Source organism: Hevea brasiliensis, chromosome 16, assembly GCF_030052815.1.
Source record: "Hevea brasiliensis isolate MT/VB/25A 57/8 chromosome 16, ASM3005281v1, whole genome shotgun sequence".
NCBI classification, from domain to species: Eukaryota; Viridiplantae; Streptophyta; class Magnoliopsida; order Malpighiales; family Euphorbiaceae; genus Hevea; species Hevea brasiliensis.
In genome coordinates, this window is record NC_079508.1 from 22,887,501 (window position 1) to 23,031,679 (window position 144,179).

The 144,179-nt window shown below is 33.7% G+C and overlaps 1 protein-coding gene and 1 non-coding gene across 2 annotated transcripts; one reads left to right on the top strand and one right to left on the bottom strand.

Annotated features, from left to right (window-relative positions):
- Window positions 1-24,609: 24,609 nt before the first annotated feature.
- LOC110654828 (probable ADP-ribosylation factor GTPase-activating protein AGD15) lies at window positions 24,610-68,953 on the top strand. Its single transcript, XM_058138346.1, has 8 exons — window positions 24,610-24,660; window positions 31,191-31,249; window positions 35,748-35,838; window positions 53,203-53,257; window positions 53,932-54,022; window positions 54,113-54,311; window positions 54,861-55,032; window positions 68,847-68,953. Exons 1-8 carry the CDS (start codon window positions 24,610-24,612, stop codon window positions 68,951-68,953), a joined length of 825 nt encoding a protein of 274 aa, XP_057994329.1.
- A 9,354-nt stretch (window positions 68,954-78,307) lies between these two features.
- LOC131175197 (small nucleolar RNA R71) lies at window positions 78,308-78,414 on the bottom strand. Its single transcript, XR_009145360.1, has one exon. It is a non-coding gene; the product is annotated as a small nucleolar RNA R71 (small nucleolar RNA).
- Window positions 78,415-144,179: the final 65,765 nt, after the last annotated feature.

A 144,179-nucleotide genomic window follows, 5' to 3' on the forward strand; every position in this document is an offset into this window, starting at 1 on the left:
AAATTGATTGCCCAAGTTGGGTTATAAAAACTGGCCGAATTGACTTTGACTTAAAAATGACCTACTAGTGCAATATAAGTACAACTTAACCAGTCATAGTAAAATGACCATATCTTAGTCTACACAACTCCAAATGACCTGAAATTTATACAATTGGAAAGCTTAGACATAGAGCTATAACTTTAGCGGAGATCACAGAACCTAGAAATGTCATTTACTAAGTCAAATTGCTTGCCCAAGTTAAAGTACCAAATCTGCCAGAATTGAACTTGACCTAAAAATGACCTAAAGTTGCATTGAAAAAGCAATATGTCCAGCTTTAGTAAGTTGACCATATCTTGGCCTATACAACTCAGAATAACATGAAATCAGTGGCAAAAATTCAATAAGACATAGACTTACAATATTGAAATTTTGACCAAAACCCAGAAATCAAGGGAACTAGACCAATTAAGTTGATTAAGTTGACATACTAAATCTGGAATTTGTACAATTAACCATTACGTCCAGAAAATTTCAAATAGGCATATCTCCCACAAGAAGTCTCCAAATGAAATGAGCCATACCAATTTAGAAAGCCAAAAAAGAGACCTAAAGCTTTGTTTAAGGCATCTTCCTCAAATTATAAATGTATAAGGCCAGAATTTAAGGTTAAAGCCATTGACCTAATTGAGGACTATGCCAATATAGGACCTTTGAGTCCAAGTCAATAATTTGACTATAAATAATTCCATAAAACTTAAAGAATTACAAGCAAAATTTTTTATTGACCTAAGACATAGGGCAATAATACTTATGAAGAATACTAGACCTCAATGTTATTACAAACAGTCCAAATAAATTAGTAAAATCAGAACCGAAAATACCTAACAAAGAAGTCAAAATTTAGATTTGACCTAGTTATGGTTAAATGACCATAACTTGAGTTATACAACTCAAATTGGAGTAATTCAAAAAGGGAATTAAAGAAGACACAATAAGAAACAATTTGATGAAGAGAATTTTGCTAATTTCACCCTATAGCCTGATTCAATGGAGCAGTAACCATTGGCCATGAAATCTGAAAATTTGGAATCATACATAATTAGCCTTAAATTAAGTTTGGAAATCAATACCAATAAGTATAAACTCAAAATGAGGAATCCTAGTGCAAGTAGAACCAACATATCTATTCAGTGTGGAAAAGTCAACATTTATGTTTGACTAATAATGTGAATAAGAAATACAATGACTTAATAAATCACATGAATGTATGAATGGGACATTAGTCCTTATTATTAGAGACAAGAAAAATGCTTTGAGCATAATGGTACTTCAAAATAATTGATATGAAATGTGATCTATCTGATGATCTATTGAATAATTGTGACATGTTGATACTAGAATCAACCTATCCATGATGCATAAAAAGGGTCAATAATTTTGTTGACCAGTGAAAGGCATAATGACCTATAAACCCTAAAAAATAAAGAATTAAATATTTAAGTTTGTAAATGCCCTAGTATTTCCTAGTTGACTAGTTTGGATAGGTTGACATGCCAATAGGGTTCTGACAGCTGTATTGTAAATGGCTTCACGCCACATTATGTTTTATGGCTCATTATGCCACACTATGATTTTAATAGCCTATGGCTATACGGATTATGTTATGATACTCGGCTTATTGCCTGATTGTTTATATGGCTTTTTTAGCCCCACTGTTTGTACACCAGGAGATACTTTGTCACCGATGGTGTGACGGCCGGAGGTACTAGGTACCCAGTGCTAGTTTATCCACTGTTTGCACACTGGGAGATACTTTGTGACTGATGATGACCCAGAGCTAGTATATCCATTTATCCAGTCTGGTCAGTGTATAGGCTATATGGGCAGTCAATTAAAACATTATTCAATTTGAGCAGTTAAGTTAAGTTAAGGAAATTCCAGTATAATTAAATTAAGTATTGAATGAAATGAGTAAAAGAGATTAGCAATAGAAACATAACAAAAATACAATTTGCAGAACTGTCGAGATTTAAAATACAATACAGTTAGAATAATTTGTATATTGGGTATTATTATGGAAAGGTTATAAACTTAGCACTTCCAAAGAGGAAAAAACTAGTATATAAGATAGTTGATGCTAGAAATACCATACCAAATTAAATTGATTCTTGGATATCCAAATTATGATTTATTTCTTTCTTTATTTGTATATATTATTTCTTGTTATATTATTGCACCACTAAGCAGAAATGCTTAGCGCGATGGAATTGTTTCCTGGTGCAGGTACTTCGACTGAGATTTTTGTAGTCCAGATCTACAGAAGTGTTAGAAAAGTTCAAGGTTGTCACCTCCTCAGCAATGCATGTAGATGGGGCTCATTTTAAGCATGTTTTCTAATCTGTACATTATAATTACTACTTATATTGTAATGTGAATTAGTAACTGTAATTTAATTTGTATATCCTGTACTTGATAAATTTATGTACTTAATAGGCAAATTATATAAGTTAAAGAAATATAAGATTTTTGATAACTGAGTTGATTATCTAATCATAATGATTCTAAATGAGATTGAGATTGAGAAATTTTGAGACTGAATCTGAGTTTGAGAAACTGTTGAGAATGCTTTGAGATAATCTGAGTTATGAATTTGAGTATATATTGAAATTGTTTTTAGCAGGTTCAGAAGAACTGTTAGTCCAAATTACAGCTGGTACTTTGCTAGATTGTCATTAAAATTTTTGAAATTTCCAAATTAGTCAGATTTTGATAAACAGTATAAATAACCTAAACCTCAGATAAAGTTTTTGAACAAGTAAATCAAGAACTATAATGAAATCAGATAAGATCAGGTGCTCCGGCACTCCGTGTGACACGCCTTGCTCGGCTACACTGTAGACGGGTGAGGGGCGTTACAAAAACTGAAACCAAAGAAAGGTCCATGAGATAAATTATCTTATGGTAGGAATTTAACCCTAACAAGCCATTAACCACTAAACCACATGAAAGGGGTGTGTGGGACCTATTTTTCCACTATAAAGTGATATAAACATTACAAATAAATGTGTAAGAATGTTTAATTGCCTATAGTATATCTAGACTTATTTATTTATTTTGGATCAATTGGTATACCAATTAGGGACTATAGATAGCAGTACTGCCCATAAAAATAATCATTAACAGATAAAATCTGTCTAACATGATTGATCTACAGGTTTTATGCCTGCCCGTTAGCCAATGTGCCTAATTTATATCTAGCTTAAATGCCTGCCCGCAGGCTTCTTGCTTGACATGACCGACGTATACTGGATAGACATATGGCTGTCTAACTAGTATACTCCCGTGTACCCAGCTTTTATAATTCGTTATAGGTTTCTTAGGAATTAATAATGATTAAGTAAGATTGAATATACAATAAGTAAACCGAAAAGATCCCAATAAATTAAATTGTTTCCAAAGTGAATAAAAATGTAAAACACCTAGGAATTATGAATTACCATATAGAATTATTATTTCAATTGTTTAATTATTGTTATTATAAATTATACACCACTAAGCGTTATGCTTAGCGCATTGGTTTTCCATCGCGTAGGTGTTGGAGACCAGTCCGAGCAGCCGCAGTAGTAGTAGCAGTAGTGCTCATACAGAGGCCGATCAGATTTGCCAGTATCTACTAGTTACCTCTACAGTTGTAATTTTGTTGGTAGGGCCCATGTATGTCTAGATTTTATTCTTTTGTTCATTGTACATAAACACATGATGTATTTCATTTTGGATTGTAATTAAACTATGAGATTGTAATGTAAACTTGTAAGTTATTATCTATAAATTTATATATGAATGCAATAGATGATACCTTTTGAGATCTCATAAATTATTGTAAATGATATGATATAATAGAATATGATATAGAAATGTGTGAAATGAATATGAACATGTTAACTGGTGATTAGTGGAACCCGCCAGATGCTAACAAAATAAATGAGGCTCTGTCCTGGTCTCCACATAAACAAGTTATAAAAAAAAAAATTTCCACATATGGAATTCCTGTTTTAAATGATATTAAAATTTTACAATTGACATAATAAGACAAGATAGGGTGCTCCGGCACCGAATGTGGCACTTCTTGCTTGGCTATACAGTAGATGGGTAAGGGGCATCACAGATTCAATCAAAGTAGTCTTCATAAGATTTGTTCCTACAAGTTTTGAGTTTTCAACAGTTTAAGAATCACCTAATTTGGAGACCTACTTCATGAGTTATAGCTAAATTACTAACTACTATTCCTAGATACATTTTCTTGAAAGTTGCAAGTTTCAAGATTTCTAATTCAAATTTGCACTCAACATTTAAGTTCTTTAGACTCATAATTTGTACAGGGTCTCTTAAGCAAGATTTTAGGCCTATATCTTAAGTTTCCAATGCATCTTGTAGCACCTTAATTAGAGATGTATGGAGGGAGATATGCCTTGTTTACTACACAAAGATCATAGGACTGGATTGATGGAATTCCTGAAATTCCAAGTTTGCAATACCCATTTACTCTAAAATTTCATCCACTTTACCCTTAAAATTAAGTCCAGGTCAAAACATAAAAATTGTAGATCTATGTCTTAAAAAAATTTTGGTTCAAACTGCATCTCAATTGGAACTCTATAACTAAACTTATAGCCAAATTAGTATAGAATGCTCACTGGATATACTAATTCTGACAGTTTACAACTTATGATTCGTAAAGTAACAATTTTTCCTACAAGACTAGACAAACACTTACCTCAACTTAGTTGCAGCAATTTACTTCCAATTGCAACCACTTTTCATAAAATATCCCAAGCCCAATTCAGTGTATAGGTCTTGATTATTCACACCAATAATTCTACCTCACCCAAATTCAGCTCACTCTAACTTCACATTCCTTTATCATTTCCACCAAGATCTCCATCAATCCTCAACTCAAGTTTAATGTGTACAAGATTTAAGAAGAGAATAGTATTCTCACCTTAAATTGGAGTTCAACCCTAGTTGTTTTCCCTCTTAAAATTTCAGATTCTTCCCACTTGAATTCAGTTCACTAATTCTTTAATTTTTCCTTCACTTTCACTTTGGTTTCATGGCTTGTTCATCAATTCTTTCAATTCCATCACAAAACATCATCTTAGATTCATGAAATAAGGTTTGTATGTGAGCTTAGATGAAAGAAAATGGAGAAAAAGAGAGGGAAAGGGTTCGGCTGGATGAAGGAAGAAGAAGACATAATTTTATATCAATTTAAGTGCTCTAAGATATTTATCCCCTCTTGCTATGTGTCACTTTGCCATTTGTCCTCACTTTCACTTATTTAATTAGTGATTAATTAACTTAATTAATCACACTTAATGATCTTAATTAAACTCAATTATATGCTAAGTTGAAAATTTTCATTTTTCCTCAAACTTCATTAACTTTGCAACAAAGTCCATAGGTGTCTTTTACAAACTTTTAATTTAACCCATCACTTAATTTAATTTACATATCATATTCAATATCTGATATTGTTACTGATTTAACACCCCTATGTTTGGTAGTGCGTTCTACTGTTCCGGTGACCAGTATCGGTCCGGACAGTTAGGATGCCTAGAACTACATTTAAATGTTAGTGAGGAGACATAAAATAATGAAATACAAGAAAGGAAAATATAAGAAAAACAAAGGAAAAATAATAGCAATGAAATGTAACCAAGTTAAACGAGCCGAAAACCATAGCGATGGATGACCGCACTGGGAAGTTGCGGCGTGGACCGTTGACTAGCCCTGGACCGCGGGAAACCCTGAAAAATATTTTTAAGAGTTAAATGAACATCTATTGAAGTATAAATTTCATTAGAAATATCAAAGAAAAATTAATTAATTAGTACAAAGAAAAATAAGAAATCGAGAAAACGACAAAACTCGGTATTACCGAAAAATCGAGAATGCAACCCGTATAAGGGCATTGTGGTCATTTGACATCCCTAGTTGCCTTTTGACCTCAATGTCCATTAAAAATAAATGATATTGCACTTAGTAAATGTCATGAAAAATTAAAATGGGATACAATATGTAAATAGTGGAAGTTGATGGTAAATTTGCAAATTATGGAATTTGAAAATTAATAAATCATAAACTAAGCTTAGTGGAGCACTAACTACACATTATGGGACATAAATAAATCTACTTGAAGACAAAAATATGCCATTCAGCATCTTCTTCCTCATTTCATCTTAAAGTTGCCGAAACCATTTCATTCCAAAGAAAAGAAAAAATCTCCATTGACGTCCATGTGTGGAGCTTCATCCACTCAAGATCAAGCCATGTAACCATCATGTCTTCTTCATTAAAGTTGGAGTACACACCTTGGGTAACATTTTGGGAGTAAGAAAGGGAAGTTTTGGTGGAGTTTTGAGGAAAGTCCATAAGAGGTAAGTGAGTATTTTTCAATCTTGCTTCATTAAACTTTGAGTGGATGTTATAGGGAGTTGTTTTGTGGAAGAAATTTTGAAGTTGATGGATTAATGGTGAGCCTTAGTTTTGGTAGCCATGGAACTTCATATTGTATATTTTTCTTGTGCATGTAGATCGTAGTTTGAGATGTTGAATTAAATGTTTAATTGTATTGAAGTTGAATTCCATGTGTGAAGTTGAATGGTAAGCTTGAAAAGTTAAAATGGAAGTTGATGTGTATGTATAATTTTTGGGTAGCCTTAAAATGGAAATTTGTAATGCTCAAATTCATGAAATGTTGTTGAAATATTGTACAAAAATTTGGCAGCATATATGCGTGTGGAATACTAGTGATAGGTATGTAATTTGATGATGGAAGTTTGTGTGATGATTAGAAGTATTTATGTGTATACATTATTGGGATTGAACTTTGTGAATGGTGACTGCATTTGGTGTATTTGAAGTGGTTATATTCTGTCCAAGTTGACCTATAATGTAGAGAATGGAATGGTTTTGGTTAGTGCCAAATGCAGAATGTGGTGGGGAAATGAAAATGTTGTAACACCCTCCCCGTAGCAACTCCGTACATTCTACTGTTCCGGTGACCGGTGTCGGTCCTGACAGCTAGAACGTTCGGAAAAATATTTAAACTTAAGTGAGAAACCATAAATAACTCAAATATTGACAAGAAAAATTTAGTAAAAATTTTAGAAATAAAATACAAACAAGTTCAACGAGCCGGTGCCCAAGCGATGGGTAACCGGAGGGAAGTTGCGGTTCTCGCAACGAGGAGCCCTAGACCCGGGGGAAAAATTATAAAATAATTTTTAGGACTCCAGAGAAGGGTCATTGAGGTTCCTATGGCATTAGAATGCCAAGAAAATATTTAGAAAAATTTTTCAATCGGTACAGACAATTTTGACCCGTTAAGCCAAACGGAGGGCATTTTGGTCATTTCGCCTTCAGAGGTGATTTTTGGCCGACTTGTCCAGTTAAGTAAATAATTATTATGACTCAAAATATGAATAAATATTGCTAAAAATTAAATTGAAATGTGGTAGAAAAGAAAAGAAAAGAAAAATAGTGGAAATTAAGGATAATGACATCACATGATGTCATTATCTTACTCCCAACCAATCACCATCTAACAAGCAATCTTAAAACACTTAAAAGAGTCAAAAATAGACCAAAAATTTCTGGTTTCCTTCTTCATTTTCAACCAGCCAAAACGTGAGTTTCTTCCTCCATAGCTTTTATTTTTTTATACCTTCCAATCTTTGATTCCTTACCCTAAAACCCTTAGGTCTCTTCATTAAAACTTGTCCACACACCTTGTAGGAGTGTTTGGAAGCCAAGAAAAGCCAAGAAAGTGAAGGAATTGCTTGGGAAAATTCTGCCCTCCTAAGGTTAGTGCACCTATTCATTTGAAACTCTTATATTCCATGATAGTGACTTGAAATAAGTTAGGAATTGTAACTAAAATGAATAAAAATTATGTGTATGAATGCCATGAATTTTGGCAGCCCTATTGAAGGAATAGAAATGAGTGTTTTGTTGGACTTAGAGTGGTTGGAAATCATGGTTAAGGTATTAATATGCATGGAGATTGAACTAAGCATGTTAATCAAGGTTTATGAGTAAATGGTTTGGACATTAGGGTTTGGAAAGGTGAAATTGTGACTTAGCTTAGGAAATGGTTAGAGAAATTTTTAATGGTCAATTAGTGACCATTTTAGGTAGGTTGACCCTAATTAGAACTGAAAAATTGGATGGTAAAGTGAAGGTGAATCTGCCTATGGACAGCAGCATAGGGACTGAAAATTCAGTCCCTTTGCACTGCCATAACTTGGGCTGTGTTAGTCCAATTGATGTTTGGCCAATTGGACATGAAACTAGGCTTATAATGGCACATTTTTGCTGAAGAAACCATGCCCAAAAGACCAAAGCAAGAGGACCAAAACTTGGCCCAATCCGGAACCCTGAAACTGCCTCTGCAGAATTGACCAAATGAACAGTATTCATTTGGCCATAACTCATTGTAGATTTGGTCAATTGACCTGAAATTTTACAGCAACAAGTTAAGACATATAAAAACAACTTTCATGAAGGAACCTACCTCAAATTATGGCCACAACCCATCCAAACAAGTGGTTCCAGTCACTGTTCATGCACTGTAGATATGGTAATTTTCTGCAGAATGCATATCTGGACAACTTGGGTTTTTGGGCCATATCTGGAGCTACAAAACTCCAAATGGAGTGATTCAAAGAAGGAAATTCAACTAGACAAAATAAGGAACAACTTTTATGTTTTACATTTCTTCAAATTCCAACAGTAACAGTGTCCAATGAAACAGTGAAGTTGACTCACCAAAACTGAAAATTCTGCTTTTGTTGAGTTACACTTTGAAATGGTATTAACACTTAATGCCAACAAGTTTTAAACACTAAATGTGGTATATTGGGAGTGCCAAAGTCAATGTACATATTTGCTATCAAAAAGTCAACATTTTAGTTGACCATAGAGGTGAATAGTGACACCAAAACCAAAAATTGGCAATTTTGCCAAAATGACCTAAGCTTTGAGAAAGTGACCAACACTAACAAGTTTTAAACACAAAATGTGGTATGTTGGAAGTGCCAAAGTCAATGTGCATATTTTTATTCTAAAAGTCAACATTTTTGTTGACCAATAAGATGAATAGTGACACTAAAAATTTGAAATTTACAAATTGAAGAATTTAAAAGTTTCAAATGCCCTAGTAGGCCTAATGTGATTGGTTTGGATAGGTTGGCATGCCAATAGGGTTCTGATAGCAGTACTGCGTATGATGTATGGCTTCATTGCCATTCTGTGATGTGATAGCCTATGGCTATACTGATTATGATGTTTTACTTGGCTTTATGCCTTATTGTTTATATGGCTTATTAGCCATTCTGTTTGCACACCGGGAGACACATTGTGACCGATGGTGTGACGGCCCAAGGTACCTGGTACCCAGTGCTAGTTTACCCGTTTATCCAGTCCGGTCAATTTGTATAGGTTACTTGGGCATGGAAAAGTATAACTGTAATTGAACTGATTGTTAAAGAAAATACGAAAATTAAATATCAGAAATGATTACGATAGAATACAAAGAAACTCAAGATCATGAAGAAAATAAATAAACAAAATGCATGAAGAAGTTAATATCATAAAATGTAATTAGCCCTCGACTAAACATTAAGTTGGTAATTATTCAATTCTTATGAACACAATGGCTAAGAAATTATGATTTTTATATTGCATATTATTTCTTTCTATTTTATTATTTGCACCACTAAGCTTTATGCTTAGCGCGTCGCTTTTGCAACGTGTAGGTACTGAAGATTGGACAGAGGACCAGTAGACCACAGATTCGGTAAGGCAGTTCACAGTTCTGCATAGTGTCTGTGTCACCTCACTGTCAGTAGTGCATTGGTAGGACGCTAGATGTCATTTTGGTATTTTGTAATTGATTTTATTTTCTCATATGTATTTGAACTTATGTAATATATTTTGATATTCATGTAAATAATGTAAAGTGTGGTTGTAAATGGAAAAGTGAATGTTTATCTATGATATATGCATGGTATCATATGAGATGGATGAATGATTGAGAAATGAATGGTTGACAAATGTTGAGAACTGAAATTGAGAAATATTGATGAGATTTTGATATTGGAGTTTGGAAATGATTGAATGTGAATATTGGAAGTGTTTTTCACAGTTCAAGAACTGCTTTCTCCATTTTTAGCAGATCTGCGGATTTTCCAAAAATTTGAACATCAAATAAATTACAATTTTAATAAATGAATTATATTTCACAAGTTATATTCAAAACTATCTTAAAAATGAATTAAGATAAAATAGAGTGCTCCAGCACACTGAGTGGCATAACTTGCTCAGCTACACTGTAGTCGGGTAAGGGGTGTCACATTTAGTGGTATCAGAGCACGGTTTAGGCATTTTTGGGCCTAGATTGAGTCCATACCATGCATTGCATTTGTAAGAGTCGAGGTGACACTAACGCAGATCTGTTTATCTTTCTTATTTTGAATAGGATATGGACCCTTCATTTCAGAGAGCCGTTGAGGAGGAAGTGGAGAGTCATGCTCCACCTGCAGCAGCTGAGACTGGGGGCATGGGAGAACCTGCTCCACCAGCTCAGGCAGAGCCTGCTCAGCCTCCACAGGCCATGTTTCAGCAAATGGCCGATTTCTTTAGACAAATGGCCGGGGTAATGCCAGTACCACCACCACCACCAGCTCCACAGCAGAAATCACATCTGGAAAAACTAAGGAAGTTTGGAGCAGTGGACTTCTATGGTAAGAGAGAAGATGATTCATTGCGGTAGAATTGGTTGAACAGAACAGGCAGAGTTCTAAAACAACTCCACTGCACTCCAGAGCAAAACCTGAAAGCTGCCATATCTTTGTTGCAAGATGATGCATATGAATGGTGGGACACGGTGTCTAGTGAAGTGCAGATAGAAACTGTAACTTGGGACTTCTTTCTTTCAGAATTCAAGAAGAAATATGTGGGTACTGTATACCTGGAAGAGAGAAGAAGAGAGTTTATTAACCTAAGGCAGAGACAGTTGTCAGTGGCCGAATATGAGAAGGAATTCGTAAGATTGAACCGCTATGGAAGGGAGATAGTCCCTAATAAAGCTGAAAGATGTAAGAGATTTGAAGAGGGACTAAATGACAACATCAAGATCCAGCTCACTGCCTTGGGAATCACTGACTTCACTAAGTTAGTGGAAGCTGCATTAAAAGTGGAGAAAGTGAGAGTAAATGAACAAAATAGAAAAGATAGGCAGCGTAAGAGGGAATTTGGACCAGGACAGTCAAGTATACCGACTGATAGTAAGAAGTTTAAGGGTTCTGGTTCACAAGATCAGACACAGGGCCACAGAGGCCAGATTGGGATATCTATAGCTGGTTCTCCGGGCACAATAACAAGGGGATGAACCCCAAAGCCTGAATGTATGCATTGTGGTAGAAGACACAGAGGGGAGTGTCGACTGTTAACTGGAGAGTGTTTCAAATGTGGGGCTACGGATCATTTCATAAGAGATTGCCCTCAGAGGAGTGGTTCAATAGCTCCAGTACAAGTTGATAGACCTTCCCCTATAGTTCAAAGGGGTAAAAGATCGGGTAGAGCAGAAACAGCTGACATTTCACAGAAGATTGTTTCTGAGACAGTTGAAAAGCCCGAAGTCAGGGTGGTACCACAAGTATATCCTATGGAAGCTCAGGAAGAGCCAAACCTAGACACTGATGAGGCGATGCAAGGAAGTGAAGAAACAAGGAGGTAGCAACTCCCCGATTACATAAGTCAGGTAAATTTCGAGGATGAAATTTAAATAAGAGGGGAAGAGTTGTAACACCCTCCTCAGAGCAACTCGTACATTCTCTTATCGTCGTGACCTGTCGGTCCCACACCTCGAACGTTCGGAAAAATATTTAAACTTAAGTGAGAAACCATAAATAACTCAAATATTGACAAGAAAAATTTAGTAAAAATTTTAGAAATAAAATACAAACAAGTTCAACGAGCCGGTGCCCAAGCGATGGGTAACCGGAGGGAAGTTGCGGTTCTCGCAACGAGGAGCCCTAGACCCGGGGGAAAAATTATAAAATAATTTTTGGGACTCCAGAGAAGGGTCATTGAGGTTCCTATGGCATTAGAATGCCAAGAAAATATTTAGAAAAATTTTTCAATCCAGATGACAATTTTGACCCGTTAAGCCAAACGGAGGGCATTTTGGTCATTTCGCCTTCAGAGGTGATTTTTGGCCGACTTGTCCAGTTAAGTAAATAATTATTATGACTCAAAATATGAATAAATATTGCTAAAAATTAAATTGAAATGTGGTAGAAAAGAAAAGAAAAGAAAAATAGTGGAAATTAAGGATAATGACATCACATGATGTCATTATCTTACTCCCAACCAATCACCATCTAACAAGCAATCTTAAAACACTTAAAAGAGTCAAAAATAGACCAAAAATTTCTGGTTTCCTTCTTCATTTTCAACCAGCCAAAACGTGAGTTTCTTCCTCCATAGCTTTTATTTTTTTATACCTTCCAATCTTTGATTCCTTACCCTAAAACCCTTAGGTCTCTTCATTAAAACTTGTCCACACACCTTGTAGGAGTGTTTGGCAGCCAAGAAAAGCCAAGAAAGTGAAGGAATTGCTTGGGAAAATTCTGCCCTCCTAAGGTTAGTGCACCTATTCATTTGAAACTCTTATATTCCATGATAGTGACTTGAAATAAGTTAGGAATTGTAACTAAAATGAATAAAAATTATGTGTATGAATGCCATGAATTTTGGCAGCCCTATTGAAGGAATAGAAATGAGTGTTTTGTTGGACTTAGAGTGGTTGGAAATCATGGTTAAGGTATTAATATGCATGGAGATTGAACTAAGCATGTTAATCAAGGTTTATGAGTAAATGGTTTGGACATTAGGGTTTGGAAAGGTGAAATTGTGACTTAGCTTAGGAAATGGTTAGAGAACTTTTTAATGGTCAATTAGTGACCATTTTAGGTAGGTTGACCCTAATTAGAACTGAAAAATTGGATGGTAAAGTGAAGGTGAAATCTGCCTATGGACAGCAGCATAGGGACTGAAAATTCAGTCCCTTTGCACTGCCATAACTTGGGCTGTGTTAGTCCAATTGATGTTTGGCCAATTGGACATGAAACTAGGCTTATAATGGCACATTTTTTCTGAAGAAACTATGCCCAAAAGACCAAAGCAAGAGGACCAAAACTTGGCCCCAATCCGGAACCCTGAAACTGCCTCTGCAGAATTGACTAAATGAACAGTAACTGTTCATTTGGCCATAACTCATTGTAGATTTGGTCAATTGACCTGAAATTTTTACAGAAATAAGTTAAGACATAGACAAACAACTTTCATGAAGGAACCTACCCCAAATTATGGCCAGAACCCATCCAAACAAGTGGTTCCAGTCACTGTTCATGCACTGTAGATATGGTAATTTTCTGCAGAATGCATATCCGGACAGCTTGGGTTTTTGGGCCATATCTGGAGCTACAAAACTCCAAATGGAGTGATTCAAAAAAGGAAATTCAACTAGACAAACTAAGGAACAACTTTTATGTTTTACATTTCTTCAAATTCCAACAGTAACAGTGTCCAATGGAACAGTGAAGTTGACTCACCAAAACTGAAAATTCTGCTTGTGTTGAGTTACACTTTGAAATGGTATTAACACTTAATGCCAACAAGTTTTAAACACTAAATGTGGTATATTGGGAGTGCCAAAGTCAATGTACATATTTGCTATCAAAAAGTCAACATTTTAGTTGACCATAGAGGTGAATAGTGACACCAAAACCAAAAATTGGCAATTTTGCCAAAATGACCTAAGCTTTGAGAAAGTGACCAACACTAACAAGTTTTAAACACAAAATGTGGTATGTTGGAAGTGCCAAAGTCAATGTGCATATTTTTATTCTAAAAGTCAACATTTTTGTTGACCAATAAGATGAATAGTGACACTAAAAATTTGAAATTTACAAATTGAAGAATTTAAAAGTTTCAAATGCCCTAGTAGGCCTAATGTGATTGGTTTGGATAGGTTGGCATGCCAATAGGGTTCTGATAGCAGTACTGCGTATGATGTATGGCTTCATTGCCATTCTGTGATGTGATAGCCTATGGCTATACTGATTATGATGTTTTACTTGGCTTTATGCCTTATTGTTTATATGGCTTATTAGCCATTCTGTTTGCACACCGGGAGACACATTGTGACCGATGGTGTGACGGCCCGAGGTACTTGGTACCCAAAGGCTAGTTTACCCGCTTATCCAAATTACCAATTTGTATAGGTTACTTGGGCATGGAAAAGTATAACTGTAATTGAACTGATTGTTAAAGAAAATACGAAAATTAAATATCAGAAATGATTACGATAGAATACAAAGAAACTCAAGATCATGAAGAAAATAAATAAACAAAATGCATGAAGAAGTTAATATCATAAAACGTAATTAGCCCTCGACTAAACATTAAGTTGGTAATTATTCAGTTCTTATGAACACAATGGCTAAGAAATTATGATTTTTATATTGCATATTATTTCTTTCTATTTTATTATTTGCACCACTAAGCTTTATGCTTAGCGCGTCGCTTTTGCAACGTGTAGGTACTGAAGATTGGACAGAGGACCAGTAGACCACAGATTCGGTAAGCCAGTTCACAGTTCTGCATAGTGTCTGTGTCACCTCACTGTCAGCAGTGCATTGGTAGGACGCTAGATGTCATTTTGGTATTTTGTAATTGATTTTATTTTCTCATATGTATTTGAACTTATGTAATATATTTTGATATTCATGTAAATAATGTAAAGTGTGGTTGTAAATGGAAAAGTGAATGTTTATCTATGATATATGCATGGTATCATATGAGATGGATGAATGATTGAGAAATGAATGGTTGACAAATGTTGAGAACTGAAATTGAGAAATATTGATGAGATTTTGATATTGGAGTTTGGAAATGATTGAATGTGAATATTGGAAGTGTTTTTCACAGGTTCCGAAGAACTGTTTTCTCCATTTTTAGCTTCAGATCACGGATTTTCCAAAAAAATTTCGGAACCTCAAATAAATTACAATTTTAATAAATGAATTATATTTCACAAGTTATATTCAAAACTATCTTAAAAATGAATTAAGATAAAATAGAGTGCTCCAGCACACTGAGTGGCATAACTTGCTCAGCTACACTGTAGTCGGGTAAGGGGTGTCACAAATGTAATTAGTAAACTTGTGTTTGGTTTGGTGTTTGAAAAGGGTATAGCAAGGCAGTGTATGTTTTAGCTTATAACCTTAAGTGTGTGACTTTAATTTTTCTGAGACCAATTGGAGGTGAAACTAGGCATAAAATGTGCTAACTTTCATGAAGGAAGCTTACCTAAATTCTGCCTAGCAGGTGACTTGAAAAATGACTTGAAAGCCTGAAAATTGACTATTTGCGCAGCAGTTAGTGTTTTGGCCATAACTCACTCAAAACGGGTCCAATTGACCTAAAATTTTTACCATGAATAGTTTAGACATAGATCTACAACTCTTATGAAGACACCAAAGCCCAGAAATGGCCAGAATCAAGCCAAATAGCTTGCACAAATTCAGGTACCAAAACTGGCCGAAGTGAAAATGACCTAAAAATGACCTAAGCCTACCATTTTAGTGCATTCTGTCCAGCATTGGTAAATTGACCATATCTTGGTCTACACAACTCAGAATGACCTGAAATTTTGCCCCGTGTGCAATAAGACATAGACCTACAAGTTTGTAGTTTGAACCGAAACCCGAAAATCAAGGGAACTAGGTTGTCTGGCTAGGTCAAAATAGTATACTGAAATATGATAAATTGCAATAAAATGCAATACACGTGAAAATGAAATTGGTAACATATACCAACACTAAAGGGCTATAAAATGTGACATATTGTTAACATTAGAATTGACTCACTTAGAGTGCATCAAGGGTCAACATTATAGGTTGACTAATGAAATGAATTAAAGGGAATAGTACCAAGAAAATTTAGATATTGGATTTTATGGTTGGAAACAAATTCATTGAGTACTAAAACACTTTAAATTGTGTGTTTCAGTTGATAAGGATATTGAGAAGCATAAAGAACATTGAGTCAAGGCCTAGGAGTAACTCAAATCAGGTTTGTGCATAACTAGTTTTTTTTAACTGATTTTGTTTTGAATATTTCATATGATTAAATGACATATTTTTCTTATGTATTATGTTTAAAAAGCATTGGATTTAATTCAATGATTATTGAAATTGTTATAGTGTGTATGAATTTAGCTTTGTGAAATGGTATTTCCACAAATATTAAACATTGTTGTGAATTGAATAAATTATGTTTTGGAAAATTATGATAGAACATGTTTTGAATTGTGATGGGCAATTTGCATAGAAAAATGCAAATTTATGATTTGAATTGTGATGAGCATAAAAATTATTGGATATTGGAATTGACTTTGAATTGAATTGTATTGTGATTTATGCTCACTAAAAGGATAGTGATATTGTTTTATATCTCACTATAGATGCTTGACTAGGTTATTACCTGTCTCTCTCATTTGTTGAGAAGACAATGGAGTTAGTTATGTTTTGATTACCATGGTACATGCACAGACTTAGATTCTCCTCGTATTAGAGGTTAGATCTAAGTTTTATATGTTATGGCCCTTTCCGAAGTTTCATTATTGTGGTGTGTACTGTGCACGATAATTCGACCTTCCCGACCATAGGGAGTTAGAATCTGATTCGACCTCCCTGATCATAGGGAGTTAGAATCACCCCGAAGATGGCCCTTTCGGATTAGTCTTGCATAGTTAGTGAGATAAAAAATGGTTTTTGAGATAAAGAATAGCTTTTAAGATAAAGAATGGTTTTTGAGATAAAGAATGACTTTTGAGATAAATAATAGTTTTTGAGATAAAGAATAGCTTTTGAGATAAAGAATAGTTTTTGAACAGTAAAGAATTGTGATTTCAATTATGATTTATGTATAATTGATTTTGTTGGAATTACCTTAAATGTTTGGTTGTGATTTGATAAATTAAATTTTGTAATCAAAGTCATTTTATACAAATGATTTATATTATTGGCAATGAATATTTTGAGTTTTGGAATTTGATAAGTATCCAAATTTCCAAATTATTTGCTATAATTCTGCTAAGGTGTATTGAACTATGTTTTAAGTTATAGTTGTGCACCACTGAGTTCACCACTCATCAATAGCTTTATATGCTGTTGCAGGTGAAAAGAGCATAGAGCAATTGAGTAAGCTTCTTTAAAGAGACATTCAGATCAGCTCCAGGTATACCCATGTACACAGGTTTTGATGTATGCATGTAATAATATGTATGTAAATTATTTGAGCAGTTGTATAAAAACTCTTATAAAATATTTTGGTATGTAATTAAATGTAAATTATTGTGATATAAATGTTGAGTCTTGTAATCAATGAAATGTTCTTTATGATGAGATTGGTTTGAAAATGAATTGATTTGATTATTAAGATTTGAATTGTGAGTTGAAATGAAGTTATTGGAGTTGTATTTGAGAAAACATATTGGGAGTGTTTTCCATTTCAGGTTTGAAGAACTGTTTTCTCAAAACACAGCCGGCACTTTTTCAAAATTTTGAAAAAAATTTTATAACACCAGATTTTAATCGATATTTTAAATTTCACGAAAATTATTTTAAAATCCCTTGTAGTATATCTAATGGGTTATCGGTAGGCGAAGTACGGTAATTCATTAGGTATACTATGGGATCATCTTACATCTTACGGGGGAGTAGGGTGTGACAATTGAAATATACTGAATATGGTCTGCAAATTTGGGGCATTACATTATTAACTTTTTTTCAATCTCTTTTTTGAGTGGCCACCAGTAAGTGTTTTTACTGTGCCAACTCCCTATCCTTTCTTTTTTTGTTAATTTTTTTTTAATAACTCTCAAATTTGTGTCCGTTTAGAACAAATTTTAGGTATATTTTCTCATATATATCATTGTTAATAGATTTTGAGTGAATAGATCATCAGATCTATCCTTATTGGTAAATCATGAATTTTTATGATGTTTTTTTTTTTTAATGAAGTTATGTATTTCTGATATTGAGATATTTTATTTTTTAAAAAAATAGTATAGTTTTCTTTTGGCCTCCCTTCATCTCTTTCCTTTTATGTTTTCTTTATTTTTTTTTTCTCAATCATTCTTTGGTATGTGTGGTTATGGAAAGGATTTTGGGTATATATAGTCAGATTTATTCTTGTTGATAGATGTTGAGTTATTTGCTTCCTTTTAAGTAAGAACTTAATTTTTTTTTTCTCTTCATTTTTATGAAGTTGTTTCTTTTAGTTGAGGATTTGTTCTGTCTCCATTTTATGATATATATATATATATATATATATATATATATATATATATATATATATATATATATATATATATGTATGTATGTATGTTAGTAGTATGCCCTAAAGCATATAATTTAGTATGTATCTTGTACATGTTTTTATTAATAAAAGGCATTTCCACTTTTTCGTTTACATAAGATATTTATGTGTAATAGAAAAGGTCCATTGATATTTTGTTAGAAATTCTATTATTAAGTTGTTAAGAATATGAGTGGCAGTATTTCTAGTACAAAGTATCATAAATAGGTTCACAATCGAGGATACTTCATAATAAGGACATGACTTATCCAGAAAGATTGTATTCATATTTGTTTCCAAGTTATTTATATGAGATATAAATAAGATGGAATATTGAGTCTCATGCCATATGACAAACATGATAGGCACTTATAAATGATAAGTAGGCCGAACCAGTGACACTTATGACAAGCACATGGAGTTTACTCTTGTCAATGTTTTGTCATAAATCATATCAGTGCATATAATCTTTAAACCTAAGATAGCACAGTTATCTTGTATATAGGTAGTTTGAGTTTGATACTGCTTTCATACTTATACTGTGTATGGGTATATGGGCCTGTGTTGGCTCCTACTAGTTATATATGGAGGTAGGTGTTGATCAAGATAGAATTTATTCCTCCAAGCAAATAGAGATAAAATCCTATGTTCATTTAATTGTTCTTGATGTTTCAAGTTCCTGGCCAGGACAGATAGATTTAATCAGAAAAGAGTTTCTGATGAGAAAATCTTTTTAATCAAGAACTGGAATTAAAAGAAAACATAATATTCATAACAAATGGAGTTTGACATAGACCATGACTCCAGCTTGAGTTGGGATTTTGTAACAGAGAGATTCCAGTGCATGGTAACATATGATTATAGGTTCATTTAAGATAAAACTTATTACTAATTGGGTGGCCATGGCATGCTATGCTAGGTGTTAACCATGGTCTATGAGGTGCATAAAATGATTTAGAGAAATCATTTATGGTAAGAAAGAGTTCTGATGATATTAAGAGTTGATATCATATCTCATTACCAATTAGTGATGAGCCTAGTAAGTCACACACATACACAAGTTATCACCTAATTAAATATGATATAATTAATTAGTTAAAGAGTTTAATTGATTAATTAAATAGGTTTGGTTTGCAATTAGATTGCAAAGTCCCTAGCATGACTTGAAACCAAATCTAGATTATTGGATGTATAGTATAAGTTAAATTTATATTTAAAGTGTTTAAATATGAATTTAATTAATGAGAAATTAATTAATAGAGATTAATTAATTATTTTATATTTGATATAAATTGATTAGAAGAAGAGGAATAATTATTTTGGGTTAAGAACTCAAAATTAAGACACAGAGGCATTTTGGTTATTTCACAGGGTAACATGTGGCACCATGAGATGGTGACACATGGAATTACACATAAGCTTGCCAAATGTCTTTTAATCATGTAAGATGATTAAAATTAAGATTAAATATGGGTTTGACACTTGGCACAATGTGATTGGGTCAATTAAACCTAGCTATATAAGTGTTGACACTTGGCACAATGTTATTTCAAGTGGTGACCTACTATATAAGTGTTGTTATGAAAAAATAAAAATACAAGCTGCTGCCTCCCATTGTGTGCCTCCACCCTTAAGACTCATATTCTCTCTTCCTCTTCATCTCTCATCTATTCCAAGAGATTAGCAAACAATCTCTTGAATTAAAAATACTAGAAATTGTTTCTAGTGTCCTGTTTACATCTTTAATCTCTTAAAAGGCAGAACTTAACTTTCTAAATAATAGAAAAAGCTTTAGAAGCTGTTCAAGGGCTGCCATAGGTGTTCTTTGTAACACCCTCCCGGTAACTACTCCGTACATCCTGCTGTTCCGGTGACCAGTGTCGGTCCGGACAGCTAGAATATTCGGAAAAATATTTAAACTAAAGTGAGGGACCATAATTAACTCAAATATTAATAAGAAAAATTTGGTAAAAATTTTAGAAATAAAATACAACCAAGTTAAACGAGCCGGTGCCCTAGCGATGGGTAACTAGAGGGAAGTTGCGGTTCTCGCAACGAGGAGCCCTAGACCCGGGGAAAAATTTATAAAATAATTTTTGGGACTCCAGAGAAGGGTCATTGAGGTTCCTATGGCATTAGAATGCCAAGAAAATACCTAGAAAAATTTTTCAATCGGTACAGACAATTTTGACCCGTTAAGCCAAACGGAGGGCATTTTGGTCATTTCGCCTTCAAAGGTGATTTTTGGCCGACTTGTCCAGTTGAGTAAATAATTAATATGACATAAAATATGAATAAACATTACTAGAAATTAAATTGGAAATGAGTAGTGGAGGAAAGAAAAGAAAAATACAATATATGCAATTTATGACATCATTGTGATGTCATTTAAAATTTTCCACCAATCACAATTAAGCAACCATTTGACCAACTAATAAAAGAGACTAAATGAAGACCAAAATAACCAAAAATACAGCAGCCATCTCCCTCCCCAAAAGCCAGCCGAAACCCATTTCCATAGCCACCCTCCATTAAAGCTTTTTCAAGCTTTAGATTTCCATCATTTCCACCATATTTCCCTAACCTCTAAGTACAAAAATTAATTATTTCACCTTGAGAAGAAGATTGATAGTAAGAAGAAGAGAAGAAAGTGAAGAATTTGAGCTTTTGAAAAGCTCTTAAGTGAGGTTAGTGCACCTATCTACTTAAAACCTTTATTTTCCATGTTAGTAGCTTGAATTAAGTAAGAATTTGTAACTAAAATGAACAAAAATTATGTGTATACATACTATGGATTTCGGCAGCCCTATGGAAGGAATGGGTTTGATAGTTTTGATGGACTTAAAGTGGACTAGAGATCATGTTTGAAGTACATAATTATGTGGATAATGACTTAGCTAGTTAACTAGGGTAACTAGTGTGAAATGGAAATGGAAATTAGGGTTTTGAGAAGTGAAAATTTGACTTGGCTTAGGAAATTGTTAGAGAACATTTTAATGGTCAATTAGTGACCATTTTAGGTAAGTTGACCACAATTTGGATTGAAATATAGCATGGCAAAGTGAATGTGTAGGCTGCCTAAGGACAGCAGCAGAGTGGCTGAGATTTTAGTCCACTTGGACTGCCATATCTTTGGCTGTGTTTGTCCAATTGGTGTTTGGCCCATTTGACATGAAACTAGGCTTATAATGGCACATTTTTGCTGAAGAAACCATGCCCAAAAGACCAAAGCAAGAGGACCAAAAGTTGGCCCCAATCCGGATACCCTGCAACAGCACCTGCAGAAATGACCAAATGAATAGTAACTGTTCATTTGGCCATAACTTACTGTAGATATGGTCAATTGACCTGAGATTTTTACAGCAACAAGTTAAGACATAGACGAACAACTTTGATGAAGAAACCTACCCCAAATTATGGCCAAAACCTATTCAAATATGCAATCACAATCACTGTTCATGATACTGTAGCTTTGGTAATTCTGCAGTTTTAGAAATCCGGCCAGCTGTGGTTTTTGGTCCATATCTGGAGCTACAAAACTCCAAATGGAGTGATTCAAAAAAGGAAATTCAACTAGACAAAATAAGGAACAACTTTCATGTTTGTCATTTCTTCAAATTCCCACTGCAACAGTGCTTAATGGAATAGTAAACTTATGCTTCAAAAACTGAAATTTTCTGCCCTCTTGGTTTTAAGTTAGAAATGGTAATGGTGACCAATTCTAATAAGTTTTAAATGTAAAATGTGGTATATTGGGAGTGCCAAAGTCAATGTACATATTGTCTATCCAAAAGTCAACATTTTTGTTGACCAATGAGGTGAATAGTAACACAAAAACTTGAAATTCACAAATTGAAGAATTTAAAAGTTTCAAATGCCCTAGTATACCTAACAAGATTGGTTTGGATAGTTTGGCATGCCAATAGGGTTCAGTTAGCAGTACTGCACATGGCAATTTTCCATTCTGTGATTTTATGGCTTTTAGCCATTCTGACCTTGTATTGAGTGGCCTTGTGCCTGATGTTATCACAGCTTGTTAGTCGCTCATGCACATCGGGAGATGCATATGTGACCGATGGTGTGACGGCCCGAGGTACTTGATACCCAGTGCCAGTTTACCCGTTATCCAGTCCAGTCATCTAGTGTAGGTTACTTGGGCAACCAAATGAATGAAAGTGGACAAAGATAATGAAATAATGGATACACCAATACCAAACAAAGAAATCATACACATTCTATACATACTTATTTTTTTGCTATTTTCTTTTATTATACTATTGCACCACTAAGCATTATTGCTTAGCGCGTTGCTTTTGCCATGCGTAGGTACTGGAGATACAGATCGTGAGCCCAGTAGACCGCAGACTGGGTGAGTCTGTCCGGCAGTTTTGCACAGTGTCCGTGTCACCTCAACTTCTGCAGTGCATTGGTAGGACACTAGGTGTCATTTTGATATTTTGTAGCTAATTTTTACTTTCTCATATGTATTTGAACTTATGTAATGTATTCTTATGTTCATGTAAATAATGAAAGTTATGGCTATGAATGCAAAATTTGAGCATTTATTTATTATTTGTATATGAGTATTATGAGAAATGGATGTTTGAGAAATGAAAAGGTTATTGAGAAATGTTGTGGATATCTTGATATTGAGATTTTATTGATGAATTGAAGTTGGGATTGTTTGGAAATTATTTGGAAGTGTTTTTAACAGGTTCCGAAGAACTGTTTTCTCCATTTTTAGCCGGTACTCTGCCGGATTTTCTTTAAAAATTTCCGGAACCTCAAATAAATTATAAATTCAATAAATGAACTATATTTCACAAACTATATTCAAAACCTTGATAAAAAAAAATTAATTAAGATAAAATAGAGTGTGCCGGTACACCGTGTGACATAGCTTACTCGGATACACTGTAGCTGGGTAAGGGGTGTCACATTCTTGGTGTGGACAAGCTAGAGGGACAACATCTGGTGTCCTGAAGATGAATCTCAAAGGCGCAAATACACTGCAGTGCATCAAGAGGTTAGTGTGTTTGTTCTTGATTTAATCTAAGGTTCTAAAATTAATCTGATTAATTCTAAAATCTTAAATGGAAAATACAGATCCAAAAACATGTTAAAAGAGTTTTAATATATTGTTTATCATTGAAATCAAATAGATAAAAATAAATCTTGCATGATGCATGTGACCCTAGGTGAAAAATTTTGAATTCAATGGTATAAATTTGTGTTTTTCACGCTTCCACTCCTTCAAAAAAAAAAAATATATATATATATATATATATATATATATATATATATATATATATATATATATAATAGGAAGCCAAAATTTAAAAGTTATTAGATTAGACATATAGAAAAATCATGGAGTTAAATAGTAGTTGTAGATCACTACCAAATCGAGTGTGATTCCCACCGATTAGCCAAATTATATTCTCTATCAATGCAATTGGAGTTTTCAAATTAAGAAAATTATTATTTTTTATAATTGTTTTTTGGTTGAATTTGCTTGTGCAAAAATATAGTAACATGATGTTTGTACTTTGTATTCCGTTTCTAATTAACATAATATATTTTTCTAAAATAAATTGATGGGAATTATGTAATTTTCTAATAATTAATTTATACGATTAATATCCTAATAATTTACATATTTGACAAAAAAAAATAATTAACTTATGATAGATAAAATTGTGGCATCTTTAGTTCTTTTTTGTTAATACATGAAAATTCTTAAAAATAGCAAGTTTAAAATGGGTGATGAGATAAACACTTTATGACAATACACTCAATCACTAATAACCTATTCTTTTTATTTTTATTTTTATTTTAATATGATAAAAAAATTTTACATTATGACACTTATTTTTTTTTTTTAATTACACTAGAAATAAAACATTAATTGTTTCTATGTTTTAAGGTTTACCAACAATTTCTCCTTCAATTTTGTTTTGCCACATATCTAAATGCCAAATAAGAAAAAAAAGTCTCAAACTTTGAAACCTCATTTCAATTCACAATCTTTTATCCCTTTTGATTATTACCATTAAATTTTCTTTTCGTATTTGAAAACCATCTTAGTTTGATTGTTTAGACATTCAAAAGTAGAAGCAAAAGGAGATAAGCATGAGTGGGAAGACATCCATCTCTAAGGAACTGGGGGCCAAGCACACTAAGGTATGCTTTTCTTACCTTCACCTTCATTACTATTTATTTTCTCCTTTAATTTGTTGATTTCTTGTTATTTTTTGCTTATATTATTGTTCTTTGGAGTAAATTTCATGGATTTTTTTTTCTTTTTTCTTTTTACTAATTGTATAGACATTTCCTAAATCATATATTTTTAAATAATAGAATTTGAACATTGGTTGCAATAAGAAGCCATCATTTATGTGTTTTTTTTTTATGTTATTTTGAGATAAAAAATTTGTCTATTCATCATATCTCGAATAATAATCATGGTGAATCCTCTCATACTTCATCATCTCTGCCTTTAATGCCATATTCTTTGCCCTAGAAAAGGTTCTTAAAACTTAACACCAATTTGGTCTTCGATTGCGAGCCTCAATCCTTTCAAATACATTGCCACCTATTTCCCTTCATATTCATAAAGATTGTTTCTCTTGATTAATTTCGCAAATTAAATAGTGCTCTCATGAATCGTCTGTTTCCTTGTTGATATCTTCAATATTGTTGGTAAGGGATTTGCTCATAATCTAGTGGTAAGAATTCTTGTTGCAATAGATACTTCATCCGTACGACATACGAATCATTCCTTTCCTTTTCTCTTCCTTCTAGCTTGCAACTTCTCTACCCAAGCAAAGGCTCTCCTTTCAACCAACATGCCACTACCTTGACCATCCTCTCCGGAGTCGTCTACATGTAGTCGAAGAAACTCTCAACATCAACTATCCAATGTAAGAAATCATTAATGTTGAGACTTCCATTGAAGTTGGGAATATCAAATTTGAGTCACAAAATCCTTACTCTCCTGCTCATCATACCCACAAACTTTTGGAAAAAAAAAAAAACCTACATGTATTGTAATATTAATTTAGAGTTAGGGGCATGTAATATTAGTTTTACCACTAATTATGAAAATAGATTAAATATAAGAGCTAAAAAAATCTATTTCTTTGTGGCATAAAATTCTGTCTCTATTTATTTTATTGGACAAATGACTAAAAAAAAATCTAAACCTTTCTAAGTTTTGTTAATTAGAATTCAATTATTTTAATTAAATTTATTGTTAAAATTGAAAACAATATGAAATGTTTAGGATCAAATTGATAAAATTAAAATGTTTAACTAAAAACTAAAAAAAAATAGTAAAGATTTGGTGTTTTAGTCAATTAATGTATTTTATCGCAATATAATCAAAATTTTTAGTTACTACTTATTATAATAATAATAATTATAAATTATTATTTAAAAACATTAATTAATTTAAAAATATATATGCACACACAATTAAACTTGGGGATTTAATGTGTCTTTGCTTTGGGTTAGGCAACATGCTAGCAAATAATAATACTTATAAATTATTATTTAAAAACATTAATTAATTTAAAAATATCTATGCACACCTAATTAACCTTGTGGATTAACTGTGTCTTTGCTTTGGGTTAGGCGACAAGTTAGCAACGCTGCTCATGCCTTAGTAAGGGCAGCTTTGTTAAATGCTAGTCCCACATTTTAGGTGGAGCCTTAAATCTTCTTATGCTTTATTTTGTATTCTAATGCTTTTATACTTGGTTTTTTTTTCTTCCTTAAAATTTTAGGTCCTAGATTGGGTAACTGTGGTAGATTTGCTGACTTAAATATAATATGGATCTTCTTTGTTAGGGTTTTTCTAGTTATTTAAAATTAATAAAATTTATGATTAAAGTTGATTATTGCATAATAAAAGTGCAATTTTATAAGTTTTCATTTATTATAATAATTACATGACTACTTAAATGTTGGCCCCTCCATATTTAATCCTTTGTTTGCCCCTGCATGAACAATGTTTCTTCCATATCTCCTTTTTAGGGTTCATAGATATCCTTTTCTTTACAATCATTACTGTAAATAGGTTTTTTACGTGTAGGAATTCTTCGATCAATAAGGACTTCGCTAGCTACACCATCCCCTAGTCTTCTATTGTTAACCCAATCCTTGTTTCTTTCAATTCCCAAATCACCAAGATGATTTACAATTTTTTTAAAGCATCTCTTGATATGCATGAATTTGAGATCCATATGTTGCTCCAAATGTCACTTCCTTAATCGCAACATTTTGTTCTAATGATCACGGTTTTAGCTTCCCGATCACCATCAGAAGAACCACTATTAGTTGCCACCTCCATCAAGGTAAGTCATCTCAGTTGGGGTGATTTTCCTACTCTAATACTACTTGACACAAGGTGAAGCTCACAAAGAGCATTACTCACGCAACTCATAATGTGTGACGCCCCTTACTTGTCTACTGTATAGTCGAGCAAGAAGTGCCACATTCGGTGCTGGAGCACCCTATCTTGTCTTATCATGTCCATTGTAAATTTTAATATCATTTAAAACAGAAAATCTATATGTAGAATTTTTTTTTTTTATAGAAACCCAGACAGAGCCTCCTCTGTTTTGTTAGCATCTAGCGAGTTCCACTAGTTACCTGTTTTTATGTTTATATTCATTTCACACTTTTCCATATCATATTCTACTGTATCACATCATTCACAATTATTTATGCGATCTCCAAAAGGTATCATCTATTGCATTCATAATAGAAATTCATAAATAATAAATTACAAGTTTACTTATAATCTCAAAGTTTAATTACAATCCAAAATGAAATATATCATGTGTTTATATACAATGAACAAAAGACAAAATCTAGACATACATGGGCCCTACCAACAAAATTATAATTGTCGAGGTGACTAGTAGACACTAGCAAATCTGATCGGCCTCTGTATGAGCACTATTGCTGCTGTTGCTGCGGTTGCTCGGGCTGGTCTCCAATACCTATGCGATTGAAAACCAATGCGCTAAGCATAACGTTTAGTGGTGCATAATTTATAATAACAATAACTAAGCAATTGAAATAATAATTCTATACATGGCAATTCATAATTTCTAGGTATTTTACATTTTTATTCACTTTGGAAGCAATTGAACTTATCAGGATCTTTTTGGTTTACTTATTGTATATTAAATCTTAATTAATCATTAATAATGTCTAAGAAACCTATAACAAATTATAAAAGCTGGATACACGGGAGTATACTAGTTAGATAGCCATATGTCTATCTAGTATACATCGGTCATGTCAAGCATGAAGCTTGCAGGCAGGCATTTGAGCCAGATATAATATTAGGCACATTGGCCAACGGGCAGGCATAAAGCCTGTAGAACAATCATATCAGATAGATTTTATCTGTTAATGATTATTGCTATGGGCAGTACTGCTATCTGTAGTCCCTAATTGGTATACCAATTGATCCAAACTAAATAAATAATCTAGGTATACTATGGGTAATTAAATATTATTACTTATTTATATGAAATATTCATGTCACTTTATAGTGGGAAAATAGGTCCCACAAACCCCTTTCATGTGATTTAATGTTTAATGGCTTGTTAGGGTTAAATTCCTACCATAAGATAATTTATCTCATAAACCTTTGTTTAGGTTCAGTTTTTGTGTCTCACTTTTACCTATCCATTTGATCAGCTTGTAGCCACTGTTTAGCCACACTTCCTTCATGGAAGTTATTCCTCTATGTCTTATCTTTATTTTCCCTTTTGAATCATGTCAATTTGATTTTTTGAACTCAAGTTATCGTCAGGTGACCATAACTGACTCATTTCCAGATTTTGGTTCCTTAACTAGGTAGCTTTTGGACTTAAAGTTTACCTAATTAATGGAATATGTTGTAGTCACTTTTAGGCATGGTGATCTTTATAGAAATTGTTTTCCTATGTCTTATGATAATTGAGAAATTTGTATAACAATTTTTCAAGTTTTGTGAAATTATTTATGGCCAATTAACTGACCTAGACTCATATGCCCTGTGCCAATAGGTGTTTAATTCAGGTCAGTGATTGTAGGTCAATTTATAAGGTTCATATAGGCATAATTTGAGGAAGGTTTCCAAACCAAAGTTGGAGCCCTATTTCTTAGTTTTCTGGAAAGGTATGTCTCATCCCAATTGGATTTATGACTAAAAGACTATTTTAAGGTCAAGTGAATTTTGGTCAGATTCCAGGTTTTGATGCAGTGACTTGTTCCAACTATTTGACCTAGTTCTCTTGATTTCTAGGTTTTGGTCAAAATACCAATTTTGTAGGTCCGTGTCTTCGGAAATTTTGCCACTGGTTTCATTACATTAGAGTTCTTGTAGACCAAGTTATGGCCATTTTGCCAAAATTGGTCGGGTAAGTCTATCTCCAACAGTTTCTGGACAACCTAATTATGGAAAGTTCTGTGACCCAAATTGGGCCAATAATTTGGTTTGGTTTTTGGCATTTCTAGGTTCAGTGGTCTTCAAGAAAATTGTAGCCCTATATCTAAGCTTTCCAATGGTGTCAAATTCAGGTCATTTGGACTAGTATAGAGGGAGTTATGACCAAATGAATATGTACTGTTCATTTGGTCATTTTCTGGGTTTTGTGCAGAGTCATCCAGATTTGGGCAGTGTTTAGGTCAAGTTTTGGACACAATTTGGGCATGGTTTCTTCATGGAAAATGTGCTATTTTGGGTCTAGTTTCACCTCCAATTGGCCTCATACCAATTGGAGTCACATAATTTCAGTTATGGTTCAACAAACACACTAGACTCATTGAGTCCCAACCTATAAAAAATGGCACTCCCAAATATTCAATCTCCTCCAACTTCCTTACTTCAATTTGCATACATAGCACTTCAATTAGGCAACAAATAGTCTCAACCAAGTCAATCTCAACAATTACACAAAATCCTCAAATCATGTACACAAACCCTAGTTTCAAAGTTTCAAACTCAATCAATTCACTCCCTTTCACTTCTCATAAATATACTTATATCAATCATCACCTTTAAACTCATTTACATCATTTAAACATATCAAAGCCCAACATATTTCATGGCTGTCAAAAATAGTGACATCATGGGTTCATGGATTTCTTTTAAATTTCTTAAAATTTCTACTTATGTCAAGCCATTTTCAAGGATTAAAAGAAAAGTGATGGAAGAAAAGCACTAACCTTTTTGGTGACTTATTTATACCTCTTCTTATTACTATCAATAGCTTCCTTATGAAGTAGGGAGGATTTTTTGTGAAGAGGGCTATGGGTTTTAGTGAGGAAATGAGGTGGGATTGAAGCTCAAAGCTTGAACAACAATGGTGGAAAAAGAAGACCAACCAGCCGGCCAAGGAGAGAGAGAGAAGTGGAGGAAGAAGATGAAGGCTTGGGGTTGGTGGGATTTGTCTTTTATTTCTTATATATATTCTATTTTTGTGTACTTTAATTTTTTTAAATTGTCATAAGCATTTTCTTTTCTTTTCTTCTTCTTTCTTTTCTAATTCAAACTCATAAATTTAATTTATGTTAATTATTTCATTCTCTCAATTTTATTTTGACATTTAGGTCAAAATTCACCTCTGGGGGTGAAATGACCAAAATGCCCTTCATAGTGCATATTGGGTTATTTTTATTATTTTTTTTGTATCAATTAATAAATTCTCTAAATTTTATTTTATTTTCTCTAAATTTTTCCTATATTTTTTTAATATTTATTCCATCAATTTATGCCTCCTCACTATAGTTTAAGTGTAGTTCCAGATATTCTGGCTATCCAAACAGACATTAGTCATCGAAATAGTAGAATGTACAGACTACCTACAGTGAAGGCATTGCATAATGTTTTTGAGAGAAATCTCTGCTAAAAATGTCATAAAAAAACAAAAATAAAAAATATAAATTCTAAGGGTTTTATGTAGACATTAGATTTCTAAACTAACCAGAAAATATAACTACTATTTAGGAATTTTAGATAAATTAAATACATTATTAGTAATCCTAAATTAATTACGAAAATAACCAAGTCCTAATTATGAAAAAAAAACAACTAAAAACTAAATCCAAATTGAAATAGGAATACAAAACAAACTAATTTGGCAATCAGAAACTCTTCCAACACAAGTTAGATCATGTTAGGATTACTAGGACCCAGTTGGAGATGTAATGAACATGATTTGGGGTTGTTGAGCCTAAATTTCGCTGCTGACCAAAGGAAGACATATCAAAGTGTGTGTGTTTTTCCCTGTCACACACCCTAGGGCGTGTGATACTCTGCTGGCCCCCAAATCTTACCAACTACATGATACACGCCCGTGGGCATGTGCTGCCTGTTGGCACTTGGCAAACGCCCTAAGGTGTGTGCAAGGATTAAAATTCCAAAGTGCTCCACACCATTTTCTACAGTTCTCAATTTGATAATTAATAAAAAAATATATATTAACATAATAAAATAAATTCAGTTTAATATGATTTGATTTTTAATATATATATATATATATATATATATATATATATATATATATATATATAGTATTGTTCGAGGAGAAATGACACGTGCTACTAATAGAAGGAACATGTTTCATTATTAAAGCTTTTTATGCTAATATTGCCTTAATTTAATTATTATTTTTTTATTTTTTCATATTAAGCTTTCTTTTTGTGTGCAGATTTTAGAGGGTCTTCTTAAGCTACCAGAGAATAAAAAATGTGCTGATTGTCAGAGCAAGTACTCTTTTACACTTTTTTTTTAATTATATGTAACCTAATTCATAGTTTTAATTGTTAATTGGGTGGTTATTTAGTTATAATTGGCATTAAATTGTTTTCGGAATAAATTAGTTGCATGATCAATGAGACCATATGGTGTTTGGTTTGGCTGTTTAATTTTAATTATTGACTTAAAATATATTTTTTAATTTATAAGTTAATTTAAAATAAGTAGCTGAGTGTTTCATAAAACTATTTAAAAGTTAATTTTAAATAGTTTAAGTGTTTTATTAACAGGTGTTTAAAAATAATTGTCAAAATAATAAAAAAGAGTATGTGGGATTTTTAACTAGTTAAGAGTTTTTCAAAACAAGGATAGTGTTGGCACTCTTAAAACATTAGTACAATATTTTAATTATGATTTTGACTTATTTTAATTATTTTTTTTTTACTTACTTATAAGTTAAATCAAACATTACTTATGATTTTTTGCTTATAAGTAGACATGACCGATTTATAAGTCAAATCAAATGCCTTATATTTTTTTATCATAATTGAAATATTTTAATTTTATGATTTTTAGGTGAATGGAATCTAATATTAGTGATGATCCTTTATTAGAAGTTTGAAATGTCATCTTTAATAAAATATGGATAATGCAATAAAAGATATTGAGTTATGAAAGAATTGAAAACAAATGGGACTGGCTGTGAGTTGGTGTTTCCTTAAAATTTAGATGATGGCGGGAAATCAAAGTTTCCATACCTTATATGTGAACCATCTCTTGTTAGTCTAGCTATTTTGTGGGGTCATAATTTCAAATGCTCCTTTTAGGTATGGAAGCATGCATTAATTTTATCATTGCTAATTTGCTTTGAACTTCCTTTAAATGTAATGGAGGTTTGAACTATATAATTTCAATGATCAAAACTAGTTTCATTTGTGTGTTTAGGTAACGACATGTAAATATGATTAAATTAGAGATCTTATTGAGATCGATAGGTATTTTATTGGAAAAATTAGGATTCTATATATCTTAGTTCATGTCAATAGCCTATTGCCTAGCCTTTACATTCATTGGACCATAAACATTAGAACAAACTAAATACAATGGAGTGTAGGCTCTTATTCCTTTTTCGAATGGTTGTCTAGCTATTTTTCCCACTAGACAATATTTGTAAGTAGACAAATCAAGCTTTTCAATATTACCTAGTAAGCTCTCTTTGGCTAATCATTGCAAACACTATTGACCAATATGGCTAAGTCTTGCATGCCACACATTCATATCATTCTAAGAATTATTGAAACTTGTAAATAAGGAAAAAAAAAAAAAGGTTAAATACATACTTACACCCTTGTACTATTTGGGATTAACCTACTAAACACCTAAACTAAAATCATAACATATTTAACACATGGACTTATAAAAATCATAAAAATTAAACACAAATTAGCCATGACTTATCATAAAAAATCAGAAATGGTCGCACTTATTATTGACTATATTGCAAATCTTGTTGATTGTGCTCTAAGTTTTCATAAAAATGACAAAGTTACCATTAATAAAATGACTATCATCAATGAAAACTTAGAGCACAATTAGTAAAATTTAGAGTATATTCAGCAATAAGTGGGGTCCATTTTTTAACTTTTTTGACAAGTCATTTGTTGTGAACTGCAGAAGCATGCAAATTATAAATCTACAAATTATAAATAACAAATCAAATAACCACAATAACAAAATCTATATGCTTTATTCTCTCCACATATGGCTATATCCATGGGCATATCATCTTCCACTATTAATAAAATAATCAATTACAAGCTCAAAATTAACTATCCATTATCTCAATTACACCCAAGTGAACCCTCACACCAAACTGCTGCTTATAGTAAATATATAAGTTATTCCCTCTCATTCTCCTCTAAACATAACCCAACATATTTACTACTTTAACTACATTATACACCATAAATAGTGTCTTCAACTACATGGGTAAGAGCTCTGCGCCCCACCCCCCCCCCCCCTCCCACCCCCCTTCCACCCCAACTAAAAAAAAAATAATAATAATTGATAAGAATTAATTTCTCTTGACTTCTATACCTCTCTCCATCTAAGTTTGAAGCCTTTCTCCCTTCATGGGACTACAATGGGCAAGAGCCTCTTTTTGCAATGGGCAAAAGCCAGAAAAAACCTCTTCACAATAATCATATTTATAATGTTAGTGTCTCAATCCTAATCTAATTAGGAATTAAACTCAATTTAGGAATAACATTGAAATATTAGTTCTACTCTATCAAGGAAATAATCCTCCATCCTATCGAGTTATATTTCTGCCACTTAAATTAGGAAAAAATGTCTTCCAAATCCCATTAGGATTTTGAGTCACAAATCTAACATCATTGATGACATGGCTAATATGTGTTTAATGTTATCAATTCTATAAGTTCAAGTGTTCAATAAGTTATGATTTTAATTGAAGTGTTTAATAAGCTAATCCTAAATTATATAGGGGTGTAAAAATGTATTTAGCCTAAGAAAAGAAATATATATTATTAATGTTATTAATAACATCCATCACAATAACACCATCCATAAACTATCCAATGCCATATAAACTTGTTCTTAATGACAAGTTAATACAATGTTCATGGAAATTCAAATTAAAGCCTAACTTAAGTAAAACAAAAGCGAAAAATAACTTTCTGCTAATTGATGGAGCATATAGAATATCTTGTAGAAATAGGGTTCAACCACCATGCATATCCAACATGTAGGTGCCAATTCCTTTCACTTGCACTTTGGAATTATCTCCCACATATATCCATCATGCTCGATATTCATTAAAATTCCACGAAATCTCCTCTTTCCTTCACTACATGTTATGTGGCTTTTAAGTTTATAATACTAAAGGATGAGATTTAATAAGAAAAACAAAACTATAAACATTTATAGCACTCACATGCATAAATATTATTTACCTTATTTGGATTGTTAAAATCATGAGTAAAATGGCCTTTTTATCTACAGTAAAAACACTTAACTTTAGCCATTTTTTTTTTCTTTTTCTTATAAGGAGCTTGTTTTGTGTTTTTTCTTCATTTTTTTGAAATGACCTTTTCCTTTCCCTTGTTGGTTTGATTTTGACTTCTTATTGGCATTCTTTTTCCCTTGCCTTTGTTGGGACCCACCTAGATGTTTCCTCTTGTGTCCCTTTCTGCATCATGAGCTAGAGTCAACCATGTATAAAGAAGTACTTGCTTTGTTTGATTATGAGCATTCCATTTCCTACTCAAGGTGGCGAATCATATCCTTCATTGTTTTGACGTTCACATTATAGGTCAAATGCATTTTCATTTGCTCTTAGCTCTAGGGTAAGGAATATATCATGACTTGGACTTATTGCTCATTGATCAACACATAACCATCATACCTTAGTTCACTGATCATATTTGATATCTGTCTCACATGCTTGCACATGTTGTGCTCAGGAAATTTCTTATAATTGTTAAATTTGATAGTGAGGGAACTTAATTTTGCCACAAATTTTACTCTAAAATTTTCTTTCAATGTGGACCACATGTCATTATCAATGCCATATTTCCTTAATTTTTGTATGATGTCATTATCCATGCTACTCAGTAATATAATATGAACAAGAGAGTTTTTTTTTTTTTTTTCCCAAGCCTCATATGCCTCACAATCCTTCTTGAGTTGGGTCATATTGCCATCTTTAGGCACTTCCATGATCATATTAAGTCATTATCAATTCCATATTTCCTTAATTGTTATATGATGTCATTATCCATGTTACTCAGTAATATAATATGAACAAGTGAGTTTTTTTTTTTTTTCCAAGCCTCATATGCCTCAGTCTTTCTTGAGTTGGGTCATGTTGCCATCTTTAGGCACTTCCGTGATCATATTAAGAGTATCTAGAGCCTCTTGCTCTTCAAGTGCATATTGAGTTTTAATACTCCATCTCTCATAATTATTATTGTTTTGTTTCTTACCCTTATTGAGCTCAACAACAATGTTCTTAATAGCAGATGCCATTCTAAAAACTACGTGTTAACATTTGAGAAATTTTATACGTATTAATTTGTGCCTATAATTATGTACATAATTATCCTAAAACACTAATTGATTATGGCAATATTAATTTTGCATTAAGTTTAAAGTTCACTAAGTTTTCAATTAATTATCACCATCTAAGGTCCTAATGCATAATTAATATTACTGTAATTAATTGTGTAAGGATCATATTTTTAAATTACATAAATTTTCCATTTATGACATTTCATTTTATTAAAGAAAAGGAAAAATAAATGAAAATTCATAATATTTGAATATAAGCACACTTATTTGTATAAAATGAATAAGTAATATTTAATAAAAATATGTTGTTTCTATGAAAAAAATATTCTAACAAATGAATAAAAAAATTTGGGTGAATCCTACTACTTAAGAATTAATTTGTTCACTTTTATTTTTTCTGTCCCTATTTTTATTTTAGGGCACCACGATGGGCAAGTGTGAATCTTGGAATATTTATATGTATGCAATGTTCAGGGATTCATCGGAGTCTTGGGGTGCATATCTCACAGGTTTAAAATTGTCTATTCTCCCTTGTTTGTGTTTAAGATTATATTAGCAAAGTTTTTTTATGTTTTTTTTATTTTTATTTTTTTTTATGCTTCATTAAACTTGATAAATACTTTTTTTTTTTGTATAATTGGCTTTAATTGGGGCTCAAACTTAAGGCCTCATAAAGTTGAAGATGACTCCAATACCATAAGCTAAGCTCGTTAGTAAACTTGATTAACATTTTGATAAATCTATGTAATGTATGAAATAGTTACAATAAAAAATAACGTAAGAAATAAGGAGAGGTAGTCATAAAGCAATAAAAAACTACAGTAATAAGGAATTGCATAAATGTGTATGATATTTTGTTCATATAGGGAGGAAACTTATATATAAGAGACATTCCTATACTTAGAATTATATAAACAAAGCATTGTCTAAGATGAGAAAGGAAGTAAATTAATTTACAGATTATAATTTAGGAGAAAACATAGGAGAAATCACATCAACACTTTTTAATATTCCCCTTTAAGTTGGAGCATGAATGTTAATAATGCCCAACTTGTATAGAATTTTATGAAATGAATCATTACCAAAAGTTTCAGAGAAGATGTTAGCAAGTTGATGGGTCATAGGAATATAAGATAGAAAAATAAGGTTGGCTTATGTTTTTTTAACGAATAAGGTAACAACTAATCTTAATATTCTTAATTCTCTCATGAAAAATAAGGTTTTCAATAATATGAAGTGATGCATGATTATCACATTAAAGTTAAGTTAGATTCACCATTTAAAAATTTAAGCTAGCTAATAGAAAATTTAGCCATTGGATTTCACTGGTTGTGGTTTCATCTAGCAATATTCAACTTCTGCAGAGGAATGAGAAATAGTAGATTATTTCTTTGACTTCTAAAAAGTAGGGCTATCTCCTAAGAAATGTAGTATCCATATAATGAATGATAAAAGATGAGACAATTATCCCAATCAAAATCTCAAAAGGCTCAATGTTGAATTTGTAATCACAATATTATTAACATACACAAGAATGGCAGTGAATAGTCATCTTGTATAATAGTAAATGTGTTAGCCTTTTTGTCTTTGCTAAACATAAAGAAGAAAGAAGGTTGAAGAGGAAAGAGCATACAGACTACTATTTTCACTTCATATATAGTAGATTACAAAAAAATTCTTCCTTTTACAAGTCAATACCAACTCCCCTAGAATTAAGGAAGTTTGTCTTGCTACTTTTCAGCTGGAATTAAGCTCCTGCACTAATTCAAACAAAACAAAAACTTCTAGAATTCTCAAAGAGGTTCTAGATAAAAAAGAATGCTACTTTAACAGCAGCATATGTCACAGCTCTCTTAACATTCCTCCTTAGCATATGGATTGCAAGAAACTCCAAGCTTTCCTCTTAACATTTCAAATCTAAATTTCTATAACCCTTTCACTAAAATATCAACTAATTGGTCTTCAAAAGAACAATGTAAAAGCTAAAGCTCATCATCTCTTTCTGCTTCCCTTATAAAATGATACTTGATCTTGAGGTATTTAATTTTGCCATGAAACACAGAATTTTTCACAATGGAAATAGCTGACTTATTGTCACATAAAATCTCAGTAGCTTTACTCTGGTGTTGCTTCAAATCTTCAATAACTTCCTAAGCTATAAGTCTTGATTCACAGCAGTTGACATAGCAATGTACTCAGCTTTTGCTATTGATTGAGCCACTGTCCTTTGTTTTTTTGAACTCCAGCACACCACACCTAAACCAATTGTAAAATAGTACCCTGAAGTGCTCTTCATATCATCATATGATCCAGCCCAATCATTGTTAGTGAAACCTAGCAATTTCACAGTAGTGTGTCTCCTATAAAATACACCAAATCATGCGGTACTCTGTATTTACCTCAAGATTCTCTTTGTAACTTTGAAATGAATTTCACTAGGAGACTTCATAAACCTTAAAAGGATGCTGGTAGCATACATAATATTAGGTCTGGTTGCTGTAAGATACAAAAGGCAACCTATCAAGCTTTTATAGATTGTGGCATCAACTGGAGCTGAACCATCATCTTTGTTGAGTTTTTAAGCATTAACTGCTAGAGTACTCACTGGTTTGCAATTTGAGAAGCAAAAGTTTTTAACTAATTCTTTTGCATACTTCTTTTATGAAATGAAGATTCCAAAAGAAGATTGATTTATCTCTGTCCTAAGGAAATATGACATCTTCCCTAAGTCATTCATTTCAAAAACTCTTCTCATCAAAATTTTGAATTCTTAAACTGCCTTGTGGTTGCTACTAATAACTAACAAATCATCAACATACACTAATACCATAAGTAGCTCATCACATTTCTTCTTGACATAAAGTGTTACTTCATTATAGCTTTTATCAAAACCCAATTCAAGCAAATATTCATCCATTTTAGCATAACAGGTTCTAGGAGCTTATTTTAAGCCATAAAGGGCTTTGTTCAACAAATACACCTTGTCTGCTACATTTTCAATAACAAAACTAGCTGGTTGCTCTACATAGATTTCTTCTATGAAATAACCATTCAAGAAGGCAGATTTTATATCTAAATGGAATAATTGCCATCCATTTTGAGCCACCAATGCTAAGACCAACCTGATGGTTTCAAACCTTGCCACTGGAGCAAATGTTTTAGTGAAATCAACACCATATTGCTGAGCATATGCCTTCACTACAAGTCTAGCTTTATATTTGTTGATAGATCCATTAGTATTCGTTTTGAGCTTCAAAACCCATTTCACTCCAACTGCATTCTTGTTGCTAGGCCTATCAATAAGCTGCTAAGTGTCTTTTTTATCGATCATCTTCAACTCCTTCTGCATTGCTGCCTTTTAATCAAGAGACTTCAGGGCTTTTTGAACATCAACTGGTTTTAACAATTCTACATTACGTCTATTATAAATGTCTTCAAATGTCTAGGTACCTCTTACTGCATTATTTTTATCATTTGAATTAGATTCCTCATCAATTTGAGTTGGTTCTTATTCTTGAGGTGTAATCCCCACTCTTGAGATCTAATTTAAATCAACAATTTCAGAATTCTCCTAACTCCCTTGAGAATTCTCATCAACTTTAACATGCCTGGAGACATAAATCTTCATTTTCTTGAAATCCAGGATTGCATAACCTTTTGCATTGCTGCTATAGCCCACCAGTATGCCAATTTCAGCTCTTTGATCTAATTTGTTTTTCTTTACTTTTGGAACATAAGCATATCAAATACTTCCAAACACCTTGAGACGAGCAATTGAAGGTTTGAATTCTATCCAAGCTTCATGAGGAGTCTTACCTTTAATTGCTTTTGTAGGAAGCCTATTTTGTAAGTAGGTCATTGTATTAAGTGCTTCTGCCCACAGCTCCCTAAAAAGACCTTTTTCAAATAGAAGACACCTAGCCATGTTCAAAATAGATATATTTTTCCTTTCACTTACACCATTCTGTTGAGGAGTGTAAGTAATAGTAAACTGATGATGAATGCCAGATTTCTGTAAGAATTGTTGAAATTGATGTGAATTGAACTCAGTTCCATTGTTTGAAATAAGAGTTTTGATTAGATTATCACTCTGATTCTTTGCTGCAGCTTTAAACTTTTGAAAAACTTCAAACACTTCAAATTTTTGCTTTAGAAAATAGACCCAATAATACCTTGTATAATCATCAATGAAAAGAAGGAAATATTTGTTGCCATTAAATGAAGGGATGCTCATAGGTCCACAAACATTAGTGTGGATCAGCTGGAGCTTTTTAGTAGCTGTCCATGCCTGATTTGTTGGGAATGGTGTCCTACTTTGCTTTCCAATTTAACAAACTCCATAAACTTCATTGTGCTGACACACCATAGGTATATTCAACACCATTCCTTTAATTTATACTAGCTTAAGTGAGGTATAATTGGTGTGTCCAAACCTCTTATGCCATTAAAAACTTTCATCTTCAATGTCAGTGAAAGCTTTTGTATCTCAATTTGCTTCCATTCTAATGGGAAGCATCTATTTTGCTTGTTAACTAAGAAAAGCTTTGCACCAGTTGGATATATTATATCAACCTTCTTTTTATAGAAATGTAAAGCATAATTTTATCTAAAAGCTGACCAACATGTATAAGATTGTGACTTATTTTAGGAACAAATAGAACATCATGGATGATTTTTATACCTAATAGAGTCATAACAGAAATAACACCTTTTCCTTTGACATCAATAAGCCTCCCATCACCAATTTTTACTTTAGAGCTCTAGCTCCTATCTAGACCTTTGAAAAATACTCAAGTTGGAGGTCATATGGTTAGAACAGCCACTATCTATAAGCCATACATCTGAGCTCCTTGCTACAAGTTATTCTTCAGCAACTGTGGCCATAAAAAGCTCCTCCTCCTAAGATTCTAAAGTTTCAGCTACTTGGGCTTGTGTAGCTTGAGTTTACTGGTTCTAAGAATTAGGACCCACCTTATCAATGTGGCCAAATTGCTTGTAGGTCCTGCATTGGACTCCAAGCCTATAACAGTAATAATTTTCACCATGATTGGTCTTCTTGCAATAAGGACAAGGTGGGAACTTGTGTTTTTTGTATCTCTATCTATTTTGCTGCTTCTTCTTCTCCTTGCCTTTTCTTCCATTTGTTTGTTTTTTAGATCCACCATCAAACTGAGTCTTAGACTTTTGAGATGCCTCAAGAGCACTTTCACTTGAACTCTCCTCCTCTCTGAAAGCTTTTCTTTGCTCAACAACTTGAAGAGCATTGGCTAGTTCAGTCATTGTGAGCTAAGACATAACCCAAGCATTTTTAAGTGTCAACGTCACTGTCAATATAAAATTTTCTAGAAGTGTCAACATCACCTTCTCCACAATCCTCTTTTCTTTAAATTCATTGCCTATAACCTAATCTGGTTAACAATCTTCATAACCCTGCCAATATAATCTTTCACCTTCTCAGTTTCCTTCATTCTAAGTAGCTCAAACTCCTTCCTTAAGTTGAAGATCTGCATTTGCTTTGTTTTATCACTTCCTTGGAACTTTAGTTTCAACATTTCCCAAGTTTTTTTTGTAGACTCACATGCCATTATTCTTATAAAAATGACTTCATCAACTACAGAATGGATGCAAGCCAAAGCTCTATATCTCTTGGCAGCTTCTTCTAAGTGGTATTTAATTTGATTGAGAGTGGGGTTATCAGGAAGTGGAGGGACTTCTCTTCTTGTTTCTACAAAATCCAAAAGATCAAATGATTTGAGATAATTCTTCATTTTAACAGCCCATATATGATAGTTCTGGCCATTGAACATAGGTGGACATGTCCTGTTGGGTTGATAGAGGCCATAGAAGGATGATTGATAAAGTGTTTAAAGGTTTATTTGGTGGGTAACCTCACTGGTTTTCTCTTAAACACGGCCCCCTTAAAGATCAAAAGGCTCTGATACCAGTTGTTAGCCTTTTTGTCTTTATTAAACATAAAGAAGAAAGAAGGTTGAAGAGGAAAGAGCATACATACTACTATTTTCATTTCATATATCACAGATTATAAAAGAATTCTTCCTTTTACAAGTTAATACCAACTCCCCTAGAATTAAGGAAGCTTGTCTTGCTACTTTTTAGCTAGAATTAAGCTCCTCCACTAATTCAAACAAAACAAAAACTTTCAAAATTCTCAAGGAGGTTTTGGATAAAAAAGAATGCTACTTTAACAGCAGCATATGTCACAACTCTTCTTAACAAAATGAGTCACCCTTGTAATGTGAGTAGTGCTCTGTCTAAATCTTTAATGTTTTACTTACCATGATGATTTGATTTATTACACCTTTTGTAATTGGTTGGGAAGTCCTCAAGCTTAAAGCGTGTAGCCTTTATGTGCCCCTATCTATTGCAATGACTACAAAATAAAGAGCGGTGAGGAAGAGATACATTATAGAAATTTTATGCTGCCATAAAGGCTGCACTTTCTATTGAAGTGAGAAGCTAAGCTCGAAGACCTTGTTGAGTTTCACCTTATAAAATAAGTGAATAAGCTTTTGTCACACTTGAAATAGATCCATCAAAAGAATATGACTTCTCACAACACTATAACATGAAGTCCAGTTAAGAATTTTGTAAATTATTGATGGTGATAAAAGTAAAGAATATGTTGTTTTGTAGTGCCAAAGCAAGTAGGTAAATTAAAATATGTTAAGAGCTCATCCCAATGGCTCTTTAAACTATTGAAATACAAGGTCACAAATATGCTTCTTGCTCCACAATGCTAATACTTATTTGCATATGAAAAATCCTTGGACCAATGCTTAGAGATTAACGATCTTAAAGGTCTTTCCAAACAAAAAGTATTATATTAGAATATATAATGATCATTTTTGTATCATGATGAATTTAATTAAGCAACTAAGAAAACAACATTTCATTGGCATGGAAAAAAAAAGTTGTTTTCCCAAGTTTTGGAATCATCCCATCAATAAAGCTCAACTTGTTCTTTTTAGATAAAGCCATAGTCATAGCTCTACTCCATGTGATATAATTGTCTCTAGTTAGTAGAAAGGAGGTGATCATAACTCTAAGATTTTTAGAATGAGGAAGATATAAATGGTTATTAATATTTAAGAGGTTAGCAAGATCATGGTATTTGGAAGAGAAATTAGCATTTGAGTTGTTGGAGGAATGATATGAAGAAGTGGTTTTGTTAGACATAACTTTATAAAGAAGCCAAAGTAGAGGAAAAAAAAGTTCATTGCTCTAATGCTATGATAAGATACTGCAAAAATAAGGAATTGCAAAATTTATAATATTTTATTCATATAGAGAGGAAGCTTATGTACAAATAACAACTATAATTAGAAATACAAAATACTATAGTTAGATATGTTCAACAAGAACTTTTAAAATAGTGTTTAATATTTTAACCAAGTTTAAAACACTATCTCTTATTTATACGGCTTAGTGTTATAGTGTTCATGCTAGTCTTTAGAGGTCTAGGGAGCATTTTGACCATGGTCAACAAAATTATAACATTATTTTTATATTTAATAGCTGATCCAAAAACTATTTTTATGAAATACTTCTACCTTAAATTAGTATATAAGCAACTAACTACTAAAGCTAGGAAAACAATTTCTTTTTTAATAAGCAATAGAGTTTTATTGATAAAATTATCCAGGAAAACTTAGTATGGGACATACAGCTAACCTAGGCTAACAAGCCAACCCGAATACACCAAACCTATGATGAATCATGCTAAGTGAAATAACTTGGAGGATACAAAACAAAACTAAAAGCAAAACAAACCAGAGCAAGAGTTGAGGACTAATCCAATACCAAGACAAACATAAGCTAAGGCAACAGAGCTAAAACAATAAAGATAAAACAAGACAAAACCATCATAATAAGGAAGCACTTTCAAAACACTAGCAAATTCTAGTTAATGCTAGATAGAGATCAGCATTAGAAGTAGGCAACAAAATCCTCTATCCGTAATAACGCTTGTTTTGCTAAACAGTTTGTATAACACCTCCTACCTGATCTATAGTGAAACCGAGCAAAGTAATGCCACATTCTATACATGGAGCACCTAAACTTTTATTTAAACAATTTTCTTACTTTGTTTACTATTATTATTATTGTTTTTTTTTTTCCATAAATTTCAAAGGGAAAAACTGCAAGAGTTTCCCTTAAACTATTAACATCCACCTGTTAATAACACCAGTTAATAATCATGTTTTCAATTGCAACAATATTGTTAATCAACTCTCATCATGCTTGTAATCAAATTCATTTCTTCATCATATGTGAATATTTACATAACATATATTTAGACATGAATTTGTAAATGTAATAAAGTATTTTTATACTTATTTTACAATCATCCAAAATAATTTTACATCAAATGTTTTGGTACATGACAATTGGAATACAAAAATGAGTGACCAAAATGCATCCAGTGTTGGTAGTGCATCTACCACAAAATCCAAGTATGAGGTGACTTCGGACTTTCCTGTAGATCCACTCCCTCCTCTCTTGTGTTTGTCTACCTACTTCTTACCTTCTGTACCTGCGCAAGGAAAAACCTACGCGCTAAGTTTCACAACTTAGTGATGCACTAATAATTTAAAAAGAATAAAAGTAACAATTGTATATATACTATAAGAGATTTTATAAATAATGTTCAAGGGTTAACATCATTCTCATTATATTTGTGTACATTTTCTTAATTAAATCACATTTAAGGTTTGTCATGTGCCCACAGTAACCTATGACAGAACTATATGGACTGGATATGGAACTCCCGGTACTGAACACTCGGTGTCTCTGACCGATTTAACAATGGACACTCAGTGCCTCTATATAACTATCAACATAGCCTCCCACTACTAAACACTCGATGTCTCTGACTGGTTTAACAATGGGCACTTGATGCCTTTATATAGTCATTCATCAATCCAATAACATAATTAATGCAGTATTACTAATGATGTCCCCTATTGGCATGTCAATCTATCTAAACCTATAATTCACTATCTAGGTTTACCCAGGCTTAATAAGGTAATTATCATTTTTATTTTCACATAATGTAATCAACAATATTTGTATGCACATAAACTTTTACCATTATCATATTTTTATATTGAATACATTTAAATTTCATACATGTAAACAAAATTCACACATATGATGTCCATTGTCAAATTCCAACAAAAATCAAACTTTATGCATTGCTTTTCTTAAGCATTTTGGCCTAGTAATTGCAGGATTTTAATTTAACTTTCTCAATGAGATTTTTAGATCTATGTCTTAACTTTAATATAGTTTTTGAATCACTTAATTTGGATTTAAGGATCAAAAGTTATAGTCAATTAATCAATAGCTGTCCTTAAGCAAAAATTCAACTTCACCAATTACAGGGCAGGTTCTGGACAAATGTTGGAGTCTAGATTTGAATAGGTTGCAATCAGATTTTGCCAATTCATTCTCCATGAAAGTTGATCCCTTGGATTTTAACTTTCCAACAAAACATTAATCACCTCATTCGGAGTTTCCTAGGGTAAGTTATACCCATTTTTCTCTGGATAGTCTAGAATGCACTCCTACTAGGTTCCAGATTATGTGCCCTATATTCTAGCCAATTTCAAGGTTACACAAAATTTTTGGGTAGCATTCCTCATGAAAGTTTTAGCCTTATGTATTAAGTTTCATTTGTCATAAATTTCATGTCATTTGGAATTATAGAATGCAAATTATAGGCCTATGAATTGTGGTTGTCCTAAATTTCTAGTCAAGTTCAGGCAAACAGGGCAGCAAACTTAAAATTTCACCAAAAATTCTAGTAAGAAAGGTTTCATGGCATCTTTTTAAGAATTTCATTTTCATGTGTTCACTTCAATCTCCTATTTGATTCATGTCAAAACCAAGTCTACAACTCGAGTTATGAATGAAAAAGTGCAAATTGTTCCAGACTCCAGTCACAATCAAAGTAGTAATAAGAAATACAAGAATTTCACCATGTAGCCAACAAAATTAATTTTCAGTCATAACTACAAAGTTTTAGGGTATTCATTTAGCTTTCAAATGGTTTAAGAATCACTCTATTTTAAGTTTTGGAGCACAAGTTATGAATTTTCAAATTCAAGTGTCCTGCTTCTAGAAATGCTCAGGTCAATTTTGTAGATTTGAGCAATAAAAGGTTTTGCCCTCAAACACCATCATAGCAGGGGAATTAGGTCTAGCTCCAAACTACAAAGTTTTAGAAAATTCCATAAACATAAAGATCACCAAAATCAAATTTTCCTAGCTCAAGTTATGAATTTTCAAAAGTGACTGGTTCTGTAACCCTACTGGCAGAACTAGGGTTTCATCACCCCTACCAACTATCTTTCTCACCATCTTATATTTCCCCCTTGTCCCTAGTGTTATCCTTACTCACACTTGATCAAAAGTAGAGGTTTTAGCACTAACCTTAAGGGAAAATTGGCTGTTATTCTCCCTTCTCTTCAAATTCTCCTCCAAACCTTTTATGGAATTAGGGTTCTTCAAGCTTTATTTGTTAACTCATCGCTGGGACTTGTGCACATTTAACTGATTTCTAATCTATTTCTTTTATTTTCTTTCAACCTTACTTAATCTTTATTAAATTAAATTATGACTCCTTACTTTAATTTAAGGATAATTCCAGACATTCTAGCTGTCCGAACAAACATTAGTCGCTGGAAAAGTAGAATGTACGGAACTACCTAGAGTGAGGGCATTACAGTTTGCAGCAAAGTTTGCTTTTCTTGGAATGTCAGAAAACTCAATTAAAGGTAAGGATTGAGTACTTACTATAACGGAAGTAATAGTGGAGGATAAACGCTAAGGGGCTGAGCTAGGATTCCTCACCCAACAAATAGCATTTTGAGAGTCTAATTCAACGAAGATTCTGTTAATGTGAAAAATTTCAGGTTTGGAGACTAACAAGGCAAGAGCTCTATTAATAGCCTTTAGTTCTGCAGTATTGCCCTCTTTGATTCCCACTAGACAAGGGAAGATGCAGAGGAAGTGCCCATGAGAATCACACAGAATACCTCCAATAGCGCTAACACCAGGTTTTCCTCTTGAAGACCCATCAACATTCCTCTTCAAATAGTTTGGGGGAGGGGTAGACCAAAATGCTGCAGGTCGTGATTTAACTTGATTGGTTCATGATCGAATGGAAGCAGAAAAAAAATAGTAAATCATTGTGAGTAAAAGGGAAGTTAGGATTAATCGCCTACATGCAAATCAAGATTCTAAAGAGAATTAAAGCACATAGTGATTGAATTGAAGTCTCTTTATTGTTAAACAATCTGTCATTCCGAGCAAGCCATAAAGACCATGTGATCACGTAAAATAAAGTGGACCAGAATTTTGACTGAAAACTACCAAATGATAGGATCATCATTGCGTGAAAAAAGAACCATAACAGTTGGGTAGACAAAATTTATGATCCCACCAATCTAGGAACCAATTCCAAATCCTCCAAGAGAAGGAGCAATATAGGAGTAGGTAAGCAACGTTCTTAGGAGCTGAAGAATAGAAGCAATAATTTTGTGAGGGATTGATAACTAGGATTGAGCAAAGCCATTCCCTTGTGCATAAATGACAATGACAAGCAAGGCAAGTAAGCATTTCAGCTTTAGGTGGGGCAAGACCAAGCTAAATAAACCCAACTGAGCATGAAGTGTTGATGGAAGTAGATATAAGGCACTTATATAAGGAGCTAACTGAAAAGTTACCGCTACAGATAGGCTTCCATACTAATTGATCTTCCATGGAAGAACACAATTGTATAGAATTTAGTAAAGAGAGGAGCTGGGCAAATAAGTTTAATTCCCAAGCAAAAGGATTCCACCCCCATGTTACATTCCATTCCTAAACATCATTTTTCCATTCACCAAAATCATGAACAAAACCATCTGGCAAGTAGGAGATATGAAAAAGCCTTGTAAAAGTAAATTTTAAAGCCATATCAGTAAGCCATTTGTTGTGCCAAAACCTGTTGCGCTGCTTGTTTCCAATAGAGAAACAAATATTATCCATAACTGAGAATCCATTATTATTGATAGATGATGTAACACCCCTCACCCGTCTACAGTGTAGCCGAGCAAGGCGTGCTACACGGCGTGCCGGAGCACCTGATCTTATCTGATTTCATTACAGTTCTTGATTTATTTACTCAAAAACTTTATTTAAGGTTTAGGCTATTTTTACTTTTATCAAAATCTAACTAATTTGAAATTTTCAAAAAATTGAACAATAATCTGACAAAGTGTCGGCTATAATTTGGACTAACAGTTCTTCTGAACCTGTCAAAGACAATTCACAACATATTCAAATTCATAGCTCAATTTATCTCAATAATATCTCATCAGGTTCTCAAAATTTCTTAAACTCAATCTCATTCAGAATCATTATGATTAGACAATTAATTCAGACATCAGAATTCTTACATTTCATTAACTTATATAATTTTCCAATTAAGTACATAAATTTGTCAAGTACAGGATATACAAATGAAATTACAATATACTTAGAATAAACAAAATACATAACAGGTATGATTATGAGCCCTATCTACATGCATTGCTGAGGAGGTGACAATCTTGAACTCTTCTGACACTTCTGCAGATCTGGACTCCAAAAATCTCAGTCGACAGTCTACTGGTTTTACCTTCAGTACCTGCGCGAGGAAGCAATTCCATCGCGCTAAGCATTTCTGCTTAGTGGTGCAATAGTATAACAAGAAATAATCTATACAAATAAAGAAAGAAATAACTCCTAATTCGGATATCCAGAAATCAATTTTATTTGGTATGGTATTTCTAGTATCAATGATCTTATGTACTAGTTTGTTCCTCTTTGGAAGTGCTTAGTTTATAACTTTTCAGTAATACTACTCAGTATTCAAATTATTCTAACTGTATTGTATTTCAAGTCTCTATTGTTCTGCAATTTATATTTTTGTTATGTCTCTTTTGCTAATCTCTTTTACTCATTTATTCAATACTTAATTTAATTGTACTGAAATTTCATTATACTTAACTTAACTTAGCTTCCTGAATTGAATAATGTTTTAAATGACTGCCCATATAGCCTATACACTGACCAGACTGGATAAACGGATACACTAGCACTGGGTACCTAGTACCTCGGGCCGTCACACCATCGATCACAAAGTATCTCCCGGTGTGCAAACAGTGTGGCTAAAAAGCCATATAATCAATCAGGCATTAAGCCGAGTATAATAACACAATCTGTATAGCCATAGGCTATTAAAATCATAGTATGGCATAATAAGCCATAAAACACAGTATGACGTAAAGTCATTTACAGAACAGCTGTCAGAATCCTATTGGCATGCCAACCTATCCAAACTAGTCAACTAGGCAAATTAGGGCATATTACAATGTTACATATTTAATTCTTTATTCATAGGGTTTATACATCTTTATGCCTTTCACTGGTCAATAAAATTATTGACCTTTTTATGCATCATGGATAGGTTGATTCTAGCATCAACATGTCACAATTTACAATTCAATATGTTGTCAATATAATGCAATTTACCCTTTTCACAAGTTGGCATTCATTGCCAAATCACTTTAAGCATCATTTTATGTAATTATCAATTTTCAATTTTAGTATGCTAGATTGGTCTAGCTTAAAGTCCTATTTTCCTTGGTTTTTAGCTTCTGTTCAAAGAAGCAAAATTGTAGCTCTATGTCTTATTGCACGCGGGGCAAAATTTCAGGTCATTTCGAGTTGTATAGACCAAGTTATGGTCAATTTACTAAAGCTGGACAGATTGCACATTTACTTTAACATTTGGTCAATTTCTCAATTTTTGTATGCTAGATTTGTCTAGCTTAAAGTCCTATTTCTCTTGGTACTATACCCTTCAATTCATTTCACTAGTCAACCTATAATGTTGACTCTTGATGCACTCTACATGAGTCAATTCTAATGTTACCAATATGTCACATTTTATAGCCCTTTAGTGTTGGTATATGTTACCAATTTCATTTCCAAGTGTATTGCATTTTATTGCAATTTACCGGATTTCAGTGTACTATTTTGACCTAGCCGGACGACCTAGTTCCCTCAGTTTTCGGGTTTCGGTCCAAACTACAAACTTATAGGTCTATGTCTTATTGCACGCGGGGCAAACTTTCAGGTCATTCTGAGTTGTGTAGACAAGGATATGGTCAATTTACCAATTCTAGACAGAAAGCACTAAAATAGTAGGCTTAGGTCATTTTTAGGTCACTTTTAGTTCGGCCAGTTTTGGTACCTGAACTTGTGCAAGCTATTGGACTTGGTTATGACCATTTCTGGGTTTTGGTGTCTTCATAAGAATTGTAGCTCTATATCTTATTGCACTCGGGGCAAAATTTCAGGTCATTCTAAGTTGTATAGACCAAGATATGGTCAATTCACTAAAGCTGGATAGATTGCACCTTTAGTGCAAATTTTGATCAGTTTTAGTTCTGGCAGTTTTGGTACCTAAACTTGTACAAGCTATTTGACTTGGTTCTGGCCATTTCTGGGTTTTGTTGTCTTCATAAGAATTGTAGATATAGGTCTATTCATGGTCAAAATTTCAGGTTAATTGGACCTGTTTTGAGTGAGTTATGGCCTAAACACTAACTGCTGCCCAAATGGTCAGTTTTCAGGCTTTAAATGCACTAATCCGGATTTGGTCACTTTTTAAGGTCAGTTTCTAGGCAGAATTTTGGCAACATTTCTACATGAAAGTTGGCCTATTTGCTGTCTAGTTTCACTCCCCATTAGCCTCATACCAATTGGGTTCACAATATTGCACTTATAACCTAATTTAAGTGCTACTAACATACACAACCTGCATTTGAACATCACACTTCCAATTTTTAACAATCCTCCTCCTCCCAATACTTCAATATTCAATCAATGGCACTTCTATATATATTGTACACAATTCCAGCAAGAATTCTGGGTAGAATACTCAAGTGCACAAGGCACACAATACACCATTAAACTTCAACATTTACATCCACCCAAATTCAATGTGCATCAACACTTATGTTACACACAAACACTTCCATTTTAACTATACATACTGCCCACAATTTAACACCATTACATTTCATTAATAAACTACATATTCACACACACAAATTCATGATTTAATAGGCTGCCAATTTCAAGCTCAATTGTCCAAACCTTCAAAATTTTGTTCAAAACCCACTTTCACATTGTCAACCTCACATGTACTCTTATAATTAAATTTTAACACTTACAATCACATAAATTGAGCATTATTAATCAACAATAATATGCATAAATTAACCATTTTCATGCTTCTCAAGGCTGCCCCAATTCAACAATTATCCAAGGTCTTCAACAATTCTTTCAAACTCCTAATTCAATCACTCAATCTCAACATATACATAAAGTTAATTTGCTAGGACCTCTAATTACCTTAATCAATATCATTTCCCATCAAATACATGTAAAGATAATTCAAACCTCTTTAGGTTCCATGGCTGCCAAATTCAATCACCATTAAATATTCATCCAGTCCTTCTAATTTTTCAATAATTCAACTCATCTCAACCTTAGTACAAATTTTAATTAAGTGAGGTAAGGAAAACTAGCACTAACCTTTTTTGAGTTTCACCAAAACTTCTTCAAATCCTCTTCTTTTTGCTTCCATTATACTGCCCATGATGTATATACTAAGTTTAATGAAGGAACTTATGAAAATCAAGGCTTGAAGATGGGTAGATGAAGGCTTGTATATGGGGCGGCCATGGATGAAGCTTGGAGAAATTTCAATTCGGCAAAGAAGAATAATGAAGAAGAAGATGAATAGTGGAAAAAATCTGTCCTAGTGGTCCTTATATACTCCACTAATGCCCCACTAATCACAATTAAAAATTACATTAATTCAAGATTTCCTTTAATTGCAATTATGCCCTCCAATTCCCTTAAATTACATGTTATCTTGAATTTCATTTTTCATTAAATTTTCAAAATATAATACCACTTATTTTTCATGGACATTTAAGTCAAAAGTCAACTCTAGGTGTCAATTGACCAAAATGCCCCTCTTCGGGTCAAGTTCGGACTTTTTCGATAAGACCGATTTACTCCTTGTACCGTCGATTTCTTTAATTTTTATTTTTCATTTATACTAACTTTCTAATTTTTCTTTGACATTTTCAATGTCAATTACACCTCAGTAAACCTTTAATTATGTCCTGAAAATATTTCTCGGGGTTCCCCGCGTCCAGGGTTAGTCAACGATCCTCGTCGTAACATCCCGGTGCGGTCACCCATCGCTACGGGTTTGGCTCGTTGAACTTAGTCACATTTTCTCTCTTTCATTTTTGTTTGATTTTTCTTGTATTTTCTTTTTATTTATTTCATCATTATATGTCTGTTCACTGTCATCGAAGTGTAGTTCCAGACATCCTGACTTGCCTAGACTGTTATTTGACTACTGGAGCAATAGAACGTACAGAACACGTATAGGGAGGATGTTACAGATGACCGTTGAATGTCCCTCCATACTGTAGAAACTTGATTATCTAAAGTAAGGAAGAGACCATTGTCAAAAATGAAGTACTTTGATTTTAGAACAGCCGCCCGCTGTGATTCAGGTTGACTCTATAGCCTCTAAAGCCATTTGAAGAGCATTGCTTGATTATGAAGAAGAATGTTATGGATACCCAAGCCACCTGACTTCTTGGGTTGCATAAGTGGCTCCCAATTAATAAGATGGATTTTTTTAGAATCGCCTGCAGACTAGAAGAATTGTCTCATGAGCTTTTGGATTTATTGGCAACCCCTTTGGGAATTTTAAATAGAGACAAATAATAGATAGGAGGATTAGAAAGACAACATTTAATAATAGTAAGCCGACCTGCAGAAGAAAGGAGTTTTCCTTTCCAAAAAGCCAATTTGTCTTCAATTTTTCTGATAACAGGAAGACAAGTTGATGCTTTTTTTGGATTTGCTCCTAGAGGAAGCCCAAGATAACGCAATTGTAGATGGCCAACTTTACGACAAGCTAGTGAAGCAGCTGAAGAGAGTACACTATCATCAACATGAATACCATAAATAGTGCTCTTGTGAAAATTGACTTTCAGACCAAACATCGCATAAAAGCATCTGAGGATAATGGAGATGGCAGCAACATATTCAAGCTTTGGAAGACAAAAGAATAAGGTATCATCTGCAAACTGTTGGTGTGAAATTAACAATCCACTCTCACCAACTGACACACCTTGAAACTAGCCCTGATTGCAAGCTTCACTGATTAAGAGGCTTAGAGGCTCAACCGCAATGTTAAATAAAAAGGGAAACAAAGGATCTTCTTCATGCAAACAATTAACAGCTAACAATTAACAGCTAGTAAAATAATTAATATTAGCAGTTAGTAAAATAATTAATATTATCAAACAGGACCTAAAGCATTAACTACAACAAGAAAGGAAGTAAACTAGTTTATAGAATACAATCAAATATACAATAATTATGCATATAAATCTTAAGATCTCTACACAAACATAGGAGAAATCATATGGCAGCAATGTGCTCTTCAATATAAAAAGTGTTGGTGTTGCTGGCCTACCCACATTGATGGTTAATTTTGGCCATATTTTGAAGCTTGCGACATTATTAGATAGAGTGAAATTATTTACCTTTTGTCGCTTATTAAAGAAGCTGACGTATTTGTATTATTTTCCAATTTTGTCTTTCTTCTTTCAATAATTAGTCACTTTTGTGAAACTTTTTCCTATGCCAAGTGTGATTTCTCTCTCTCTCTCTCTCTATTATTATTATGATATAACTTGGCATTTTTGGTATGCATATAGGTACGGTCTACTACATTAGATACTTGGTTACCAGAGCAGATTGCTTTTATGCAATGTAAGAAATTTAATTATTATTATTATTATTATTATTATTATTATTATTATTATTATTATTATTATTATTATGTGAATTGAAGTCATATTGCACCAATTATCAAGACTCTAAAAACTACTTTGATGCTATATACTTGTCTTGCTTTTTTTTTTTTTTTAATTTTGTATTCTTATCTCTATATCATGCTTACGCTGTCATCATCCACCATTTACTACTACACATCTTTGCCAGTTAAATTGCAATATTTGTATTTAATTGTCCAAATATTTTATAGTTATGTATTATTATTATTATTATTGTCAATCTTCCAATGTTGTAGTTTTTTTTTCCTTATGATTGGTTTTGATTAGGATTAAAATTTAAAACTTTACAGTACTAAAGATGATTCTAATATCACTGAGTCAAAACTCAATTATTCCAATTTTGCAGTTCTAATCATAAAAAATTACCGAATATTTCTGTTAACAAAAATTTTTCTTAACTTTTTATTTCATATCACTTGATTGTAGACCCTGGTAACTTCTTATATCCTATTAGTCCTTTTAATCTTAGCACCTAGATTTTAAGGTCGAGTTTTAGTTTCTCATAGTTTCTATTTTTATTTAGTTTGACTATAATAGTTTCATTATCCACTATCAAATTAAAAATTCTTAATTAAATTTTTTGTTGGACAGCTATGGGTAATGAGAAGTCCAACAGGTACTGGGAAGCTGAACTGCCTTCAAATTTTGACAAAAATGATACTGGGAAATTTATCCGTGCCAAGTAAAAGAAATCCTTCAGCTTGTATTCTACAACATATTAATGACTGTTTATTCTTTTCCCTTTTATTAAATTACCTTGTGATTTTTGTAGGTATGAAGAGAAAAGATGGGTTTCAAGAGGAGCAAAACGATCAGCTCAAGTTGTCAGTGAGATGAACAGTAGAAATGAAAATTTTGTAGGTGTTGCCAAGAGAGATATTCCACATCATACAAGGAGGCATTCCCTTGATGTAGGGAGTTTTGCCAAGCACATGGCACAAGATGCTACACCAACAACTCGATCTCGTCGGGTAAGGTTGAAAATATTTAAAATTAATTTAACCTTGTTTTAGAGCCACTTGAGCGTGGAGGATATATATGAGCTCCTCTTGCCAAAATGGGAGGGGAAGAGAGTGTGCATGGCAATTTCACTTTATTCGGCTTGGCAAAAGAGCTTTTCTTATTGCAATCCATTTAGCGAATGGGAATGTTTTGTTTGAAATAGATCTATAGTAGATTCAAGACACAATATAGGAAAGTTATTATTTATACCCGGTCCATTATGAGCCCAAGAAACAAACATGTGAGATCCATAGGTAAATCCCACTATAAATATTATATCTTGGGTCCACGATAGACCTATTCTAAATAAGAAAAATTCTACATATATATAGTGGACTCATATGTCAAATAGATGAAATTCACAAATTTATGTTTTAACTTCATGATAAAATAATTCTAAATAAAAATTTTTCACTTTGTGCAAAATCCCATGAAATGATATCATAACAATTTTTTACCTTTATGAAAACAATTTAGGTTTTATTTGCAAACTATTACCATTTCTTTTTTCCATATAGGTTTCTTTTGATATGAAAAATGGTGTAATTGGCTTTGTCCCACCAAAAGGACATTTGGAGACATCGATGAAGAGTGCCAAGGAAGCTACAGATCTCTTTGGCTTGCTTTATATCCATGAAGCCAAGCAAGAAGCCCCCAATGTAGTTCCTGCCCATTGGGCAACATTTGATTGTAAGTGTATTATATTAAACATGTTCTAAGACCATATTTCACCTCTTTGTTGCAAGTTCTAGACATAATGTTAGAATTCTCATAGGAAATTGAAAATTTATTTATACATAGACTTTCAGATGCCAAAAGCTGTTTTTGGAAAAATAAAAGTTCATATTTAAAAGTCAGAAAAAAAATAAATAAACTCAGTCCATCATCAATTCAAAATACAAACATATAGCTATAGATCCGTATATTTTATATGTGATTCTCATTATACATGTTATATTTAGAATTCATGATATACCAAATCTAAATAAAAATTGTCCCTTAAAATTTTTGCAAATAACTATTGAATTATATTAACAAAATTGACAAATTGTTATTCATTCTCTAACTCAAATTATTTCTGCCCCGCATATTTGATAGCTACGTGCAATATTAATGCCAAACATACCGTAAGTGTGCTAAATTTATAAGCATCCTTTAAGATTTCAAAATTGAAAAAACCTTTAGAAAAGGAGAAATTCTTCATTTGCTAACGCTCCTTGCTAAATTTTATTTTATCTGTTGGACGTCTTGATGTAATTTGGAGCTAAAATATGATTTTGAACACTTTATGTAACCTAAATTTGATTGAGCCTCTTGAAGACATGTTGCCATCCTCCTTGAAGAGCTACTATATTAGGGTAGCATTTGGTTTTGAGCTACTATATATATATGGTGGCGATAATGATAGAAGTAGGATGCTAGAGGAGTACCAGTGGCGAAAGGATGGACCATTTTAAAAGATTGCTTTTATAAAAAGAAATTGTTTATTTCTAACGAAAAAATATATTTTAGTTCTTTTATTTTGAAAAAATATTTTTAATAAAAGAATAAAAAAAAGTACTTTTTAGCATCGGTTTTAAACCTAATGCATGATTTCAAACTAAAAGAAGTGGACCAATCATTCAAAGAAAACTCATGCTTAAGCTCTTATTTTAAAATATGTGGTTTCAGGATTAAAAGGCAAGCCAAGTTGATGGAACCAATGTACAAGTAGCCAGATTCAAGCCCATGGAATTAATGTCTTATATTGGAGATGAAATTGCAAATTCGTTGACTAAATTATGTACAGATCTTTTGTACAAGGGCATAGTTTTGTTTAATTGTTTTTATGTAGGCATTTGAAATTATATATATATATATATATATATATATATATATATATATAAAATATTTATTTGCATTTAAAATTTATTTTAGAAATAAAGAAGTATGTATAAATACCTGGTTGCAAGCTCCTGATGCAAAATTAATTTTTCTTTGATAGTACGAAGACTGTGTATCCACACCGAGATTAACATTTGCTATCGACTTCTTGATCAATGGAACTAGTGAAAACTTATTGAAACTCTAAATTATCTTCAAAAGAAATTTAATTCAAGAATAAATATTTCGGCCAAGTCGAATTTAGCTCGAACAGGAAAAATCTTTTTCAAAGAAAAATTTTCGCACCTATTGTGTAAAAAACAAGTCTTATTTTTATGTTTATTTTTATGTTTTTCTTCTCATAGAAACAGAAGCTCTTTTTTTTTTTGTTAACTTGACCAACACTTGGACTATATATATATATATATATATATATATATATATATATATATATATATATATATATATATATATATATATATATATATATATATATATATATATATGCACACACCAAGAGAGGATTATTGCTAAAAATATTTGATTTACTGTTTTTGCAATGAAGGAATAAATTTAATTGGTTATTAAAAATTAAATTAAATTTTAAAATAAGTAGAATTTTTTATATTATTTTATGACATTAAAAATTTAATTTAAAGTTATTATAATAAAAACCTAAATTTAATTAATTATCAAAAACTAAACTTAATTTTAAAATAAGTAAGATTCTTTTTATATCATTTATTATACTTAAAAAAATTTAACAAAACTATAAATTTTAATTGCATAAGTGCTAATATTGTATAAAACAAAAGAAAAAAAATGCTGCCCACGTGTTGTATAGAGCGAAAGAAAAAAATATTGTCTTAATTTAATTAGATAATTAAATCTAGATCAAATGAAATTTTATTTATCAATAAATTTTATCAATTTAAGATTATATTAATTATTATAATTATAATTTTTAATACAAAAAATATAATTAAATTAAAAATTTTATTAGGGTTTAGGATTTATACGTTGGTATAAAAGAATTTGATTTTATAAATAAACTTTAATTAAGAATAAAATAGTATTGTGATAATTTAGTATTATCATAATAATTCATTGCTAAAAATATCCTTAAATTCTTATATTATTTATAATTATACGTTTTGATATATCTTTTAATTATTGACTTTTATTTTAAATGTTATTACCCTATAAAAATTTTGAACAATTATAATGGAGTTTATATTATCTACAGGATTAAATAAAAAAATATATTGTCTATGTATACTTGACAAATATATAATTATAAGAAGAAAAAAAATCTAAAATTAAGAAAATAATTAGAATTTAAAAATTAATATGATATTATTATTGATGGAAGTTATTATTATAAAATCATTATAAATTAAAAAATATAGGATATATGTTCTTTACAATTAACATTTTATATAAAAATATAGATGAAAAGTCATGATGAAACTATTATAATAATATTATATCATATAAGAAAAATTGACTGAAAATTGTATATACAAAAAAAATTAAATTATGAGTATGTATAACAAGTATAAATAATGAGCAAAACATGTTATAAAAAACACTAATATGAATAAAATTACAAAAGAAAACTTATATATAATAAAACTACAAAATAATAAATCCTAATTTAAATAAAAGTTTAATTATATATAATATTAAAAAAATTATTATATCTTAACACATTTTACAAAAATGATATAACGTAATTATAATTTTTATTTATTAAAAGATATAAAATTATAAATTATTAAATTTTAATTAGCAAAAGAATTTTAATATTATTCTTAGCCATTATCTTAACAATCCTACTTATTAAAAAAAAAAATACATCATTTCTACTTTCGTTAAAAAAATTTTTTGAAAATAAATCATTTGGAAAAAAAAAGTTGCTAAAAGAAATCTTATTATAACTCAACTTTCTATTTTTTTTAAAAAAACCTTTTACCATACTATTAAATAAAAACCCTTAACTATATCATTAAATAAAATTAAATTAAGTTTTCATAACGAAACTTATTATTATTATCTATCTTTTATGATTTATTTATTTTATAATATATAAAAGTGAGAAAGTATGGGAATAATAAGATAAACAAAAAAAAAGTCATAGTTATTTTTAATTATGACAATGTAAATTACTAAATTTAATTGGCTGGTAAAAATAAATATATTTTAAGTAAAAATAAGTATATTATAAATTAAAAATAAAGAAAATTAAAAACTCTACATAAAATATTTAGAATTTAATAAAATTTTCATATATTATATCATATATGAAAGACAATTATATATATGTGTATTACACAATCCTTGTATGTGGAGGATTGGTAGCTAAATAATTATGTCACGACACAACCTATGGGCCGGACGGGCACTAGAACCTGGGCCAGCCTAAAGCCCCCGAGGCCCGTAGTAAGCCTAACTATTCATTAACCCAACTTTAAAGCCCATTTGGGCCCAATTTCAAGAAATCAACCGGACAGAGTCCGGCCATAAAATAGACCTTTCAACGGAGAGTTTTTGACTCACCCGACCTGTAAACACAGTAAATACCCAATTGGGGAACTCAGCTCACCCTCCACATACTCATATCATCATAAAAATATATGGGAGCTCAGCTCCCTCATCCAGTCCATCAAACATGCATGAAATATTAAGTTTACAGGTCCAAAACAACAATTTATATTACAGACCCAAATCAAATAAACATTTCTAACACATGCGGAAATTTTAGAAATTTATAGAATTACATAAACATGAATAAATAACCTGCGAGGGAGAAAGCACGTTAACCTCAAAAATATCCTCCTGTGGCCTGGAAAAATATTGAAAAGGAGTGAGCGTTCGACTCAGAGAGTAAAATATCAATTTTAACTATAATCTCTATAACTATCTAAAACTATTGCATCCTGTAGAGTGAAATGCAATATCAGCAACAAATTCACATCATAACAGCAAAAAGGTAATTTGGAGCACTCACACACCCAGTAATATCAATCATAATATATGGGAGCTGATCCCCTATGCAGCTCTCTTAAATCCAACCTGGTGCCAGCGAAGAACTCAAGCTGGACTTTCACTTAATAAACCAAATTGGGGTCCTAGCGAAGAACTCAAGCCGTGACTACCCCCGAAGGATCGAGTCCCAACGAAGATCTCAAGCCGTGACCACCCGTCCTATCCATAGTACACACCACATCACACGCACCCAACGCACACACACTGCTCCAAATTACCACAACAACATCCATGGCACTTTAACAGTTATGAATGCAACATAAAACGTGCCTAGAGTTTAACTACATAGATACATACATATAAGTGATGCATGGGCATGATTAAACATATAATAATATCGAAATTACAATTAAAATTAATATTTTACTCACAGACTTGACAATGTCACCGTGGCGGTAGCGGAGGAAGAAGGTCAGCTCACCTGACAATTACATTACAATTATTTAACACAATTGACTCAATACAAATCATGAAAAGACCAAATACGTCCTAAGTCATGCCGAAAATCCGACAGAGTCTCCCTTATACCTAGGACCTACCCAACCTGTAAAAGGGCTCAAAACACACTTCTATATTCGCAACTCATATATCCACAATTCAATCACATCACACAGCCCCTCCTGGGCTCATCAAATCAGTCATCCATCACAATATGTAAAATTTTAATTTAGTCCTTATAATTGATCATTTTTGCAAAAACTACCCAAACAAGCTCTAAAAATTCTAAAACTTTGCCCTGCGGTCCTTAACAATATTACTAGGCTATTGCAAAAAGAATCATAATTTTCTGAGCTACCACGAATATTTTATGAATTTTTTAATCCTATTTAAGCACTAGAATTTTACGAAAAAGCAAGGTTCGGGTTTACCTTTACCGATTCCGACTTCAGGAACGCCCTCGGGATGTCTGATAATGATGGGATAGCCAAAACCTCGATCCAGTTCGGAGACTTTTCCGGTAGCCGGTCTGTCTGGCCGGAAATTCACAGACCCAGACAACTGTCGAATTTCCGCGAATTGAAGATACCTACACAGAGCCCACAACATGGGGGTTAGTACATAAATTTTACGGAATTTTCTAAGCTCATTAAATGCTCGAAAAAATACTGCGAAGTTCCGTGGGACCCACCGGAAAACGGTGTCGAAAAAATTCAAAATTTATATCGCCGCGAAGCTCTCGACGAGTGCAGCGCTCTAGTACTCTCGGTTTTCTCGTGAGGTTCACGGTTTGTGAGAAATCTAGCCCAAAAGTCAAAATGGCCTAAAACTTTCCGGACAAAAATTGGACAAACCGCTCGATGGATTTCGGTGTTCTTGGTGTCTATGGAAAGCTCTCGACGAGTAGATGAGTTTAGACACAAGACCCGGTCCGATTGGTGGCCGGATCGGCCGAATTTTGGCAGGGAAGATGAAGCGGCGCTCTTGCGCGTTGTGTCTCTTCGGGCACCGTTTCCCGGCGTTCCAGGCGGCTATCGGTGGGCTGGGACGGTTGGGGACGGGCACCGGCGAGCTGGGGTGGCAGGGGAGGTGGCGGCGCTGCAAGGGGAGGAGGGAGGAGAGAGAAAACGGGAGAGAAGGGGAGGGAGGTCGGGACGTGCGCGAGGAGGAGGAAGAAAAAGAAGAAGACAGGTCCGATTTGACCGGTCCGATCCAGTCCGGTTCGATTCGGCCGGTTCGATTTAGGATACAAAATTTTTGAATTTTTACTCTACCTTGGGACAAAAAACGAGGTCCAAAAATTTCGAAAAAAATTCTAGAAAACTCAGAAAAATTTATAGACTCCAAATATATTTTTAGTTTTGTCACGTGATCTTTAAATAAATTTTTAAAAATCATCAAAGTTTATATTTTCGGAAAATCGAACCCGATTTTTAAAATCCGAAAAATCTCAAATAATTTCTTAAAATTTAAATAAAATTAAAATATCAATAAGACTCATAAAATAATAAAATTTAAAATTTTGGGGTGTTACAAATTAATATTATGTATATTGATTTTTTTTTTTCCTATTTCAAATAGGGTTTCAATAAGTCTTCAATGCCAAATTAAATTCTTGGTGCTAGCAAAGAATATATTTGTATTCCACTTCGATTATTAATTTCTAATTATTTGATTAAATTAAATTCTCCAATTTTATTATCAAATAATAAATTAAATAATTTATTAACAAAAATTAGAATACTCGTAAGTGTGCTAAACACTTTTAACTCATTAATCAAGGATGGGATTTAAGCCAAATTCCTTAACAATTAATAATACGAAGTAATATTATTTACTATCAAGAACCTTTAGAAGAATAATGTAATAATTCTTTCCATCATGATAGTTCCAGGCTAACTCTATTGTATGGTTTAATCATCAAACTTCAATAGGTTTCTGATCATGTCTTGTGTCAATTATAACCGACTAGTGAATGACTTAAGAAATTCATTTTATCGTTCACTCAATTGCCTTGGTCAAGGTCTTAAATAACATATAATGACCCAATTACGGGTTGTTATCGATGCTAGAGATCAGGTCAGTTTAAGGCTACTGAAACCCTTAACAATCCTTAAACCTGTTAAAAATAAGCTTATTCCATATACACCAAAATCTAAGCAAATCATAACCAATCACACTTTGGTATTTACATTGGAACATAAGTCATTTTCCTTTAAAACAGTTTAAAATTTTAACCTTTTTATTTTATTCATAAACGCTAAAGTGTAATTCTTTCATACATTCATAGATACTCAAAGAGTGTGCTTAAAAGGTTAAGGTAAACCTACGAACATATCCTAAACTTTAAAGAATACATAGTACATTTCTTGACAACTAAGTACAATATCCAACCATTAATATTTACATATCCATTTTACAAACTCATAACACATAAAACTTTCTAAAACTTTTCCTATTGCTAGCTACCCAGAAGACACCTTTATCCCTACAACTTTGCAACTAGGGTTAAGAAAATGAGGTAAGCTTCAAAGAGCTCAGTGAGTAAATTAACCAAATAAAAATTTTTCATATTATTCATTTCATACATATGCAATGCATCAATCACATGAGTTTTTTACATCACAAACATTTCACATAAGATGAACTTATCACTAGTGATCTCCCATATCCAATGTGCTTAGTTTATACAGAGACTCCTCAGGACTTTCGCTTAAATACATAACATTTCTAATATGCCTAGCTCATACAGAGACTCCTCAAGACTTTCGCTTAATATATAGTGAGCCAGGGGCTTATTAGACATTTTTTGTCTTATCATATCATATCGTATCATGTATGATCATAAATATATATCATAACTATGTCATGAAAGAAACTAGTGGGTCATCCAACATTCATTGAATATCAACAGTAATTATGCAAAAATGCAATATATTTATGTTCTAGATACATACATCCTAATAAGTAATGAAATGATACTTGTGAATGTTTGTGATTTCAATTAAATAAGTTTTCATTCATTAAGGTTAGTGTTACTCACCTCTTGTAGCCTATCAACCACTTGACCTGAACGATAGCTATCCTTGGATCCTTAGCTTCCTGAATCCCTCAAGTTTGATCCTATAAACATCGGACCCTAAAGAGTTATTAAGAGCTCAAAAACTTTATACACATGCTAAACATCATCTTTTAGGTCCTTTTGGATCATAAAAATAAGTTTTGAAGCCTTATAACAAAAAGGGAAATAAGGTTGGCCTAACCAACTTTGACTACTGAAGTCCTGAACCTTAAATGCCTCATTTGGGCATTAGCAATTGTAGCTACCGAAGTTTTGAATTTCGGCAGAAGAACCTGAAAATCTCCAAAGAATTGTAGCCATTCTGGCAACTGAAATAATAGTTTATGAAAGCCGAACCAGGAAATTTCTAGAATTTCCATGTTAAAAATATGTAGAAACCTTGCCTCAAACAACCAAAATCATATCTCAAAACTCCAAAACATGATCCAACCTTAAAAACACATACCTAAGACATCCATTAAGTTAAAACTACTCTTGGATGTTACATGCATCCATCAAGGAACCAAAATCAAGATTTACTCTCAAACTTCATTCAAAAAAAATTAAAGTTACCAAACATCAATTGACTCAATTAACATAATCTTTTTCAAAATCTAATCAAATCATACTTGTAAACTCCCTAGACTTATCAAAAATATCATAACGAAACATACCATTGCAATCGACATCAAAACCCTCATAAATGCAACAACCCTCCCAAACTCAAAAGCTTAAAACTACTCAAATTCCACATATCATACAAATTGCTATCACTTACCCATTTACACATACTAAAAATCATATAGAAAAATCAATTGAAAAGAAGAAAATACCTTTCTCCCTTGAAAAAATGATTGAGTGAGAGGGTAGAGAAACTTCAAAATCTCTTGAATTCTTTGAGTTTCCCAAACAAAACCAAGCCTTCAAGCTCTTAAAATATCAATTATCAAATAAAATTTCAAAAAAAAAAAAATCATTTGCATACAACAGTAACTTAGAAAGAAAGCAAAACTAATTTTCTTTGAAATTCAAACTAAAGGGGGCTATTTATACCCTTATCATGGAGGAGACTTTCAGCTGCCGAAATCTCAACTTTTAGTTGTTGGAGTCCATTTTGTCCAAAAGGATATTTCAACAGTAAAAGGGGGATTTCGGTTGTTGAAAGTCTAACTTTCGGCTGTCGAAGATGCTTCAGCCCAAAAACACTACTTAAACTCTTAACTTGACCACAACAAGAAAAACATCTTTAACACTTCATAGTATACATATCAAACTTACAACTATTTCTTGTAACCATGAAACCCTAAGTTTCACAAGAATTCCCTATCCATGACAAAAATTCTAAAATCAGAAAATGGTGGGTGTTATATAATCGTTATAATTAATGACAATATAGAGCTCAAACTCATTACTAAGAGTTGATGGATTCCTTCTATAAGTATTTAATCATATCCAATAGGTTCAATCAACACCCTGGGGCATTAGGTGTCCGAAATCAAAGTATAATAAATATCTTACTAATTACTATGACGATCTCAAGTCAAAGAAATTTTTTACACCATAATCTTCATGAGAATATCCTATTGACAATTTTCTGATAATTCTCGATTGAGTCAGTTCAGTGATCATATATATATATATATATATATATATATATATATATATAACTAATGAGATCAACTAATCTGCTTTCTATAGAGACCATCAAATATATAGTAATAATCTATCTGGATCATTAATGTACTACGATGAAGAACAATTTAGATTAAATAGTTAAGAACTTCACTCTCGTTATCATGATCCCATCATGATGTAAAGTCTCTAAATTTAATAAATGACTTCACCATATATATTAATTTAATTGATCAATTAATCAAACAATTAATTAACATGATAAAGATAATACGAATGCCATATAAATTAAAATTATGTTGATTACAATATGTTTAAAGCATTACATGAGAGAATGGTTATATATATATATATATATGTATATATAAGAACTTAACAACTTTAAAATCGAATTTTTATATTTAAATTTATGTATAAATTGTACATATTTTAATTAATTTTGTATAAATTTAAATATAAATATTTATTCTGAATTGCTATTAAGTGTATTTTTATATAAAGTCAAGTTTATATCAAATGCATCCACATATATGACGAAAATTATGTAACTATCTAATGAACTATTAATAAGTTAGACATCTTAAGTGTTTTAGAAGTCTAGAGAAGTAATTAAAAATAATAAAATAGAATATATAAACTATTTAAAACTATTACAATAATGCATAACATCTGTAATATTATGGAGATAGTATTTTTGGAGGAGTTGGCAAAGTTCTAAACAATTTTAAGGTTTTATGAGTTTTAGTCAATTTGGTCATTTAGAAACACAGTATTTACTATAACAAAATTACTAAGTTAAGGTTAAGCTTTATAAAAGTTTCTAAGGCATGCGTCACTAATTTATCTTTAATTTGTGGTTAATTTTTGTTACTTTTCTCAAATTTCACCATTGATGTATCACTAATTCTAATTAATTTGATTTTTAATTCATTGTTAATCAATTTTGAATTCTTCGCTATTTCATTTTATAATCAATTGCATTAATAATATATTATGTAAATAAAATTTATATATAAATTAATTGTTTTAATACCAACATACATGTTAAAAAGCGTAGCACAAAACCGGTGCTATTTGGATTTGAGAAGTTAGATACCTATGCTTCTTAAAACTTGTATTGCCATGTTTACAACTTTTTTTTAAAGATATTATCTTGTAAATGAAATAATTTTTTAACTGTTTGATATTCACATAATAATCATAGGTATTAATATTCTTTTAATAATACACAAGAAGAAAATATATGAAATATATTGATAATAGATAAATAAATCAGCCTTTGGATAAATGACGTGTGTAAGCATATAAAGTATTTGTATGTATGCTATCAAGGAAATTAGTGAATCTGATATGGAGGCGCATATGATTGAGAAAGGAATTGAATGTCTTCAGGGCACAAACATACGAGCTCTCTAAACAACAAAGGCCCATCCCAGAAGAATTTGGACTTTCCTTACGCCAAAGAAACAGAAACTTACTCTGCAATATCCCTATCCTTGTCCCTACGTCACCCATAATCTTGAACTAAAGATGAATGTTGACCAACACTCATATCAAAGCAATTGTATAGTTCCATAATAGAAACCACGAATGGTCAACGGCCTTGCCAGAAGGGCTCACCACGGCAATATCAACGAGCATTGTGGGTTGATGTCGTCGAGATAACATAATCAATGTGTTGGGAAGATATATGGCTGTCGAAATTAATATCTATCATTGCATCAATTTGAAGGCACGGAAGCATGGAATTTAGGGCATTAGAGCATTGGAATTTAAAATTTAAACTAGAGTTACATGCACCATACTTGATGAGTTATGTGCCTAATCAATTTTCAATGCCCAAAAGCATACCAAAACACATTTAAGCTTGCCCTAAAGATTCATTTTCCATCAAGAATTGAACTTTAGGAATTTAATTAATTAAACCCTAACTAAAAGAGGGGTTTTTGATTTCTAACCTCCAAGTTGAAGAATCAAACTCTCTTCCTCCCTTGGGTGCTCCTAGGACTCCAATTGTAGTCCCTCTAGCTTGTCCACCACATGCTCACCAACTTGCACCAATGGTAGCCCCTAGATGTCCTTTTAGCTCTTGCCAACCACTTGGAATTACAGGGGTTTGCTTTGGTGAGGGTTAATGGATGTATATGGAACTAGAATCATTTTCTAGTAATTTTAATTCAAAGGAAATCAAGGTTTTCTTGTTGAATTAGATGAGAAATGAAGAGAAGAGAGAGAGACCCATAGTTGCCATCCAACATGAAGAAAGGGAAGAAAAGATGTTGCTTTTTCTTTCTTCCTTTCACTTATATACTCAGGTCAAAGTTTACTTACTCCCTTGCCACATGTCACCACATGATCTAATCTTACTTTTGTTAGACTTAATCTTATCAAGCCAGGTGTCAAAGATAGATTCAATCTTGACTTTTATCATCTTTCATGATTGGAAGACAAATGGCACGCTTATATGGTGCCATGTGTCACCATCTCATGATGCCACATGTCACCATGTAAAAAGACCAATTTACCCTTATGTTTTAATTTGAGTTTTCAACCCAAAATTATAATTTCTCCTCTTCAAATCAATTTATATCAAACATAAATTAATTAATTAATTAATTAATCTCCATTAATTAATTTCTCACAATTAAATTCATATTTAAACACTTTAAATATAAATTTAATCTATGCTATACATTCAATAACCTAGATTTGATTTCAAGTTATGCTAGGGACTTTGTAATCTTATTGCAAACCAAACCTATTTAATTAATTAATTAAACTCTTTAATTAATCAATTAAATCACATTTTACTTAGCGATTAACTTGTGTAGATAGTTGACTTACTCGGCTCATTACTTATTGGCAATGAGAAATAATATTATCTCTTAATATCATTATAACTCTTTCTTACCTTAAATGATTTCTTTAAATCATTTCAGGCATCTTATAGACCATGGTTGACACCTAGCAAAGCATGCCATGGCCACCCAATCAGTAATAAGGAATACCTTAAATGAATCTTTAATCATATGTAACCATGCACTAAAATCTCTCCGTTATAAAATCCCAATTTCAGCTGGAGTCATGGTTAGTGTCAAACTCCATTTGCTATGAACTTTATGTTCTCTTTTAATTCTAATTCTTGATTAATTAGATTTTCTTGTAAGAAACTCTTTTCTAACTAAATCTATCTGTCTTGGCCAGGAACTTGAATCGTTAAGAACAATTAAATGAACATAGGATTTTATCCCTATTTACTTAGGGTAACGAATTCCATCTTGATGAACACCTATCTCCATATATAACTAGTAGGAGCCAACACATGCCCATTGTAGACACCATATTTTGGTTGACCTTCAAATGCAAGGTTCTTTTAAAATTGAAACTTCATTATGTTATCCGTTCTCGACCGATGACCTGATCACATATAGCTTTTTTGAACTCACCAATAGCTCGTCTCTAGAACAAATCAATCTCACGTCCAAGTTAGATTGCTTTCCAATCCCTTGGTCTTTAGCCGATGAGTTCGAATCAATGTTGGATCTCCGGACCATCCATTCATGCTTGTTGATGTTCTCCGATCTCTCTATGTACAAATAACACAAAATTCCATCTAAATAGTATTATGATCGGGTATCTCGCTTGAGTTGCCTAGATATTCCTCAAATAAAGTTAAGGTTTTATTTGGTCTCTAAATAATGATTCTAACCTCAAAAAGTTCAAGTCATTTTCAAGTCTTTATAATTCTAATGTTCTAAAGTTTCATTCGATATTTGGTCATGGCTCCGTCTGATCTCATGTTCTCATGTAATGTTTTTCCGATCTTTTGGAATAGCTTGATATCTTATGATTAATGACTGCTCTCGGGTTTAATGTTTAATTGCATTCAATCGATTAAGTACTCAGGCAATTAGGTTTGGATGCTTTCTGATCTTATCAAGAAATTGAACATAAAAAGGACTTCGATTTATTTCAAAATAAAAATGTACAAGTCATTCGATAGAAGGGTCTCCCCTAACCTGCTCTCCGGATACATTATTAGTTCTATCATCCTCTCTCTCTCTCTCTCTGGCTCCTCCTCGCTCTCTTCTTCACCTCTAGGAACAAGATCCACCATCCAGAAGAAGTCTTCCTCAGGATAGCGCCTCACAAGCTCAGCCAGAAGATTGTCATGAGCATTCACATAAACACTAGCTTTTCTCGCCACAGCCTCTTTTTCTTTCACTTTGATCTCCTCGGTAAGGAGAGTGACATTGGTAGTTCGACAGGCCTGAGCATTTTTGAGTTTCCACTCTAGTTCAGCTATCCTATCCTCATAAGATTTCGTTTAACCTTCTATCTCGGTGATGTAGTCCTGAGCAGATGGAAGTTGGATTTTGGCGGAAGCTGTATCCTGGATTGCCTTCAGAATTTCTTATCTCAAGAGATGGGCCTTTTCTCTGATTATATGTTGATTCACCAGGCTCTCTACACTCAAGCTCATCGTCTGAGTTAGGAGGTCGTCAATACTATCCAGAGTCAGTATATTCTGGTCGTCTAGAAAGTAGACGGTGGCACCCAAGACCTTAGCTAGGCTAGGATTCCCCCAAACCGAGCGATTCTTCTCCAGCGAGTGGATGAGGACCTGGGCACTACGAAAGAGGGTCCTCACAGCAGGTTGGGAAGACCCTCCTTCCACACTTGAAGAAACCGATGGAGGTGGTGGTTTATCTTATCGAGGAGGGGAAGGAGCAATCTCTATCTCTGGAGTTGGCTGTTTTGGAGGTCGGGATGAAGAGCCCGGCACGTCTACTGAGTCTCGCCTTGGCGTTTGGGATGCAATAGCAATTTTCATTTCTCAAACTTTTCGGGCGACCTCCCTTTTTCGCTTATGGCTCTCCTTCGCGCTCTCGCCTCTCGCCGTACCTGTACAAAAAATAAGTTAGTGAGATCACTAAAGTCAGGAGACTGAAGATTTAGGTTGTGCCGATCCCAGGTCCAAGGTCAGAGAGCTGCAGCTCATAATCCTCATGGGCGATTATTTGTACTAGCCACCACTTCAGTTCTGCCATAACTGCATCCAAACATGAGTACTTGTGAGTGGCCGCCTGATCCTTCAATTCCTTTATCATGGTGTCCTCGTCTCTATTTAGGACGATCTTCTTTGGAACTGAAGGAGCCAGGTACTGCCAACTGCATGGGATACCTTCAAAGCCATTCGGTATCTTACTCTTCAATATGAAGAATCGATTTTTCTAATTTTTCAATGAAGAAGAGAGATCGGTAAAAAGCCCACAGTGCGGCTTGGCTTGGAAAAACTAATACTTGTTGTCCTTCCACCGAGCGAGCTTATGCAACTCAGCGAAAACCTTTGCTGTAGGATTGAGCTTTTTAACTCAGCATAAGCCTCTGAAAGCCACCAGAGTCTGCCAAGAGTTCAGGTGCACTTGGGCTACATAGACATGATGGAACTTTAGAATGGCTCTAAAGAATTCGTTCAGGGGGAACCAAAGCCCGACCTTCAATTATTCTTCATATACCATGATCATGTCATTTTCTTCAAAGAAATGATCAGCTCGGAGATTGCCATGACATCTGATGAGCTCGAAGGAGTCAAACCGAAAGTTGTATTCTTGACAAATGGACTACAGATCGATCTCCTTAAGGACCGATGACAACTCATCCATGGGTAAGTTTTCTTTCCCTGAAGAAGACACTTATTTTGACTTAGTCGCCCGACTATGGACTGAGACAGAGGTTATAGAAGGTTCAAGTCACTCACTCGGCCTGACCACCTAACCTTTGTCTGATGTCCATGAAATATGAACGGAGGAAGGACTAGCAGCTCTCTGACCATCAGTACCACTCATTTTTAAAAAACAAAAGTGAAACCAATCAAGAAAAGATCAAAACCCTTACCGGAGTATGAATCGGCGCCTGAAAACTCCAGAAAATGAGAAGGAATCGTTAGGGGAAGGTTTAAAAATGACATAAGGGAAAAAATGGCTAACCACCCCCTTATTTATACCCATCTAAGCATTAAATGTTCACGAAGTCCCAAGTGACGCATCGGTTAGCGAAATCGGGCCGCCTCAATGACACGTCACAAGAAGATTTCAAAAACATAGTAAAAAGGTCGAATAAATGAGATCAGTCAATGAAGGTCATCAGATTGAACAAGTTTCCAAACCCACGGATCAGTAAATGGCGATTCGTCTAGGGATCAGATCAAGCACATTTATCAGAGATCAAAAAAATAACCAATGCAATAATAAAACAAAAACATTCAAGTAAAATTTCATTTCATTTCCAAAAGATCAGATTACATCATTTGGGTGATCTCAAAAGATCATATTACATCATTTGGGCGATCTCAAGAGATCAGATTACATCAATTGGGCGATCTCAAAAGGATCAGATTACATCATTTGGGCGATCTCTCAAAATCAGCACTACATTCTACCTAACTTAAGACTATTCTGAAGCCCAGAATGCTGGCCTATGTCAAAGCCTAGTCTTATGGCTGAATCAAAAGATGTGTTTGATCAGAAAGCCAACAATAAATACTGGGCAGATGTACAACTGAGATGGGGTGAATATGACTCTTATGATATTGAGCGACGTCATTATCGATGTCATCGACCAGAATCGAGCTGCAATCGAGACCCTTGAGATGGTAAAGAACCAAGTGAACTTCAAGAGGCAGTCACCAATATTAAGATTGAAATTAGCGGTCCTCTTGTTAGAGATCGGTCTACAAGCCATGCCAATGGGCTAACCCTAGATCAGCACGATAGTTAGTTTCGACCTTGATCGATTAATTAGTCCAGTTCCCTCACCATCATCGGATGACACCCTCATGAACCTCTGATCACTGGAGTTGCTCATTTTTAGGAAATGAACAAAGAAAGCATTGGGAAAAAGATTAAAGTGGTTGTCATGGGAAGGATTCTTGCCAGAAAAGCCAAGAACTGAAGAATGAAACATTGAAGATTTACCGGAGAAAGTTGTGAATATATAAAGGAAAATCCCTTGGCATATATATAGGGCCCCAGCATTTATTGCATACAAAACTCGGAGCGGACGCATCGGTAACTGAAGAATTTATTGCCTTAACCAATACAAGTCAGATGGAGAGGAAAGATCAGGAATAAGAGAGATCGGGAAATAAGAAGGGACCTGATGCAAGAGATAGAGATCGAAATAATGACCCTAAAAGGGGTCGGTCATAATGGGAAAATCGAAAAAGCTAGGGGCGACCCATAAGATCAGAGAACTCAGAGAGTTGAATAACTTTCGATCATAACCTTTAATTAGCTCCCTTCACCATCGGATCCGAGTTAGTTAAAGCATTGCAGGCATGATTTGATCCTCACCACACATCTCATTTGTAAGGATACACTCCTAGCTGCCAGATTCCAAATGGTTAAAGTAGCCCAGTACATCTCGATCTACATCATTGATTATAATTGTAAGGACGGATTTGGAGCCCTCGGATCAAAAGCAGATGGCAGATTTGGCACCTTTTATTCTCAACCTTTGGATCCATTTTATAAGGCAAGCCCCTTGAACGTTGGATCAAGGGGCGAAAGGATAGAAATTCTGGATGAAATCCCAACCCTCAATTTAGAATCCCTTTAATTCCTAGATATTAGATTATGTCCTTTTGAATCTAGGCCTTCTGTCTCCTCTTGATGTAATCCTGACCCTCCACTGTGAGCACCCATTCCCTATAAATAGCTGCATGCAATACTATAGAGGAGGGTGGTCATTATCATGAAATACTCTGAACTTTGACATAGCCTTATTGCTTATCATTCAAAGCCCTCAAAGTTTTGAGAAACTTCTGAAACCAGCTTTCTGGAGTATCAGGCTTAAAAGAGCTCTAAACCCTATATCTGTGCATTGTCCGGCGAGCCCAACCCCACTTCACTTCGTCCCCATCACCTCGGGTTGGCTTCAAATTTCGGCCATCTCAGTATTCAGCTCCTAAAGATTTGTTGATACCAGTGTTGGTTCACCCGCCGTCTCAACTTTCTACAGGTAAGCGTCTAACTTGTTGTTTGTCGACCATCCTTGGCCCGTTTTCTTAAGTTTTTAAGGTATCTGATAACGCTAAATCTTAGGATAGGTTGTTTTAGCTAGTAATCAATATTTTTGTCTCTTTTTGTTAGTTCGCAAATTTCATCTTTATCGTCACTTTATTTTATTTCCCTCCAAAATAAATGTTCGAGTCATCGGTGACTAGTAAATACTCTGAAGAGTATAGGTTGAAGTACTGCCCCGATAGCTCTTAGTCCTAACAAATGAAAATAATAAGAAAACGAGCGTGACTCAAGTAGTTATAGAAAAGTCAAAATAAGCTAAAAGGATCGGAATGAGGAAATAAGTTTTGAGGTTGGGCCCTGGAGTGAGTCTAGATGACAAGATAATGGATCGAGAATCGAGACAAAGTTCAAACCTCGGATAGGTACCCAAAAGGGATGGAGTCAAAAACCAAAGAATTCAAGTAAAACAACCATGTGAAAGATAGCAAGGAGCTCGGCTCAACATTCGTCGTCTAGTTATGGGATTCCATAGCCTAGGAAAAGCCTTTCAAAGGGGCCTCCGTGCCTTCGGTAATTCTTTCCAATACGAAGGGGATCGGGACAGAACCCTTACTTAAATCCCTAGGTTAGAATTTTAATAAAATGCCGTTCTTACAAACATTGAGAGATCGGGAGAGAGTTCTTACCCGAGTTCTTAGCTTGAACTTTCAACAAAATACATTGAGAGATCGGGAGAGAGTCCTCACCCAAGTTCTCAGCTTAAACTTTTAGTAAGACATATTAAGAGATCGGGAGAGAGTTCTTACCCTAGTTCTCAACTTAAAATTCTTAATACACTAAGAGATCGGGAGAGAGTTCTTACCCGAGTTCTCAGCTTAAACTTTTAGTAAGACATATTAAGAGATCAGGAGAGAGTTCTTACCTGAGTTCTCAAGTTCTTAATACACTAAGAGATCGGGGGAGAGTTCTTACCCGAGTTCTCAACTTAAACTTATAACAAAATATATTGACAAATACATTAAGAGATTGAGAGAGAGTTCTTACTTGACCTCTTTGCTTGACCTCTTTATTATTTTATTTCTTCTGCATAATTTCCTTTTCACTGTTTTTACATTTTATTATGATGTTTGCTGAACTCACCAAGAGTGAGTAGTTTTCTTATTCTGGATTTGGGAGAGTAGCTCTTGTAATTATTATTATGGATGAACACTAAGTTTTATTTATTGGATTTGAGATTCGTTTCTTGATTTAATTTCTTATGATCTTAATGCTTGCTATGTTCTGGTATCAACTTAGCCATGATTGTAGATGTTAATTAAAGGACTGAAAGGTGAAGATTAACATTAGAAAACCAAGATCTTGAACCTAGGATGTAACACGCCTCACTCGTCTACAGAATAGCCGAGCAAGGCGTGCTATACGGCGTGCTGAAACACCTAGTCTGTGATTATTTCATTTCCTGAGCTCAATTTGATTTTAAGAAGTCTTTTATGTAATATTCATATTATGCTAATACTATTTTCATACTTTGATAAAATCAGTATTTCAAGATTGGTAATAAAAATTTGGCAAGGTGCCGTCTATATTTCGGACAAACTTTCCTTCCAAACCTATTGAAAACAGTTTAATATGATAATATCAAAATCTTAAATATTTCACAGTCTTTATTTCTCAGTAAAGTCAATAGACTTTTACAGTCATTAAACAGTTCCATAATACAGTCCATAATAATTTAAATATGTCCAAAAAATCTCCATGTTATTTAATATGTACAAGATATTACAAACTTTAGAGCTTTCCTAAAATTACAAAATACAAGGCCGAATTTCAAAAATACAACAAAAGTATAAAATACAAGATATCTAAGTCCTACCATTTATGCAATGCAGTACAGATGACTCTGGACTCCTGTGCAGATCTGATGTCTCACCCGGGTCGTAGGTCTGCTGGGCTCCCCAGTTGTGTCTCCAATACCTACGCGTTACAAAAGCAACGCGCTAAGCAATTTTGCTTAGTGGTGCCAAATATAAAGAAATATACACTAAAATAAAGTAAATAAAGTGTTTACGAATTTTTTTGGTGGTGCTGTATGTCAGTAGACTGGATTTAGGTATTTGAATTTAATAGTACTTGAATTACTACCCGTGTAGCCTATATACTGACCAAACTGGATAAACGGTTATACTGGCACTGGGTACCTAGTACCTCGAGCCGTCACACCATCGGTCACAAAGTGTCTCCCAGTGTGCAAATAGCGTGGCTAAAAAGCCATATAGAAAATCTGGCGATATGCCAAGAATAAATACACAATATGTATAGCCGTAGGCTATTAAAGTCACAGTGCGGCATAATAAGCCGTAAAAACACAGTATGGCATAAAGCCATTTACAGAATAGCTGTCAGAATCCTATTAGCATGCAAACCTATCCATACTAGTTAACTAGGCAAACTAGGGCATATTATAAATTAATTGTTTAATTCTTTAATTTTTGGAGTTTACTAATTATATAATTCACAAGTCAATGCATATGTTGACCTTTTTAGGTAATATGGATAAGTTGTTTCGAGCATCAATATGTCACAATTTATATCTCAATATGCTGCCAATATAGTACAATTTACCATTTTTACAAGTTGGCATTCATTGCCAAAATGCTTCAAGCATCATTGTATGTAAAATGTCAAATTCTCAATTTTTGTGTGCTAGATTGGTTTAGCTTAAAGTCCTATTTCTCTTGGTTTTTAGCTTCTGGTCAAAGAAGAAAAATTGTAGCTCTATGTCTTATTGCATGCGGGGTAAAATTTCAGGTTATTCTGAGTTGTATAGACCAAGATATGGTCAATTTACTAAAGCTGGACATATTGCACCTTTAGTGCAAAATTTGGTCAATTTTAGGTCACTTTTGGTTCGGCAGTTTTTGTACCCGAACTTCTGCAAGCCATTTGACTTGGTTCTGGCCATTTCTGGGCTTTGATGTCTTCATAATAATTGTATATCTATGTATAAACTAACCATGGTAAAAATTTCAGGTCAATTGGACTTGTTTTGAGTGAGTTATGGTCATCCCAAGGACTACTGTTCATATGGTCAAAAATCTGGGTTGCAAGGTTGCTATTCCAGATTTGGTCATTTTTATGGTTAGTTTATAGGTAGAATTTTGGCAACATTTCTACATGAAAGTTGGCCTATTTGGTGTCTAGTTTCATCCCCCATTGGCCTCGTACCAATTGGGTTCACAGTTTATCACTTATGACCAAATTTAGGCACTGCCTTTAATACACAACCTGCACAAAGTATATACACTTCCAATTTGATATTCCTTCTCTTCTTTATTACTTCAATATTCAATCAATGACACTTGCATATATATATGGTACACAATTCTAGCAACAATTTTGGGTAGAATATTCAAGTGCTCAATGCACACAATTCACCATTAAGTTTAACATTCACTTCCACCAAAATTCAACATATCTCAATGTCAATATTACACATACACTTCAACATAATCATACTTCAATATCAGTTACATATGCTGCCCACAATTTAACACTAGCATATTTCATTAATAACTACATATTCACTCACAAATTCGTGGTTTAATAGGTTGCCAAACATGGCAGTTTGCCAAAGCATCAAAATCCCATTTCAAACCCTAAATTCAAGCATTAGCATGTACATACTTGGATATAAACTTACTACAACTTTCATTTGAATTAATCAACCTTCATTTCCATTCATTAGAAGTAAAAATAACTCAAGCTCAATAAAGGTTCATGGCTGCCGAAAATGGACAAGTCCATATCTCACTATTTCTTTCATTTCTCTTCACCAAACTACTCCTCTCAACCTAAACACAACTTTTACTAAAGCTAGGGAGAAGATTTGGACACTTACCACTTTTGAAGCTTATCAAAACTTCACCAAATCTTGTTTTTCTTGTTGCCAATATCTTTCCCAAGGTAAGTAGCCAAGCTTTAATGAAGGAACTAAGTAGAAATGGTGGCTTGATCATGCACCCATGGAGGTTGCATGTGGGGCGTCCATGGTGATTTCCATGGTGAGCTTCATTTCTCTCGGCTGGTTATTTCTCAAGGTGGAAGATGATGGTTCTGCTGTCCCAAAGGCATATTTAGGTGTCCCAAATTAAGAGTTAGTGGAGCACTAACTTGGATTTTAATGTTAATTATTCAAAGTTTCATATATTGGATTTTATCCCCCATTTCTTTCACTATTCTTATAATGTATCACAATTTAATTTTTCATGAAATTCTCTAAGTGTAATATTATTTATTTTTAATGGACATTGAGGTCAAAAGGCAACTCTAGGTGTCAAATGACCAAAATACCCCACTTCGGGTTATATTCCCGATTTTTCGGTAACACCGATTTTTGTCTATTTTTCGATTTTTCATTTTTCTTTGTACTAATTTATTAATTTTTCTTTGATATTTCTAGTATTAATTACATTTCAATAAACCTTTATTTATGCCTCAAAATTAAATTTCGAGGATTTTCCACGGTCCTGGGGTCGGCAACGGCCTTCCCGGTGCGATCACCCATCGCTGCGGTGCCGGCTTGTTTAACTTAGCTTCATTTTCTCTCTTTCATTTTTCTTTGATTTTTCTTGTATTTTCTTTTTATTTATTTCATCATCATATGTCTATTCACTATCACCGAAGTGTAGTTCCAGACATCCTGACTTGCTTGGACTGTTATTTGGCCACTGGAGCAATAGAATGTACAAAACACGTACAGTGGGGATGTTACATAAGAATTCTGACCTAGACATGGGCTGATACCTTTGTGGAACTTCAAAATTGGTCAAAAATCTTAAAGGATTTTAATTAATTTAGTCACCATGAAAGTAGGGTTTGAGTTAATTAGAATACACCCTAGATGCCTTGAGAGAGGATTTAGGATAACTTAGGACTGATTTCCATCAAGGAAAACGACCCCTTAATCCAGTAAATAAACTAAATAACAATCCTAGTAAAATTCAAGTGTGAAATCTTATTTCTAGAATTGTTCCAAAATTGATTATTTCATTTTAAGTTTACCATCCTAGTGTTCAAAATTAGGAACTTCATTCCCTAATTATTTGACAGCCTAGACAGTCAAAATTATCGTGTAAATTATTACTTGCTAAACAAAGTCCTCATGGGAACGACACTCTACTTATCACTTTATTACTTGTTAGCGATTCGTGCACTTGCAGGGTTGTAAAAACTAGCAAACAAGTTTTTGGCGCTGTTGTTGGGGATTTTGGTTTTAGTAATATTAAGCGATAGGCAATTTAGCTGATTTAGGCAGTTATATTTATTATTTAATTTTATTTTACTAGTTGTATTTCTTTTCTTTTCTTTAAGGTACTTGATCTGGTATATGACAAGAACAAAGCCAGAACAAATTTCGGACTGTGATCCGGAGATAGACAGAACTCTGAAAGCCATCAGGAGAGAAAAGAGACACCAAGAGCACGGTCAAAGAGATCCTGAACTTCCAACCATGGCCAATAATAATGACAGACCAAGACTCTTGAGAGATTATGGTGCTCTATCTGTTCAAGGATTTTAGTCCAGTGTCACTAGACCCACAGTGGAAGCCAATAACTTTGAACTAAAACCAGCATGACTCTAAATGATTCAACAAACCCAGTTTGTAGGTTCACCCACAGAAGACCCGCACTATCACCTCTAGTGCTTTCTTTCCCTATGTGACACATTCAAAATGAATGGAGTGTCTGATCAAGCAATAAGACTCAGAGCATTCCCATTCTCCCTTCGGGATAGAGCAAGGAAGTGGTTACTTTCTCAACCGGCTGGAACGTTCACTACTTGGGAGAACTTATCTCAAGCTTTTCTAGCAAGGTATTTTCCATCTACAAAGACTGCAAAACTGAGGCTAGAGCTCAACACCTTTAGAAAAAAGGAAGGAGAATCACTCTATGATGCATGGGAAAGATATAAAGACCTGCAGAGGGAATGTCCACACCATTGCATAGAAGATTAGCTATTAGTGCAAAATTTCTATAATAGGTTACTACCCTCCATAAGGAGCACAGTTGATTCAGCTGCAGAGGGTGATCTAATGGAGAAAACAGTACCATAAGCACTTGAACTTCTAGAAAGGGTTGCATACCATAATTATGAGTGGTCAAATGAAAGAGGAAATGCAAGGAAAACTGCAAGGGTCTTAGAAGTAGACGCCTTAAGCATGATAAATGCTCAATTTGATCAGCTCATAGGGAAACTCGAAAGAATACAAGCCAACACAGTTGGTACAAACAGTCAACATGAGGACAACTATGGAGGAGGATACATGAATTCAGACTATAACAATTTCAATGAACCGTCCTCAGAACATATGAACTATGTGAATAATGGAGGAAACTTCAATCAGAGGCAACCCAACAACCCATATTCAAATACTTGTAACCCTGGATGGAGGAACCACCTAAATTTCTCATGGTCCAATCAGCAAAACCATCTAATAAACAAGCAATAAGGGTACAAACCACCAGCACTCCCTAGATTTCGGAACAGAGGTCAAAACTTTGCACAGTCATCGCTACCTCTCTAACCTCAACAACCTGAACCAAAAATGACCATGGAAACCATGGTGGAAGGATTCTTAGTAGCTCAACAACAACAAACTGAATTGATTAAATAGGTGACTTTTAGAATGGACCAACTTGGTACTCATAATAAGATGCTAGAGAATCAAATAGCTCAGCAAGCAAGTTCTTCAAGCAAGGCTATTGGCAAACTGCCTAACCAACCAGAAATGAATCCAAGGGAGCATTGTAAGGCAGTTTCACTGAGGAGTGGGAGAACTCTAGTACAACCAGAGGTAGAACCGACAGAGGAAATCATAGAAAAATCTAAAGGCCAAGAAGAAAAAAAAGAGGAAGAAGCTAAGAAAGATCAGGAAGAGGAAGCAAGGAAGGCAAAAAAATTACCAGAGCCATACCAGCCTCCCCTACATTTTCCTCAGAGATTTCAGAAAGACAAATTGGACAAGCAGTTTGGGAAGTTTTTGGAAGTTTTACAAAAACTTTACATTAACATCCCCTTCATTGAAGCACTTTCTTAGATGCCATCTTATGCGAAATTTCTTAAGGAAATTCTGTCAAAGAAAAGAAAGCTAGAAGACTATGAAATAGTAGCTCTAACAGAGGAATGCAGTGCCATACTACAAAACAAACTGTCTCCACAGTTGAAGGATCCAAGAAGCTTCTCCATGCCCTGTCTCATTGGTAACAAGAAAATAGATAAGGCCCTCTGCGATCTTAGAGTGAGCTTCAGTTTAATGCCTCTGTCAATATGCAAAAAGCTGGAGATCGGAGAACTGAAGCCCACAACAATCTCATTTCAATTGGCTGATCGATCTATTAAATATCCTGTGGGCATACTTGAGAACATTCCTATCAAAGTGGGCAAATTCTTTGTTCCAGTGGACTTTCTTGTCCTTGAGATGGAAGAAGATGTTCAAATTCCTATCATCCTAGGAAGACCATTCTTAACAACTGCTGGAGCCATCATAGACATAAAAAATGGTCGACTAACTCTCAAGGTAGGAGAAGAAGAAGTGGTGTTCAACTTATTCGACACAATGAAATAGAAATTTGAACTTGTTGAATGCTTCAAGGTTGACATAATTGACGAACAAGTTAAAGAGGAATTTCATAAGACACATCCTAAAGATCCTCTTGAAGCATGTATTGTGCACAGCCACATAGTGGATGATGAAAATACAGAAATAGCAGCCTGTGCACAACAGTTAGCAGCTCATCCATCCCTACCCTTAGCTAAGGCTTCCGAGATGGAAAAGTTGAAGGAGGAATAAACCAAAGTTAAGCTCCAAGAAAACACCAAACAGGTAGAGCTTAAACCTCTCCTCTCTTTGCTAAGGTACGCATTTCTGGACTCAAATTCTAAATATCCTATCATAATCAATGCTAGCCTGTCTAAGTTAGAAAAGGAAAAACTGCTAAGAGAACTTAGGATCCATAGCAAAGCCATAGGGTATAAAATAGAAGACCTGAAGGGAATCAACCCTTCGATTTGCATGCATAGGATACCCCTGAAAGAAAACAGTAAACCCACAATCGAACACCAAAAAAGACCTAACCCAAACATGAAAGAAGTAGTCAAGAAAGGAATCTTAAAACTATTAGATGCAGGTATCATATACCCAATTTTTTATAGTAAATGGATTAGTCCAGTGCATGTAGTTCCTAAGAAAGGCGAGGCAAAAGTTATCCAAAATGCAAACAATGAACTAATTCCTACTAGAGTAGTCACTGGTTGGCGAATGTGCATAGATTATAGGAAATTGAATAGTGCTACCAGAAAAGACCATTTCCCTCTCCCTTTTATTGACCAAATGTTGAAAGGTTAGTGAAACACTCTTATTTCTGTTATCTAGATGGGTATTCGAGATTCTTTCAAATTCCTATTCACCCAGAAGACCAAGAAAAGACAACATTCACTTGTCCCTATGGAACATTTGCATATAGAAGAATGCCTTTTGTGAAGGAGCGGAAGCATGAAAAACATAAGTTTATATCATTGAATTCAAAAAATTTTTCACCTAGGGTCATGCATCATGCCAGATTTATTTTTATCTATTTGATTTCAATGATAAAGAGCATATTAAAACTCTTTTAATATGTTTTTGGATCTACATTTACCATTTAAGATTTTAGAATTAATCAGATTAATTTTAAGAACCCTAGATTAGATCAAGAACAAGTGCACTAACCTCTTGATGCACTGCAGTGTGTTTGGCACCTTTGGGATGCATTTTTAAGACATCAGATGTTGTCCCTCTAGCTTGTCTACACCAAGATCACCTATGGTAGCCCTTGAACAGCTTCTAAAGCTTTTTCTATGAATTAGAAAATCAAGTTTTGCCTTTTGAGAGATTACAGATATAAATAGGACAATAAAAACAATTTCTAGTATTTTTAATTCAAGAGATTGTTTGTTAATCTCTTTGAATTAATGAGAGAAGAAGAAGGAGAGAAGGGAATGGCAGCCAAGGGTGGCGGCACAAAGAGAATGAGCAGCTTGTGTAATTTGTTCTTTCATCCTTACACTTATATAGCTAGGTCACCACTTAAAACCCTTGCCACATGTCACCTTTTGATTAGCTCTAGGTCTAATTGACCTAATCACATTGTGCCAAGTGTCAAACCTATATTTAATCTTGACTTTGATCATCTTACATGATTAAAAGTCATATGGAAAGCTTATGTGTAGTGCCATGTGTCACCATCTCATGGTGCCACATGTCACTCTGTGAAATAACCAAAATACCCCTGTGTCTTAATTTTGAGTTCTCAACCCCAAAATAATTATTTCTCTTCTTCTAATCAATTTATATCAAATATAAATTAATTAATTAATTTCTCATTAATTAAATTCATATTTAAACACTTTAAATATAAATTTAACTTATGCTATACATCTAATAACCTAGATTTGGTTTGAAGCCATGCTAGGGACTTTGCAATATAATTGCAAACCAAACCTATTTAATTAATCAATTAAACTCTTTAATTAATTAATTAAATTATATTTAATTTGGTGATTACTTGTGTATGTGTGTGACTTACTAGGCTCATCACTAATTGGCAATGAGACATGATGTCAACTCTTAATATCATCAGAACTCCTTCTTACCATAAATAATTTCTCTAAATCATTTTATGAGCCTCATAGACCATGGCTAACACCTAGCATAGCATGCCATGGCCACCCAATTAGTAATAAGGTTTACCTTAAATGAACCTATAATCATATGTTACCATGCACTAGAATCTCTCCGTTACAAAATCCCAATTCGAGCTGGAGTCATGGTTTATGTCATGTAGCACCCCTATTTGCATAGCCTGGTATATGTTACTGTTCTAGTGACTGGTATCGGTCTGAACAATTAAGAGGATTAGAACTATATTTAAGACACCTAGAAAAGTCTTGATTGAAAATAAATAGTGATTACCAGATAGAAAAGTAAAAATAAGAAAAACAGAAAATAAAAGGTTAAATGAGCCGGGAGTCACAGCGATGGGTGACCTTCTCGGGAAGGACTGCGAAGTCAATTTAAATTCAAATTTTGAATCATAAAATGTGATGCTGACATCCTTAGGATTATTAAAAATAGAGTGGAAAAGAGAAAATAATTAGGTCAGGGATCCGGAAGAAATATTGATTTACTTGCAAACCGGATTGAACCAGCGAGGGGCAATCTGGTTAATTCAGCCCTAGAGCTAACTCCTGACCTAACTGTCCAATAAAATTGGAGGAAAGAAAATTTTGGAATTGGAAATTAAATTAAAGAACTAATGGAAAAATAAATGCAAAAGAAAAAGAAAAAGGAAAAAGTTTATTATATCACTATTATGACATCATAAATAATTTTGCTTTTTTCCTACAAATATTGACCAAGTCAATTAAGTGAAAATAGACATAAAAATAGCGAAAATTGAAAGAAAGTTCATTTTTTCCCTTTCTTCTTCTTCTTGCCATGAACTCTCTTCTCTCTCATTTTTTTTTCTTTTCCTTCCCTCCATTAAAGCTCACTTTGAGCTTTTGTAACCCTAAATTACCACATAAATCCCTTAGAAAACTTGTAGAAATCCTCAAATTGAGCTTCAAGAAAAAGATTTAAAAGAGAAAATTTGATGAAAATTGAAGAAACAAAAAGCCAGGAAAGCCTCATACAAGGTTAGTGAAGTTATTTCCAAATTTCTCTTTATATTCATGTTTAAGCATAAGAATTAAGTTAAAAATTGCTAAAAATGAAACAAAAATAACATGTATAGAATTTCATGGAATTTCAGCCAACTTGAGATGTGGTAGGAATTGATTGAGTTTGATTGAATTAAAGGTGTACATGAACTTTAATAAGTTGATTGGTAATGTTTATATGCTTTGATTTAGTGAGATGTAACAATTAGTGAATTAGGGTTTTGGGCGCTTAGGGTTTAGGAGAAAAATTGTAGAAAATGATCAATGGATGTAAATGACCTTATTTGAGTTGGAAAATGGTCAATTGTAACCATTTGTGGTGTGTATGAATTGTTGGAAATAATTTACAATTCGGACTGGTTAGGGTCAATATACAGACAGCTTGACCTAGGTCACTTTCAGGGACCAAAATTGAAAATTTACCAACCCAATTGGTGTGAGGCCAATTGGGAATGAAACTAGACACAAAATTGCACATTTTTCTTCTAGGAATCATGCTCAGAAAATGACCATAACTTAGTGAACAATTAGGCCAAATCTAGATTAGGGCACACTGACCTGTACAAAAATGACCAAATGAACAGTAGTTACATAAATAACCATAACTTTGTCTAGGACGGTCCAAATGACCTGAAATTTTACCAGTAGAAAGCTGAGACATAGCCCTACAACTTTCAAGAAAAAAATAAACCCAAATTTTGACCATAACCTATTTGAAAATCCACCTGCAGTCAACATACCAAAACTCCCAGAACCAAGAAAGTGCCCATAATTCTAGGTTTGAACTAATCCGGCCAGCCTTAGGAAAATGGCCATATCTTGGGCTACAAAACTCCAAATGGAGTGATTCAAAAAGGGAATTAAAGCTACGATAGTAAGAAACAACTTTGATGAAAGAAAGTTGGCCAAATTTTCACTGTAGACAGACCAATGGAACTGTACAAACAAGTAACCCAAAACTGAAATTTTGTGATTTAACCCTAATATGCTTTGAATTGAATTTGGCAATCAATGCCAACAAAAATATGACTCAAAATATGGTATATGGGTGTAATTAGAATTAGCATATCTAATTAGTATGAAAAATTCAATATTTTGACCAAATGGTCAAATTAATAGTAGCCACAATTATACTAAGTACAAAGGATTCAATTTTATAGCATAAAGTAAGTGTACAAAACTTAGTTATTGAATTTATTTATTAGAAATAAATTGAATAGATATTGAAACACTCTAGTTTTGTGTTTTAGTGGGAATGGAGCCCTCTAAGGAAGGAGGAGAAATGGAACCAAGACAAGTCTAGATAAAAACTTGTGCACAACTAACTCTTTTGTTGTTTTTCACTTCCAAATTGATTTGAATAAATTTATTGTATGATTTATAATTTTTTTTGTGTTGAGAATTTTAACTTGTTGAATAAAATTGTATAAATTAAATGTAAATTTTCTTATGCATTTAAGGAATTATTGCATGGGTTTGAGGATTGTAAATTTTATGTTTGATGTGTTGCCAACCTTGAGCATGATTTTATAATGATTAAATATGTTAATGGTCTGTAAACACTTTTGTAAATAGAAATTGTTTTGAATATGATTTGAAACTACAGTTGACATGACAATATGTTTTGAATTCTCATTAGCTTGTCTAGTGAGATATCACCTCCACTAGATGGGGTGGGTTCCTTCCTCTCTGGCTTGCCAGTTGGGGAAGAGTTTGGATGAGTACTCATATATACTAGCTAGTCTTTGCTCCTCCCTTTTAGCCTTGGTTATTGGGAGACTTTGAAATGTTGTGGTGTATAACACGGCATCTATTATGAATTTTGGGTCATGGGTTCAACTGTGTGAATTGTTGGCAACTTCCTTTAAATTATGCATAGTTTGATAAATTGTGGTTGAAATAAATAATTTGTCAGTGATTTCAAATTTCCTTTTTGTATTGTTTCGAGATTTAAAAGAAATGTAGATAAATAGTTACTATTTGATCAAAATGTTATTCAAATAAATAATTTGCATAAATGAAAATATTGATTTTTGAATGTCATGAATTTTGAAAAATTTAGAAATTTTAAATTTTTATTTGTTATGAATTGTCAAACATAACTTGTATTAAGTTTTAAATTATTAGTTTGTACACCATTGAGTTCACCACTCAGCGATAGCTTTGTATGTTGTCGCAGGTGAAAGAAAATATAAAGCAGCTGAGCGAGATTACCGAAAGACACTGTGAAACTATCTTCGAGTATATCATAGGTATACCCTTGTACATTAGATTTTGATGTAATTCTGTAATTATATGTATGTAATTTCATTTGAGCAGTTGTATCAACTCTTTTATAATATATTTTTAGACTGTAATCAAATACAAGTTAATGTAATATTATCTTGAGATTTTATGTACTTATAAAGTTTTGTACTATTAAATTTTTAATGCTCCCATGAATGTAAATATTAATTTTGTTACCTTAATGAGATGTTTCAATATTTGATTTAATTTAAACGGTATATTGAGTTGCTTGTGCTGATTTGTGAAATAAAATTGAATAATGGAGTTGTGATTGAGAAATATATTTGGAGTGTCTTTCTTTTCAGGTTTTGAAGAACTATTTTCTCAAAATACAGACGGCACTCTGTTAAAATTTTTGTAAAAATTGCGGAGATTTTAAATATCTAAAAATTTGATTTATGTTTGGACTTTAAATAAAGGTTTTTAATATCTAAAAAAAAAATTTACCCACCAATTTAAAAATGAACGAAAATTATTTTAAAATCCCTTGTAGTATATTTAATGGGTTACCGGTAGGCGAAGTACGGTAATTCATTAGGTGTACTACGGGAGCATGTTACATCTTACGAGGAGTAGGGTGTGACATGTTTTAGTGGTATCAGAGCTAGTTTTTAAAGTAAATTTTGAACTGTGAATTTGAAATATTTTTTGATAAGTACAACTGCTCGAATGTTTGATACATATAGTACATTTACATCATAAATATGAACTAACGGGAAGAAATCTCCTTGTGTTGGTCGGATAGAAAAAAAAATCCTGTGAATAGATATGGACGAGGGGGATAAAATGGTAGGGCAGTCTGATACAGCTGACGTACAAGGAGAGGCCTCAGTTTCACAGAGCGTTGGAGGTCCAGCTGCACTAGTCCCTCTTATACAAATTACTGCACAAATGGCCCACAGATGGCCATGTTCTTTCAGCAAATGGCTGATAATCTGTTAGCCCAGGCCCAAGTTGAAGGAACGGAAGCGTGAAAAACACAAGATTATACCATTGAATTCAAAAATTTTCACCTAGGGTCACATGCACCATGCAAGATTTATTTTTATCTATTTGATTTCAATGATAAACAACATATTAAAACTCTTTTAATATGTTTTTGGATCTGTATTTGCCATTTAAGATTTTAAAATTAATCAGATTAATTTTAGAACCCTAGATTAAATCAAGAACGATTACACTAACCTCTTGATGTCTTTGCGGCGTGTCTGCGCCTTTGAGATTCGTCTTGAGGACACGGATGTTGTCCCTCTAGCTTGTCCACACCAAGAACACCTATGGCAGCCCTTGAACAGCTTCTAAAGCCTTTTCTATTAATTAGAAATTCAAGTTCTGCCTTTTAAGAGATTAGAGATGTAAACAGGACACTAGAAACAATTTCTAGTGTTCTTAATTCAAGAGATTGATGGCTAATCTCTTTGAATTGATGAGAGATGAAGAGAAATAGCTGGAGAGGCCTCAAAGTGGCGTGACAATTGAGAGGAGAGGCTGCTGATTATGTTTTCTTTTCATAACCACACTTAAATAGCTAGGTTAACACATTAAACCCTAGCCACATGTCACCTTTTGATTAGCTCTAGGTTTAAGTGACCCAATCACATTGTGCCAAGTGTCAAACCTATATTTAATCTTGATTTTAATCATCTTACATGATTAAAAAAATATTTGGCAAGCTTATGTGTTATGCCATGTGTCACCATCTCATGGTGCCACGTGTCACACTGTGAAATGACCAAAATGCCCCTGTGTCTTAATTTTGAGTTCTTAACCCAAAATAATTATTTTCTTCTTCTAATTAATTTATATCAAATATAAATTAATTAATTAATCTCTATTAATTAATTTCTCATCAATTAAATTCATATTTAAACACTTTAAATATAAATTTAATTTATACTACACATCCAATAATCTAGATTTGGTTTCAAGTCATGCTAGGGACTTTGCAATTTAATTGCAAACCAAATCTATTTAATTAATCAATTAAACTCTTTAATTAATTAATTAAATCATATTTAAATAGGTGATTACTTATGTATGTGTGTGACTTACTAGGCTCATCACTAATTGGCAATGAGACATGATATCAACTCTTAATATCATCAGAACTCTTTCTTACCATAAATGATTTCTCTAAATCATTTTATGAACCTCATAGACCATGGTTAACACCTAGCATAGTATGCCATGGCCACCCAATTAGTAATAAGGTTTACCTTAAATGAACCTATAATCATATGTTACCATGCACTAGAATCTCTCTGTTACAAAATCCCAACTCAAGCTGAAGTCATGGTTTATGTCAAACTCCATTTGCTATGAATATTATGTTCTCTTTTAATTCCAGTTCTTGATTAAAAGATTTTTCTCATCAGAAACTCTTTTCTGAATAAATCTATCTGTCTGGCCAGAACTTGAAACATCAAGAACAATTAAATGAACATAGGATTTTAACTCTATTTACTTAGAGGAAGATTCCATCTTGATCAACACCTACCTCCATATATAACTAGCAGAGCCAACACATGCCCATATACCCATACATAGTACAAGTATGAAAGCAAGATCAAACTCAAACTACCTATATACAAGATAAGCGTGCTATCTCAGTCTAAAGATTATATGCACCGATATGATTTATGACAAAACATTGACAAGAGTAAACTCCATGTGCTTGTCATAAGTGTCACTGGTTCGGCCTACTTATCATTTATAAGTGCCTATCAAGTTTGTTATATGGCATGAGACTCACCATTCCATCTTATTTATATCTCATATAAATAACTTGGGAACAAACATGAATACAATCTGAATGGATAAGTAATGTCCTTATTATGAAGTATCCTCGATAGAGAAACTATTTATGATACTTTGTCTTTGGAAATATTGTCACTCATATTCTTAACAACTTAAGAATAATATTTCTAACAAAATATCAATGGACCTTTTCTATTACACATAAATATATTATGTAAACGGAAAAGTGGAAATGCCTTTTATTATTAAAATATGTACAAGATACATACTAAATGATATGCTCTAGGGCATACTACTAACAATCTCCCACTAGCACTAGAGCCATTCATTACAATACCTTAGACCTATCTTCTCAAGATGTCGGTCTAACTGAACTTGTGACAAAAGCTTAGTGAATGGATCACTGAATTTTTAGTCGATGTTATTTTTCTGCATGGCTATATCGCCTTGCCCAACTATATCTCTGATAATGTGTAGTTGCCTTTCTATGTGTTTGGATTTTGGGTGAGACCTTGGTTCCTTAGCCTGTATGACTGCTCCATTGTTGTCACAGTGTAATGGAACTGCTGACTCAATGGAAGGAACTCTGTAAGTTACATCACGAACTATTTCATCCAAATGACTTCTTTTGCGGCATCGATGCGAGAATATACTCGACCTCGATGAGTGGAATCTCTGATCGTGCTCTGTTTGGAACTCTTCCAACCGATCGCACCTCCATTACAAATGAACACATATCCAGAGGTAGACTTTCTATCATCGATATCGATTGGAAATCGTAATCGTATAACCATCCAATTGCAAGTCTCCACCTCCATAAATCAAGAATAAATCCTTAGTTCTTCTCAAGTACTTAAGGATATTCTTGACGACTATCCAGATGTTTCAAACTGGATTGGATTGATACCGCTAGTCAAACTAACGAGATATGCGATATCAGGCCTAGTACACAATATTGCATACATTAAACTTCCAATAGCCGAAGCATATGGAATCCTGGCCATCTTATCTCTTTCTTCAGGTGTCTTTGGAGACATCTCTTTAGAAAGGTGGATACCATGTCTCACTGGTAACAATCCTCTCTTGGAATCAAGCATGTTAAACCTCTTTAACACCTTTTCCAAGTATAGACTTTGGGATAAACCAATTATTCTTTTCGCTCTATCTCTATAGATGCGAATCCCAAGAATATAGGTTGCCTCCCCTAAGTCTTTCGTGGAGAATGTATTTGACAACCATACCTTTATAGTCGTCAACATACCTGTATCATTACCCATCAACAGTATGTCATCCACATATAAGACAAGGAAAGTGATAGCACTTGTCACTAACCTTCTTATATACACATGGCTCATCCTCATTTTTTATAAAACCAAAAGATTTAATGGCTTCATCAAAACGGATGTTCCAACTCCTCGAAGCTTGTTTCAACCCATAAATGGATCGCTTTAGCTTGCATACCTTGGAACCATCTTGGGATTCAAATCCCTTAGGTTGTTCCATGAAAATGTTTTCTTCAATGTATCCGTTGAGAAAAACTGTTTTGACATCCATCTGCCAAATCTCATAATCATAGTATGCAGCTATTGCTAATAAAATCTTAATTGATTTAAGCATGGCAACAAAGTAGAAAGTCTCCTCATAGTCTATTCCTTACCTTTGGCGAAACCCTTTCGCTACTAGCCTTGCCTTATAGGTCTCTACCTTTCCATCAGAACCAATTTTCTTCTTGAAAACCCATTTGTTCCCTATAGGTACAATACCTTCAGGTGGGTCAACAAGATCCCAAACTTGATTCTTATACATGGAATCAATCTCGGATTTCATAGCATCAATCCATTTTGAAGAGTCTATATTTGATATAGCTTCTTCATAGGTAAGTGGATCATCTCCATGATCTACTTCTTCATGAGTAGACAACTCTTGTTCTTCTTCATGAAGAAAACCATATCTCACTGGTGGGTGAGATACCCTGGTTGTTCTACGAGGAACAGCTGTAGATGTTTCATCAATGGGTATAGGTTGACTAGATGGATTTATATCCATCTGATCTGTTGGTTGGTCAGAATTCTCCAATTCTAACTCTGTTTGCCTTCCTTTGCCTCCTTCTTGAACAAACTGTTGTTCAAGAAATGTGGCATCTCTACTTATCACAACCTTTTGTGAAGTAGGCAAATAAAAATAAAATCCAAAACTATCTTTTGGATATCCAACAAATCGACCTCTTTCTGATCTGGTCTCCAATTTATCAGTGTTCAGCTTTTTGATATAAGCTGGACAACCCCAAATCTTAACATGCTTAAGACTTGGTTTTCTTCCATGCCAAATCTCATAAGGTGTGGAAGAAACTGATTTTGATGGAATCCTATTCAGAATATACAAAGTGATTCTAATGCAAATCCCCAAAGGAGATTGGAATATCGGTATAGCTCATCATACTACGTACCATATCCAATAGGTACGATTTCTCCTTCGGATACACCATTCAATTGTGGCGTTCTGGAGAGTCGGTGAGAAACAATGCCATGCTCTCTCAAGTATTCATCAAATTCAGTACTCAAATATTCACCTCCACGATCTGATCGAAGAGCTTTAATACTTTTTCCTGTTTGATTTTCTACTTCAGATTTAAATTCCTTAAACTTTTCAAGGGATTCATGTTTGTATTTCATGAAATACAAATACCCAAACCTTGATTTATCATCAGTAAAGGTAATAAAATAATGAAAGCCCCCTCTAACCATTTCTTTAAACGGACCACATACATCACTATGTATTAGTTCCAAAATATTTTCAGCTCTTAGCCCTTGTCCAACAAAGGGTGTTCTAGTCATTTTGCCTTGAAGGCAAGATTCACAAGTGGAGTAGGCTCGAGCCCAATGAGGATAGAATCCCCATTTTCTCCAATTTTGCAATCCTATCTTACGCAACATGACATAACCTTAAGTGCCAAATATATTTTGAACTTGAGTTGGTTTTCACCATGGCATTGCATTCATTTAGATTACTATACTCTGGCCAGTGGAAACACTTTCTTACTGACAATGGAAACACTTTCCTGTTGGCAATGGAAACACTTTCCTGTTGGCAGTGGAGACACTTTCCTTTGCCTTTATCAGCTTTAGTCTTTCTTTTCTGTTTAGCTATTTTCTTGGAAGGACCAGAATCGAGGTTTCTTTTTCTTATTGCCCTTCTTCTTGTTGGACTTTCCAGTGAGAAGAAGATGCAACCAAAGCTACCTCTTTTCCTTTATTGCACAGCATATTCTTTTGGGCAATAATCGGCATGTTGAGTAATTCAGCTAAGGTGCATTCTGTTTAGTCATATAGAAATTTGTCACAAAATTCCCAAAAGACTCGGAAGGGATCAAGGATCAAATCCGTTTGTAGTTGGAAATCCATGTTGAAGTCAAGATGTTCCAACTGCTCAATCAGCCGAATCATCTTGTGGACATGATCCCCAACATTTTGTCCCTCAGACATCCTCATACGGAATAACTGTTTAGATATCTCATACCTAGCATTCCTGCTGTGCTCACCATACAACTCTTGTAGGTGAAGGAGGATCTCACTCGCACTCTGCATGTTCTCATGTTGCTTCTGTAACTCATTACTCATAGAAGCAAGCATGTAACACTTAGCTCTCATATCATGCTCCTTCCACTTGTCCAAAGTTTCATGTTTCTCTTGTGTGGCCTCTGGAGGTAAGGGACCAGGAACATTTGAATCTAGAACATATCCTATATGTTCAAGGTTCAAGACAAGTTTCAAATTTCTTAGCCAATCAGACAGATTAGGTCCTGTCAACCTGTTGTGATCAAGTATGCTTGCAAGGATATTGGATGGTGGTGGTTGTTTTGTGCTCATTTTTATCAGAAAATTAACTGCAGAAAATAACCAGATTAATTAGTAAATGTATCATGTATTTAACCAAAATGATTATGGTCTTTTAATCAAATTGGTCCTCCCACTAACTTAGCGAATCCTACACTTCCAAAGTAAAAAACGGAAATCCTAGTTGGATGGATTTCTAGTGGGTGATTGAATTCTTATAATTATATTGATCATCCTCAGGTACATCCATTATTGGAATTACAATAAACTATAAGTGAGCAACTCCTTGCCCATCACATCTCATGTGAGGTTCAATCCTTTACCTAGCCCCTAATGCTCAAAATCTCAGGTACATCCATTATTGACTTATCTTGCATTAGTTAAGTTGATCCCATTGAGTCAGTAATTATGCAAATAATTTTAATGTCCTCAGGTACATCCAATATTGGCCACTAAACCATTTACATATTTACAACATCTCATGCTTAACAATTATTCTTAAGAAAATCTCTTAAATAAATTGCATCTTATGCAACTATTTAAAATTTCTTAAAATAATTGCCCCAATGGAGGGCTTATGTTATAATTACTTTAATTATACCATTTCCAACTTAATCATTTGTTTGGAAGATTTTATAGCCATCCTAATTACTATTAAGGTCTCACTTTGCACATTATCCATTTAGCATGCATATATCATATAATTGCATACATTCCCATACATCTCATGCATTCATGGATAAGCAGTAAATATGGTATGATCATGGACTTTCTAAGGGATTCAATTCTGAGCCACCAAGAATTGAATCTGGGCATTCCTAGGTGCATTTCATTCATTCATTTTACAAGAGTTGCTGAAGGAGTACATAATCAACACTTGATATTGAATTCCTCCCACTGGTCCCACCAATGCTTTTGACCTCCTTGAACTTCTTGCAATCCAATATTACATAGTAATCCTTGGCATACCAAGGCGAATTTACAAGAACTTAAATAAATGAAATTACAACCCAAAAAATATTACAAACTTAATAATACATGCCCAAAATAAATTAAAATAAATTAATTAATTTACAATCCCAAAGAAACATAAAAGAAATAAATCCAATCACATTGGTCTTTTATAGTCCATGATCATCCATCATGCATATCACTATTTAACAATTAAATAAAACATACATACTTAAATTAAATTGAATATCTCATATTCAACTTAAAAATCCAGATTTGAATATGATTCAAATAAATTTAAAAATTCAGATTTGAATCTCATTCAAACAAATTTAAAAATTCAGATTTGAATCACATTTAAACAACTTCAAAAATTCAGATTTGAATCACATTCAAACATTTTTTAAAAAATCAGATTTGAATCACATTCAAATATTTTTAAAAATCAGATCTGAATTTTATTGAATCAATTTTTTAAAAAATCAGATTTAAATATGATTCAAACAACTTTAAAAATTCAGATTTGAATCACATTCAAACAACTTTTAAAATTCAGATTTGAATCACATTCAAACACATTTTAAAATTCTGATTTGAATCATAATTTAATTGTGTGATTAAAACAACTAATTAAACACTTTAATTAGTCAAAGAATAGGCCTTAGATCATACAACAATTGCAGAATTAAAAGCCAAACCTTGAACCACCCAAGGAACCATTGTTGCCGCCACCAATGGTGGCTTCACCATGTGTGCCGCCACACCTCATGATCCAACCAGCAATGAATCTCTTGATCTCATGATCAAACACACAATTAAATTATATAATCAACAATCTAAATGGCAAATATAGTGGCTCTGATACCAATTGAAGGAACGGAAGCGTGAAAAACACAAGATTATACCATTGAATTCAAATATTTTCACCTATGGTCACATGCACCATGCAAGATTTATTTTTATCTATTTGATTTCAATGATAAACAACATATTAAAACTCTTTTAATATGTTTTTGGATCTGTATTTGCCATTTAAGATTTTAAAATTAATCAGATTAATTTTAGAACCCTAGATTAAATCAAGAACGATTACACTAACCTCTTGATGTGCAGCGTGTCTGCGCTTTGAGATTCATCTTCAGACACCGGATGTTGTCCCTCGAGCTTTTCCACACCAAGAACACGTATTGCAGCCCTTGAATAGCTTCTAAAGACTTTTCTATTAATTAGAAATTCAAGTTGTGCCTTTTAAGAGATTAGAGAGATAAACAGGACACTAGAAACAATTTCTAGTGTTCTTAATTCAAGAGATTGATGGCTAATCTCTTTGAATTGATGAGAGATGAAGAGTAATAGCTGGAGAGGCTCAAAGTGGCGTGACAAGTGAGAGGAGAGGCTGCTGATAATGTTTTCTTGTCATATCCACACTTAAATAGCTAGGTTAACACATTAAACCCTAGCCACATGTCACCTTTTGATTAGCCCTAGGTTTAAGTGACCCAATCACATTGTGCCAAGTGTCAAACCTATATTTAATCTTGATTTTAATCATCTTACATGATTAAAAAAATATTTGGCAAGCTTATGTGTTATGCCATGTGTCAGCATCTCTTGGTGCCACGTGTCACATCGTGAAATGACCAAAATGCCTCGTGTCTTAATTTTGAGTTCTTAACCCAAAATAATTATTTTCTTCTTCTAATTAATTTATATCAAATATAAATTAATTAATTAATCTCTATTAATTAATATTTCATCACTTCAATTCATATTTAAACACTTTAAATATAAATTTAATTTATACTACACATCCAATAATCTAGATTTGGTTTCAAGTCATGCTAGGGACTTTGCAATTTAATTGCAAACCAAATCTATTTAATTAATCAATTAAACTCTTTAATTAATTAATTAAATCATATTTAAATAGGTGATTACTTATGTATGTGTGTGACTTACTAGGCTCATCACTAATTGGCAATGAGACATGATATCAACTCTTAATATCATCAGAACTCTTTCTTACCATAAATGATTTCTCTAAATCATTTTATGAACCTCATAGACCATGGTTAACACCTAGCATAGTATGCCATGGCCACCCAATTAGTAATAAGGTTTACCTTAAATGAACCTATAATCATATGTTACCATGCACTAGAATCTCTCTGTTACAAAATCCCAACTCAAGCTGAAGTCATGGTTTATGTCAAACTCCATTTGCTATGAATATTATGTTCTCTTTTAATTCCAGTTCTTGATTAAAAGATTTTTCTCATCAGAAACTCTTTTCTGAATAAATCTATCTGTCCTGGCCAGGAACTTGAAACATCAAGAACAATTAAATGAACATAGGATTTTAACTCTATTTACTTAGAGGAACAGATTCCATCTTGATCAACACCTACCTCCATATATAACTAGCACAAGTACAAACCCAACCCCCTTATGAGCAGCATGAAAAGGAGAAAAGTGGGAAACCTATAGGTCAAAGTTCGAGTAGTAATTTGGGAAAGAGAAAAGATTTTGAGGGACCCCGAGCTCTTAAGTATGACAGAGGCGGATGTTCAGGGCAGAAGCAATCAAGAACCATTTGTCAAAGAACTAGAAGTTCCTACCCTATCCGTATCTGTGACGTTTGTGGAAAATTATATGGGGGTATTTGCTATAAAGTTATTGGAGCCTGCTCCAATTGTGGTGGAATCGGACATTTTGCCTAAGATTATACTAGCGCATGTCGATTTATGCCACATACTACACCAGAGGAATCAGTCCAAGGTTCTGTATTTAGGGGCTCAGTAATAGTCAGTAGGGGCAGAGGCAGAAGTAGAGACAACACTTCGGGCAATCCTAGCACAATGGACCAACCTGAGCAGAGGAATACACTAGAAAGAGGAAACGCCATGCATCGAGGGGAAAAAGCAGAGACTTCAAATGTAGTTGCCGATGCGTTCTTAACTTTTGAAAGGAATAATTGCGATAATAAACACGATTGGAATTAATTTTGAAAAAGTTTCTAGTGAGAGACATTTCCTAGACTACGATAAATTATAAAGTTAATTAGTAAGCCTAATTAGGTAAGGCAAGAGGACCTAAAAGTAAGTTATAGTAATATAGCTACCTTAGATGCGGGTAAGGGTATTACTATTGATAGATGTCAGTAGATACCATAATTAAAATAAGTTTAAGGTGTTAGTGGATTTGAGAGAAATAAGATATAGGGAAGGTTGATCTATTGGGATGTATCGTAGTAACTATGCAATGTTCTTGATGTTTGTGCTGTAAGCTGCAGATTACAGTACTGACTTGGGATTTATTATATAGAGCCACGTACTACCCATTAGTACACAAGGATAAGAATAGTTACAATGGCTTTCGCTCTAGTACAAATATACCAGAATAGAGTTTTATTACTAGAACTAAGTTTGAAAATCCTAATTTAGGATTTAAAACTTTATAATAAGAATATTAAAATATCATGGTTGCAAGGTAGTGAGAGTTAACGACTCCGTTACCCTAGCATGAATTACAGTACATCAGGAATTGTTATGGGACTAGAGATTTTAGTATGGTCAAATTTTAAAAATAACACCTAAAAGGCTAAGTCATCCAGTCTCCGATATGGGGTTTATAGTTGTTCTGGTATTGTAATGGATCTTTTGCTCAAAGTTTAGTAAGGAACAGTATTCCATTTGTGTAGCAGTGAGACACAAAATATGATTTTGTTCCCCTGGAAGAGATAGGATGCTATGGATGATAATTATAACTTATAAAACAGTTAAGAAATGATGTTCCACTGATAACAGTAATTCGATAGGAACTAGTTGGTCAGGTATTCTTTAGGAAGAGCACAATTTTATTATGTGGATCATAAGGATTATATTAGGATTAATGCGAAACTTTTGAACAGCATGGGAAAAAGAAGCGTCTGGTAGACTCCCTTCTTAAGGTTAAAGAATTGTTTATGATTCAAAAAAAAAAAGGGTAATGATCGCAAACTAGCGAAAAATAAGCTATAAAATATTGATAGATAAAAGAGTTGTGAAAGTAAAAATTAGAATAATTGGTGCAAATGTAATAAAGAAACGTTATGAATATTAGTTAAAGTGCAGACTATAATGGTCAGGGGACTGAATCAAAGTAATATTGAAGTATAGTGGCTTTATTAGGGACGATAAGAGGTGTTAAATTACGACTCAATAGTCAAGTTAAGAAAGAAAATAAGATTGAGGAACAAAATAATTAAAGTTAAGTTGTGGAATGGACAAAAAAAAAGAAACAAATAGAACAGTAAGAAATGAGAAAAAAACTAGATGAGGAATTGCCACCAGGGCAAACAACCTACTTAAGGTGCATAATGATATCTCGAACTATTTTATCAAGAAAGAAATAAGTTAAACCAAAGAAAATAAGATAGTACAAAATAGCAAATAGGCCTTGGTCATAAATGGAGATGGTAAGATAATGGTTATGGACCTATGGCCAAGAATGAGATAAGCAGTTCATATATGACCAGCAAGGTCATTTAAAAAAAAAAAGGACTACAAAGGAAAATAATTGCTAAAAAACAAAAGACTAAAATATTCTAAACTAAACTGAAGGTTGTATCAAATGATCAAGAGATTTGATAAGAAAAGAGTAAAACTAAGTTCTCACCCATAAGATCGTATGAGATCCAAGAAAAAGTGGATCCACTAGCACATAGATTTGCTTACCTCTAAAATTGAAATAAATTTGAATCTAACTTATGACAGAAGCTCATAAGAAACTTGGCATACGAGGTGAGCAATCGATATGTAAATAATATTGGTTGAAGTGCTACGGACCATTATTCCGATTATGAAGCTACGTAGAAATGTGAGAAAAACATGAGAAAACAACATGTATGACTATTTGAGGACAGATAGTGGACACAATTTCGAGGACGAAATTATTTTAAGGGGGGAGAATTATAACACCCCTATTTGTATAGCCTAGTATATGTTACTGTTTAGGTGATCGGTATCGGTCTGGACAATTAAGAGGATTAGAACTATGTTTAAGACACCTAGAAAAATCCTGATCAAAAATAAATAGTGATTACCAGATAGAAAAGTAAAAATAAGAAAAACATAGTATAAAATGTTAAATGAGCCAAGAGTCACAGTGATGGGTAACCTTCTCGGGAAGGACTGCAAGGTCGATTTAAATTCAAATTTCGAATCGTAAAATGTGACGCCGCAGTCCTTAGGACTATTGTGAACATAGTGGAAAATAGAAAATCACGAAAAAAAATTATTAAGCAGGTCAAATAATTAGGTCAGAGATCCAGAAGAAATATTAAATTACTTGCAAACCGAATTGAACCAGTGAGGGGCAATTTAGTCAATTCACCCCTAGAGCTAACTCCTGACCTAACTGTCCAATAAAATTTGAGAAAAGAAAATTTCGAAATTGGAAATTAAATTAAAGAACTAATGAAAAAATAAATACAAAAAAAAAAAGAAAAAGGAAAAAGTTTATTACATCACTATTATGACATCATAAATAATTTTGTTTTTTTCCTACAAATATTGACTAAGTCAATTAAGTGAAAATCGACATAAAAATAGCAAAAATTGAAAGAAAGTTCATTTTTTCCCTTTCTTTTTCTTCTTGCCATGAACTCTCTTCTCTCTCATTTTTTTTTTCTTTTCCTTCCCTCCATTAAAGCTCACTCTGAGCTTTTGTAACCCTAAATTACCACATAAATCCCTTAGAAAACTTGTAGAAATCCTCAAATTGAGCTTCAAGAAAAATATTTGAAAGAGAAAATTTGAAGAAAATTGAAGAAACAAGAAGCTAGGAAAGCCTCATATAAGGTTAGTGAAGTTATTTCCAAATTTCTCTTTACATTCATGTTTAAGCATAAGAATTAAGTTAGAAAAAGCTAAAAGTGAAACAAAAATAACATATATAGAATTTCATGGAATTTCAGCCAACTTGAGATGTGGTAGGAATTAATTGAGTTTGATTGAATTAAACGTGTACATGAACTTTAATAAGTTGATTGGTAATGTTTATATGCTTTGATTTAGTAAGATGTAACAATTAGTGAATTAGGGTTTTTGGCACTTAGTGTTTGGAGAAAAATTGTAGAAAATAATCAATGGATGTAAATGATCTTATTTGAGTTGAGAAATAGTCAATTGTAACCATTTGTAGCGTGTATGAATTGTTAGAAATAATTTACAATTCGGATTGGTTAGGGTCAATATGTAGACAGCTTGACCTAGGTCACTTTTAGGGACTAAAATGGAAAATTTACAAACCTAAGTGGTGTGAGGCTAGTTGGAAATGAAACTAGACACAAAATGGCACATTTTTCATTTAGGAATCATGCCCAGAAAATGACCATAACTTAGTGAACAATTAGGCCAAATCCAGATTAGGGCACACTGACCTGTACAAAAATGACCAAATGAACAGTAGTTACATAAATGATCATAACTTGGCCTAGGAAGGTCCAAATGACCTGAATTGTTACCAGTAGAAAGCTGAGACATAGCCCTACAACTTTTATGAAGAAAACAAATCCAAATTTTGACCATAACCTATTTGAAAATCCACCTGTAGTCAATACACCAAAACTGCCAGAACCAAAAAAGTTCCTAGAATTCTGGGTTTGAACTAATCTGGCCAGCCTTAGGAAAATGGCCATATCTTGGGCTACAAAACTCCAAATGGAGTGATTCAAAAAAGGAATTAAAGCTAAGACAGTAACGAACAACTTTGATGAAGAAAAGTTGGCCAAATTTCCACTGTAGACAGACCAATGGAATAATATAAATAAGTAACCCAAAACTAAAATTTTGAGATTTAACCCTAATAGGCTTTGAATTGAATTTGGAAATCAATGCCAACAAAAATATGACTCAAAATGTGGTATATGGGTGTAATTAGAATTAGCATGTAACATCCTCCCTGTACGTATTCTATATGTTCTGATACTCTAGTGGCCAAATATCAGTCCAGGCAAATCAAGATGTCTGAAACTACACTTCGGTGATAGTGAACAGACATAGAATGATAAAATAAATAAAAAGAAAATTCAAGAAAAATCAAATAAAAAATGAAAGAGAGAAAATGAAGCTAAGTTAAACGAGCAAGATCATAGCAATGATCGGTGATCAGACTGGAAGGCCATTCTTGACCCAGATCGCAGGAACCCTCGAAATTAAATTTCGAGATGTAAGTAAAGGTTTATTGAAATATAATTGACACTAGAATTATCAAAAAAAAAATTAATAAATCAGTACAAAGAAAAACGAAAAATCGAGAAACAGACAAAAATCGGTGTTACCGAAAAATTAGGAATATAACCCGAAGTGGGGTATTTTGGTCATTTGACACCTAGAGTTGCCTTTTGACCTCAATGTCCATTAAAAATAAATGATATCACACTTAAAAAATGTCTTGAAAAATTAAATTGTGATACAATATGTAAATAGTGAAAGAAATTAGGTAAATGTGCAAATATGAAACTTAGTATAATTAAACATTAAACCATTGTTTAATGCTCCACTAACTACATTATAAGAGACATAAAATAACAATTAGTGGGCAGAAATGGATCATCTTCAACCTCAAGAACAAATCAGCTGAATTGGTTCTCCATGAAAGACTCCATGGCCGAATGAGCTCTTTCTCCATGCAACCTTGATCTAGCCACTCTTTCCACTTGGTTCCTTCATTAAACTTTGCATACTCAGCTTAGGGAGGAAATTGGTAGCAAAAAAAAAGAAGAAGTTTAGTGAGCCTTGCACAAACTACAAAAGAAGTAAGTGTCCAATTGTTTTCCTTTCTTTAGTGAAAGTGATGCTTGAGTTAAGGGATGTTGTTTGGTGAAGAAAATATGTAGAAATGTTGAGTATTGGAATTGAGCCAATTTTGGCAGCCATAAAGGTTTGTAGTGTTTGAGTTTTTCTTAACTCTAGTGGATGGAAATTAAGGTTGATTAGCTCAAATGGAAGTGGTAGTAAGTTAATATCCAATGATGTGCATGTTAGTGCTTGAATTAATTTGAAAATGGGTCTTGATACTTTGGTAAACTGCCATGTTTGGCAGCCTAATAAATCATGAATTTGTATGTGAGTTTATGTGAATTATAGATGAAATGTGATGGTGCTAAATAGTGGGCAGCATGTGTAGTTGTCATGGATGTATATGTGAAATATTGGTGTTGAGGCATGTTATATTTCGGTGGAATTGAATGTTGGACTTTAATGGTGAATTGTGAGCATTCAGCACTTGAATGTTCTGCCCAAAATTGCTTGCTGGAGTTGTGTTTAATGTTTGTAGAAGTACTATGCATGAATAATGAAGTAATAAGGAGGAGAAGGAATGTCAAATTGGAAGTGTAAGTGTCTTGTGCACGTTGTGTATTGATGGTAGTACCTAAATTAGGTTATAAGTGCAAAATTGTGGACCCAATTGGTATGAGGCCAATGGGAAGTGAAAATAGACACCAAAAAGGCCAACTTTCATGTAGAAATATTGCCAAAATTCTGCCTAGAAACTGACCTTAAAAATGACAAAATCCGGAATGGCAACCTTGCAACCTAGATTTTTGACCATATGCACAGTAATCATTAGGATGTCCATAACTCAATCAAAACAGGTCCAATTGTCCTGAAATTTTTACCATGGATAGCTTAGACATATAGCTACAATTCTTATGAAGACATCAAAGCCCAAAAATAGACAAAACCAAGTCAAATAGCTTGCACAATTTCAGGTAACAAAACTACCACAACTAAAAGTGACCAAATTTTGCACTAAAGGTGCAATCTGTCCAGCTTTAGTAAATTGACCATATCTTGGTCTATACAACTCAGAATGACTTGAAATTTTCTGCCGAGTGCAATAATAGATAGAGCTACAATTTTGCGTCTTTAACCAGAAGCCAAAAACTAAGAGAAATAGGATTTTAAGCTAGACCAATCTAGCACACAAAATTGAGAATTTGACATTTACATACAATGATGCTTGAAGCAATTTGGCAATGAATGCCAACTTCTAAAAGTGGTAAATTACACTATATTGGCAGCATATTGAATTACAATTTGTGACATGTTGATGCTAGAAACAACTTATTCATAGTACCTAAAAAGGTCAACATATGCATTGACTTATGAATTACATAATAGCTAGTAAACTCTAAAAATTGAAGAATTAAACAATTAATTTATAACGTGCCCTAGTTTGCCTAGTTGACTAGTTTGGATAGGTTGGCATACCAATAGGATTCTGACAGCTGTTTTGTAAATGGCTTCATGCCATATTGTACTTTTACGGCTTATTATGCCGCACTGCGACTTTAATAACCTACGACTATACGTATTGTGTTATTATATTTGGCTTATCGCCAGATTTATTATATGGCTTTTTAGCCACACTATTTGCACACCGAGAGACACTTTGTGACCGATGGTGTGATGGCCCGAGGTATTAGGTACCCAGTGCCAGTATATCCGGTTATCCAGTTTGGTCAGCGTATAAGCTACACGGGTAGTAATTCAAATACTATTAAATTCAAATAGCTAAATCCAGTCTTCTGACATACAGCACCACCAAAATTAGTAAAAATTGAAATGTTAGCAAATAAAAGTATAAACAGCAACTGCAAAGAATTTCAATGTCATAAATTCGTAATTAGTTCATTTACTTTATTTTAGTATATATTTCTTTATATTTGGCACCGCCAAGCAAAATTGCTTAGCACATTGCTTTTGTAACGCGTAGGTATTGGAGACACAGTTGGGGAGTCCAGCAGACCTACGATCGGGTAAGACATCAGATCTGTATAGGAGTCCAGAGTCATCTGCACTGCATTATATACATGGTAGGGCTTAGGATATCCTGTATTTTGTACTTCTATTGTATTTGAAATTCCGCCTTGTATTTTGTAATATTTTGTACATATTAAATAACATGGAGAGTATCTGAATGTATTTAAGTTATAATGGATTGTATTTTAAAACTATTTACATATTATAAAAATCAATAGACTGTATTGAAATATTGAGACTATGAAATAGTTGAGATTTCGATATTATCATATTGAACTATTTTTAACAGGTTTGGAAGGATAGTTTGTCCGAAATACAGATGGCACCTTGCCAAATTTTTATTACCATTTTTGAAACACTGATTTTATTAAAGTATGAAAATAGTATCAGCATGATATGAATATTATATAAAAGACTTCTTAAAATTAAATTGAGCTCCGGAAATGAGATAATCACAGACTAGGTGTTCTGGCACGCCTTGCTCGGCTATTCTGTAGACGGGCGAGGGGTGTTACATTTAGTGGTATCAGAGCACGGTTTAGGCGTTTCTGGACCTAGATAGATTGCATATCATGCATTATATTGTAAGTGTTATGATGACTCTAACACAGATCTTTTGATTTTTTATTTTGATCAGAATATGGACTCCACATCGTAGAGAGCGGTCGATGAGGAGGTGGAGTGTCATGCTCCATCTATGACTGAACCAGGAGACAGGAGGGAACTTGCTCCACCAGTATCAAATGCACCAGCCACATTTCAGCAAATGGCTGAGTTCTTTAGACAGATGGTAGGAGTTATGCCACCACCACCACCTCCACATCAGAAATCTCACATGGAGAGACTCAGGAAGTTCGAAGCAGTGGATTTTCTGGGTAAAAGGGAAGATGATTCTATCACAGCTGAAAATTGATTGGATAGAACTGGAAGAGTCTTGAAATAACTTCATTGTACTCCAGAGCAAAATTTGGAAACTGCTGTATCACTATTGCAAGATGATACATGCCAATGGTGGGATACAGTAACTAGTGAGGTGCCACCAGAACAATTAACAAGGGATTTCCTTCTCACTGAGTTCAGAAAGAAGTATGTGGGCAGTGTATACCTGAAAGAGAAAAGAAGGGATTTATTACCCTACGCCAGAGACAGCTGACAGTGGCTAAATATGAAAGAGAATTTGTCAGACTGAGCCACTATGGGTGGGAAATAGTACCTAATGAGGCCAAGAGATGCAAGAGATTTGAGAAAGGACTCAATGATAACATTAAAGTAATGATTACAGCCTTGGGGATTACAGAGTTTGCCAAGTTAGTGGAAGCTACACTAAAGGATGAAAAAGTTAGAATGAATGAGTATAACAGAAGGGACAGACAGTAGAAAAGAGGTCAGGGTCAGACCAGTACATCTTTTACCCTTAGTAAGAAATTCAGAGGTTTGCCTACTCAGAGTTTCCGTAGAGCACCAAGTCAGGGTCAGTCACAGAGGCACAAATCTCAATTTGCACCGAGGAGAGGCCAATCCACCTCTTTAATGGCTAGCTCTCTAGGGATAGGGTTCAGGAGACCAGCCCCAACAGTATCTGTTGCTTGTCCACATTGCCAAAAATGGCATAAGGGTGAATGTTGGAGGATGATAGGTGCTTGTTTATGGTGTGGATCTACAGACCACCTAGTCCGAGATTGTCCTCGCAGAACTGCTACATCCATTCCAGTATCAACTGTTAGGCCTGCCCCTCCAGCTCCAAGGGGCAGAAAGCTGGGTAAGGCTAAGGCAACTGGTACTTTATAGAAACCTGTATCAGAGTCTATGGAGAGAGCAGAAGGTAGAAAACCAGCCAAAGCCTATGCTATAAGGGCATAGGAGGAACAGGATGTTCTAAATGTCATCAAGGGTACGTTCCTCCTCTATAATACTTTTGTGCATGCATTAGTGGATCCTGGATCTACTCATTCATATATTTGTATCAAGCTGCCCATAGAAAAGGGAATACCAGTAGAGGAAAGTGACCAAGACATCATGGTCACAAATCGGCTGGGCCACAGTGTGGTAGTAAACAAAGTGTATAAGGGCTGTCCATTGAAGATTTAAGGAAAAGAGTTCTCAGCAAACTTAATCGAACTGCCTTTCCATGAGTTTGATGTGATTTTGGGAATGGACTGGTTATCCCATCATCAGGCAATAGTAGATTGTAAATTGAAGAAAATCTCTCTGAAAACTGCTGAGAACGAAGAAATAACAGTTGTGGGTGAAAGCATAGATTTCTTGTCCAATGTCATCTTAGCTATAGTTGCAAGGAGATGGTTGAGAAAAGGGTGTGAGGCCTATCTGGCACACGTGGTTCACACTAGGCAGGGTAAACTTAACTTGTCTGACATATCCAGAGTAAGGGATTTCTCTGAAGTATTTCCTGAGGAATTGCCTAGTTTGCCACTAGATAGGGAAGTTGAATTTGCTATTGAGATTATTCCTGGTACAGCTTTGATTTCAATTGCTCCGTATAGGATGGCACCTGCTGAATTAAAAGAGTTAAAAATCCAGCTGCAAGAATTACTAGACAAGGGGTTCATATGCCCTAGTGTGTCACTGTAGGGAGCTCCGGTACTGTTTGTTAAGAAGAAAGATGGGACACTGAGGTTATATGTTGACTACCAGCAGTTAAACAGAGTAACAGTGAAGAACAAGTATCCGTTACCTAGAATTGACGATCTGTTTGATCAGTTGAAGGGAGCCGGTGTGTTTTTTAAGATTGATCTCAGATCAGGGTATCATCAGCTAAGGGTTAAGGATGCAGATGTGCCTAAGACTACATTTAGAACCCGATATGGGCATTATGAATTTCTGGGGATGCCATTTGGGTCAACAAATGCTCCAGCAGCAATTGTGGACCTTATGAACCGTATCTTCCATCCATACTTAGATCGGTTCATAGTGGTCTTCACTGATGACATCCTGGTGTATTCCAAGGATAAAACAGAACATGATGAGCATTTGAGAATTTTTCTGCAGACTCTAAAAGAGAAGAAACTATACGCCAAATTATCCAAGTGTGAGTTCTGGTTGAATGAGATTTCATTCATTGGACATGTAGTATCAGCTGAAAGGATTAGGTTAGATCCCAAGAAGATTGAAGCAGTGATGGAATGGAAGCCTCCCAGAAATACAACTGAGATTAGAAGTTTTTTGGGGGTAGCTGGATATTATAGAAGATTTGTAAAGGGATTTTCCCTGATAGCTGCTCCAATAACCAAATTACTACACAAAAATATGAAATTTGACTGGAATGATAAGTGTTAAGCCAGTTTTGAGAGGTTGAAGGCTATGTTGACAGAGGCACCAGTGTTAACACAGCCAGTGTCAGGAAAAAACTTTATAGTCTACAGTGATGCCTCACATAATGGGTTAGGGTGTGTACTCATGCAAGAAGGGAAAGTGGTCACATATGCTTCCAGGCAGTTAAGGCAACATGAAAAGAATTACCCTACTCGTGATTTGGAGTTAGTAGCAATTATCTTCGCATTGAAGATATGGAGGAATTACTTGTATGGAGAAAAATGCTACATATACACAGACCATAAGTGTTTAAAGTATCTGCCAACCCAGAAGGAACTTAATTTGAGACAGAGGCAATGGATTGAATTCCTGAAAGATTATGATTGTATGATTGACTATCACCCTGGGAAGGCAAATGTAGTCACTGATGCTTTAAGCAGAAAATCTATTGTAGCATTAAGATCTCTGAATGCCCAACTATCCTTAACTCATGATGGAGTTACTTTGGCTGAGTTGCAAGTGAAGCCGAATGTGTTACAACAGATATAGGATGTGCAGAAGACAGATGAGAAATTAATAGCTGTTATGGGAAAAATCACTGAGGGAAAGGAAACTGAATATAAAGTGAAAGAAAATGGGTGCCTGTACTATAAAGAAAGAGTATGTGTACCAGATGATAAAGAGTTGAAAACCAGTATTCTGAGAGAAGCACATAACAGTGTGTATGCTATGCACCCAGGAAGCACAGAAATGTACCATGAAACTTCGATACTGGTGGTCCGGTATAAAGAAGGACATAACTAACTATGTAACTAGATGCTTGACATGTCAGCAAGTCAAAGCAGAACATCAAGTTCCATCAGGTTTATTACAGCCCATAAACATACCTGAATGGAAATGGGACCGAGTCACTATGGACTTTGTTAGTGGTCTACCTCTCACTCAGAAGAAGCATGATGCAATATGGGTGATTGTGGATAGGTTGACCAAATTAGCACATTTTCTACCAGTCAGAACTGACTACTCACTGGAAAAGCTAGTAGAATTGTATATCAGTGAGATAGTTAGACTACATGGAATTCCGCTTTCCATTATATCTGATAGAGACCCGAGATTTACATCTAGATTTTGAAAGAAATTACAGGAATCCTTGGGCACACAATTCCATTTTAGTATGGCTTTTCATCCTCAGATGGATTGACAGTCAGAAAGAATAATCCAAGTAAAAATTTAAAACGCATTGAGTTATTGCAAACAATAAACTAATAATAATGATAGTAATAACTGAATATATGTGATAGGTCCTTGAGGATATGCTGAGGAGTTGTGTTATTGAGTTTGAGGGAAGCTAGGACAGATACCTTCCGGTGGCAGAATTTGCATATGGTAATAGCTATCAAGCTAGCATACAAATGGCACCCTATGAAGCACTATATTGGAGAAAATGCAGAACACCTGTATGTTAGACTGAATTGGGTGAAGATAAGCTAGTGGGTCTAGACCTGATAAAACAGGCAGAGGAAAAGGTGAAACTGATAAAGGCCAATTTGAAAGTTGCCTCAGACCGACAAAAATCTTATGCTGACTTGAAAAGAAAGGACATTGAGAATGAAGTTGATGAGAAGGTATTTCTCAAAGTATCATCATGGAAGAAAGTGTTAAGATTTGGAAAAAAGGGAAAATTAAGCCCTAGGTTCATTGGCCCATATGAAGTGATTGAACGTGTGGGACTAGTAGCTACAGATTAGCCTTACCACCTGATCTGGACAAGATACATAATGTGTTCCATGTCTTGATGCTCAGAAGATACAGATCAGATCCTTGACATGTCATCTCAGCAGAAGAAATTGTTGTACAACCTAACCTGACATATGAAGAAGAACCAATTGAAATCTTGGCACGAGAGTTAAAAGAGCTTAGAAACAAGACAATTCCACTAGTAAAAATCCTATGGAGACACCACAACACGGAAGAGGCAACATGGGAGAGCGAGGAGACAATGAGGCAACAGTTGCCTCAGCTCTTCACATCAGGTAAATTTCGAGGACAAAATTTTTATTCAGAGGGGAAGAGTTATAACATCCTCCCTGTACATATTATGTACGTTCTGTTACTCTAGTGGCCAAATATCAGTCCAGGTAAGTCAGGATGTCTGGAACTACACTTTGGTAATAGTTAACAGACATATAATCATGAAATAAATAAAAAGAAAATACAAGAAAAATCAAAGAAAAAATGAAAGAGAAAATGAAGCTAAGTTAAACGAGCCGGCACCGCAGTGATGGGTAACCGCACCGGAAAGGCCGTTGCCGACCCCAAGACCACAGGGAACCCTCGGAATTAAATTTTGGGACGTAAGTAAGGGTTATTGAAATATAATTGAGACTAGAATTATCAAAGAAAAATTAATAAATCAGTATAAAGAAAAATGAAAAATCGAGAAATAGACAAAAATCGGTGTTACTGAAAAATCAGGAGTATAACCCGAAGTGGGGAATTTTGGTCATTTGACACCCAGAGTTGTGTTTTGACCTCAATATCCATTAAAAATAAATGATATCACACTAAGAAAATGTCATGAAAAATTAAATTGTGATACAATTTGTAAATAGTGAAAGAAATGAGGTAAATGTGCAAATATGAAACTTAGTATAATTAAACACTAAACCATTGTTTAGTGCTCCACTAACTACATTATAAGAGACAAAAAAATAATAAATAGTGGGTAGAAATGGGTCATCTTCAACCTCAAGAACAAATCAGCCGAATTGGTTCTCCATGAAAGACTCCATGGCCGAATGAGCTTTTCCTCCATGCAACCTTGATCTAGCCACTCTTTCCACTTGGTTCATTCATTAAACCTTGCATACTCATCTTGGGGAAGAAATTGGTAGGAAAAAAAAGAAGAAGTTTAGTGAGGTTTGAGCAAACTACAAAAGAAGTAAGTGTCCAATTCTTTTCCTTTCTTTAGTGAAAGTAATGCTTGCGTTAAGGGATGTTGTTTGGTGAAGAAAATATGTAGAAATGTTGAGTATTGGAATTGAGCCAATTTCGGCAGCCATAAGGGTTTGTAGTGTTAGAGTTTTTCTTACCTCTAGTGGATGGAAATTAAGGTTGATTAACTCAAATGGAAGTGGTAGTAAGTTAATATCCAATGATGTGCATGTTAGTGCTTGAATTAAGGGTTTGAAAATGGGTCTTGATACTTTGGTAAACTACCATGATTGGTAGCCTAATAAATCATGAATTTGTATGTGAGTTTATGTGAATTATAGATGAAATGTGATGGTGTTAAATAGTGGGCAGCATGTGTAGTTGTCATGGATGTATATGTGAAATATTAGTGTTGAGGCATATTGTATTTCGGTGGAATTGAATGTTGGACTTTAATGGTGAATTGTGTGAATTGAGCACTTGAATGTTCTGCCCAAAATTGCTTGCTAGAGTTGCATTTAATATTTGTAGAAGTGCTATGCATGAATAATGAAGTAATGAGGAGGAGAAGGAATGTCAAATTGGAAGTGTAAGTGTCTTGTGTAGGTTGTGTATTGATAGCAGTACATAAATTAGGTTATAAGTGCAAAATTGTGGACCCAATTGGTATGAGGCCAATGGGGAGTGAAAATAGACACCAAATAGGCCAACTTTCATGTAGAAATATTGCCAAAATTCTGCATAGAAACTGACCTTAAAAATGACCAAATTCGGAATGGCAACCTTGCAACCCAGATTTTTGATCATATGAATAGTAATCACAAGGATGTCCATAACTCACTCAAAACAGATCCAATTGACCTGAAATTTTTACCATGGATAGCTTAGACATAGAGCTACAATTCTTATGAAGACACCAAAGCCTAGAAATTGCCAGAACCAAGTCAAATAGCTTGCAAAATTTTGGGTACAAAAACTGCCAGAACTAAAAGTGACCTAAAAGTGACCAAATTTTGCACTAAAGGTGCAATCTGTCCAGCTTTAGTAAATTGACCATATCTTGGTTTATACAACTCAAAATGACTTGAAATTTTTCCTCAAGTGCAATAAGACATAGAGCTACAATTTTGCGTCTTTGACTAGAAGCTAAAAACCAAGAGAAATAGGACTTTAAGCTAGACCAATCTAGCACACAAAAATTGAGAATTTGACATTTACATACAATGATGCTCGAAGCAATTTGGCAATGAATGCCAATTTCTAAAAATGGTAAATTGCACTATATTGGCAGCATATTGAATTACAATTTGTGACATGTTGATGCTAGAAACAACTTATCCATAGTACCTAAAAAGGTCAACATATGCATTGACTTATGAATTACATAATAGCTAGTAAACTCTAAAAATTGAAAAATTAAACAATTAATTTATAATGTGCCCTAGTTTGCCTAGTTGACTAGTTTGGATAGGTTGGCATGCCAATAGGATTCTGACAGCTATTTTATAAATGGCTGCATGCCATACTATACTTTTACAGCTTATTATACTGCACTGTGACTTTAATAGCCTACGGCTATATGCATTATGTTATTATACTTGGCTTATCGCCAGATTTATTATATGGCTTTTTAGCCACACTATTTGCACACCGGGAGACACTTTGTGACCGATGGTGTAACGACCCGAGGTACTAGGTACCCAGTGCCAGTATATCCGATTATCCAGTTTGCTCAGTGTATAGGCTACACGGGCAGTAATTCAAGTACTATTAAATTCAAATAGCTAAATCCAGTCTTCTAACATACAGCACCACCAAAATTAGTAAAAATTGAAATGTTAGCAAATAAAAGTATAAACAGCAACTGCAAAGAATGTCGATGTTATAAATTCGTAATTAGTTCATTTACTTTATTTTAGTGTATATTTCTTTATATTTGACACCACTAAGCAAAATTGCTTAGCGCGTTGCTTTTGTAATGCGTAGGTATTGGAAACACAGCTGGGGAGCCCAGCAGACCTACAACCGGGTAAGACATCAGATCTACACAAGAGACCAGAGTCATCTGCACTGCATTGCATATATGGTAGGACTTAGGATATCTTGTATTTTGTACTTCTGTTGTATTTGAAATTTGGCCCTGTATTTTGTAATATTTTGTACATATTAAATAACATGGAGAGTATCTAAATGTATTTAAGTTATAATGGATTGTATTTTAAAAGTATTTACATATTGTAAAAATCAATAGACTGTATTTAAATATTGAGACTGTGAAATAGTTGAGATTTTGATATTATCATATTGAACTGTTTTGAACAGGTTTAGAAGGATAGTTTGTCCGAAATACAGATGGCACCTTGCCAAATTTTTATCACCATTTTTGAAACACTGATTTTACTAAAATATCAAAATAGTATCATCATGATATGAATATTACATAAAAGACTTCTTAAAATTAAATTGAGCTCAGGAAATAAGATAATCACATACTAGGTGTTCCGGCACACAATGTAGCATGCCTTGCTCGGCTATACTGTAGACGGACAAGGGGTGTTACATAGCATATCTAATTAGTATGAAAAAGTCAATATTTTGACCAAATGGTCAAATGAATAGTAGCCACAATTATACTAAGTACAAAGGATTCAATTTTGTAGGATAAAGTAAGTGTACAAAACTTAGTTATTGAATTTATTTATTAGAAATGAATTGAATAGATATTGAAACACTCTAGTTATGTGTTTTTGTGGTAAAGGAGCCCTCCAAGGAAGGAGGAGGAATGGAACTAAGACAAGTCTAGATAAGAGATTTGTGCACAACTAACTCTTTTGTTATTTTTCACTTCCAAATTGATTTGAATAAATTTATTGTATGATTTATGATTTTTGTTGTATTGAGAATTTTAACTTGTTGAATGAAATTGTATAAATTAAATATAAATTTTCTTATGTATTTAAGGACTTATTGCATGGGTTTTAGGATTGTAAATTTTAAGCTTAATGTGTTGCCAATCTTGAGCATGATTTTATAATGATTAAATATTGTAATGGTTTGTAAACACTTTTGTAAATAGGAATTGTTTTGAATATGATTTGAAACCACAGTTGACATGGAAATATGTTTTGAATTCTCATTACCTTGTCTAGTGAGATATCTCCTCCACTAGATGGGGTGAGTTCCTTCCTCTCTGGCTTGCCAGTTGGGGAAGAGTTTAGATGAGTACTCATATATACTAGCTAGTCTTTGTTCTTCCCTTTTAGCCTCAGTTATTGGGAGAGTTTGAAACGTCATGGTGTACAACACGGCATCTATTATGAATTTTGGGTCATGGGTTCAACTGTGTAAATTATTGGCAATGTCCTTTAAATTATGTATAGTTTGATAAATGGTGGTTGAAATAAATAATGTCAATGATTTCAAATTTCCTTTTTGTTTTGTTTCAGGATTTAAGAGAAATATAGATAAATAGTTACTATTTGATCAAAATGTTGTTCAAATGAATAATTTGCATGAATGAAAATATTGATTTCTGAATGTCATGAATTTTGAAGAATTTTGAAATTTTAAATTTTTATTTGTTATGAATTGTCAAGCATAACTTGTATTAAGTTTTAAATTATTAGTTTCTGCACCACTGAGTTCACTACTCAGCGATAGCTTTGTATGCTGTCGCTGGTGAAAGAAAATATAAAGCAGCTGAGTAAGATTACTGAAAGACACTGTGAAACTATCTTTGGGTATATCATAGGTATACTCTTGTACATTAGATTTTGATGTAATTCTATAATTATATGTATGTAATTTCATTTGAGCAGTTGTATCAACTCTTTTGTAATATATTTTTAGACTGTAATCAAATACAAATTATTGTAATATTATCTTGAGATTTTATGTACTCATAAAGTTTTGTACTACTAAATTTTTAATACTCCCATAAATGTAAATATTAATTTTGTTACCTTAATGAGATGTTTCAATAATTGATTTAATTTAAACAGTGTATTGAGTTACTTGTTCTGATTTGTGAAATAAAATTAAATAATGGAGTTGTGGTTGAGAAATATATTGGGAGTGTCTTTCTTTTCATGTTTTGAAGAACTGTTTTCTCAAAATACAGATGACACTCTGCTGAATTTTTTTTAAAAATTGCAGAGATTTTAAATATCTAAAAATTTGATTTATGTTTGGACTTTAAATAAAGGTTTTTAATATCTGAACAAAAAAAATTATCCACCAATTTTAAAATGAATGAAAATTATTTTAAAATCCCTTATAGTATATTTAATGGGTTACCGGTAGGGGAAGTACGGTAATTCATTAGGTGTACTATGGGAACATGTTACATCTTATGAGGAGTAAGGTGTGACATGTCAAACCCCATTTGCTATGAATATTATGTTCTCTTTTAATTCCTGTTCTTGATTAAAAGATCTTTTTTTTCTCATCAGAAACTCTTTTCTGATTAAATCTATCTGTCCTGGCTAGGTACTTGAAACATCAAGAACAATTAAATGAACATAGGATTTTATCCCTATTTACTTAGAGGAATAGATTCCATCTTGATCAACACCTACCTCCATATATAACTAGTAGGAGCCAACACATGCCCATATACCCATACACAGTACAAGTATGAAAGCAGTATCAAACTCAAACTACTTATATAAAAGATAACTGTGCTATCTTAGGTTTAGAGATTATATGCACTGATATGATTTATGACAATGCATTGACAAAAGTAAACTCCATGTGCTTGTCATAAATGCCACTGGTTCGGCCTACTTATCATGTATAAGTGCCTATCATTGATACACTTGAATTGTATAGATGTTTTTAAGCACATTTGTATTCTAAATCATAGCAATTAGGCAAGTATTTTCATGTATAGTAGTTGTTTTTATTAGTTTTCATAAATTCTGTTGCCAAGCCCTTAATTCCATGTTTTCTGCATTATTTCATGTGTTTGGGTGAAGCCCCAAAGGATGGGAGTGCAAAGGAAAGCTTGGAGAGGTAAAAAGACAAAGAATTACTGCTGATACAAAGTACATGGGTCGTGTAAACAAGGCCCCAACCCGTGTAATTCTCTGCCAGAAGAAGAGAATCGATGAGAAACACAAGTACACTGGTCGTGTAAGTAGACCCGTGTAATCTGCAGGGATCCGTGTAAGTCTCTACCGAGCGCAAGCTTAAAGAACCTTATGGGAACAACAGTGCACGACCCGTGTAATTAGGCCCGTATAGTTAGCACAGACCCGTGTAACTTTCTGTGCCAAAACAAGACCGCGCGATTCTCCTCCAGCAAGTTACACGGCCCTACTTTGCGGGACTCGTGTAGTGACACACGGGCCGTTCTGTAGCCTATTTTCTGACTCAAATTCCCCTTCTGTTTTCTAATTCGGACGAGACTCCTGAAGCCTTTTGGAGTCAAAATGACCTAACCCTAGAGCAACCAATATAAATAGAAAAGAAAACATCAGAAAAGGAGGTCGGTCATTGTCATCGGAATTGCTGCTGAAGGTTGCTGTTGTCAGGCTCTACATCAGTAGCAAAAGAAGTTTTCCAGCTGAAGCTCCACAAGATCAAAGCTCTAAACTCTCTTTGGTTCCTTCGTTTCATCTCCTAAGACATATTTTTATTATTTTATTTCTTTTGCATAACTCTCTTTTTATTATTTTTTAATTTTTATCATGACATTTGCTGAACTCACCATGAGTGAGTAGTTTTATTATTCTGGATTTGGGAGAGTAGCTCTTGTAATTATTATTATGGATGAACACTGAGTTTTATTTATTGGATTTGAGATTCGTTTCTTGATTTAATTTCTTGCTATCTTAATGCATGCTATGTGTCGGTACCCAATTAGTTATGATTGTAGATGTTAATTGAAGGACTGAAAAGTGAAGATTAACATTACAAAATCAAGATCTTGAACTTAGGAATTCTGACCTAGACATAGGCTGATACCTTTGTGGAACCTAAAAATTGGTCAAAGGTCTTAAAGGATTTTAATTAATTTGATCACCATGAAAGTAGGGTTCAAGTTAATTAGAATACACCCTAGATGCCTTGAGAAAGGATTGAGGACAACTTAGACTGATTTCCATCAAGGAAAATGATCCTCAATTTAGTAAATAAACGAGATAACATCCCTAGTAAAATTCTAGTGTGAAATCTTAATTCTTGAATTGCTTCAAATAAATCATTTCATTTTAAGTTTATCATTTTAGTGTTTAAAGTTAACAAACTTCATTCCCTAAGTATTCAATAGCCTAGACAGTCAAGATTTCTGTGTAGATTGGTACTTGTTAAACAAAATTCCTCGTGGGAATGATACTCTACTTATCACTTTATTACTTGTTAGCGACATGTGCACTTGCGGTGATTGCAAAATAGAGAAACAAGTTTTTGGCGCCTTTGCGGGGTAATTTTCGATTTTAGTAATATCAAGCGATAGGCGATTTAGCTGATTTAGGCAATTATATTTATTATTTTATTTTATTTTACTGGTTGTATTTCTTTTCTTTTCTTTCAGGTGCCCGATCTGGTATATGACCAGAATAAAGCTAGAAGAAATTTTGGACTGTGATCCAGAAATAGACAGAACTCTGAAAGCCATCAGGAGGGAAAGGAAGCATCAAGAGCATGGTCAAGGAGATCCTGAAATCCCAACCATGGCCGATAATAATGACAGTCCATGACTCTTGAGAGATTACGGAGCTCCATTTATCCAAGGATTTCAGCCCAGTGTCATTAGACCCATAGTGGAAGCCAACAACTTTGAATTAAAACCAGCATGGCTCCAAATGATTCAATAAACCCAGTTTGTAGGTTCACCAATAGAAGACCTACACTATCACCTCTAGTGCTTTCTTGCCCTATGTGATACTGTAACACCCCTATGTTCGTAAAGGCGTTTCTCAAGCTGATAATAAAGATCCATCTGCATACCTAGGATGCTTGGAATTATATTTAAATATTAGTGTAGAGATATAAGGTAGTGAAATACAATAGAGGAAAATGCAATAAAAAAATAAAGGAAAAATAAAAGAGAGAAAATGGAACAAAGCTAAACGGACAAAACCGTACCAATGGGTAATCGCATCGGGATGTTGCGACGTGGGTCGTTGACTAGCCTTGGACCACGAGAAACCCTAGCAAATATTTTTGGGACTTAAATAAAAATCTATTGAAAAATAAATTATATTAGAAATGTCCAAGAAAAATTAATTAATTAGTACAAAGAAAAGCGAAAAATCGAGAAACCGATAAAAATTGATGTTACCAAAAAAGTCGAAAAGCAACCCGAATACAGGCATTGTGTCAATTGGCACCTCGAGTTGTCTTTTGACCTAAATGTCCATTAAAAATAAATGATATTAAACTTTGAAAATACCATGAAAATTAAAATGGTGGTCCATAATTTAAATAGTAAAAGAAAAGAGGTTAAATGTGGGAATTATGAAAAATTTGATTAAACAAATATTAAAAATTATATTAGTGCTCCACTAACATCTTCAAAGTGGACAATTAATCAGATTTGTGGCAGAAGATTCCTTCATCTTCTTCCTTGAGCCAACCAGCTGAAGTCCCTTGGGAGAAAAACTCTATAGCCGAAATCTTTTAGGCTCCATGCAACCCACTTTAAGCCATCCTTTCCACTAAGTCCCTTCTTTAAAGTTAATCCTCACCTGGCAAGGAAGATTTTGGTAGCAATTTTAAGGAGGTTTAGTGAAGTTTTGATCAAGCTTCAAAGGTGGTAAGTGTGTATTTTCCATTATTGTTTCATTAAACTTTGAGTGGATGTTGTGGTGAGTGGTTTTGTGGAAGAAGTTTTGAAGTTTGATGATTTAATAGTGGTACACCATTTCAGCAGCCATGGGAACTCAACATATTTAGTTTATTTGTACTTGTTAATGGTAGTTTAAGATGTTGATGTAAGTGTTTATGTGTATAGAAATGATTTAGACAATGTGTATTAAGAGTATGTGTAATGGTGCACTTGGTTTTGGAAGCTTGAAAGCAAATTGAAGGAGATATTTTCCATGAGGTGAATCGGCAATTTTAAAGTGTGGTTAGAAATGTGTTGTTTCATGGTTTGATTTATTGAATTATGTTGTTTATGGTGGCAGCATGTATATGTGTATAATAGATTGGAATTGGATATGTAAATGGGGTATGTTCATGTAGTTAAATTATGTAAATGGACTTTGGAAAATTCTGAGTTATAATGTGTATGTTGAGAATGATTACAAGCTATCCAAAATGACCAAAATGTTTTATTAAGTGTGTTAATGGTATGGTACAAACCAGAATTGGCATGAAAGAGTTAGCTTGTTAAGTATAGAATGTGTAATTGGTAAATGATGAAGAATGTGTAGTAGCGCAGTGTATGTTTTAGCTTATAACCTTAAGTGTGTGACTCCAATTGGTATGAAACCAATTGAAGGTAAAACTGGGCACAAAATGTGCTAACTTTCATGAAGGAAGCCTACCTAAATTCTATCTACAAAGTGACATGAGAATTGACCAAATCTGGATTAGTGACTTAAAAGCCTGAAAATTGACCATTTGGGCAGGAGTTAGTGTTTTCACCATAACTTACTTAAAACAAGTCCAATTGACCTGAAATTTTTACCATGAATATTTTAGACATAGATCTACAATTATTATGAAGACACCAAAGCTCAGAAATGGCCAAAACCAAGTCAAATAGCTTGCAAAGTTTCAAGTACCAAAACTGGCCGAACCAAAAGTGACCTAAAAATGACCTAAGCCTTCCATTTTAGTGCATTCTATCCAGCATTGGTAAATTGACCATATCTTGGTCTACACAACTCAGAATAACCTGAAATTTTTCCCTGCATGCAATAAGACATAGACCTACAAGTTTGTAGTTTAGACTAAAGCCCGAAAATCGAGGAAACATGGTCGTCCGGCTAGGTCAAAGTAGTACACCGAAATCCGGTAAATTGCAATAAAATGCAATACACTTGAAAATGAATTTGGTAACATATACCAACACTAAAGGGCTATAAAATGTGACATATTGGTAATATTGGAATTGACTCACTTAGAGTGCATTAAGGGTCAACATTATAAGTTGACTAATTAAATGAATTGAAGGGAATAGTACCAAGAAAATTTAGATATTGGATTTTATGGTTGGAAACAAATTCATTGAGTACTGAAACACTTCAAATTGCGTGTTTCAGTTGATAAGGATATTGAGAAGCATAAAAAACATTGAGTCAAGGCCTAGGAGCGACTCAAATCAGGTTTATGCACAACTAGTTTTTAACTGATTTTGTTCTAAATATTTCATATGATTAAATGACATATTTTTCTTATGTATTATGTTTAACAAGCATTGGATTTAATTCAATGATTATTGAAATTGTTATAGTATGTATGAATTTAGCTTTGTGAAATGGTATTTCCATAAGTATTAAGCATTGTTGTGAATTGAATAAATTATGTTTTTGGAAAATTATGATAGAACATGTTTTGAATTGTGATGGGCAATTTGCATGGAAAAATGTAAATTTATGATTTGAATTGTGATGAGCATAAAAATTATTGGATATTGGAATTGACTTTGAATCAAATTGTATTGTGATTTATGCTCACTAAAAGGATTGTGATATTGTTTTATATCTCACTATAGATGCTTGACAGGGCTATTACCCGTCTCTCTCATTTGTTAAAAAGACAATGGAGTTAGTTGTGTTTTGATTACCATGGTACATGCACAGGCTTAGATTCTCCTCTTATTAGAGGTTAGATCTAAGTTTTATGTTATGGCCCTTTCGGAAGATTCATTATTGTGATGTGTACTGTGCACGATGATTTGACCTCCCCAGCCCTAGGGAGTTAGAATCTGATTCGACCTCCCCGACCATAGGGAGTTAGAATCACCCCGAAGATAGCCCTTTCGGATTATTCTTGCATAGTTAGTGAGATAAAGAATGGTTTTTGAGATAAAGATTAGCTTTTGAGATAAAGAATGGCTTTTGAGATAAAAAATGGTTTTTGAGATAAAGAATGGTTTTTGAGATAAAGAATGGCTTTTGAGATAAAGAATGGTTTTTGAATAGTAAAGAATTGTGATTTCAATTATGATTTATGTATAATTGATTTTGTTAGAATTACCTTAAATGTTTAGTTGTGATTTGATAAATTGAATTTCGTGATCAAAGTCATTTCATACAAATGATTTATGTTAATGGCAATGAATAATTTGATTTTTGAAATTTGATGAGTATCCTGATTTCCAAATTATTTGCTATAATTTTGCTAAGGTATATTGAGCTATGTTTTAAGTTATAGTTATGCACCACTGAGTTCACCACTCAGTAATAGCTTTGTATACTGTCGCAGGTGAAAAGAGCATAGAGCAGTTGAGTAAGCTTCTTTGAATACACATTCAGATCAGCTTTGGGTATATCATAAGTATACCCATGTACATAGGTTTTGATGTATGCATGTAATAATATGTATGTAAATTATTTGAGCAGTTGTATAAAAACTCTTGTAAAATATTTTGGTATGTAATTAAATATAAATTATTGTGATATAAATGTTGAATCTTGTAATCAATGAAATGTTCTTTATGATGAGATTGATTTGAAAGTGAATTGATTTGATTATTGAGATTTGAATTGTGAGTTGAAATGAAGTTATTGGAGTTGTATTTGAGAAAACATATTGGGAGTGTTTTCCTTTCCAGATTTGAAGAACTGTTTTTCTCAAAACACAGCCGGTACTTTGATGAAATTTTGAAAAAATTTTATAACACCAGATTTTAATCGATGATTTAAATTTCGCAAAAATTATTTTAAAATCCCTTGTAGTATATCTAATGGGTTATCGGTAGGCGAAGTACGGTAATTCATTAGGTGTACTACGGGATCATGTGACATCTTACAGGGGAGTAAGGTGTGACATGTTTTGTGGTATCAGAGCAATAGTTTTAAAGTAAATGTTGAACTGTGAAATTGAAATCTTTTTATCGGTAACTATAACTGCTCAAATGTTTGATACATATAGTACATTTACATCATAAATATGAACTAACGGAGAGAAATCTCCTTGTGTTGGTTGTACAGGAATAGAAAATTCTGTGAAAAGATATGGAAGAGAAGAATGAGACAATAGAACAGTCTGTGATGCCAGAAGTACAAGTTGAGGCCCCAGCTACTCAGAGTGTCGAAGGCCCCAGCTCCTTAGAGTGTCAAAGGCCTGATTGTACTAGTTTTACCGGTACAAATTACTGCACAAACGGCCAAGCAAATGGCCACTTTCTTTCAACAAATGGCTAATACTCTGTCAGCTCAAGCTCAAGCACAAACCCAACTCCCACAAGGGTAGTGTGACATAAAGAAGAGTGAGAAACCTATGGGTCAGAGCTCGAACAGTAATTTGGGGAAGAGAAAAGAATTTGAGGAACCCCGAGCTCAGGGATATGACAAAGGTGGATCATCAGGGCAGACAACACCAAGATCTAGTTGTCGAACAACCAGAAGTTCCTATTCAACTCGTTTCTACCATGTTTGTGGTAAGCTACATGGAGGTATTTATCATAAGGCCTCTGGAGTCTGCTACAATTGTGGAAAGCTTGGACACTTTGTTAGAAATTGTACTAGAGTACCTCGATCTGCTCTCGAAAGTTCACAGACAATCAGTAGAGGTCGAGATAGAAATAGAGTTGGTACTCCTCACAACCATAACATAGTGAATCAACCCAAACATAGTAGCGCATCAGTTAGAGCATCCACTATACGCCAAGGGGAAAGAACACAAACTTTGGATGTCGTTGCTGGTAAGTTCTTAATTTTTGAAAGAAATAATTAATTATTTTTGTTTGATCCCAGCACTACTTAGTTGAATATTAGTGTTAGAACTATATGTTCTGTTATTATTCCTTTACAGGGGAATAAATTTTGATGCATTAGTGATTAGTCCTTTAAGATAAGGATTGTGATAATAAGTGAAATTAGTTTTGGAAAAGTTTATCAGTGAAAGGTATTTTCTAACACACCATAAATTATAAAGCTAAATGGCAAGCCTACTTAATGTAAGGCAAGAGGACGTAAAAGTAAGTTATAGTAATAGAATTGCTCTAGATGAGGGCAAAGATGTTACTGTTAGTAATTGTTAATGGATGTTGTAATCAGAATAAGATTCGAATATCAGTAAATTCGAAAAGGATAAAATATAGGAAAATTTGATCTATTGGGATGTATCATAGTAACTGTGCAATGTTCTTGATGTTTATACTATAAGTTGCAGATTACAGTACTGACTTGAGATTATTGTGTAGAGCTACATACTACCCGATAGTACACCAAGATGAGAATAGTTGCCAACGGCATCTGTATTGGTATAGTTATGTCAGGACAAAATTTTATTGTTGGAAATGAGTTTGAAAATCCTACTTAGGGTGTTAAAACTCAAAAGTTAAAATATCGAAAGGTTATAGTTTAGTAAAAAAGGAAGTAAGTTATAGAATATTAATAGATAAAAAGAGTTGTGGAAGTAAAAATTTGAACAGTTCGTTCAGATATAACAAAGAAATGTTATGAATGTGAGTAAGATTTTTGACTAGAATGGTCAAAGAACCCATGATTAGAGAAGTAATTCTAATACGACCATAATGGTCATTCATATTAGACGAAACGATAGTAAGAAAAGATTAGTGCTATATAAACAAAATAATGTTATATTAGATTGTTAAAAGTCTTATACAAATTCGAAGAAAAAAAGATTACATGATCATATAGAAAGGAGAAAATAAACATGTGAATATTGTAAGACAGCTATTGCTTGAAATTTCACGGACAAAATTTATTTTAAGGGGGGGAGAATTGTTACATCCCTATGTTCGGTAGTGCGTTCTACTGTTCTGATGATAGTGTCTGTCCGGACAACTAGGATGCTTGGAATTATATTTAAATATTAGTGTGGAGATATAAGGTAGTGAAATACAATAGAGGAAAATACAAGAAAAAAATAAAAGGAAAAATAAAAAAGAGGAAATAGAACTAAGCTAAACGGACAAAACCGTACCGATGGGTAACCGCACTAGGAAGTTGCAGTGTGGGCCGTTGACTAGCCTTGGACCGCGGGAAACCCTAGAAAATATTTTTGAGACTTAAATAAACATCTATTGAAAAATAAATGATATTAGAAATTTCCAAGAAAAATTAATGAATTAGTACGAAGAAAAGCGAAAAATCGAGAAACCGACAAAAATCGGTGTTACCGAAAAAGCCTAAAAGCAACCCGAATACGGGCATTATGGTCAATTGACACCCTAAGTTTCCTTTTGACCTAAATTTTCATTAAAAATAAATGATATTAAACTTTGAAAATACTATGAAAACTAAAATAGTGGTCCATAATTTAAATAGTGAAAGAAAAGAGGTTAAATGTGGGAATTATGAAAAATTTGATTAAACAAATATTAAAAATTATCTTAGTGCTCCACTAACATCTTCAAAGTGGACCATTAATTAGATTTGTGGCAGAAGATTCCTTCATCTTCTTCCTTGAGCCAACCAGCCGAAGTCCCTTGGGAGAAAAACTCCATAGCCAAAATCTTCTAAGCTCCATGCAACCCACTTTGAGCCATCCTTTCCACTAAGTCCCTTCTTTAAAGTTAATCCTCACCTTGCAAGGAAGATTTTGGTAGCAATTCAAAGGAGGTTTAGTGAAGTTTTGATCAGGCTTCAAAGGTGATAAGTATGTACTTTCCATTCTTGTTTCATTAAACTTTGAGTGGATGTTGTAGTGAGTGGTTTTGTGGAAGAAGTTTTGAAGTTTGATGATTTAATAGTGATACACCATTTCCGCATCCATGGGAACTCAACATATTTAGTTTGTTTTTACTTGTTAATGGTAGTTTAAGATGTTGATGTAAGTGTTTATATGTATAGAAATGATTTAGATAATGTATATTAAGAGTATGTGTAATGGTGCACTTGGTTTTGGAAGATTGAAAGCAAATTGAAGGAGATATTTTCCATGAGGTGAATCAGCAACTTTAAAGTGTGGTTAGAAATGTGTTGTTTCATGGTTTGATTTATTGAACTATGTTGTTTATGGTGGCAGCATGTATATGTGTATAATAGATAGGAATTGGATATGTAAATGGGGTATGTTCATGTGGTTAAATTGTGTAAATGGACTTTGAAAAATTATGAGTTATAATGTGTATGTTGAGAATGGTTACAAGTTGTCCAAAATGACCAAAATGTGTTGTTAAGTATGTTAATAGTATGGTACAAACTAGAATTGGCATGAAAGAGTTAGCTTAGTAAGTATAGAATGTGTAATTAGTAAGTGATGAAGAATGTGTAATCGGGTAGTGTATGTTTTAGCTTAGAACCTTAAGTGTGTGACTCCAATTGGCATGAGACCAATTGGAGGTGAAACTAGGCATAAAATGTGCTAACTTTCATAAAGGAAGCCTACTTAAATTCTGTCCACAAAGTGACATGAGAATTGACCAAATCTGGATTAGTGACTTAAAAGCCTGAAAATTGACCATTTGGGCAGCAATTAGTTTTTTGACCATAACTTACACAAAACAGGTCCAATTGACCTGAAATTTTTACCATGAATAGTTTAGACATAGATCTACAATTCTTATGAAGACACCAAAGCCCAGAAATGGCTAGAATCAAGCCAAATATCTTGCAAAATTTTAGGTACCAAAACTGGCCAAACCAAAAGTGACCTAAGCCTACCATTTTAGTGCATTCTGTCCAGCATTGGTAAATTGACCATATCTTGGTCTACACAACTCAGAATGACCTGATATTTTGCCTCGCGTGCAATAAGACATAGGCCTACAAGTTTTTAGTTTGGACCGAAACCCGAAATGTAACACCCCCATTAGTATAGCCTAGTATATTTCACTGTTTCGGTGACCAGAGTCGGTCCAAATAATTAAGGAGATTAGAATCACACTTAAGACAACTAGGGAAACCATAAACACAAATAATTAGTAATTGCCAATTGGTTAAATATAAAAAAGAAGAACAGAACATAAGAAGTTAAACGAACCGAGAGTCACAGCGATGGGTGACCTTCTCAGAAATGACTGCGAAGTCGATTTAAACTCAAATTTTGAACCTTAAAATGTGATGCCGTAGTCCTTAAGACTATTATGAACACAGTGGAAAAGAGAAAATCACGAAAAAGAACTGTTAAGTCAGTCAAATAATTAGGTCAGGGAGTCAGAAGAAATATTGAATTAATTGCAAATCGGGTTGAACCGGTTGTGAAAAATTGGTAAAAGATGTCTTGGACCTAATTTGAAGTGAGAAATGGTCAATGGTGACCAAATGAAGTGTGTTGGAATGGTTGGAGTTGAAACCAAATTAGGATTCAATGTGGTCATGCTGCTGGCAGCATGACCAAGTTACCTTTGAGGGACCAAAAATGAAAATTTACAAGTCCAATTGGTATAAGACCAATTGGGAATGAAAATAGACACTAAATGACACAATTTTCATTTAGAAACCATGCCCAAAAAGTGATCAAAACCTAGTGAATAAATTGACCAAACTTGGAAAATCTCATTTTGTCCCTGTACAAACTGACCAAATAAATAGTGTTTGTTCATTTGGCCATAACATGAGCTAGGAAGGTCTAAATGACCTGAAATTTTACCAATGGACAGTTTAGATATAGACCTAAAACTTTCATGAAGAATACAAACCCAAATTATGCCATTAACCAAGTCATTCAGCCACCCAAATTTTGTGACCTAAAACTGCCAAAACCAAAATTTGCCCAGAAAATCTGGGTTAAGTCTAATCTGGCAGCCATGGTTCAAACGGCTATAACTTGAGCTACAAAACTCCAATTGGAGTGATTCAAAAGGAGAATAAACTTAAGACAATGGAGAACATTTTCTGTGAAGGAAGTTTTGCCAAATTCTAATAGAAAAGTGACCAATGGAACAGTGCAACTTAAGAAACCAAAACTGAAAATTTGCAAATTTGCCTAAAAGACTTAGAATTTGAGTAAACAACCAAAACCAACAAATTTAGTGACCAAAATGTGGTGTGTGGGTGAAGTTGGAATTCCCATACCTATTAAGCCTTAGAAAGTCAACAAATTGACTTGAATAGTACTATGAATAGTAACTCCAAAATGAAAATTTCCAAACATGCTAGTTTAAGCATATTTGGGGCTAGAATTAAGTATTTACGAATTAATTATCGGATTTATTGGGAAATAAGATACTGAAACACTATAAATTTTGTGTTTCAGCTGAAAAAGACCCGGAAGGTATAAGGGACTGAGTCAAGGCCTAGAGGCGACTCACGTCAGGTTTGTGTACAAAAATATTAAATTATAGTTTTCATAATGGAAATTGATTTGTTATACATTGTGAATGTGTTTGTTCATTATGAATTTCGAGAATGTTGTGTTACCTATTCTACAATGGAAATTTGGAAGGAAAATTAATTATTAATTTGTATGAAATATTTGAACAATATGATTTTGAATTTAGTTATGGCTTTGAAAATTTTATTTAAAAAATAGTGTGTTGCCTACTTTGTAAATGAAAAGTTTAGAGTGAAATATGATTTGTAAATTGTATAAAATATTTGAATAACTTGATTTAAGTTGTTTTTAATTCACACTTGGCATGGCAATACTAATATGTTCCTCCTCCACTTGTGGGGTGAGTATGATATTTGATCACTTTCCTCCCTCTTTGGCTTTCCACTCTGAGGGGCGAGTTTGGATGAGTACTCATTAGCTAGCTAGCCACATCCCTCATTGATTTCGATTAGTGGGGTGAGTATGCCTTGTCGTGATGTATACACGACATGTTCAGAAATTTTGTGTCATGGCCTAAATTGTGTTATTATTTGGCAACACTATGTTTATTAAATTGTTTGTTCAAGTTGTGCTATATTAAGTTTTGAAAATTATGATTTGTTATAAATGTGATTTGAGAAAAAAAAATTGTGAAATGCGATTATGAGATTTTTGAATGATGATTTGTTCATAAATGTTTTATATTTTTCATTTTATGTTGTATTGTGCACCACTAAGTATTTATATACTCAGCAATAGCTTTAACTTGCTATCGCAGATAGAGAAAAGGACATAGTAGCAGAGCGTGCCGCTACAGTTAGAGAGGAGCACAATTGAAGATATTTTGTATGGGTATTTGTCTATACCCTGGTAGTTTAGTTTGATGTAAATATGATAGTATGCATATGTATCCCTGTAATTTGAGCAGTTGTACAGATAAAATTGTAATAATATTATTTTTGAGATTTTGCATTTATATATTAACTTATGATTGTAAATTAATGATTTAAAATGCAATGTGCGTGAGTTATGAAATGTTTTGAGATATTAATTCTTGATTTGAAATTTGAATTTTGAATTGAAGTGTTGCTATTGCTGTTGATTTGAAGTTTGGTGGTTACAAATGGAGTTGTGATTGAGAAATATATTGGGAGTGTTTCTATTTTCAGGTTTTGAAGAATTGTTTTCTCAAAATACAGACGGGACTCTGTCGAAATTTTTATAAAAATTGCAGAGATTTTAAATATCCAAAAATTTGATTTATATTTGGATTTTAAATAAAGGTTTTTTTTTATATATCTGAGAAAATTTTTCCCACCAATTTAAAAATGAACGAAAATTGTTTCAATATCCCTTGTAGTATATTTAATGGGTTACCGGTAGGTGAAGTACAGTAATTCATTAAGTGTACTACGGGAGCATGTTACATCTTATGAGGAGTAGGGTGTGACATGTTTAGTGGTATCAGAGCAAGGTTTTAAAATAAATTTTAAACAGTGAATTTGAAATATTTTGTCGGTAAATACAACTGCTCAAATGTTTGATACATATGACATATTTACATCATGAATATGCACTAATGGAGGTCAACCTCCTTGTGTTTGTTATTAGAGATTAGAAAATTTCTAGAAAACGGAATGGAAGAGGGAGATCATTCCATAGAGCAATCTGTCGAGGCTGAGGCCCGAGAGAAGCCCCAGCACTCCAGAATGTGAGTGGGTCAGCCACTCTAACTCCTCCTCAAGCACCGTAGTTCCCTGCTCAGTTTGCACAGCAGATGGCTGGGTTCTTTCAACAAATGGCAAAAAATGTGCCACCTTAAGCACAGACACAAGCACCTGTAGCACAACGACAGCCTCCGGCTCGACAATATGAAAAATTAATGAAATTTGGAGCTACAGAATTCAAAGGAACAGTAGATCCACTGGAAGCAGAACAGTGGTTAGAGAGGATGGAATGGGTTTTCAGAAAACTACAGTGTGCTGAAGAGTTGAAGTTCGAATATTCAGTATCACTTCTGTAAGGGAATGCATATGAGTGGTGGAAAACCATCCCCTACGGTCTGGTAGAGCCACCAGTCCTCACATGGGCAGACTTTTTAAGGTAATTTCGGCAAATGTGGGTCCCTGATACGTATGTAGACATGAAGCTGCAAGAGTTTTTAAGGTTGAAGCAAGGGGATAGAACTGTAGCAAAGTATGAGCAGGACTTTTCAAGGCTAAGCCATTATGCTGGAAGCTTAGTCTCCACCCCCAGAGACCGGTGTAAAAGGTTTAAGGCTGGGTTGAGGCCTAGCTTGAGAATGTAAGTGGTAGGGTTCCGACACCAGAATTTTTCTGAATTGATTTCACAAGCCCTGGAACTGGAAAGGATAGAATCAGAATGGGCAATGAAAAAGAGTACACAAGAGAAAGAGAAAACTGAAAAGGTTACTGGTCAACCTACTTAGAGTGGCTCTGAGAAAAGAAAACATTTTGGAGGATCTAACTTGCGCGAATCAGGTAGAGGTATATCTTCTAGACAGAAATCATCCCAATCTGATCAGCAAACTCAACAGAGACACAGAAATATGCTATCGGATCGACTTTGTGAGACTTGTGGTAAACCACATAGTAGAGTATGTTGTGACACCCCTTACCCGACTACAGTATAGCCGAGCAAGTTATGCCACTCAGTGTGCCGGAGCACTCTATTTTATCTGATTTCATTACAGTCCTTGATTTATTTATTCAAAAACTTTATTGAAGATTTAGGCTATTTTTACTTTTATCAAAATCTAACTAAATTGGAAATTTCAAAAATTTTAACGATAATCCGACAAAGTGTCAATTTGTAATTTGGACTAACAGTTCTTACGAACTGCCAAAGACAATTTCAATATATATTCAATTTCTCAAACTTAATAGTCTCAAAATTTTCAAACATAATGTATCTCAATACAAGATCCAGTTTCTCGAAATCTCATTAGATTTTCAATATCTCAATATTCACAAGTATAATCTCATTATAACTCAAATTCAATTCACATACTAAAATACTTACTTTGAATAGCTTCCATAATTCATAGGTTAATTACATGAGTTTATTTTGTACAAGATATACAAATAATTTACAATGTGCTAGGAATGAACAATATACATAACATGTATAAAATGAGCCCTATCTACATGCATTCTTTGAGGAGGTGACAATCTTGAACTCTTCTGACACTTCTGCAGATCTGGACTCCAAAAATCTCAGTCGACAGTCTACTGGTTTTACCTTCAGTACCTGCGCGAGGAAGCAATTCCATCGCGCTAAGCATTTCTGCTTAGTGGTGCAATAATATAACCAGAAATAATATATACAAGTAAAGAAAGAAATAAATGATAATTCAGATACTCAAGAATCAATTTAATTTGGTATGGTATTTCTAGTATCAACGATCTTATATACTAGTTTGTTCCTCTTTGGAAGTGCTTAGTTTATAACTTTTCGAGAATACTAGCGGTATATAATTTATTCTATCTGTATTGTATTTCAAGTGCATGCGGTTCTACAATTTATATTTTTGTTATGTTTCTTTTGCTAATCTCTTTTGCTTATTCATTCAATACTTAATTTAATTGTCTTTGGATTTTCATTATTCTTAACTTAACTTAGTCTGAATTGAATAATACTTTAATTGACTGCCCAAGTAACCTATACTAGACGACTGGACTGGATAACGGGTCGTTGGCACTGGACACCGCGGTGCCTCGGGCCGTCATACCATGGGACGCAGAACGTCTACCATGTATGCAGTCAGTATGGCTAAAAAGCCATGATATCACATAATCGGGCATAAAAGCCATGAAATCGGCATAAAAGCCATGAATACGGGCATAAAGCCTTTCGCAGTACTGCTAAAATAATACCCTATTGGCATACCAAACTATCCAAACCAATCTTGTTAGGTATACTAGGGCATTTGATACTTTAAAATATTAATATATTGTGCTTTATGACTTCATTATTTCATGATAAATTTCAATCATAATTCATACATTCATTTGATCATTTATATGATCACAATTCACATCAATTATCCTTTTATACCATTGTACTCAAAATACTTCTCCTCTTTACAATAATGAGAACTAATGTCTCATTCATACATTAATATGGTTTATTTATCCATTTATTATGTTATTCATATTGATCCCAATTCTAAACAATGGTTCACATGTACCATTGTATTCAAAACATTTTTCCTTTCTCATTTATACATTCAAGAGTCTACTTATGTAATTACAAATTTTATATTTCAAGTTGAGTTACTAATATTTTATGAATTCCATTTGTGATGGGCATATATGCCCTAACTATCTATTCACATCAATTAGGTGACTTATTTTTCATGTTTCAAGTAATCCATGAATATTTCATGAATTTCAAATTTATGGCCTAAATTTCTTTTTAACAATTTTGACTAGGATGCATAGTCCATATTTGTCATACAATTCTAAGCATTTAAGCTTAGAATTGGTTCTAGGTCTTCATCTTAATTTACTAATCATTTTGATTACTATTCACCTTACTAGTCAACTAAAATGTTGACCTTTTTATACTTAATGGATATATTAATTCTAATTACACAAGATCCCACATTTTGAGTTTTACACTTGCTAGTATTAATTGCCAATTGCAATTTAAAGTCCCCTAGATGCATTTCTAATTTCAAATTTTGAATTTCAAGTTTTGGTGTCACTATTCACCTCATTGGTCAACAAAAATGTTGACTTTTGCATAGACAATAGGTACATTGGTTTTAACACTCCCGATGTACCACATTTTGCATTTAAAACTTGTTGGAATCAATTACCAAATCCATTCCCAAGCTTATTTCAAATTTTCATGTCACTATTCACTTCATTAGTCAACTAAAATGTTGACTTTTGCATAGAAAATATGTACATTGACTTTGGCACTTCAAACCTACTACATTCTTCATTTAAAACTTGTTAGTTTTGGTCACTTTCTCAAAACTTAGGTCATTTTGGCAAAATTGCCAATTTTCGGTTTTGGTGCTCTGAAGTTGCACTGTTTCATTGGTCGAATTACTGTTGGAATTTGACAAAACTTCCTTCATAGAAAATGTTCCTTATTTTGTCTAGTTGAATTTCTTTTTTTGAATAACTCAATTTGGAGTTTTGTAGCTCAAGTTATGGCCAAAATAAGTTTACTGTTCACGTGTACTGTTTATGCTGCAATTTTGGGTTTTGGCAGATTTTGGTCTAATTTTGGTCAGTAATTTGATCAAGTTAAGTTCATAATTTGGTCTAACTTTCTTCATATGAAATGTTCTACCATGCCTTAGGTTTCCATCAGTTCAAGAATCACCTAAATCCGAGTTTTCTAGAGAGAGTTATAGCCATCCAAACATTACTGCTCAAGTGAAAATCTGCAGAGTTGCAGGTTTGATAACTTAACTTTGCCCAATAATTTGAATGGGTTAATGGCATAATTTGGGGTGATGTTCTTCATGAAAGTTGTTTGTCTATGTCTTAACTTGTTGCTGTAAAACTTTCAGGTCAATTAACCATATCTACAGTGAGTTATGGCCAAATGAACAGTTACTGTTCATTTGGTCATTTCTGCAGGTGCTGTTGCAGGGTATCGGGATTGGGGCCAACTTTTGGTCCTCTTGCTTTGGTCTTTTGGGCATGGTTTCTTCAGCAAAAATGTGCCATTATAAGCCTAGTTTCATGTCCAATTGGCCAAACACCAATTGGACCAACACAGCCCAAGATATGGCAGTCCAAGTGGACTGAAATTTCAGTCACCCTGCTGCACTCACAAGGCAGCATACTCATTCACTTTGCCATGCTACATTTCAGTCCAAATTATGGTCAACTTACCTAAAATGGTCACTAATTGACCATTAAAATGTTCTCTAACAATTTCCTAAGCTAAATCCAAGTTTCACTCCCAAACCCTAGCTCATTTTCAAGGATTACACCAATTACCTTAGTTAGCACACCAATTCATCATACATATATATATATATACCTTAAACATCATCTTTAGTCCACTCTAAGTCCATCAAAAACACTTAATCTTGTTCCTCCCTAGGGCTGCCAAAATTCATTGTATACATACACATAAATTCCATTCATTTAATTCACAAATTCTTGCTTATTTTAGGTCTCTAATCATGGAAAGAGAAAGATGTATGCATAATAGGCACTAACCTCTTGTAGGGCAGAATTTTCCCAAGCTTGACTTCACTTTCTTTCACTTTCTTCTCTTCTAATGGCTGCCCAAATTTAGCTCTAGTGATAAGGAAAATTTTTTGTGAAGAGAGGGTGAGGTTTTGGTGTAGTTGGCTATGGAATCAAGCTCATTTGGAGCTTTAATGGTGGTTTTCCTCTTGTTTCTCTCTTTGGTGCGTGAATAAGAAGAAGGGCTGCTGGAATTGTTCTATTTTTACCTCATTTTTTTATGTCATTTTAATCTCTTTTAATTTGCTTGTCAAATAGTGATTGGTTGGAGAGTGTTGGATGACATCATATGATGTCATAATTTGCTTTTTATTTCATTTTTCTTTTCTTTTCATCACTACTCATTTTCAATTCAATTTTTAGCAATATTTATTCATATTTTAGATCATAATAATTATTTACTCAACTGGACAAGTCGGCCAAAAATCGTCTCTGAAGGCGAAATGACCAAAATGCCCTCCGTTTGGCTTAACGGGTCAAAATTAGGTATCTGGATTGAAAAATTTTTCTAAATATTTTCTTAGCATTCTAATGCCATAGGAACCTCAATGACCCTTCTCTGGAGTCCCAAAAATTATTTTATGAATTTTTCCCCGGGTCTAGGGCTCCTCGTTGCGAGAACCGCAACTTCCCTCCGGTTACCCATCGCTTGGGCACCGGCTCATTTGACTTGATTGTATTTTATTTCTAAAATTTTTACTAAATTTTTCTTATTAATATTTGAGTTAATTATGGTCCCTCACTTTAGTTTAAATATTTTTCCGGACGTTTTAGCTGTCCGGACCGACACCGGTCACCGGAACAGTAGACTGTGCGGAATTGCTACCGGGAGGATGTTACATATGTTATAGAGCTATAGGAGCATGTTTCAATTGTGGAGGGACTAATCATTTTGCTAAGGATTGTGTAAGTCCATGCCGTTATGGATCATTCACCATGGCAGAAGGATCAGTCCAATTTTTTACTCCGAAGAGTTTACCAACAGTTGGTAGAGGCTGAGGCAGGGGTAGGGGTAATACATTTGGAAGTCAGAGTACTGTGAATCAAACAGGACAAGGTGATGCTCCAATGAGAGTATACACTATGCGACAGAAGGACAAGGACGAGACTTCTGGTATAGTTATTGGTATTTTCTTAATTCTTAACTGAGATATTGTCACACCCTACCCCTCTGTAAGGCATGACATGATCCCATAGTATACCTAATGAATTACCAACTTCGTCTACTGATAACCCATTAAATACACTACAAGGGATTTTAAAAGTTTTCTTTTTTTTACAGTGGTGAGCACTATTTACAGATATTAAAAAAATTTTTTTTGAACTGAAGTGAAACAGCTAACACATTTGAAGAAATAATAATTTCTGTAAAAATTTTGTCAGAGTGCCATTTGTATTTTGGATAAAGTAGTTCTTCAAAAACCTATAAAAAGCACTTCAAATATATTTCTCAATCTCAAACTCCAACATTTAATCAACACAATATGTTTCTCAACTCAAAACTATAATAATTTTTCAATATTTCCAAAGGCTGAGATAAAAGAAATATAATACAAATTTTACAAGCCCAAAATAATTTACAATTTATTTTACAACATCAATGTACAATTTTAATTTACAACTGCTCAAAACCAAGAACACTATATACATACAGTGATCATACATTATAAAACAAAATGCAAAATATGGTATACTCAGTATACCCGATGATCTCACTGAAGTACTAGCAGCCTAGTCTGCTGCCCTGTCAGTTTGTCTATATGCAATAGCAATAAAAAGCTATCGCTGCGTAAAATTTACTCAGTGGTGCACAATAACAATTTGAAATGCGATATATAAATCTTTTATTGACAATTCACAAATCAAATGATTCACAATTCCATTTCACAATTTACAAAGTTCATATAACACAAATTTGATCAAATAACTGAGCAACACAGTTTTTCCAATCAATAACACAATTTGATCAAATAACTGAACAATAGAGTTTTGCCAATCAATAACACAATTTGATCAAATAACTGAATAACACAGTTTTACCAATCAATAACACAATTTGATCAAATAACTGAACAATACATTTTTGCCAATCAATAACACAATTTAGGCAATGACATAATTTTTCTACACATGCCGTGTTGTACACCACGACAAGACACACTCACCCCAATAATCGAAATTAGTGAGGGAGGACGCTAGCTATATAATGAGTACTCATCCACACTCACCTCAGACTGGCAAGTCAAAGAGGGAGGAACATAATCACACTCACCCCATAAATGGAGGAGGAACATAGTAACAGTGTCATGTCAATTGTGAATCAAAACAATTCCAAATCACAATATTTCATACAATTCCCAAATCACATTTCATCTCAAAATTTCCATTTGTAAAGTAGGCAACACAATAATTTCCAAATAAGATTCTCAAAGCCAAAATAATAAAAAATTATTCATAACTTATTTCTCCAAATAAATTTTTTGGTAAAAGCAGTGAATATAAAAAGTATTGTGCACAGACACAATTTAAAACATTAATGTTCAAATAATTTTTTAAGTAGAAAATAAGAAATCGAAATTATTGTGCACAAACACAATTTAAAATAATAACATACAAATAATCATAATTTATTTCAATTGAAAAATTTAAAAGAAATAACTATTGTGCACAAACACAATTTAAAACAATAATATACAAATAATCATAATTTATTTCAATTGAAAAATTCAAAAGAAATAACTATTGTGCACAAACTTCTGATAACTGTCTCTTGGCTCTGACTCAGTGTTTCCTTCCCTTTCCCTGAGTCTTTGCTAACTGAAACACACAATTTGAAGTGTTTCTGTACTCATTTAAACTGTCTCTAAGAATAAGGTTCAATAATTAATTTATTGAATTTTATTATTTTCTTAGTCAACCTAAGATGTCGACCCTCATTGCAGTCTAGGTGAATTAGGTTTCAATATTACCAATATGTCACATTTATAGCCTTTTAGTGTTGGTACATGTTACCCAATTCATTTCCATGTATAGTGCACTTTAGTGCAATTTATCGAATTTCGGTATACTAATTTGACCTAACTGGATGACCTAGTTTCCTCGGTTTTCGATTTTTGGTCAAAACTACAAACTTGTAGATCTATCTCTTATTGCACGCGGGGCAAAATTTCAGGTCATTCTGAGTTTACTAGACGAAGTTATGGTCATTTTACTATTGCTGGTCAAAGTGCATCAAAATTGGTCACTTTAGGTCATTTTAGGTTTGGCCAGTTTTTGGACCCGAACTTGTGCAAGCTATTTGACTTGCTTATGGTCATGGGCTTTGGTGTCTTCATAAGACTTGTAGATATATGTCTCAACTATTAATGGTAAAAATTTCAGGTCAATTGGACCCGTTTTGAGTGAGTTATGGCTAAAACACTAACTACTGCCCAAATGGTCAATTTTCAGGCCTTAAATGCACTAATCCGAATTTGGTCATTTTTCAAGTTACCTTCCAAGCAGAATTTTGGTAAGCTTCCTTCATGAAAGTTGGCATATTTTGTGCCTAGTTTCACCTCCAATTGGTCTCATACCAATTGGAGTCACACACTTAAGGTTCTAGGCCAAATTACACACTGCCCTATTACACATTGTCCATCACTCAATCAAAGGACACATTTAATAATACCAAGTTACACATTCATGCCATTTCTGTTTTGTACCATAACCTAAACACATTTCACAACACATTGTTGGTCACTTTGGCAGCTTATAACCGCACTCAATATGCACCTTATAGTACAGAATTTACCAAGTCCAATTTACACACAATTTAACTACATAATATGGCTCATTTACATGTCCAAATTCAAACCCTCATACACTTACACAAGCTGCCATAACAAGTGCAACAATTCAACAATAATATTCTATAAACCAAACCATGAAACAACATTTTTATGGTTCACAATTCAAGCTGCCAATTTGTACCTCACTTTGAATAAAGTTCTAAGCTTCCAAATTCAAGTATACATTCACATATACTTAGTATACATCATCCAATTTATTCCTATACATATAAACACTTAATCAATCCTTTAATCTACCATTTACAAGCAAGAATAAACTTCCCTTAAGGAGTTTTCATTGCTGCCAAAAATACACATCTCCCTTAATACATCAATCTCCAAAAATCTCTCCACAATTCAAGTACCCATAACATCCTCACAAACTTTAATGAAGCAATAATAAAAAACACATACTTACCACTTTGGAAACTCTTTAAAACCTCTCCAAAACTTGGTCTTCTTGCTGCCTATCTACTGCCCAAGGTGTATGGACAACTTTTAATGAAGGGAGCTAGTGAAAACATGGCTTGGATCATGCTTGCATGGAGCTCTAAGGTGGACGGCAATGGTGGATGGTTCTTCTTCCATTTTCGGCTGAACTTGAGAGTTTGAGGAAGATGACAATCTGCTGGTCCAAGATGAAGATTAAGTAGTCCACTTTGGTGAGTTAGTGGAGCACTATTGAATTTTAATGTTAGTTTATTCATAAGTTTCATTTTCCCACATTTAACTCTCCATTTTTGCTATTTACATTAGGTACCGCTAATTTAATTTTTCATGGCATTTTCCAAGTGTAATATCATTTATTTTTAATGGATATTTAGGTCAAAAGACAACTCGGGGTGTCAAATGACCACAATGCCCCTGTTCAGGTGACATTCTCGATTTTTCGGTAACACCGAGTTTTATCCGTTTTTCGATTTCTCACTTTTCTTTGTACTAATTGATTAATTTTTCTTTGATATTTCTAATGATATTTATGCTTCAATAGATGTCTATTTAAGTCTTAAAAATATTTTCCAGGGTTTCTCGCGGTCCAGGGCTAGTCAACTATCCACGCCGCAATTTCCCGGTACGGTCACCCATCGCTAGGGTTCTCGGCTCGTTTAACTTGGTTACATTTCATTGCTATTATTTTTTCTTTGTTTTTCTTGTATTTTCTTTTCTTGTATTTCGTTATTTTATGTCTCCTCATCCATATCTTAGTGTAGTTCTAGGCATCCTAGCTGTCCGGATAACACTAGTCACCGGAGCAGTAGAATGCACTACCGAACATAGGGGTGTTACAATTCTCCCCCCCTTAAAATAAATTTCGTCCACGAAATTTTACCCAATAGCCATCTTACAATAGTCATACGTTTATTTTCTCCTTTCTATATGATCGTATAATCTTCTTTCCCTCGAATTTGTATAAGATTTTTAACAATCTAATACAACATTTAATTTGTTTGTATAGCACCAATCTTCTCTTACTATTGTGCTGTCTAATATTTCGATTCATGTTCCTTCTTGAATGACCCTTGAGGTCATGTTAGAATGATTTATCTAGTCATTGGTCCTTTGACCATTCTAGTCAATAGTCTTCCTCACATTCGTAACATTTCTTTGTTATATCTGAACCAACTGTTTAAATTTCTACTTCCATAACTCTTTTTATCTTTTAATATTCTATAACTTACTTCCTTTTGTACTAAACTATAACCTTTCAATTTTCTAACTTTTGAGTTTTGAATCCCTAAGTAGGATTTTCAAACTTATTTCTAATAATTAAATTCTGTCTTGGAAAAACTATACCAAAACAGATGCCGTTGGCAACTATTCTCATCTTGGTGTACTATTGAGTAGTACGTAGCTCTACACAATAATCTCAAGTCAGTACTATAATCTGCAGCTTACAGTACAAATATCAAGAACATTGCATAGTTACTACGATACATCCCAATAGATTAAATTTTCTGATATTTTATCCTTTTCGAATTTACTGATATTCGAATCTTATTCTGATTACAATATCCATTAACAATTACTAACAGTAACATCTTTGTCCTCAACTAGAGCAATTTTATTACTGTAACTTACTTTTACATCCTCTTGCCTTATATTAAGTAGGCTTGCCGTTTAGCTTTATAATTTATGTTGTGTTAGAAAATACTTGTCGCCGATAACTCTTTCAAAACTAATTTCACTTATTATCACAATCCTTATCTTAAAGGACTAATCACTAATGCATCAAAATTTATTCCCCTATAAAGGAATAACAACAGAACATATAATTCTAACACTAACATAAAAGTATGCAGATTCCAGGTCAAACAATACATAAACGAAGAGTGCCATCCTTCTTCTTAACAAACAATACTAGCACTCCCCGTGGTGACAAACTAGGGCAGATGAAGCCCTTTTTAAGTAGTTCTTGCAACTGTATCTTCAACTCCTTCAACTCTGCTGGTGCCATTCTATATGGTGTTATGGAGATTGGATCCACACCAGGCATAACATTAATTTCAAACTGCACCTCTCTTTCCGGAGGTAATCCTGGCAATTCATCAGGAAACACATCTGGAAAGTCATATACTGTAGGGATGTCCCTCAATGCTGGACTCCCCACTTGGGTGCCTACCACATATGCCAAGTATGCTTCACACCCCTTTCTGATCATTTTCTGGCTAGTGCAGCCGAAATGACGTTTGATGACAATAGCTGCCTCCCCCATGTATTACTACATCACTATACTGAGGGCGACCAAAAGTGACTATCTTTAATCTACAGTCAATCATGGCGTGATGCCTGGCTAACCAATCCATGCCCAAGATGATATCATAATCTCTGAAGGGCATTTTAATGAAATCAGACAGAAAAGTGTGTCCTTCGATCACCAAATGACAATCCCTATACATTCTATTAACCCTGACCTCTTGTCCTAACAGACTGGTTATTAGCACCACAAAGTTCATTTTTGTACATGGAACAGTAATGCAATCAATGATGTTAGCACTCACATAAGAATGGGTAGAACCAGGATCAAATAACACAAATACATCTTGATTAAAAGTTGAGAAGGTACCAGCCACAACATCAGATGTCTCGACTTCTTCTCTCTGTCTCATTGCGTAGACTCTGACTGGAGCACTGTCTTGCTTTGATTGTTTCACTGTGCCTTGGCTGCCTTATGGGTTACCTCTACCCCTGCCTCTACCTCTGTTGGGTGGTTGTGAACCTCTGGTGACAGGGCTCTGAATTGATCCTTCAGCAGTAGTAGGAGGTGGTCCAACTCTACGTACACTGGTGCAGTCCTTGGCAAAGTGTCCTATGCCTCCACAGTTATAACAGGCTCCTATGGCCTTGTAGCATACCCCACCATGATTTTTACCACAAGTTTCACATTGGCAAGCACGGTAGGAACTTCTAGTTGTTCGACGACTGGACCTTGGTGGTCTCTGCCTTGATGATCCACCTCTGTTATATCCCTGAGCTCAGGGCTCCTCAAATTCTTTTCTCTTCCTCAAATTACTGCTTGAGCTCTGACCCATAGGTTTCTCCCTCTCCTCTATTTCATGTTGCCCTTGTGGGGGTTGGGTCTGTACTTGGGCTTGGGCTAACAGATTATTAGCCATTTGTTAGAAGAAAGTGGCCATTTGCTGGGCCATTTTTGCAGTAATTTGTACCGGTAAAATTGGTATAGTTGGGCCTTCGACACTTTGTGGAGCTGGGGCCTCAACTTGTACCTCAGCTTCTATCGATTGATCGACTGAATGATCACCCTCTTTCATAGTCAATTCGAGGATCTTAGACCTCCTGAACAATTAACACAAGGAGATTTCCTCCCGTTAGTGCATATTTATAATGTAATGTACTGTATGTGTCAAACAATGATATTGAGCAGTTGTATTATGAAGAAAGAATATTCAAATTATAGGTGAAAACAGAATCTAAAAACTAGCTTTGATACCACTAAAATATGTCACACCCTACCCCTCTGTAAGGCATGACATGATCCCATAATATACCTAATGAATTACCAACTTCGTCTACTGATAACCCATTAAATACACTACAAGGGATTTTAAAACTTTTTCACTTCTTTTTACAGTGGTGAGCACTACTTATAGGTGTTAAAAAAATTTTTTTTGAACTGAAGTGAAACAGCTAACACATTTGAAGAAATAATAATTTCTATAAAAATTTTGGCAGAGTGCCATTTGAATTTTGGATAAAGCAGTTGTTCAAAAACCTGTAAAAAGCACTTCAAATATATTTCTCAATCTCAAACTCCAACATTTAATCAACACAATATGTTTCTCAACTCAAAAACACAACATGTTTATAAAAGAAATATAGTACAAAATTTATAAGCCCAAAATAATTTACAATTTATTTTATAACTTCAATGTACAATTTTAATTTACAACTGCTCAAAACCAAGAATACTATATATATACAGTGATCATACATTATAATACAAAATGCAAAATATGGTATACTCAATATACCCGATGATCTCTCACTGAAGCACTAGCAGCCTAGTCTGCTGCCCTGTCAGTCTGTCTGCCTGCTACAACAAGGAAAAGCTATCGCTGAGTAAAATTTACTTAGTGGTGTACAATAACAATTTGAAATGCGATATATAAATCTTTTATTGACAATTCACAAATCAAATGATTTACAATTCCATTTCACAATTTACAAAGTTCATATAACACAAATTTGATCAAATAACTGAGTAACACAGTTTTGCCAATCAATAACACAATTTGATCAAATAACTGAATAATACAGTTTTGCCAATCAATAACACAATTTTATCAAATAACTGAATAACACATTTTTACCAATCAACAACACAATTTGATCAAATAACTGAACAATACAGTTTTGCCAATCAATAACACAATTTAGGCCATGACACAATTTTTCCACACATGCCGTGTTGTACACCACGACAAGACACACTGACCCCAATAATCGAAATCAGTGAGGGAGGAAGCTAGCTGTATAATGAGTAATCATCCACACTCACCTCAGACTAGCAAGTCAAAGAGGGAGGAACATAATCACACTCACCCCATAAATGGAGGAGGAACATAGTAACAGTGTCATGTCAATTGTGAATCAAAACAATTCCAAATCACAATATTTCATACAATTCCCAAATCACATTTTATCTCAAAATTTTCATTTGCAATGTAGGCAACACAATAATTTCCAAATAAGATTCTCAAAGCCAAAACAATAAAAAATTATTCATAACTTATTTATTCAAATAAATTTTTTGATAAAAGCATTGAATATAAAAAGTATTGTGCACAGACACAATTTAAAACTATAATGTTCAAATAAATTTTTAAGTAGAAAATAAAAAATCAAAATTATTGTGCACAAACACAATTTAAAATAATAACATACAAATAATCATAATTTTTCTTCAATTGAAAAATTCAAAAGAAATAACTATTGTGCACAAACACAATTTAAAACAACAATATACAAATAATCATAATTTATTTCAATTGAAAAATTCAAAAGAAATAACTATTGTGCACAAATCTCTGATAACTGTCTCTTGGCTCTGACTCAGTGTTTCCTTCCCTTTCCCTGAGTCTTTGCTAACTGAAACACACAATTTGAAGTGTCTCAGTACTCATTTAAACTCTCTCTAAGAATAAGGTTCAATAATTAATTTATCGAATTCTATTATTTCCTTAGTCAACCTAAGATGTCGACCCTCGATACAGTCTAGGTGAATTAGGTTTCAATGTTATCAATATGTCACATTTTATAGCCTTTTGGTGTTGGTACATGTTACTCAATTCATTTCCATGTATAGTGCACTTTAGTGCAATTTATCGGATTCCAGTATACTAATTTAACCTAACCGAATGACCTAGTTCCCTCAGTTTTTGAGTTTTGGTCAAAACTACAAACTTGTAGATCTATGTCTTATTGCACGCGGGGCAAAATTTCAAGCTATTCTGAGTTTACTAGACTAAGTTATGGTCATTTTACTATTGCTGGTCAAAGTGCATCAAAATTGGTCACTTTAGGTCATTTTAGGTTTGGCCAGTTTTTGGACCCGAACTTGTGCAAGCTATTTGACTTGCTTATGGTCATGGGCTTTGGTGTCTTCATAAGACTTGTAGATATATGTCTCAACTATTACTGGTAAAAATTTCAAATCAATTGGACCCGTTTTGAGTGAGTTATGGCCAAAACACTAACTACTGCCCAAATGGTCAATTTTCAGGCCTTAAATGCACTAATCCGGATTTGGTCATTTTTCAGGTTACCTTCCAAGTAAAATTTTGGTAAGCTTCCTTCATGAAAGTTGGCACATTTTGTGCCTAGTTTCACCTCCAATTGGTCTCATACCAATTGAAGCCACACACTTAAGGTTCTAGGCCAAATTACACACTGCCCTATTGTACATTGTCCATCACTCAATCAAAGGACACATTTAACATTACCAAGTCACACATTCATGCCATTTCTGTTTTGTACCATAACCTAAAAACATTTCACAACACATTTTTAGTCACTTTGGTAGCTTTTAACCACACTCAATATGTTCCTTATAGTACAGAATTTACCAAGTCCAATTTACACACAATTTAACTACATAATATGGCTCATTTACATGTCCAAACTCAAACCCTCGTACACTTACACAAGCTGCCATAACAAGTACCACAATTCAACAATAATATTCCATAAACCAAACCATGAAACAACATTTTTATGGTTCACAATTCAAGATGCCGATTTGTACCTCACTTTGAATAAAGTTCCAAGCTTCCAAATTCAAGTATACATTCACATATACTTAGTATACATCATCCAATTTATTCCTACACATATAAACACTTAATCAACCCTTTAATCTACCATTTACAAGCAAGAATAAACTGCCTTAAGGAGTTTTCATGGCTGCAAAAAATACACATCTCCCTTAATACATCAATCTCCAAAAATCTCTCCATAATTCAAGTACCCATAACATCCTCACAAACTTTAATGAAGCAATAATAAAAAACACATACTTACCACTTTGGAAACTCTTTAAAACCTCTCCAAAACTTGGTCTTCTTGCTGCCTATCTATTGCCCAAGGTGTATGGACAACTTTTAATGAAGGGAGCTAGTGAAAACATGGCTTGGATCATGCTTGCATGGAGCTCCAAGGTGGACAGCAATGGTGGATGGTTCTTCTTCCATTTTCGGCTGAACTTGAGAGTTTGAGGAAGATGACAATCTGCAGGTCCAAGATGAAGATTAAGTGGTCCACTTTGGTGAGTTAGTGGAGCACTATTGAATTTTAATGTTAGTTTGTTCATGAGTTTCATTTTCCCATATTTAACTCCCCATTTTTGCTATTTACATTAGGTACCACTAATTTAATTTTTCATGACATTTTCCAAGTGTAATATCATTTATTTTTAATGGAAATTTAGGTCAAAAGACAACTCGGGGTGACAAATGACCACAATGCCCCTGTTCGGGTGACATTTTCGACTTTTCGGTAACACCGAGTTTTGTCCGTTTTTTGATTTCTCACTTTTCTTTGTACTAATTAATTAATTTTTCTTTCATATTTCTAATGATATTTATGCTTCAATAGATGTCTATTTAAGTCTTAAAAATATTTTCCAGGGTTCCTCGCGGTCCAGGGCTAGTCAATGGTCCACGCCGCGACTTCCCAGTGCGGTCACCCATCGCTAGGGTTCTCGGCTCGTTTAACTTGGTTACATTTCATTGTTATTATTTTTCCTTTGTTTTTATTGTATTTTCTTTTCTTGTATTTCATTATTTTATGTCTCCTCATTCATATCTAAGTGTAGTTCTAGGCATCCTAGCTGTCCGGACAACACTGGTCACCGAAACAGTAGAACACACTACCGAACATAGGGGTGTTACGGATATGTATATGTGTAAAAAAAAATATATATATATTTTATATGTTAGTGACTAGCCTTTTTAAAATTAATTTTGGAAGAGTTTGTTAGTGAAAAGTATTTGCTAGCACACAAGAATTTGTAAAGTTAATTAGTAAGCTTAATTATGCAAGGAAAGAGAACCTAAAAGTAAGTTGTAGTAATATAGCTACCTTAGATGCAGGTAAGGGTATTACTACTGATAGATGTCAGTGGGTACCATAATCAAAATAAGTTCAAGATATTAGTGAATTTAAAAGAAATAAGATATAGGGAAGTTTGTTCTATTGGGATATATCGTAGTAACTATGCAATATTCTTGATGTTTGTGCTGTAAGCTGCAGATTACAGTACTGACTTGGGATTTATTGTGTAGAGCTACGTACTACCCAATAATACACAAGAATAAGAATAGTTGCAAATGGCATCTGTTTTGGTACAGTTATGATAAGATAAAGTTTTCTTATTGGAAAGGAGTTTGAAAATCCTAACCTGGGATTTAAAACTCTAAAGTTAGAATATTGAAAGGCTATAGTTCAGTACAAAAGAAAATAATGACTACACATCAGTGCAAAATAAGCTATAGAATATCGATAGATAAAAATAAATAGAATAGTAAGAAATGAGAAAAATACTAGATGAGGAATTGCTACCAAGGCAAGCAATTTACTTAAGATGCGTAATGATATTCTAAACTATTCTATGAAGAAAGAAATAAGTTAAACCAAATCAAACAAGATAGTGCAAAATGGCACATAGGCCTTGGTCATAAATGGAGCTGGTAAGAAAATGGTTATGGACCTATGGCCAAGAAAGAAAAGACTACAAAAGAA

What these genes read in the sequence shown, in the direction of transcription:
- LOC110654828 (XM_058138346.1), top strand. Translation starts at nt 24,610, where the DNA reads ATGAGTGGGAAGACATCCATCTCTAAGGAACTGGGGGCCAAGCACACT. An exon ending in TGTGCTGATTGTCAGAGCAA is followed by an intron (nt 31,250 to 35,747) that starts GTACTCTTTTAC and finishes TTTTTATTTTAG; the next exon opens with GGCACCACGATGGGCAAGTG. An exon ending in GCAGATTGCTTTTATGCAAT is followed by an intron (nt 53,258 to 53,931) that starts GTAAGAAATTTA and finishes TTTGTTGGACAG; the next exon opens with CTATGGGTAATGAGAAGTCC.